We start from the raw sequence: 134475 nt of genomic DNA, 5'->3' as shown, positions 1-134475 counted from the left end.
GAGCCAAAAGAGCCCTCTGCTGTTTGAAACCTACTTCCACTCAGGGAACTTCCAGCCCACAGTTGAGTGTTCTGTTGCACAGTGTAGACAAACCGAGTTTTCAGTTTTTGGAAGGCAATATTTCTTATTCCGGTGTTCTTCTTGCATCTCTGTTCTGAAATGCTTCTAAAATTGCCAACAGTTGCGTGGGTTGGCATTGCAAATACTGGCATTTCGGTGAAAGTACTTTCAACCCTCTCTCCTTTTCTCAAGTTTTTAACTCTCAGATTTCACCTTCAAATAGGTATTCATTAGACATTGTCTTTGGTGTGAGCTCAGCCACCACAGAAATCGAGAGATGTGTCACTAGTCATCCTTACAGAGAAGGCAAATATTGTTTGGACTGTGCCTCACAGCACAACCACTTCAACCAGAGTAGAAGAAAGAAGGATTTTAAAAGGCAAGATGATAGTGCTTGCAAACTCAGTCAAGTCTAGCAACACTCCAATGAAGCCTTTTGTAAATGTAATTTATTTCCATGGCTCTCACAAAAATGTGGCTCTCATTAGAAGTACAGAGTTTTAACGCAAGCTCTGCTTTTGCTGAGTGAAAGCATTTGGCTTATGTGTTGTGGTGCATTATGTCCCTGTGCCCACCATAAGCATTAAGGGGACATCAAGGAAGAGAAAGGAGGAGAGCACAGTGCATGTTGGCTGGCAGCATGGTGGCTGCAGTATGACAGTTTTGACAGTACAGAGTAAATTCACTCAATGGAAACCAGGGCTGGGTTGTCCATTCCAGCCAATGCAGGCAGCCAGGATGAAATACTAGTTTTCTCCATAGCAGATTTTCAGCAGCTTAAATGTATGCTACAACCTCCTATGGGCAGTTTGAAGCAGCATGCCTCATGAATGGAGCTGATGGGACCCAGCATGGGCCATGCTGGAGGCTGGGTAAATGAACATGAACCGTTCTCACAGCTGCTTTCTTTATTAATTGTAACGAGCATTTATGTACAATGTCATTTAAATGGATCCATCACACCTGAGAGAATTTCAAGGAAATGTTCAAGAAGCCAAAAAGAAATTATGCCCCTTGAGCTGCATGGGCTTCCCCTGGCTCTGTAACTGGCACAGCAGATATCTCCGTGGATCTTATTTACCTGCATTAATACCTCCTGCATTAATCCATGCCTCAGAGCTGATCTGTTCAATACTCCACTCACAGGACCTTCCTCACCTTTGCCTGACGGTCAAGGGAGACCTGAAAATTACAGATTATTGCCCCAAAACCTCACAGCATGTTAATTGAACACATGTGATCAGTTTTATTAGTGCTCTGGATATTGTCATCAAATCCCAGATTGATTCTCTAATTAGCCTGTTTTTTCAATTAATTAGGCTTTTACATCCATACTGCCAGAATGTTTCCTCTAATAAATTTTCTTCCCATTGGCCAGACTCCTTGGGTTGCAACAGAGAACACAGAGTATGCAGAGATTTAAAGTCACTGCTGACTTCCTTTCCCACACGTTTTTTTGGTATGAAATACAGATTACCCATGCTCTGGGTGAGGAACAGGCCATAGCTTGAGCTGGCTTCTTCACAAATAGCACAGAATTTATGTGGGGAGGCACATCACGAGTAGCTCTGTCACAGTAAAGCATCATTTATCGTCATTTTATTGCAGTGGCTGATAACGTAGTGTAAATGTCCAATAGCTTCTGTTCTGGTTTTGAGGCAGATTTTTTGCCTAATTTTGCACTGCAGCTACTTCCCAGCCTTTGCAGCTCTGTTCAGCCTGGCCAACAGAGCCCAGGGAAAAATCAGCAAGGGAATGAATGCAGCTGGGGATCTCCACACTACTGAGGGCCATATGGTGAAACCCCAGAGGTGTTATGCAACAACATACCAACACAAGAGGGGGGGGAAAAACTGAAAATTCAAAATAAGGAAAAATAATTATCACAAATGAACACTACAGCAACACGAAGGAAATGATGGAAACTCATTGTTTGCTAATGCAGACTTTGAGCTGCCACATTAGCTGCTTTGGAAATAGGAATAGTGATGTGGTCTGAAATGACTGGCAGTGAGTCTCCATCACACAACACGATCTGTTCCCAGATTTCCATTTATGGTTTAAATTAAGGTGTCGTCCTGGATGTGTCACAGCACTCAGGCTGGGGGCACTCAGCAGGCTTAGGCAGAAGGGGCTGTGATCAGAATAAGAATCAACCCAGAAGCAAGAATCCTCCTGAAACAGCATCTACCTACACAGGGATGGGGATGCTCACACTCTCCCTCTAATAACTCATCGTCATTTCTTTGTTATACTTAAAGGCTGGCTTAGCTGTTGCTGCTATTTATTTGGTATTATGATCTGCATATATTTTGGGCTGTAACAGTAGCAATTCAAACTAACCCATTCTGACAACTATGGTGCGACAGAAGCGTTAATCTTCAACTCTCCAGAGAGACTCAGACAGAAGAGTTAATTAATAATGTTGACACCCACACACGTTGAAGGAAAGCTGCATGATGTCACCAAACATCCAGAATGTCAACAGGCATTTCTAAGAGTTTTTATGCAGCTGTTGCCCAAGACCACTCAGCTCCTCTGAGCTCCTGTGAAAGGAGTTAAAAATCCAATTATAACAATTTTTGCCATCCAGCTCAGAAGCTCATTCCTCAGAATTAGCCTGAACTCACGATAAGCTTGGAAGAAGTTGCACATTCATTATCAGCTGCATGTTTTTCTGGACAAAATCCCGAATCCCTGACCTCATTTTGAAACTCTCATTAGCAGCACCTGTAAAGGAGATCAGCCTGCCCCATCCACAGAATTGGCTGAGCACACTGGGGCTATCTGGCCAGGGGCACAGTGTGCTGTCCATCAGGCTCCCAGAGCAGCATCACCTCTTGCTAATGCTGGCAGAGAATCAGATACCAATCTGAAGTCTGAAATGACAGTGATTCAGAGCAGGTGCATTCAAGAAATCAACACTGATAGAGCCAACTGCTTATGAGGAGCACAGTTTGTACAAACATGATCCTATTCTGATATTAACCCTAAACTCGGAAATGATGAAGTTTTCTGAAAACTCTTAAGTTTTCCTTCTTAATTCCTTTCTCCTTCACATCCCTGCATTGAGGGCAAACAGCAGCAGCCTCTCTAAAGCAATCTGCTAGCAAATGCAGTCCACCTATACTCTCCCAGCTTTTCCCATAATAGTTAGCACAGATGGGCTTCCCAATACCTGTGTTATTAAGTAGTTGTAAAGAGCTACACACAATTTACATTACAATTCTAAACTTATACAGACATAAAATCCATGTTCCATTTGGGTGTGATGGTCTTTAAGGTCCCTTCCAACTTAAGCAGTTCTATGATTCCATCTTAAGTTGTTTAGGTTAGAAGGGGCTTTAAAGATCATTCTGCTTCAACCTCTCTGCTGTGGGCTGGGTGCTCCAGGGCCCCCTTCAACCAGGCCTTGGGTAGCTCAGGTAAGAACAGATGAAGAAAGTGAGTTATGAGAGCTGCAGCTTTGTGGTCATGGTCACAGAGCACTAAGGAGCTAAAGGTAGGTCTTGGCTTTAAATATGAACTCCTATTCCCTGAGATAATTGCTTTTGGTATTTGATTTACAGAACTACAGAATGTATTTTTAATCCAGAATTACAACTATCCTATTGTGATGCTTGTTTATAGCACAGGTCATCTTAATCACAGTGTTAGAGAAAGGGAGTTGTGAATTGGAGCTGCTTGCATGAGGCCATTCACGTTGGGATGCTGCTGCAGGTGGCATCTGAACCTGTGTACAGTTTTTCTTTCCGAGTGGCTGCAGTAGATGAGTGGAGGAGATGCTATATATACAGAGTACTTAACTATTAGGAAGTTTAAACCAGAAGCCACCACCACCATGCTTTCAGCGATCTCAGAAATTGAAAAGTTGTTTGTTTGTTTGTTTTTTTCCAGATCAGTAACCATTTGTAGTATTGGGCTCTCTATCTGGAATGTATGTCTTTGCCTTCTTCTGCCCTACTCTTTTGTTTTAAGCTTCTGGTGTTTTCCAGAGCATTTTCAACATTGCCTTATAAGTAATTTTTTCTTTCATGCCAAGTAGGCAAGAGGAATTTACAAATGATTGGGTGAAATAACATAAATATTTTCCGTTGCAATTACAAGATTGGCCTCCCCATACAAATTATTTATGGAAAAAAATGCTCTTAATGCTGTTACCCACATTTTCCAAGATAAAAGAGGATGAAACTGAGGTTGCTGCACTGCAATCCATTAGCCTGGTATGTATGATGGATCACAGCTATATGCAAACCACGTACCAACGAGCTCTAAGTGATCCTCCAGCTGACCCTGACTATTGAAGCTTATTTTCCACTACCCAGGTGCTACAGCCCAACAAAACTTTCTAGGCACGTGGCATCCATCCTCCCTGCTGAGCTGGCCCTCAGCTAGCTCGGAGGCACTTTGCTGTGCAGCTCTGGACTCTGCAGGTGATGTGCATATGGGAAATCTCATGACGTGAAACACTCCACACTGGAAAATGTAATGTTGGGAAACAGTTTGTCTGAGTGGATTCCTGAGTGAATTTCAGTTAATGTTGCCCTGCAGAACATTGCTGGATGTGTGCAGGGGCACGTGGGGGAGGTGACTTGCTGAGCCAGCCAGTATCTTTCAGGGCCCTCTGCTTCTTGTCATCATAAAAATTCAGGAAAGATACCAAAGACTGCTTTCATATTACTTTATGAAAGAAACTAATCATGGTGCATGCTCACAGGTGTTAAAAAGCCCAGAAATTCTTAGTTGTGACCCAAGTTCCACAGAGAGCAACTTCACTGTGAATTAGGACAAACATTGCAAATGTAGTTTCTTTCCTTCTTTTTACGTAAGATGGATTCTATGTGATTTATATCAAATGTGCCTTGGAAGCTCCCTGCCATTTGGTGATGTGCTGCATATGTGCCTGGAGCCCCATTAAGGAAGAGCTTTGGGCAGTCTGCCCTCCTCCCTGCTTGCATTGTGTTACTGGGAATGTCGACATGCCAGAAATGTTGGTGCAGAAATGATGTTGAACCACTGCTGACTTTTGCACAAAAACATCAGTGATATCTGCCCTCTGTGGATGGTGGATTTTCCCCCAGGAGAGACCCAAAACATGGGTCAGTCTGTGGGCTTGTTCATGGGCACTGGGACAAGATGGCCATAGTAGTCTTTGGAACAAGGCTGGTTTAGAAGAAGAAGACTGAGCTGGCACTGTGCGTGTGCAGAGAGGACACTGAGTATGATTCCTTGCCGGTCTCCATCCTGTGACCTTCTGTAATGACTCGATGCCTCTGATTGCCCATCACAGCCAGTCTGGTTTCCCCTCATGTCTCCTGCTCCTCCATCCGGAGTGAGTACTCTTGGCTCTTTTCCACACTCTGTAATTGCCATCTTGGCAACAGGATTTGTGTGCTTGGGTTGTTCTGAAAGTGTCTGTATGTTGGTAAATCAGCTCACTAAACATAACAGAAAATCATTAAATTCACAGTGCAGTTTTCTTCTCGAGTTCCTGGCTTGGCTCTTTGCACACCATTCACCCAGTTTTCATGCTATATGAAGCGAATTTGGCTTCTATGTTCAGTTGGAATGAAATCCACCAGGGATTCAAGCACTGTTAGGAGTAAGGCACTGCAAACAGACGTAGTCTGGGAGGACCAGAGGACAGACAGTGCAGTGCAATGGGACAAGTGTTTCCAAATGCTCTACCACAAAAATCACCTTCCATGGGCCTGGAGGGAGAAAAGAGGGGTAAATGGTGCTTCTGTAACAATCTGGATTTGTCAGAGGTAATCCAGATATATAGGAAGGGTGTAACATTGTAGGTATAATCACAGATTTCAGATGAGTGTTTCTAAATGACTTGTACATCATGACCTCATAAGATTGTAATCTCTTGTGTTAAAATACAAAGTACTCTTGAATTCTAAAGCTGTCACTCAGTATTAAATGATCAAAATATCTGAATGCATGACAGAGTTCTCCAGAGACAGAGAGAGAGGAGAAAGCTTTTCATTTTTTCTCATTTGCTGGTGAAGAACCTTTGGTAATGTTCCCTGTAAGTAATCTGGAGCTGAAGTGAATGAAACCTGGATGATGAATGTGTTTGAAAATGCTTGTTTATGTTAATTAAAAAAAAAAAAAAAAGCATTTAATATTGCTTCAAACCACCTGTGAAGCTAACCAAGGAAGATAATGGCAGTGCAGTGTTAGTCCTCCATAAATCAGAAGCCAACTCTGAAGCTCAAGAAGTGTCCAGTCCCTGGATCTCTCATCCCCAGCCTTGCTGTCAGTACAGGCAGGAGCTCCAATACCTCACTTCAAAACTGCTGCAAATTCTCTGCATTTTTCACAGAAACTGAGCCTTGAGCAACAGGCAGGTATAATGAAGCAGAACACAACACCAAGTGTGGATGGAGATCTTGGTAGCAAAGTTTGTATTCAAATCTTGGTGCAACAGTGAAGTTTAGGGGAGCTTGCTTGGGTAGGTGATGTCTCAGCATCAGGAGAAGCATTGTGTTACATCTCTGCTGCTCTCAGGGCTAGACCAACCCATGCCAAGGCCAAACCAAAGGTGGCTAATCCCAAATCAGATGTGCAGGAAATATGGATGGGAGAGGATGAGAAGTTCTTAGGCAATAACAGCCTCTACGTGGATGACAGGAGAACCTAGAGATTGCTTTGTACCACTTCTGGTTTTCAGTACAGATTGAGAAAGAAAATTTGTCTGGATAATGTTCCAAAGGAGGCAGCAGTTCTCACTCACTATTAGTCACCAGTGATTTGCATTAAAAATAATTTTTGTTGTTATTGTCATTTTTTGTGACGTAAGCTGTTAAGTTCTGATGGATGCTTCTGGAAATAACTCTGTTCAGCTGACAAGCTTACCTGACCCCAAGTGAAGCTGAGATATTTCACTTGCTCTGTGTTTGCCATACCCAACATGGAGCAAGCAAAAATAGCCTGAGCCGTATTTTGGGCTGAATTTGACTGTAGTTCAGTATTTCTAAAACTCAAATTCAGTAATCCAAATGTTAATGATGTTCTTAATGATATAACTCTACTGAAGTCAAGAATATCCTGAACAGTGCAGTTCCCATTAATAAGGGAATGCACAAGCACATAGTGAGAAATAAAACCTTCCTTGGAGATCTTGTAGTCTACATGTTAGAGAGAGGAAAAAGGAGAGGCTGATATCCTGGAGTTCCTTTCCAATCCAAGCTGCTCTGTGATTTTAGGAACTGAAATACTCAAGATGGATTAAAAAATGTCAAGAATTAGATTTTAAAAAATGCAGTGATTACTATAGCAGAGCCCTGTCCTTTTCCCCATCCTGTGTTCTTGGCAGTGCCAAGGATCACCATGAAGAAACACATTAATGCATTTCTCAAAGCGGTGCATTTCAGATAATTTATGCTATGCCACTTATTAGTAAACATCTGCATTGCCTTAAAGCTTCGCTGCATCTTCAGAGCTGATCACTTCACCTTTTGAACAGCTTTATCAAGCATGCTGGCACAAGTCCTTTTTTAACAGCTATAAGTCAGGTTCCAACAAGTTTATTACACAGCTGTGAAATTATATTGTCATCTCCAGTAATGTAAGTCTGACATGAATCTTTGATGCCTACTGTATGACAAGTGAAGGCTCATTTCAGAGACTATCTTTCACATAATTTCTTGTATTTTCACTGCTTTAATATGTGAATCCATTATGGAAAGTACTTACAGCATATTGTCAAACACACAAGATTATGAAGATTAACAAAATCGGCTTTTGTCACCTTCAAACAAATAAATCAGCTATAAATACCAACATGTCACCAAATCCAGATTTGGATAGAAACTCTGCGGGGACAGAGTTGTTGTGGAAGTATCACATTATGCATTTATTAGACCAAATGGATCACAGCCACGAATACCACTCATATCTGAAAGGAATCATTCCTTGCTGTTGTCTTTAAAAAGCAGTCCTTCAATGCAGAATTTTTAAGGACTACTCTCACGATGTCACCATTTATTTAGCATGGTAAAGACTGTTATATTTATCCGTTGCCTTCAGTCCCACTGGATTTTTGCTCATGACTTCTCAGGCTGCAGATACAGACCAAATCCTAGGGAAAAATGTCTCCTGAGTTGGTTTCGGACAACAAATTGCATCCCGCTGCTGCTGCCTGGGATGTGTTAAACATACTGCTCACACTCTGCATGGCACACGTACAGCAGTTTTGGTCCAGGAAATACCAGACAGAAATGTGAGAGTCATTACTTCTTGAGATTCAAATGTTGGCAGGTAGGTCCATGGGAATTTGCTGGAAGTGGCTGTTTTTGTATAAGCAAAAACGCCGTTCCTGCTGCACATCACCCACAACCTGGGTATTTCTTCCCATTCTCTCCTGCTATTCCTTAAAATTGTTGTCATCCAGACATCTCTGTGGCACTAATGCTAGCTCAATCTTACAGTTAAAGTGAAAGACATGTAAAACTTGCTCTAGCTTGATCAACACAAACAACTCTAGTTGAAACTGTTGTCTAATGCAGACTTACAGTCTTCCAAATAGAGAAAAATCAGCCAAAAAAAAAAAAATAACATTAGAAAAAAAAAGTGTTGTCTATCTTTTCTGCACTGCTAATATCACAGACTTCTGAATGTAGCACCTTCTTCAGTCCCCTTTCCAGTGATAACCCTGCTGGCACAGACCCAGCAGTGGCTGCCAAATCCCAGGGCAGTGTGTTGTCAACATGAAGTGTACAGCCCTTCTGGGGCATGAAGAAATGCAATTCCCACTAACACAAAAAAAAAAGAAAAAAAGAAAAAAAAGAAAAAAAAGATTGCATTCTTTGCAAAAATACCAGAAATTCTTTTTGGCTTTGTTTATGGGTTAATATTGTCTTTCTCAAAATGCTGTTTCTCAGCTGTTCAGTAGAAGAGAAAGGAAAACTCTGGAAAAAGTATGCAGAGACTTTTCACTTCTCCAGTGCAAATGGGCTGATGCAAATGTTTCTGATCTGAATAACCCTGAATAACAAGGATGATGCATGCAGTCTCTGAGCCACGTTCAAAGCATTTCTGCTGTGAACTGAACTGTCACCTAAGATGGCTTTGGGATGCTCAAAACATGAAAATCCCACATTTCCCTTTTCGCTAAGAAAAGGGTTCATATAGCAAAAAAATGATATCATAGCACAAGGAAGAAGAAAAGAACAAGGAACTTTTGTTTCCATGGCAATGTGAGCTCCTTCAGACAGAAGCACAAAGGCAATATGCTGAATGATTATCCGAAGGTCATGTTGTTCTTACCAGAAAAGTTAAAGAGAATACACTAGGCTGATTTCCCCAGGCAGGGCACATGCTGCATTGCTAAGCAGTTCAAATAAGCAATTTCTGAAAGAAATAATTGCCTTCGTTAATGCCATGTGTTTATTTTAAAGTCTATTTTCATAAAGAAAACAGCAGCTTGCTCAGAAGAGAGGGGGACTGCTCTTCACTCGTATTTTGTACCATTATTTGATGCTCTTAGAAGACAGAAGTTCAGTTCCTGCACGTTTCTGATAGCCACCACCCAGTAAAATAATGATATTCTGCTTCACATCAGACGCCTCTTAACGATGAAAGAACGTCTCCATATAAGAACTGGTTTATGTATCCAGCCAGCTCCACTGCTGCTGCCTGAATGCTGCAGGATGCATGCAGCCCAGATGGATACAACGGATAACCTGTTATCCCTCTCTGTAACCTACACAAGGAACGGGCACTCAAGAAACCTATAAACACTAAATGCAGTTTACTTTGTTCTTCCCAATGTCAGCTTTCTGTTACCTCTAAGATGCTTTGACCTTGCTGACAACAGGAGTAAATACTGTATGTGGAAAAAAACCACCAGACTGCTTAAAAACTAATTCTATTCTCTTCCCCCACTCTGTTCTCCATGATTTACTACAGACCTGAGAAGGACAGAAACTTTCTGGTGTTCAGAGGAAAAGTTATTTTTAGTCTTGTTTTGTTGCCAAGGTGTATAGAAACCTTATGTGCTACTTGAGGAAGTTACCAGGGAATGGGAATGGAAGGGAGATGCTTGGTTCTTCGCCTTTGTTTCCAACCACAAAGCTTTTCTTCAATTAGAAAAAAATGATGTGTGTGTTCAATGAGAGGTTGCAGGAGTCACTGTCCAGTTTGAAGAATTAATGAAGGAATGTGTGAATATATATTATGTGGCATAAATATAGAGACCTTGGACTAGGGCAGCACTTAGGCACATAACCCTACCTGTCCTTCAGCAAAAATTCATTCCTGAATCAGAGCTCCTTGAAAATGTGGTTGTTGAATCCAGGCAGGGGGAAGCAAGGCTGAAGCCCACTTCTCCCAGGTCCATTATTAAAGCCATAGAATTTCAAACTGGTATAAATGAAACAAAAGTTGGGAAAAAACATCTCAAGGGATAGGAAATATGAAAAAGTGCAGTTTGTTGGGGCAGGGGAAGCTGGAAAGGTTCCTTTCCCAGCAGTGTTGGTGGAGCTGGCTCACAGTACATGGCTTGGAGGAGAAGCCATAATGCTGTAAATAAATACTTTTTGAGAACAGAGGGGGAAACCCCTGCTTGTTTGCTGATAACAGTATGTTTTGTTTCACTTCAGAAGAACAAAGATTTAAAGTAAACTGTAGAATAACTTAAACATTGTCGTGGCGTTGTTCCAGGAGGGAGGATATGGCCAGCTGCAGTCATTCTGCAAACATATTAGCTTGCTTTATCTCCTTCCATATCAACTCAAGTTTTTAAAAGCTATTGTGATAATTCACAGGCAAAAGTAGGGAGCAGCCCTTCTTAAGCTGGAAATATTTCTCCGTTCAACTAATGAGGCTTCAGTGAACTTAATACTCCCATGCTGCTCTAAGAAGAAAAAAATATCTCTTCTCTTGTGAGTTGTGTATTGCAAGGGTGTTGATTGATGTTGAAAAAAAAAAAAAGAAAAAAGAAAAAAAAGAAAAGAAAAGGGTGAAAACTGCTTTTCCTTCAGAATACCCAAATTCTGCCCAGTCTTTGAGAGAGGCAGTCTTTGGCATTGCAGCTTGGGTGCCCTAAAAGCAGAGGCAGACCCACAGGTACCCATAGCAGCAACAGCTATTCGTGGGACTGTTCTTTGTATACTAACCAAGTTATAGGAAATATAAATCAGCAGGAAGGACTGAAGTTTGAGAAAAAGAAGTGTAGGCAAGGTAGATACAGACATGAGTAGACACACCGGACAAGGTCAGCACTCAGAAATCAGTTATTGGGTACATGGATAGTGAGGTATTGTGCTGGGGAACATTTGAGTAGAAATTTGTGTCACTTCAATGTCAGTTTTTACATGTATCAAACAAGTAAAGTCCTGACATTGACTGGGGAAGATTTTGCTGTACTACAATAAGCCATAGTAATGCATCTATGTATATACAGGTAGTATACACCCATTAAAGAGGTCCAAGTCAGATGTGAAATACTGCTATAATATAACAGGTAAGAAATAACATATTATGTAGTATTATATAATATAAATAGATAAAATGCATAAAATGATAAGTTGGCTCTATAGAAAAGGTGTCATATCATAGAACAGTGGATGTGCATGAAAGAAAATACATGATCTTTGCAGGCATACATTATTGAAATGTATATGTGTAAAGGTGCCAAAAGCAAATAATTTAAAATTGCCCCAAATCATATTCCTCAATCTTTAGTTAATATACACATGACTCTGTCTTGCATGAAAATACTTCCTGTTTTGCATGGAAATATAAATAGTCTTCAGTTTCTATGGAACATTTTTTACCACTGCAATGAGTTAAATAATACTTTGCAGCCAAAGCTCCTTTAGTTACCAAAAAAGTAGGTCATTAATGATGACATGGAAAAGCCAAGTTTTCTGCAACTTCTGTAAAGATGTGGAAATCCATACTACTCACTGAAGTTTGGCTGTGCTACAAACAGTAGCAAAACTGTGCAAATTCTCTGCAGCCCGTGCTCTGCCCTCACAAACTGGGACCGAGGGCTGCATACACAAACTGTGATTGAAAAGGCAGAATAGAGAGTGCAGTAACAGATGTAATGCTTTCTCCTGCATGACTGGGCAACGGGAAGAAATACAATACACATGATGAAAATATAAGCTGGTATTTTCAACACAGGAGAGAGGATGCATATTCCACGTGAGCCAACTGCTGCACATTTCCTTCAGCACTGAATGGTATTTTGGAGGTATGAAGAAGATGAAAGATAAGATTTAATTCCTAGACAAATTGATTCCATTAACAACACTGGGTTGCATGTGTGCCGCTGCCAGCACAGTGCATCCTAATCTGCTTGGAAGATGTTTCAGGGAGAACAGAAGTTGGGATCTTGCCAAGAAGAGCAAGAAAAAGGGCTACTGATGAAACATGTCCTTCCTGGCGTGTCTCCCTGCACCCCAGGAGATGCCCATAGCTGGGCACATGCTACGTGTGTATTTATATTGTTTGGAGCAACCAGGGAAACTCCGATCTGTTCTAGAGATGGATGCTAAAATAAAACATATTGCAAAAAGGTACATAATCCATCACACACGGGATGAGGGTGATGGGACACAGTTCCATTCTATGTCAGCATTTGCCCAGGGCTCAGAGTGCCCACCCCATCCTGCATAGCATCTCCCAGGGATGGAAAAACTCTTTTGCTGGGAGGTGAAGGCTTGCTGCCAACTTCACTGTTCTTTGAATAAATGCTCCCTTGGATCAGCTGCACGCGGGACGACTAAAGGAACTGCAAGGGGTTTTCTCCGGAGCTGTGAAGAAAGAAAACAACAACAGCAAAGGGAAGCAGCGAGTGTGCCGTGCTGGAGGTCACACCTGCCAAGACAGCATCCTGTCCTGCCTTCTCCAGCTTGTCCATCCATCCGTCTGTCTGGCTGCCGAGCGCAGTGATCACATGCATCCCGCCTGCCCCCTCCCTCCCTCCCAGCCCTGTCCCGCTGCGCTGCACAGCTCCTGCAAACTCGCCCCAAGCAGAGGAACTTTCTGCAGACAGGCTTCTTCATCCCCCCTCTGCTTCCCCTCCTGCCAAATAAAGTCTGGGGGCTTTGCTTCAACGCTAAAAACTGATGATTGCCCTTAGGAAGAGAAGCTCATGCTCCTCTCAGCTGTTCCCCGCTCTCTGTGCCCTCGGGCTGGCCGTGCTGGGGGGTCTGTCCTGGGCTGTCCCCATGGACGAACAGGATTATTATCTGCAAGAGATTAGCAACAGGGATCACTATTACTCCTTTCCATACCCTGGTGAAGAATATTTTTCTTTCACGGAGCAACCCGGAGAGGAAGGAACTATCCGTGCTTCAGAGCCAGAGGAACACCCAGGGTTCAAACCGAGCAGGAAAGAGTTAAAACCGAAGAAAAGCAGCAAAAAAGGAAAAGCCATTCTTGAACCTCCACCAGGTAACTTTCCACCTCCTCCTCCAGAGCTCGGAGGCTCTGAATCTCACACTGACTGTGACTTTTAACATTAATGAATATCCCGCTAATGGCAGTCTTGGTACTAATAACAATAATATGCTTGTGGTGGTGATGCTGGCAATGCACTATGTTTAATATCCTGCTGAACAGCTCTACAGAACTTTTACAGGCTTTTTAATCCCTTCCTTGTCAAGGGAAGACTTTTCGGATTGCTAACATTAATTATTTTGCACTCTAGATAGGATGGTTTTCCTTCTTAATTGCACTTGACAGCTGGATTGTTGTGAGAGCTGCAGTTCTATGAGTAAATGAGGAGGGACAGATTCTGCAGCGTGGGCTGTCAGTAAATGCTGACACCTCGCTCTGTCCCCAGTTTCTTGAATATAAGAGAAGTTCCTGAGCTGATTTTGTTTACAGTTTTGACTTTCTTTGAGCTTTTGCTTTAAAGCCCTCCAGAGGAAGATATGTAGACATAGGTTTTGTCTGAAATAGACCGAGTCACGGAAGCTCAATGTTGTTATCAGCCTGTAAAGCAGAGAAATTAAGCGACAACTAAAATTCCTTATTAAAAACAGACCACCTGCAATTTCCTGTGCGTTTTCTGCATGTGATTGGCTGAAAATATGCAAACGTTATTAAAATGTATAGGAGCTGTGTCAGCTGTTACCAGCCAGTCATTCCCATTAACAGCTAGTTGCACCACCAAATCTCACTTGCTAAGAACTGAGCTCCCCTTTACTTCAGGAAGAAACTTTTCATGGCAACAGCCAGAGCACAGGGCATAAAGTTGGTAGCTCAGAGGCACTGCTGTATGCAGAGCAGCAAAACAGAGAGGCAAGAATTGTACAGGCATGTTAGCTTTTCCTTGTTGTATCCAGCTAATAGAATATACAGAATTTTCAATTGAAGGTTAACATGGACAGAAATCAATTAGTTTTTGATTCGCAAAGACTTTACAATAATAAATAGTGATAAGGAAATATTATTTGTGAAATCTCAAAGCTGTTTGTGGGGCAGCCAGAGATCACAGATGAGAGCAGGACAAGCGCCTTTACGGGGGAATGGAGACATGAGACATCTATGCCTTTGGCTCCATCATAGCCTAGCTGCTTTTTGGTCTCAAATACTGCTTATTTTCTATCTAATCTGGGGAACAGTGGATTTTTAAGCCTTTAGGTATCAGGATTGCTCTTCCTCAGAAGAGTAGAGACAGCACCAGTTTCCCACCTGTAGAGGAGTATTCTGCAGTTTAGCTCTGATTTTGTCTTTCCTGTTGGCTTTTTCCCAATTTCCCTGGCACTTTAACTACTCCAGAAAATGCAGTGGCAGCAATGAGGATGGCTTGTAATCTCTGAGGGCAGTTTTCATTCATCAGCACAAACAGGCATCCACCTTGCTGAGCACCTTGCAGGTGCAGAGAAGCAGCAGCTGTACCAATACCACCCTCCTTCTTTGTGCATCCCTCTTCCTTTCCCAACCTGATTTGTTTAATGCACTGTAGATAAAGCAGCACAAAATTCCAACTCTATCCACTGGGAGAGCAAACTGAGGTCCTACAGGCATTCTGAATATGGTCACTTCCTAACAAGATGGAATCATATTCCTTTTATACACAGGAAATGATGGAATAAGGAAATTTAAACAAACCTTCCATAAACCCTCAGAGAATACACCCTGTTGTGCACTGACCACTGGATTCATGCTGGATTAATCTCTTATTATCCGCTTTTTGCTTTCCACCCTACCTGACTCTGAGTTCAGGGAGATGTTATTTCCATGTTCAGCCCAATGTGCTGAACTCAGCCTCCTCCTCTATCTCAGCATAGATGGGCACAAGGCCAAGTATGGAAGAAATGTGCTCATGATGTGCCACCAAATTGCTGGGATCAGCTCAGTTGCTGCTGCTGCCACAGCAGCCGTGTGCTCTTTTTGACACAGCTCCCACCTACAGGAAGATGTTTTAGAGCCTGTGAGCTTTTGCATAGGTACCACATACAACAGATCCCCTCCACCAAACTTTTGCTCCAGCACACGGAACCTTGACACCAACTCAACAAGTTGGTTGTTAGACCTGCTACAGTATAGTGAAATGCAATGCATTTCCTCAGGAGCAGCTGAGCTATTTTAACTGAAATAGCCCTAATAAAACCTATTCAGACACTCAGCAAAGAGTACAGCTACCGTTTGTTGAAGAAGCAAGTAACTGAAGACCAGAGTCTTATTCAAAAGGAAGTTTCAGGCAACTTTATCTGAAGAGAGTAATAAAAATTCTGGCTGCAGTATCAGAATTCCTTCCTTTTCCCTCTCCCAAAGACAAGCAAGGACACCACACAGCAGTCTGGCAAGGGCAAAGAGTAGATGTACAGGTCCAGGCAGTGCAGGGACACCAAAGCCCCATGCCATGTCATTGGGTATCTGTTGGAAGTGAATACGTGTATGTCTGGAACCACGCAGAAGGGACTAAATAAGAAAACCTGCCTGTAATTTCTCACATTCAGCCCTTGAGAAAGACAAATAGAAATATTTATGGTGATAACCAAACAGCCATGAACAGCAGCTACAAGTCTGGCTGTGTGAATATGTGTACATGTTGTATATATGCGTATACATCCATATGTTTATACGTGTATCCAGAACTGGAATTAATTTATTGGACATGCAATAAACACAAAAAATCTGCTTTTTGTGAGGCTCACTGGGAGCTGGGGCATGTGGAATTAATTATTTGTAACAAACAATAGGCTGGCTTGGAGCTGGGATGAAGGAGGCGGAGGGCTGGGGACGTGTGATCTGCCCTTTGGCTGAGCAGCTGGTACTGATCAGCCCAGGCTTGGAATCAAAGCTGAAATCAAACATAGCAGGCTGAAGGATGCAGCTCATAGCAGATAACACAGGCTCAGCTTATTTCAGCTAATTATTAAGAGTGTGAGAATACAAACATTTCAATCTGTGAAATGTTATGGTGGGAAAAATTCTATGGATGTCAGTGGGGTTGCAATGTCTGTGTTTTTTTTGTTTTTGTTTTTAAAATATAGTTAAGAACCAATATTTGCAAAATACGTGATTCAGATAAAGTAACATCAGCCTGCTTTCTTGCCCTGTAGATGACTTGCAAATGAAATGGTACTAGGCCATCCCTGGAAGGTAAGCAGTTGGATTGACAGGTTTCTGTATATACATATTTCAGTTTTCTAATTCCACCTTTGCTTTTTTAGGCCTCAATCCAAAGCCCATTCAAATCAGTGGAAAGAGTCTCATTAACATCAGTGTTTTTCTTTTATGAGTTTTTCAATAGAATTTAATAAATGCCATCTCAGCCACCACCTGGGTGGTAAATCCCCATCAGCTCTGTCTGCCCATGGGCCAAAATTTAACCTCAGAGAGGTTTATGGGGCTGAGGTGCCCGTGAACACGGCTTATAAATGCTTAAATGCTGCATATTGCTCTCGATCAGTTCCCACTCTCATTCCTATTGTGCTTGAATTTGCCACAGCTATCTCTGTAATTAAATATTCCTTTATACTTTTGTTGCTTTTCAGCATAGCTATGAAATGATTTTAGAAAGATAATGCTAAAGACATCCTATTCCATATATCTGTTCAAATCTAAGATTAAACCATGCTTTCCAAAATACCATCTACAGAGCTTTCTTTGAGACCATCTATCAAGCTCACAGGGAGTGGAGAACAGGGGGATGTACCAAACATTGGCAAAAATTCTTCCTAGGAAACAAATTTGACTTAGACAATTATACTTGTGCTGGTGATTCGTCTTCTGTCTATAGCACAATTCTGATTGCTACTGGAAAATAAAGGAGTGGTGTTCATTTGTATGGCAGAGCTCAGAATGGTTTTTAGTGAACTTTTTCACATTCCACAGGTCTTCTATTGCCTGATTTCTGGGCAATCCAAAATACATCACGATTTCCTTCCTTGTCTGTTTCTTTCGCCAAGTTTGTTGAAACTCTTCAGATACATCACTCTTCACTTCCCTCATATTTGTTTATTTTTGTGTAATATTGGCACACACTCAACAACGTCTTTTTTGTTGTTGTTGTTGTTAGATTTGTTTCTGTATATCTTGCATGGGTCAAGATCTAGTGGAACCACGTATCAATTTTCAGCATCTGACATAAGACAGCCCATAACCCCAGCAGACAGAGCTGGGAATAAAAAGCTCTCTTTCATCATCATGAAAAGCAGGAGGATGAGCCTGGGGAAATCTGCTTTCTGTCAGGCTTTATGAGGCACGTGGACAAAAGGAAGTTTTAATCCAGTCTGAAAGGAGGTCAAGGAGACATGCTTCCTCCCAAGCAAAAAGCTGCACAAAGGCAGGTTTTGACCAGATAGGTGCTGAAAGCTGCTGCCTTCATTGGCATGTCCTATCAGAGGCAGTAAGTTAAGAATGCTGGGGGGAAATTGCTGCTCAGCTGGTGTCTGTGGAGGCATTAGAGACAAAAGGCAAAGAGAAGATAGCATGGCCAATGTCATGAGATACTGTATGAGATATGTCATGAGATATTGAAATGCAAAGTCACAGCTTGAAGCAGTGATTGAGCACCTGGTGGAAGGCAGGGCCAACCCAGGGCAGCTCAGGTGCATGAAATGCAGCTGAGTGACCAGAAGGGCTGGAGCCAGGATCCACCCCTTTCCAGACCTCATTCAAGGGTTGGCAGTGGAGGTGAGGGAATCTTGCTGGAGCTCCCTGCATACTGGAGGCCTTCTGAAGGTAGCAGATTTTTTCCTTTATTTTTGTGCCTACGGCTTTTATATTTGAACAAATTCTTGCTTGCTGTAGGCTGGGACCTTGCTGCTCTGCTGTCATTGCTGAGCTTTCCATTCTGTTTCTGGTATGAGGTGAGAAATGCTTAAGGAGAGTTCAGCGAGTGAATGAAAAGCTGAAACAAGGATGTCAACTGTGGAGAACTGGAAAGGTATTAGAATCACAGAATAATTAAGGTTGGAGAAAATCTCTAGGATCACCAAGTCCAACCCTACCATGCCCAGAGACCAGTTCCCCCAGTGCTATAACTTTATAACTTAAACATCTCCAGAAACAATGACTCCATCACCTCCCTGGGCAGTCTGCTGATTGATACAGAATGGGGACGGATATCTGAGGGGGGTGTGGAGTTAAGTACTTGATTAGATTGTGGTCTTATAGATAGTTAAAATGTGGACTTGTCTGCTCTGAAGAAGAGATGAGAGTGAAAGACATGGAATGGATAACTGAAAATACATAAGCAAAGGTTTCTAGGGTACTGGTTTCCAGTTAGAATAGAAGGAAATATAGAAGGAAGAGGTGCTTGTACTTGCCAAAAGTTTGGGGTTTGGGGAGGGATTAGCTAGAAATGAGACTGAATGGGAAAAGGGGAGATTTAAAATGGGTAGCATGCTTCTAGGCTTAAAGGAAATCTAGGAGCAAGAGAGCCATTAAAGTCAGTTTTCTGAAGGCGCTTGTTGAACTTTGTTGGCAAGCTGAAGGTGGAGTAATGTCTCAGAGATGCAGCGAGGAAGAAGTCATTAGAAATTTTGGCGAGATGCATTTTAGTGGAATGCCAGAGCTGAAAGCCAGGCAGCAGGAGGCTGGCCGGGGTCTGGGAGAGAGCAATGACAGCAATGGCTTTAGGCAATGTGGTAGAGAGTGGATGAGAGGAGAGAGATGAGACAGCAGCCAGAATACAGCAGAGATAAGGGGGGACAGGGTAGAGGCTTTGGTGTTAGGGAACAGAAGGAGGTGGTAAGAGTTGTCAGAGGTCATGACTGCATACAGGGGCTGATATGTGAGTGAAGGCTATTCCATGGTAGGTGACTTATACAGAAACCAGGAATGCTATCAGTGTTGCTGCTATCCAACCCACTGGTATCTTTTGTCTTCAGCCTCATAGCTAGTTCCCATTCCTGTGTGGTCCAGAGAAAGTAAAGCACTCCTGTGACTTTAAAACTTCTGCTCAAAATTCTTTGACTAGCAAGATCTTACAATGAATTTATAGGACCTAGATTCTCTTTGGAATATTTCCCATAGATTTTAATATAACATGTGTCATATCCTAATTGCCAGATGTGACAAGCAAAGCTGAAAACATCTGGCTTTTAATGAGTTTTTTCATCTATCAACTTCTATTTTCTCCTCCAGAAATACGTAGAAAACATAACAGAACCATTCTGCTTAAGAGCCCATCCTTTAAAGAATGTTACAACAAAAGAGGACAAAGATGACTAAGAATAAATAATGAGCGGGGCCTTCAAAATTGGCCAAAACTTTCTGATTAACCACAGCTCCAATGAATAATATAACATGAGAAAAAATGTAGAATAAATACATTTGATTATGCTAGAGAAAACCATTTTCTATGATAATTCTCCCAGCAAGCTTCTCTGAATTGAAACTAATTTTTAAGGTGAAAAAATAGCTCTTTAGAAGAAGGATGATTTCACTGAATAGATTTTAATAATATGAACCTGAGCCTAGACCTGCTCCTGAAATGCCAAAGTTTTATGAGTTACTTGTTATCTGAGCTCATTCTTGTTGTTTTTAATGTTATTCTCTGCTCATTGAGCTGGTTAGAGGGGTCACTCTAAAGGTGCACGATTGAATCTCAATTATTTTTTGGTTTTGGCAGGAAGGCTTCTGTCAGCTAGGCGGACTTAGAAACTATCAAAAAGATGAAGTAGTGGTATTTGAAGGTATGGTGCAGAAGTCATATATTGAATTTTTATAATCTGAGCCTTTTCCTCCTGGAGTTTTGAGCCTCACCCAATTCCTCGTCTGCACAAGAAATGGACTCCTGCAAGTGGACTCCTGAAGTCACTGTGTAGGAACAGAGTTGAAATGTGACTGACATATTCACACAGAATAGCTGCTTGTGATTACATTAATATGATAATGCAAAGCGTGCAATGGATCTGCACCTTCATGAGGTTATGTCTTTTGGTATTGCTTGTTTTATAGCGTGCAGCTCTTTGAAATATATATACAAATATATGCCCTTATCGCTCACTTTTGCTTATTCGTGGGAAAAAACAAATGAACAACATCAACAACAACAAATTCTGACGCAGCTGAAATTTTAAAATCAAATGACTATCCACGCAAAACACTCCCATAGCCTTTACTCAGCTCAGACATTTCCCAAGAGAAAACAGAGGAATAGTAATAATCAATCATCTTAGGTGCAGGCACCTTTTAGTTTTTCCACCCCTGGGAGATATCTTAATGGATGGTTTGGTCCTTCTTAATTCAATAAGCCATGAGTTGAAGGGAGTCTGTTTTGGATTTCACTCAAGGTTGGTCATAGCCGTCATATCCATGCAGTTAGGTCTCTAATGCAGAAGTTAATTCTCTAAAACTTGCCTGAACACACTATCCATGCCATGACAAGTAGAAAGGAAATAACAGGACGCTCTGGGTGGTTGCTGTGTGTTGGAAGAGAGAAGCAAGGCATCTCATTCTCTGTGCAGTCAACAGGCAGTGCTAAAACAATTTGACAGGTGTAAAAGGAAAAGCGTTTCTCTTTTTTACCCATAGCTAAAGATGGCAACAACAACAAAAAAAGGTGAGAAAAAACAAGAGGGAGATAGAAAAGATGCCAGATGGTGACTTGGAGAGTCAGTGTGCCTATGAAGACATCAGAGGAAGTGCGTGAGGATCATTTAAATCTTTACAATACTTGATATAGTTGATGATCTCTCTGTCTCTGTTTGAGTTAAATTATAAAGCATGTTTTGGAGACCGAGATATCTAACTCCTCTTTTAGATATACAATCATTCCTTTCTATGGGATAACACTGATACTGGGAAGTAAGGATTTGTACCGTGTTATATAGCATAAATGGAGACAAGATAAGGTTTTTATTCTTCATTTCCACTGTGAAATGCATCATTTTTCTTAAACGAAAAGCTTTAGTGTGGCTTTCTGATTCTGGAGTGGTGTTTAAAGGAGCTGTCTTATAAATGGGAATCTGGCTCAATATATTGTAAAATATATCTTACAATAACGTCTTCTAAAAAATTATACAAAATACTGATATTTCTGAGTTGGAAGAGCATGTTTTACATTGGGAAGAATATGAATGACTTCATATTCTGACACATAAGTGAACTGTAAATCCTTATTGCGTTGTCTGAGGCTGAGCCTCAGTGCACACACTGGGATTTGATATTGCAGAAGGTCACAACAAAGCTGGCATACTAGACCACAGTGACCTCCAGTAACTATTAATCACAGCTGAAATTGAATATCTGATCATCTCATCCATTATTAGTGAGTACAGATACCAAAATAATTATCAGGTCAGGCTTTCTCACCCTTTATCCCTTTGGCTAGAGAATCATCCCCGTATTCCCCAGCCCTCATTTGGTTCCTTCTGAACTCTATGAAAAGGGCTGCAGAATGGGAGCTAATGCTAAGCTTTAGCAGCTTGATATGAACTCAGCAAGCTTACCTGCAAGACATGTATTCGCATCAGTAATGAGAACATTTTAGCCATGTGGGCAATCACTTGAAAGAAGATAATGATCCTCTTCCATTATCTTGTGTGATGGCCATGTTTCAAGCCTGGTATGTTTGACATATATACAATACATTGATATCTTCATAAGATGTAAACAGACATGCTCAATTTTGAGTCTTAGTACATAGATTTTTTTTCTTCACGTTTCCAAATGTTATCACAAATGTAGTACCTTTCTTGACTTTTGTTCTTGTTGGCTCTGCAAGATTGATTCTTCTATCTGGAACCTAAAAGGGAACCTGATAGGAAACCCCAAAAACCCAACTTGACTTTCAGATTTTTCTTTATGAAGAGGTCCAGTAGTTGTGTGGCCTTTGCTGTCACCACATTTGCCTTTTCCCCGTTTCCTCATATGAACTCTGGCGAGCAAAACAATCCCCTTCTCGGCCTCATTTCAATGGAAGTTCTGTTGACAAGAGAGTAGAGAGCGAGGCCAAGTAGCTCCTGATTCCAACACGTCTGAGATTTCCTGTAAGCTGCCTGATTGCACTAATCATTGTGGTGTGCTGGGAGGCGTGGAGTTTGAAATGAGAGCAACTGAAAACCATCTCTTTCAACCTTTCCCAGAAATATTCTTATGTTTTCTTCTGAGAGACTGTATTTTATGGTGATAGGTTTATGGCTCTGCTTTACTGTCAGGGTGCTCCTAAAACTTCTCTCATATGGAGGGAAAAGTTCAAATTTTCTTCAAGAAGTTATTTCAAATCTGGATGTGAACGCTCCCTTACCTATGCTCTTACTAGTGAGCCTAATGCCCTCTTTGGCTTTCACATAAACTCCTTCTTCCCCAAGATAATTTTCAATGGTGTCATGAATTTGTGTTCATGAGTTTGTGTTCATGAGTTGAGTTCACCCCTTCTGAAGATTTTCATTGGCCTACAGCAGAAATTTCAGCTTCAGCCAAAAGCCTTTTACATGTGGTTGTCTGAAGTAGAACTTAAAGCCCTCGACAATGTGAATTTTCTGATTGTTTTTTTTCTATTTGTTTTTTACATACTGAGAAGTTACAAAACACACTTCAGAAACAGAATGAAATTTGCCATCACACACTGGATGGCAAGTACTCCCAAAGATAGACCCAGTCTTATCCTACCAAGTGCTCAATCCACACTCTCTACATACTTCAAATTTCAAGGTAAAAGTCCACTCAAAGCTCTGCTGAAAGTACATCTGGGTTGTGAACGGCCTGCAGGTATGGAATTTCCCAGAGTGAGCTTACAGGGCTGATGGGAGGGAAGGATGAATAGCCAGAGGCAGTCATAGCCAGGGCCCTGGACGTATCACAAATGAAGAGAAGAATTCCTTGTAGGTATTTGGTCAGATGTGTTACCCTTAGGCTCCTCTGTTTTGGATCCCATTGGAGGACTGCAGTCCAGATGTCTTCCAGGCTCCCTTCAGAAGCATCTCACATCTGGCCCAGTTCCTTCACATCAGGTATTCCATCACATAAGTGTAATTGACAAAAAGAGGCTCCCAAAATTTTATTTCCTTCTTGTGGAGGGACAGATGATTGAGAAACCATACAGAAATGCAGAGAGCTTTGAGTCTTCTTCAAAAGATCTTTGTATGTGCTGCTATAGGGAGATACTACAGAGACCCAGAGATGGGTGGGATGCACACAGCTCCAATGGGAGAAATGGGACTGAGATAAATTCCTTCTGAAATCATAAGGAACAGCATCTGTTCTCTGAGTGATCAAATTCTTCATTTATTTAAAAAAAAAAAAAAAAAAAAAAAAAAAAAAAAAAAAAAAAACCTAAATATGAGGGTTAATATACTACAAATCTTGTGTTCTTTTTTTTTTTTTTTTTTCTTTCTTCCCCGCAAAGTTCTTGCTTGGTACTTTGGATCTGGAAACTCTATAAAGAAAAAAGGATGATGTCTGCTTGCAAGCAAGAGTTCAAGTCTACAATGAACAAAGAACAAGACTCTCATCCAGCAAATGAAGGCATTCATTGTTATTTTAAGCTATTAAATGAAAAGGAGGGAAAAATTCTTGTGGATCTACTTTCTAAATAGTCCAAATCATGACAAAGGCTAGTAATATGTGGAATGTGAACTGCTGCAGACACATCTGAATTGTTTGACATTGCTAATAATATGCAGAGAGCAAATATATACTTTGTGCTTTTTAATGCTTGGATGCCAGTCAAATGGCAATGACTGAGAGAGTCCATACAGTCTTCTGAGAGGACTAGAATGGGAAACCTTTCAAAATGTAATTAAAATGCTAGGATGAAAGTTATGCGGCTAAAATGCCACTGAGATCTTTGAAAGCATGGAGAGAAAATAGCATGCAACTGTTTTCCTGCAAAACTTCCTGATTTCTATTCATTAATTCTGAACTAATTTTTTTCCTCCCAATTAACGAGTTGAAAAACAATTTGTTATGCTCATGGAAGCTTGCCTTGAAACTTTTTCTATTCCACTGCTTTCCAGCTGCAGAATTCCCATGCCCACTGAATGCTTCCAGCTCCTGTGGGTGGTTGGGAGGGTGGGCGCTCAATGGCAGTGACTGATTTACTGATAAATCCCAGATCATGGCCTGAACATTTCACATCAGCACATTCAATCTTTGCATTGAGAAGAGTCTGTTGGAAACATTGTGGACTACTGCTGCTATAAGACTTGTGCGAGTAGTGTCTATTAGAGACAAGCAGTATATATTGGGGTTTGTTTGAATGCATTCCAAGGATCCAAAGGATAGTAAGGGCGCATCTTTTGGTGTGAGCCTTAAAGAAGAACATATGTATTCACACACACAATTTTAAACTCATGAACAACTTGTATTTGATGTCAGTTGAAGACACTGACACACGCAGCTTTGCATCATGGAGACTTCCTATGTGCCAAAGATTTGGCCTGTGATTAAGTGCATTTTCTGGACCAGAGGAGTGTTTTTAAACAAAGCAGAGAAGATGTTTAGACAGAATGAATTTTGGGAAACTTTTTGTGGGCTGTGCAAAGCTTCATAGGAAGCTGGAATAAGGTGGAAGGACCTCTGGACACTCAGCCATTTGGATTGGAGAGGTGCCCACTGTTTGAGATATTTGTCTGAACCTTACTTGAACTATTTCAGCTCCTTTACTTTCTAGCATGGATCTGGAGCTTTGTAAGAGCCTCCCTGCAAAACTTCCCTTTAATCCATTCAGAAAAACAGAGTGCCATGCCTTTCAGCATTTCTGCAGGCAGGAAGACCAGAGGTTTGTAAAAATGTTGAGCCCTCAACATTTCAAAGATATCAACGGAGCTCTTAAGACCACGGAATCCTGGTACTTGGTCTTGAGGCATTTTTTTCCTTTTTTTCCTTAAAGTTCACTAAGTTGTATATTTCATGGCTAGCTTAAGGGCAGACAGAGATGGGGAGATACAATGGATGGCCCATGGTGTGTTTGAACTCTGCTTTCAGGGTGCACCAGCTGGGACATAGGGTGTGCTAAAGGAAGGGAAAAAGCTTTGTTACATGAGTTCCTAAATTTTTTTAGGATTTCCAAGTATAGCCAAAAGACCTCCATTATTTTGTGTGTGCTCTTTGCAAATTTCTCATCCCATCTCTAAAAGCATTTCCACTATTCAAGACTGTAATTGTATCAACTGTTTCTGCTGTCCTAGTATGGTATTAGAGCTAAGCTTGGGGGAAAAAAAAGAAAAAAGAAAAAAAAAAAAATCCACCAGAAAGAATAATTAATTAAACAGCAAACAAGTCAACTGAATTTATTTTTCTCTTCTGCCGTGCTCAGGAAAACACAAACATTCCTTTTTAAGGGCTGGGAAGGAGCACGTGGTTTGAAATCAGGTTAATTGTAAGCACATAATTTTCTTCCTAAATCGTTGTCTGAGTAACAGCTCCAGGCACTACGGTGACTCTTAGGCTTTTTGAGGAGAGTTTGCTCTTATTAATTCTTTGTATTATTTCATAAATAGCAGTAACAACAGATGTGATTTGGGGGAAAAAAATATGTAAATGTCTAAGCTCCCTGCTAGAGCAGACACACCGTGTCTCCATAACACCGAGCCTTACTCTGTATAAAAGGTTTTAAACCAAGTTGGATGGATTTTAGGTATTTCCTGTCACAGGCTCTCTATATAGGTCAAGTATTCAGCCCAGATGTGCAACCTGGAGGAGGGCTGGGCTGCAGCTGAGAGCAGCCTGCATGGGGTGGTGGCTCACAAACAAACCAATGAGCATTCCCATTACTCCATGATGGTTCCTCGTGGTGGGCAGCCCAACTGTTGCTGCTGTAGGAAGAGGGGCAGCTCAGTGCAGGGAGATGCTGCATGCACAGTTAGGTGCTGGGGTGGTGATGGTCGGCTCTGCTGAGATGCTCAGCCCTTAACTGGGGATCTTTTTGCCTTGTGCATGGAGGTGTGTTTGCAGCTTGTGTTTGACAACTTAGAGGGGAAGGGGATTTTAATGCCACTTAAAGGCCACACGTCCTTTGGAAAGACTTAAATCTGGCAAGGATTTGTTTTTCATTCAGCAGAGGAAAAAAGACTCTTAAAAAAAGTGGTCACAGGTATCATTACAGATACAGAATACTTCTACATTCTGTTGGTAAATGTGTATTTTTAGTTCTAATCATGAAAAAAATGAAAGCTGACATTTCAACTCACAGTTAAGATGACTAATGACTGTCTGCTGCCTAGAGGCACTGCTCCTACTGCTCCATGGTGCTGGCACTGAAGCTTGCTGGCTCCCACCAAGAGCTAAGTCAGAGAGCTAAACTGGTAGAAAACAGCCTTCTCTGGAACCCAAAAGTGAATAGCAGAGTGATTCTATCTTCATCACTCATTCACTTGGCTTAGGCCTTGGACTGCTTCATCAAAGGAAGCTAATGCATCTGTTTTGATATCATATTCAGCACATTTTCCATCTTTTTGGAATGTCAAAGAAATGCAGTTTGGTCTATTCTAGAGCTTAAACTCGATTAGAAGTTGAATGGCATTAAGTGGAGATGGAGCAGATGACATTTGAATGGCATTAAGTGGAGGTGGAGCAGACGACATTTAAGGAGATTGCTTCCAATTCAAATGATTCTGTGATTCCTTGAAGTACTGCTTACTGGAAGGTGGCACGTTTCAGTCTTTCCCAAGTGTAAATTGAGTACTTAAGGATGGAGGCAACAGTAACTATGGCAAGAAGATGTAATGGTTCATTACTGCTATGAAGAACTCTTTTATAATTGTTCAGTTTTTTTTTCTGCTTGATGTCTGTGGGCTTCGTGTGTGTGCTAGGAAGAGAGAAGGTGGTGGGACTAGATGACCTTAGTGGTCTTTTCCAATCTTCCAATTCAATGTGTCTATTGCATGATATCAGTGACAAGATAACACTCATTTCAGTGAAGTGATGTGTTTGTAGAGAATGGAGTTTGTATGAATTTCACTACTGATATAACTCCAGGTTTGCCTCCAATTAAAGCTTGTAGAACACTTTGTAGATGCATATTTCCAGGAGCCAAAGTTCAGGCAATTTTTTCATCTTATGCATGTTTGAAGAATTTCATGCCTATGCTGTTTGTCTGTACAACTGTGCTCTAGTTATGACTGTATATAGTTACTGCTTCAGCTTCTGTAGGAGCAGGGAAGAAATTGATTGTATCACAAGACACTTTTGTACAACTGTTTTATGCAGATATTTATAACAGAAGTGTCTTGTTTATTGGGCCACTGAAGTATCTGATGATAGCAGCTATTTTGTCTTGCTTTTTTTTTACTTGTTAATGGTATTCCAAGTCTCAATGTTTATTTTTAATAGCTACAATTTTGTTCTTATTGTAGAATCTTTGGTCCTGCAGTATACCTCAGTGATTTGATATTTTAAGCTATTTTTGGCTTGAGCACATTGGATAGATACACATTTTAATGGTTCTTTTAGTCCTATATCCAGCAAGTCTGCAAGCAGTTTGACTGCTTTTTCTCCATTGTATGTCTAAGTCTGTTTGTTTAGATCTGGGAAGAAAAGAGTGGTTCTCATTTTGATGGCTGTATTCAGTTTTGTGGCTTTAGTTGGAATTACAGAAAGTCTTCATCCTGTGCTTCAGAAAAACAGAGGAGACATTTTAAATGAATAACACACAAGTCAATGTTACTCAGTGCTTATAATAAAAAGAACTGATAGAACACTTTTTGGTTCTTCAAAGGGATGTTTCTTTCCCAGAGCAACTAAATGCACATATTCCTTCGTACAGAGACTGGAGGCCATGGGTAGCAATGAGAGCACACCATACAAGGACCTGGAAGCTTTCCTCAGGCTATGCCTGTGGTGATACTTAACAGCTCAATACAGTAATAGCACTGAACACCACTTGTTATCACAGCAATTCGTTTGTCAGGGCTTTGTAGCTGTGACCCTGTTGGGAACATGCAGCTGTGTGACTCCCGCTCTCCTTCCCCACATCAGCTCAGTGTAGCTGGTGTTCCCATGGACAAGAAGAGTGGGAATTCTGGTGCAGGCCTTCTTTTTCTCCACCTTTTTCTTCTCCTGTGGATGTACGGGCTTGGCTGCTGCTTCTTACGTTCTTGGGTACTTTCTTAAGTTCTTTACTATGAGAGTGGTGAGGTGCTGGAACAGCAGCCCAGAGAGGCTGTGGATGTCCCATCCATCCCTGGAGGTGCTCAAGGCCAGGTTGGATGGGGTCCTGGGCAGCCTGGGCTGGTATTAGATATGGAGGTTGCTGGCTCTGCATGTGACAAGGGGTTGGAACTTGATGATCCTTCAGTTCCCTTCCAACTCAAGCCATTCTATGATTCCCACCTCCCAGAAGAACCATGGGCAGAAAGATCCAGTTGCAGGAGAAAAACTAGGAAATGTTTCTTGTGTTCAGGCACACCATGCATGGAGGGCAGGGATCCTGTACTGCCCATATCACAAATCATGCCATCTCTTAGGTAGAATGTATGACAGTAGCAGCAGGCAGCTCTGGGGAGGCTTCATGGCATCTGGAGTGTAGCTGAGCCTCCTGAGTCTGAAGTCTAGGTCAGAAAACTCCTAGAGAACAGGCTCTCTGGAAATTCCTGCCTCCAGCTGTGCCAGGAATAATAGATACTCTTCCTGTTAATTGTGCTGTTTTGTCACCACGAGAACAATCTGGATGTGTGAGGGAAGAAAACTGTGTAGTAATAAAACAAAAGAGTACTTTTCAAATTCCAGAAAAGTTTGATTTCATGTCAGATACGACCTAAGGATCAAAATAATCCTTAAATTACTCTTTAATTGCCTTGAACTGCTGAGTTTTCCCTGAATTTCAAAGGCAGGAGAGGAAACTCTTCTACTCTTGCATAGTCTGCAGCCTTCTGGCAGATGACTGATTCTTGCATCAGTCAGCATTTAGGTGGCAGGAAGGAAGCTTTCCTTTTCTGTGACTCACAAAAGGTCCGTGAGGCTGAGGACATAGCTTTGGTGGCCTTGGAGACTCTGGAAAAGGGTTGCAATAAAGAAAAGTATCTGATCATCCAAAGTAGCTGAAAGGTATCAGATGGGTGACGTTTGTGGAACCCTCACTGAGGTTCTGCCTTCACCTGGAGCCCATGAAAATGTTCCTCTTGAGCTAAGGAGGCTTCGGCTCAGACTTCATATCAAAGCAGGCTTTTGTGGTTTCCAACTTAAGGTGTTCATTGTTTGTTTTAAATATTCAACAGGAACCATTAGAAGTGCATGCTGCAGCACTGTAATAAATCCAGCCTTCTCATACAGCCTCTTACATTTTAAACTCCTGTGCAGTGTATTCTGCTTGTACTAGAAACATACACAGTTTTGATGCAGCATTAGAGTGCAATTAATGTTGTCTCTAGATAGGAAAATGCGGCATCGACTCAATCCTTTGATTGATCTTTGATCTGGGACTATAATTCAGCTTATTTAACTTCTGCCTAGGAGATCTGACGTGTTTGCTTTGTTCTTTTGGTGCTCAAGGAATGGGTTTATAACAAAAAGCAAATAAAGACAAAGTGTGTTTTGCCTGAAGAACCTTTATCTGACTTTACTTCTTCAGTTAATCTGGCGGACTGAACTCAGGCCAGAAAAGAAACTAGCATGCATTAATATCAATACTTAGTGAACATGGTCAGAAACTGCTCAGACTGAAACCTACAGAGCTGTTTCCAGGGAAAAGCTGGGCCTTACCAAGTATAGAGTGTGACTCATGAACATCTGTGAGAATTTCACACTTCCACGATCACATCTTCAAAACAGCAAAATTCAGCCACCCCATGTCCCCCTACAAATGGCTTAAGACTGTAAATATAATGATTTTTTTTTTTAGCATGGAGAACCTTTTCCTGTTTAAGTCAGCCCCCATAAGGACTGTCTGTGACAGCCAAACAATCAAAATACACTGTTGGCAGGCAGCAGCTCAGCAGAAATGTTCTCTTACTTGTATTTCACCTTTCAGGTGCATTGCAGTTTTAAAATAGTTTGCATAACTGAGAGCTAAGTCTTATTAGAGACATGGGAGCTAGATTGCCAGAGTTTCCTTTAAAAATTTCCACTACTGGGAGATGAATCATAAACCACACATTCCATAGGAAAAGCTCCACAGAAAGCTAATAGGGCTAGACTTATTAAATAAGCTTCATTAAGAATTTTTGTTAAAAACTAGAAAGGTCTGAAATTGGACAGACTAAAACTGGATCAAAATAGTAAGGATAATATACGTGTTAAAGTTTTCATCCCCCAAAATATATGTGTGTGGGCTTAACTAACCTATTGTAGCAGCTTCATACATTTGCAGTTTCTTCTCTACCTTTGCTTAAGTATTTTATGTAAATGGAACTCAAATTCTGCTTCTACTTTGGGATGACCCAGAAAAAGAAACAGGGAATCGGAAGCTGAAATGACAGCTGCCTTATGACGTGATTTTGCCATAGGTGCCTGAGCAAACTGTGTCAGAAGGATGAATTTTTAGCCCCCAGAGAATGAGGTCTCTGGAGAAGAGATGCGCCTGTAGCCAAGTTAGACAGGCAAACTCACACATTTGGTTTTTGTTTCAGGTTGGACGTTAGGAGACATTTATTCTCAGAGTGCTGATGCAGTGGCACAACTGCCCAAGGAGTGGTGGGATCATCATTCCTGATTCAGGAACTGTGGGGATGTGGCACTGAGGGACATGGGCATGGTGGGGGAGGCTGGAGTTGGGCTTGGGGATCTGAGAGGTCTTTTCCAGCCTTAAAGATGCTGTGGTTCTATGACTCTATGATAAAAAGCAGTAGATTGCTATCAGAAATACAACCTGAAGCACATCCTGCTGGCATCACGCTGCTTCCCTCTCAGGCAGTGACAAACCATCTGGTACTGCAGGTGCTTGCTGGTCGCTGTCATGCTCCTGCATGGTGAACTCTGGCCATGTGGAGGCTGAGATGTGCAATATGGGCTTTTGATTCTTTAAATTGATCATCGTTGTTTCTAGAGATACTTAATTGTCCATTGAGAGAACTTGGGCTGTGCTGTGTTACTGGAAATTGTTCTGGCAGTGTATGTTTGGATGGAAAATGCACAACCTGAAGAAATTGGTTACACTGCAAAGGTCATGAGGTCTTTTTCATAGTAAAAACCTGATTCAACTTCTATGAGAACAGTGCGGGTTCTTCCATTGACTCTGATGGTGCTGGCTCAAGCCCCTAGTGCAAAGTTATAGATGTCAGCAGCAACAAGAAACTATGCTGGCTCTAAAGCCATTCTCTGCATAGAGAAATTCTCTGTCAACTTGTCATCAGTGCTGCCTCGTCCTCTTCCTGCCTGTCTCTACAGTGTAACTGCCTTTCTCCCCAAACAAACATTTCAAAATACAAGGAGGTTCTTAGGTATTGTAAAACGAGAAAGCTCCTGGAGCTGAAACACATTGGAATCATAAGGAATAACCAGTTAGCCAGAGCGAATCCTGCCTCCAAACGTCAGGGAGCCTGTCAGACAGCACAGGACTGATATTTCTCCATTTCCAGGGCTGAGAGTGAGGAGTTAGACAAGCTCAGACTGGTGTGGATTGAAAAGGATTAGTGATATGGCTCCTAAAAGTGTAAGTAAAAAAAGAAACGTGCTCCTCTTTTTTTTCTTTTTCATTCCATTTGAAAAAAATGAGCAGGTTCTTAAATTGATGGGGAACATTCTTTAAATACAACAATCATTTGTCTGCTGTGCTTTTTAAAAGATAATAAAGAGTAATTTCCTAAATGCTTTCCCATTAGATACCAGAGCTGCAGAGACAATCTGTGCTCACCCGAACATCTTTATTTGGACCAGCAGAAAATAAAATAAATGAGTGATTTAGGAAATAAAGGTGAACAAGAGTGTTCTCCTTGCTCTGTTCATACCCGCGTCTTCTATTTACAACATTAATCTGCATTTCCAAGGATGACTGCTGATAATTTTATCACAAAGAATAGTTAATCTTGCAGGAGATTATCTATAACTATACTGCAGGTGTAAGGACAAGCAAGATGGTTCTGTAGAGGGAGTTGTTGCTTTTCTTTTTTAGCTGAGTTTCAGTGGTAGATGCATCGTTAGGGCATGGCTATCCTGAGGCTGACACTGCTTTCAGACCTGGTTTAATACCTCTGTACAGAGCCAAACTGAGATTACAGCCTGAGGTGGTGCTGGCTGCACCTTCAGCTAATCCTCCTGGTGCAGGCAATACCCAAGTCATACTGGGTCAATTCAGATTGCCAGAAATGAGCTGGGGATTGAAAGTAATTCCTGCATGCTTCAAGGAAGAGGTGATGGCTCGCAATGCCACACTTTGGAAAACAATAATTTTTCCATCTAGCTAGCAGAAGCAAAACTGAAAATCATGAACATGGAGATAGTTAGCAAATCTATTTTGAATTGGAACCCCCACTAGATCATTGTTGAAGAGGCAAACATTACATCTGAATCCGTACCCTGACTCTTTTTAGGCCTTGGAATTAATTAATTTGATCCAGACATCTTGTCAATGTGTTGTTTTTAAAGTGAATACCCATTCATGGTTGAAAATTGCATGTGAAATCATGATTGGATACAGCCCAGAAAGAGAGAAATGCCCACGCCTCAGCCTCTTCCCCAAACCTGCAGGATGAATGCTTGCTTTTCTGCCAGCGAGAAACATAAATATGTTGTTGGATTTTGTTACCACATTTTTATGTACACAGCATTTGGATTAAAATGCTGGATTTCCTGTATTTTCAAATTCCTTTTTTCAACTAGTTAAAGAAATGACAAAATAATTGGGTCGTTGCTTGCTGAATCTGTAACATAAAGCTGTTCTGGTTGCTTATGCTTCCCCATTTCTAAAGCTTCTGCATGTGTTTTCCAAACTAGCATTTAGACAGTCTGTGTGGCAGTTTTCATTGTTATATGGAAAGCTTCTCTAAATTACTTGGAATATATTAATTAATACTTTCAGAAGTGCAGGCTTAGCCAAAACAGGTTTATTTTCCTGTATATTTCCTAAAAATAATTAGGTTGTCTGAGTTACCTCTAGAGGAGTTAAGAAAGCTTGTAAGGGAGGATGAACCAACGCAATAGTGTAGATAAACTGAAATTCACAGTATGACTCTGGATTATTTTTTTTTTCTGTAGTGTAATGGCAACTTCAGCTTGATTGTATGACACTGTAGGGATTAACTTGGACTTCATCTGATGAGCTTGTACTGAGAGCTTTGCAGTCACCATCTCTGTACATTATAGGTCAATGGTTTGGTCCAAGATGCTTCACAGTGTATCTCTTTATTGATGATGGAATTTGTATGTCTGTGAAAAGAATGAATATTTCTGTATTTTTAGTATTTCTACATTATTAACAATCAAATGTTGTCATTGCCTCCCCTTTCCCAGACCAAACAGTCCCAGCCTTAAAGCCTAGTTCACTTTCAGAGGCAGTAAGTTAGGTGCTCTCCTATAAATTTTTATGAATAACAGTAAAAAAAAAAAAAAAGAATTGCTGGGTATTATTGAACGGCTATTAAAAATCCTAATCATTTCACTTGATACATTCTAAGCATTGACAACATGAAGATAGGACTCTACATTGCTAATAATATATTTTCATCAGAAGTATCTGTATTTTGTGTCACCTGCTCTTAGATCCAACTCTGTTGTCACTGACAACTCCCACAAACTAAGCATTTCATAATATTGGCCTGTTGATCTGATGCCTTTACAGGCAATACAAATAACTGATGCTGAAAAAAATAAAGAGCAGCTAGGTGCGTTTAACAGGGATCCATATGAACAATGAGATAATACACACCAATACATGCAAGTTTTTTTTCCCCCAACATCCTGCAGTTTAAGAAACCCTGCCTGAAATCCACCAGCAATCCCAGAATATGGCAGTTTTACAATGCTAAGAGTATTTTGGTCTGAATAAAACCAAACCCAGTTCTTTATACATACACTGGCACTGCATGTCACATCTGGGAAGGTTGGGGAGCCTCAGCCAGTATGTTGCTGGTGGAGCTGGCTGTTAGCTCAGTGGGAAATGCTCTGCTTTTTCATTAATTCCCTTCAGAACCTGCACATTGCCCCCCTAGCCTGTATTAGGCATGGTATAAACATGGAGAAAGTGATGCATGAGTGGTAAGGCAGCTTACTCTGGGTAGATGCTTTAGCGTTGTGAGGGTGTTCGCAGATTCAAATATACTGCAGTGCAAGAGGGTTTGCAGGATTACCTGTGAGATTCATTTCCCAACCTGTCTGCAGGACTGAACTTGCTAAAGGAAGGCAGGCAGTCCCCCGCTCTGTAATTTACTCTCAGTAAAGATCTGTCAGAGCCTGAGACTTCTTCCAGTCGCAGTGCAATGAAAGATGGAGCAGTCTGGAAGGAAATGCAATTAAACCCATCTGCCAATGAAACCCAAATCCTCTGAGCTGCTCCGTCCTTTGGTTCTCCTTATCCATCCTGTCTCTTCTCTGCTTGGGGTAATTAGATTGAAAGCTCTTCAGAATGAAGAACTGTCTGCAGCCTGTCTCTTGTGCACCACTACGATTGCAGTTGGTGCATAAGAAAATACATCTGTAATTAACGTTTGTCTTTGCCGCCTCTGATGAAGACATTAAACTTTGGCCACTGATTTCTGTGAGAACTTTCCTAAGGATGAGCATACAAATGCTAGCACAAATAGCACACAATGGTTTTCCTGAGGGATTTTAGGTTGTTGTGAGCTGAGCAGGAGCACAGCAAATCTCGTATACGTTTTGACAGTTTGTGCACAGCAATACAAAACCAGTGTGAGAGTCAGACCTGGCTAAATAAGCACCGAGGCGCTGTTTCCCACCTCTGCCATGTGCAGGCTTTTCAATCTTGGTCAGTGCTGAATTCAGGGCCCCTGAACTGTGCCCTGCTCTACCATTCAGACCCTGCCAGAATGCCTCTGTGCTTTTGTCCACCTTCTGCAGAGCACAGAGTGCACCTCCCAGTCCAACTACAGTGTTTCCAGGACAAATACGCTGAGGACAGTGAGAGACTCAAATACTGGGGTCATCTCAGACCACAGTGTTTTCTCTGAAAACAATGAAGTAGACTCTTTCCAATGCCTTATCTTCCAAAGCCTGAGCTCTGAGCTCTAGCTTGCTTCATTCCCAGCTCACTGTTGGGGCAATGAGATCTGCTTTTCTTTCTTTTTGCAATTTGGAGCCAAGAGAGATGGCCCCTTGTTGCAGAATTGCCCTCTTTGTGCTCAGTCATTACCTCTGCAGCTCGGCGGTCGGCCTCCCAGATCTCTGTAACAGATGCTATTGTGCAATGTGAACAACTGTGACTGAACTTTCCAGAATAGATTTTAATTAGAACCATAACTTCATACAGTAGCTTGGAATGAGTACAGGGGAAAAATCAAAACTAGATGAAAAAGAAAAATGCCAAAAGACAGGAAAATAAAAGGCCATTCTCTTGGCATCTTGTACTGAAACACACTGGACAGGAAATATTCTGCATATCTGTGAAAGACAAAAGCATAGAGCAAGCAATATTAATTTTATGCAAGTGACAAAAAGCCAGATCCTCACTGGTGTAAATCAGCATTGCTTCATTGGTTTCATGAGAACTGCCATTTCTCATCGACTTCATTGGTGCTGTGCTCGTTACACCAGCTGAAAGCCCAGGCCAGCTTGGCACAAGTGAAACCAAAACACTTGGAATGCCTGTTTACAGTTTGCTTTTTTAAAATAAATCAATACACACTATATATATTAAGTTTTAATAAATCTTTTGTTTTGTAGATTGTCCTCCACTTGGTCTAGAGACACTAAAAATTACTGACTTCCAGCTCCATGCCTCTACAGCAAAGCGATACGGCCTCGGGGCCCACAGAGGAAGGCTTAATATTCAGGTAACATCCATTTTGCTGCTAAGTGGGAGAATGGCTTCAGGTTGTACGGCTACATAAAGGGAGCCAGTGGATAGTTATTGGTTCTGACTGCCTTGACAGCTCATGTAATTCAAGCGAAGGGGAAACGCTGGAATTGGAGCAGTGAGCAGGGTTGATGGATCACCCTTAAAGTTGTGGGGTTTATTTCCCTGGTTATAGAAGTCACGTGCTGAGGGTGCAAACCCCAGCAGAGCTCTGTGGGTGAGCAGAAGTGGGTGCTCCCTGCGTGGCTGCAGGGGCATCTACAGGGAGCATCTATGTCTACAAGGAGACTCCCACTATCAACGACTTTTTGCCATTTGCCAGCAGTTAATGACAGCAGTTAATTGGAAGTATGTGGCTCTAAGTGAAGCTCTTGCCCTGAGGCTGCTTTTCAAAGGCAACAAATATGCTACAAAAGATTCTGCAATTTGTAAGCCATAAGCAGACAGTCTGCTTTCTCCGCTTTTATTTAGCATTAATGTTGTGCTTAGCTACTTCGTGGGTCCAAAACTCTATTTCTCTATTTCTTGTGTTTCTCTTTTTCAACTTCAGTAGATTTAATGGGTTAGTTTTTGTCAGGAGGCCCAGTAAATCAATCTGCAGTCTCTCCAGCAGCAGAGCCAGCTTGAGTGGAAGGGGCCCAGGTGCAGCAATTGGGTGCATGTGAGGTCCCACTTGTGGGCTCTGCAATATAGTTGTACTGAGGGCTGAGCAGTTTTCTGCTTCTCAGAAAGAGTGGCAATGCTGCAACATGCTGTTCTGTTCAAGGAGTGTTCAAGAACTGTGGAGATGTGGCTCTGAGGGCTGTTGTTAGTTGGCATGGTGGGGGTAGGCTGGGGTTGGATTGAGGATCTTAGTGATCTTTTGCAACCTTAATGATTCTATAAAACTATATATAGATGTATCAAGAACTGTGATGCAAATCTCTGAACTCTGTGTTGGCTGTGCTTTTTCATGATCTCTAGAGGTCCCTTCCAACCCCTACCATTCTGAGATTCTGTTAAAGTCCACTTTATTTACAAACATAAGAATAACATATGGGTTCAGACCAGGAACCGATCTAGCCTTGTATCCAATTACCACCAGTAACACCACCTTGAAGTAGGAGGAGAGTCTTTGGTGTAAATGATGGATCTCCTAGTGGTGGTTTGGAGCCTCCAATGGAAGCTGAGGGAGCAGTCTTCTGCTGGGAAACGAACAGCAGGCAGCCCTTCCTTCCCAAAGGTAGGTGAGGCTTAGGGGAGGCTGGCTTGGTCTCTTTTGGTGTCCTGTCTCCCAGGTTATTGTGGCTGCCCTGATCTCCCCTATGTTCACCTGCTGGTTATAATAATAATGCTTCTGCCAGGTCTGTGATGATGGATTCTGTTAATTTATTCTACCAAAAAAGTCTCCTTTCCTCAATGCTGTAGCTCTGTGCCCTCTCTGCAGTGCTGTGGGGTTTTGAGTGGAAGGACCTTTGCTCCAATGCCAGCTTAAATGGGAGATTCTCTCTCTTCTTTGGTCTGAGATGTTTGCGTAGAAAGATTGTACGTTTTACTTGGTAGATTGGTTTGTTTGTTTGTGGATTCTTTTTTCCTGTGAGCACAAACTTCATGTCACACTGCTGCTTGATACAGATTTTCACGTTGTCATTTCCTTCAGCTGCAAGTTCTACGTGGAATGATTTTCTTAATATACAACAGCTATTTTTGCAGTTCTCTGGCACGTGAAGTTATCCTATGGCTCTAGAAGGCCTGTATACAAATAATGCAACAGCACCCAGCTCATGGTGAGCTTCAACTTCAGTGACTGCTCTGCTGTATTTTCTTGTTGAAATGTAGCCTTTTTCTCTGCTACAACCTTAGCTCTCAAAGGAGATTTCTAATAATCCTCCAATCCACAATTTTCTCTGCTACTGAAAGCTTATCTGTATGCTATAGACACAGCAATTCCCCAACGCCCTTGACCATTAGGAGTTACCACTATGTCTGGCGCTTATTTCTCCTTAGATACTGCTCCCTTTGAAATCAGCTAAAAATTAGCAGCACTTACATTTTGCAGCTCTCTTCGTGTACCTTGCTTTTCAGCATTAAGTTTTAAGGCTTGTGAATTTCAGTCCTGTTGCTGTGGTGCGTATGCTTGTCACCAAGCACACGCCAGACTTAGCAGGGCTGTGTAATGCCCTCGAGGATCTGCTTCTGCAGAACCCTGTGTTGGGTGGCACCTGATGTTGGATGCTGGAATTCCAACTTATCTTTGTTCTTTGAGGAGTATTTCATGATAATTGTTCTCATCTTTCCGGAATGAAAGCTTTCCATAGAAATGCGATATTAATTTAAACTACTGAATAATAATTCTCCTCTCTTTCTGTCTTTCCTTGTAGAGGAAAAGTTTACAATGCAACAAGCATCATGCTAATGGGCAGCACTCTTAGTCTGATTGCAGACTGAGGGTCCCAGCCACAGCAATGGGAGATATGGGCAGAATTGGTGGAATGCCATCAGCGAGCAGGGGATTAGCATGACGTTGGTTCAAGGTGCTCTGCAGATTGTAATGCTTCCTGGCAAGCACTGGTTTTCAACCCTAAGGCTCCATCAAATTCCATTTCATTTTAAAATGCTCTGAAACCTTTGCTTGAGAAAGGTTTAACTAAGGCAGTGATCATATCTGTGTTGTGTTTCCCACTGTTCAGGCCTCCTTGAAGAATTTCTCTTTCATTAATGGAGTTCCTCACCATGCAATGTGCTTCCCCTTGTATATGAGCTTTGCTTTTAAGATACTGGAGTGAGGCCATAGAAGTAAGTGGCTTCATATAAATTTGGCCAGTGCAGGAAAACTAATAATACTTAAGCTTCCCTGATCTTAGATTTGAAGGCTGTAGAAAATGAGAAGCCTCAGGAATTGAATCTGTGTCGGCTTTGCAGTGCTCTCTTCAGATGTTACCAGACTCAGTCTGGAGAAATAGGATTGACAGCTGCATCTCCTTTTTGTGGATTAGACCAATCCAGCACCTGTGACAGAAATTCTATGTACAAATGGAGACAGACAGTTATGTCAGTCTCTGACATTGTTACCCAGCTACGGCTGTAATCTCAATCCAATGATGGCTATAATTTCAATCACAATATAGAATAGCTGTATGTCAGAGCTTAAAGGAGTCTCTAATACACACTTTCAAAGTTTTCCATACTCTTCATTTCTATTTGGGAAATATTTAAAAATATCCTTTTTTGGAGTTGCATGGATGGCAATGATAAATCCACATTAAACACAGATGATATAACATAAAAATAAATGTAGCCTCTGAGAACCATATGGAGAAGCTTCTGTGCTTTCCATGACAGTAGCCAGCTTGATGCAGAACATTTCCTCAGTTTCAGTAACAAGATCAATATCTGAAGACCTGGCATGACATGTTTCTTTGTTATTTCTTGTGTGCTTAGATTGTGCAAAATAAAAATATCTTGTGGCTATCTCCCCTTTGAAAATGTGTAGAAGACTGCTTGTGGGGTTTATTGTTGATACAGTTCAGAGTATAGATTGGTAAGCAAGCTGGAGTCCAGCAGGGAGCTGGCACTCCTGAGTTCTTAAACTTGATTTTCTGTAAGGTCTGAAAATCCCTGATGTTGAAAATTTAGTGATGGGAATGAGAACTGGTGGAACACGGCATTGCTGTTTCCATATGCTTTACAGTCTCTCTTGCTGATTCTGGAGGAGGAAGAGTTAACTCCACCACAGACTATTACTGAGATGAAGCAGAGATCACTTTTTAGGACTTCCATCACTCTGAAGACCATGTGGGTAATTTGTTTTTGGTGAAGGCTCTGTCAGGCCGCAGGCACAGACAGGTGGACTGGACTAGACTGAAGTTCTGTTTGTGCTCTCTGAGCTATATTTGTAAGTAATGGCTCTCAGGTTTTGAAGGGGTTTTGCAGAGTTCTTTCTCCCACACACTTTGAGCAAGAAAACATTTTGGCCATTCCATATAACTGTGGAGAATGACAGTCTCAGGGTGCTTAAAATTGAGCCAAAGGAGAAAATGAAATGAATGATGACTTCATGTTTTCTTTTCTTTTTCCCAAGAAAGACCTTTGGTTTCCTGGTTCTGATTTATGAAGAGTTCTGCTTTCTTTTTCAGGCAGGTGTTAACGAAAATGATTTTTATGATGGTGCTTGGTGTGCAGGAAGAAATGATCCATTTCAGTGGATTGAAGTAGATGCTCGAAGGCTAACAAAATTCACTGGAGTCATCACACAAGGAAGAAATTCTCTCTGGTCGTAAGTACATGCTTGATTTTTTTCCTTGAGATTATGAACTTTCAAGCCAAAGGATTCATGCTGCAGTGTGCTTCTGTTTTTCAAGAAAAAGAAAGAATGGAAATGATGCATGAAGTTGAGTATTGAATGGAGGAACACTGAAAGGCAAAGCGCTTGTATGTGGCATAAAATGCAACTTTAAAGGTAGCAAACTTCTATAGTCGTTATTTACATCTGTTAAAGGAGGCAGCAGGTTATATGCCTTTATACTTATTTAGCCAAATTTCATTCTGTTAAGCTTTCTAATTCTTTTCCAGAATTAACTTGATTAGCTTATCATATTAAAGAGTAAATGGTGGCACTCCAATATGGTTCTGAAATTAAAACAGCTTTTTATATCCTTACTTTTTGTTCTAAATTTATAACAACCCAAACCCATGCGGAAGGTTTTGACCAGGAGTGAGCTGTTCGGTAGCAGGCATGCAGTTTGGGCTTTATGGATGGGAGGAGGACTCTGTGCATTTCAGGTCTACTTGCTATGAAGATTTTAAGGAGAGATTGCAACAAGTCAGGCAGTAGCCTAATTCTGTCGCTGCAAAGAGGCAATCCAGCCATGTATAGCCCAGGTCTACCACAGTTGATTCCCCAATGTTGGCTGTTTCCAACACTGAAATCGACTGTGAGCTTTCTGGTTATTTCTTGAGTTATTGGCTGAGTATATTGCACTGGGCAATAACTGCTTTGCAAAGAGTTGTATGCATTTGTGTGCACTTACTCATCTGTGGCCTGCTTCTGAGTGTAGGTGCTCAGATTGCTACGATACAATTGGAATGAGATGTTAACTGTATACCAGGAGCAGAGCAATCAGTTGGCATCACAGGACCTGGAGGTGAAGGTTTATATTCTTCCTGAACTCTGTACAGTGTTCACTCAGTCTCGCTTAACTTCTGGTTGGGTCTCACTGCATTATGTGAGCAAATTACCCTGCATGTGGGGAGAAGCCTTTTCCAGCAAGTACACAGGAGATGCACAGTATAAGATCGGTTCTGGTCAGATCCCTCATTAAGAAAATCTGTGTGATGCACAATAAAAGGGAAACAAGAAAAAAGGGAAACATCACCATAGCTAGGAAAAACATTAAAAAGATATAATTTTCCTTCTACTCTTTAATTTTCTGATATTTTGTTTCTTTAAACAACCGAGTGGAAGTGAGAGCCTTTTTGGCAATAGGGTTTCTATATTTATTCCACACTGTTCTGCATTGGATAATTACAGTAGCAAAGGCTTATTCTTTCTTGTATTCATACCCTTGACGTTGCTATTCTCATCAACACCAGCACTGCACTGCTTTATCTTGTCACACTGCTATTTTTAGTTTGGCTGTACTGTGAGTTTGCAGCCAGACTCTATGTTCTATTTGTAGCTGGTACTGTCTGGGTTTTTGGAGGTTTTGTTTTTGGTTTTGTTCTTAACTGAGTCTTGCTCCATGAAAAGTTGGTGGGCAGAGTGGTGATGGCCTTCAGGAGGATTGGGGCTGATGCTGGGAGAGCTAATCCAGGCTCTTCCTGAGTTGTTGCTCAGCTTGCAGTGAAATTGGCACATTTCTGCCTCGTGGAGCAGTGGTGCAGTGTGGGGCAGGTCAGTATCTCCTGGAAAATGTAGCTTCTCTTGTCAGGGTCTGCTGTAGTAGGCATGGTAGCATGGGTCAGTGATTTGACTAGATGATCTTAGTGGTCTTTTCCAACCTTAATGATTACATGTTTCTAACTTAGTTTGTGGAAGTGGCCTCCCTCGACTCCACCTCATTTCCTCAGCCACCATCATCAGATAGAAGAGATGAAATCTCTTTAGTTGATGTTTGGGTCATCTTTTACGTGTCAGTCTCTAGATTTTAAAATTAACTTGATACTCATAGAGGTACCAAAATAAGATTTTCAATATGTAGCCCTCATCTGGACCAGGATGGGTATCCTATGGTTTCCAGCATCACAGCACTAGGGGACAATGTGTCCATAGCAATGTCACGTGCTACTTTCCAAATTAGTTGTAGTGGGGCATCCCTCCAGCAGTCAAGGAAGTGAGAGGGAATTAAAACCATGAAACCCTGGGGTGGACAGGAGCTGCATGAAGAGAAATGGAATCTAGAAGAGACTGAGCATGAAGCAAAGAATGCCTTGGGTTGGAGTTGAGGAGCACTGGTGGGTACATTGGTACTCGTGATGGCATCAGGATTGCATCAGACACCAGCCTGGTGGGACTTGTGTTGCTGTGGGCAGGTGCTTTGGTGAGTGTTCTATTACAGTGGGCACTAGAGACAAAGGAGAGAGACGTAATCTTCCTCTTATGCTTTGCTGCCAGTATCAAAAAGCACTACTGATGAAATGGGAGTTTGTACAAAAGATGCCGTTATGCTACCTGAGGCATCTTCCCAACTTTATGAAGTTATGTGACAGGAAAAGTGCATTCATAGATAATAGAAACAAAGGTATAGTGGAAAATAAGCTTATTTTGGGTAGGAGAGACAGAAAACAGCCTTCTCTTCTGTGTCGTATTAGAAGCAAAAGCCTGCCAAGCCTGAGAGCCAAGGTAGGATTTTATTTAAGCCTTGGAGATTTTCCCAGCATTATATAAGAAAGTCAAGACACCGGGATATGTGTGTGCTAGGTTCACCAATGCTATTATGTGATACAGATTAAGAATCAGAAAAAGCAATTTTTCTGTCTTCATATTGAACAAGAAGCTTGAACAAAGCGGGGAAAAAAATTACTTAAATGAAAGTCACCTGTGAACTACTGCCCAGATCAGATTCATACCTGTCCCTGTCCCTTTAGCAGCTGACTTAATGGGGACATGTAATGACAAGGAAAGGCAGGCAAGGGCACTGCACTGAGTGCAGCAGGAAATCACTCTGCTCCACGCTGTGAGGCTGCAATCCTGGAGCCACTGGGAATCTGGCCTTCGATTCTGCAGCTACTTCTGATGCTGTAGCCAAAGCTAGCTTACTGGCGCAGGAAACAACCCGTTACTTCTTTATAACAGCCCTGGCAGCTGTCGTCTGGCTTTGCTGATGCCTGCTCCACCCAAGCAGAGATGGTCTTTTTCACCTCAGCCTTGTTTATCAGTTTGAGGGACTTCATAGGAAATGGATGAGCCTAAAGGTCACGCCTGACATAATGCAAAGAGCACAAAAATGCATGAAGCTGTCAGCCTTTGTACTCTGACAAGAACTGTTCCACCTTAGTTTGTCCTCTCTTAGTTTCACTTGCAAAGTTGCCTTTTCTGGTCTGCCTTCCCAGGACATTTGTGCCCGAGCTTGAGACATGAGAGCATTAAGGAGGAAGAGGCCAATGTCCTGAAACAGCTCTTGAAAGCACACGTGACCTGACTAGAGAAAGAAAGAAAGAAACCATGCTTGGTTAGTAATGAATACTTGAATTGTTTAATCATTTCCTTTATAGAGAAAAACACTTCTCGAAGTCAAATTCTGTTCTTGAGCTGTGTGGCTGCAAATTCCATAACAGCTACTTGGAAATGGATTGTTCTGCTTTTCTCTCCCTCTCCTGTCACAAGCAGAAACAGGCCTTGCGTGAAACCTCCTGAACTGGGAGGATCTTTACCAGTCAAAGCAAATATGTGCACTTGGTGGGCGTTGCAGTTTGGGCAGTACAGGCACTCCTGAGAAACCCAAAACCGTGGCAAAGCACTCTGTTTACCATCATCAATACCAGCTGTGGGTTGGGCTCTCCAGAAGATCTGCAGATGTTGAGTTTCTGAGGCAGTGGGGAACAGCTCGGAGAACCAGGGCTCCTTTCTGGCTTCCATTCTGATGAGATGTGGAACTCAGTGCTGCTCGTGTGGGCTGGTGTGAATAAGAGCTAACACCTTGACAGTGTGTGGGGCACACATTTCTTCCTATGAACTGAGCAGGTTTGGGGATTAGCATCTCATGGCCCTTACCACACTGCTTCACTGTGAATATCATTGTTAGCAGAAGGATGTTACTGAACTCTGTTTGCAGAGCTGTTTTGTTTGCCTTTCAAGAAGGTCGTGTGAGAGATGTAACCTTTTAGAGATGCACATGACATCCTCTTCTTAGAGACTGAAGATGCCAACAGATCCAATCTAGCTGAGCTACCGAAGGGTTTATGGCTGAATATTTGGGGGAGAAATACAGCGTGTAATTCTCTTTAATTCTGCCAATACATCTTTGAGTTTTATGAATTATGTATCTTCAAACAACTGTTCAAGGCTGAGAGGGGCACTGGAGGCATCACAGTGGAATTGGGCTTTATTTAAAGCAATGATGTGATAGTTTAAAATATGCAGTCTTTTGAGAGAGGGGAAGAAAATATTAATCACTCTTAGCAGTTTGACAACATGTTTCCCACAACCCAAACAATCTTGATAGCTCAGTGCCATCTTAAACCCATATGTTTAAAGAGACTTGGTGTGTTAATACAAAGCTTCAACAATTCCAAGGCAGAGGATGTTTTGATTTTTAGAGAAGTGGATGAGATGTTTCAGCAAGTTATATTTGTGATGATGCATTCTCTTTAAGTTAATCTTTCAAACATGCTAAATGATGCACTAATATTACTTGTCAGGAAATAAAGTGACAATGTAAAAAAGCATGGATGCAACAAGCTGTGCAGAATGCTCATTCTGGAGTAAATTTCCACAGTTTAGCAGGAGAAATTCAAAATATTTGTAATATATATTTATTATATATATTTATAATATATATAACATAAAATAAATATGTATTTTATATATTTATATATAAAATATATATATACTCAAATGCAAACCATTCATTTTTAATTTAAGGAAACAAGTGTGGACATGGCAGTCCTCAATGCCCATCACGACCCCCAGCATCTCTCTTTATAAACCACTAGTAGGGAACAGCAGGGCTGCAGCAAGCTGAGGTTAAACTCAAGTCAGTGCTGTTTATTTGCTGCTGATTTGGGTGGTGAAGAATGCTGCTTTTTCTTGACTCATGAGCTAAACGTGTTGCCCCACTTTCTTGTTACTGCAGTGTTCACCTCCATTTCCTGAGGAGCCAAGACTCATTTCTATGGGACAGTTCTTAAGTGTGGATTCCAAGATGGTAAAATTTGATGCTTGCAAGAGGGCGAAATTTCTTCCTTCCTCCCCTCTTTTTAGTCACCTGTTATGTCTTAGTAATAATAAGATTGTCTTTTTGATGAGAGAGTCTCATCAGCATCTTTGGTATTCCAATAATCAGGAATTTATCAGGGATAGCCCAGTGTTGCACCATTAGAATTTGGGACAGCAGAGTGGTTATTTATTGGTATTTGAGTTGTTGCTACAGATACCCAAGAAAACAATTTGCACAGTACGTGAGAATAAGGGGTAAAACACAGTGATAAAACAAATCAAACACAACACTGCTTTGGAAGCACAGTGGAATAAATTGTAAACATGGTCCAGTTCACGAGAAAAACAGACATATTTGGCATTGACTTCCAAAGCAATACCATTTTTCCCCATGTTGAGGATGTGAAAATAGAACCCTGAATAACAACTTCAGCAAATTCAATGAAAATGTCTCAGTGTTTTATTCCCATCCTGTAATAAAATAGGCAGCTGCTGCGTACGGACACAAACTGTTAAGGTGCATTAAATCAATGTGAGCTGATATTGGCCCTGACTGGGTGACAGGACTGCAGAGATTGTTACAGCCTCCCTGAAGTCAGGTCTCACTGAGTTGAGTTCCCAGTCCACTGACATTATATCAAATACATCATGCAAGTTATGCAACAATCTGATTTCAGTGTCACTAGTTATCATCATAGAACAGCTTGGGTTGGGAGGGACCTTAAAGATCTAGTTCCAAGCCCTGCCGTGGGCTCTTTCCCTAACTCTGGCATGGTGGAGATGCCTTGTGGGGGGGAGAGCCTGCCTTGCTCCTGGGGGTGTTCAGAAGGGGAAGGTTACTACAATGGGAAGCTTTAAACCAAATGAGCTGAAGCTTTTAGGAAAAGGATATACCAGAAAAGTACAGGAAACAGATTAGTCAAGTGTATTACCCACAGCATTGATTTGTATATCTTTTAATGTGGATTATGCCTCTTTGCAATGAGAGTGACTAAGTATGGGGTTACCAATAGGTTGTTGTGCAGCTGCTCCTTTTCTCCTTCCCAAGCCAGCATTCCTCTTGCACACATCAAGAGCTTGGCCATGTCTTTGTGCATACTCAGTAGGCAGGAGCCCTTTCAGCATTGCTGTAAGTGTGCTCAGAGCTGTGCACACAAGTGGCAGTTTCTGCTGTTTACTGTCAGAGCAATCAGAGGCTGATTGTATTTAGCAGATATAAAAGATGGGGAAGGTGTGGTGGAGGAAGAATTTCAAGCACGTGCAGATCCCTTTGCAAGGAGTGGCCTGTGAATGAAAAGTTTTAAAACTGTAAAACCTTTAAGGCCAAGGATATCTTTGACCCCATGCAAGAGGCTTGGGGCTATACAGTGTTTTCAAAGCGTGAAAGCACAGTACTTTGGGAAACACTACAGCTGGATTTCCACTGGCGCTCCTGCCCAGAATTACATGGTTCCCATCCCTGAAGGTGCCCACATCCATCAATGGGCCTGGGCAGCCTGAGCTGGAGGGGGCAGGCAGCCCATAGCAGGGGTTGGAGCTGAATGAGCTTTAAGGTTCTTCCAACTCAACCATTCCATGGATTTTCAAGGAAGGCCAGAGACTAAAATCTTACAAAAACTCACTGTAAGATGCTGCCATTGGATGGGAAACACATTTACGAATTCACTGAGAAGGGAGTTAGGAAAAAAATATAATAAAATCCATGTTTAATTCATTCAGAGCAAGAGAATTTCTTGCCTTGAGCTTTTCTTCACAGGGCCTCCAAAGAGCCAGATCTCACAGCAGTGTATTCATTTAAGTCAGCTAGAAGCAATTTTAAAAATTAAATATTCAAAGATTTCAATTATTAAAAAAAAAAAGCCCACCCTTGCTTGCTGTTCAAGCTCCATCTCTTTAAATCATGTTCATTTTAATTAGTTTGTAGGACTTGCTGGGCTACCTGTGGTTAGCCAGAGTATTTTTTAACTTGGCTTATTTTTGAAACTGTTGGGCAGTTGGTGCTTTAAAATGTTAACCACGGAAATGTTATTAGGCTATATTAATGGTTTTATATTTATTTACGTGAGATTACAGATTGCTTTTTCAATCAGAAAATCATTAACTGCCAGCACACTGATTGTATTGCATCATTAGAGATTAATCTAATGTTTGCCTAGCATTTTTTTTTTATAAATTCTTCTATTTCAAGCACTTGGACTTGTCGATTTATGTATTGTTGAAGGATACAAATCTGTTTGCCTATAGTTTTTATTTCCTACTTTTGAGTTTTGCAATGTAGACAGATTAGATTGCCCTGACAGCAAATGCAATGACACAGTCAGCTTGGAGTCTGGTGATGCTCACCTGAACTCTGCCAATGCGTTCTGGTCTGCTCTGCAGCATCTCAGTGGCTATGGGGTTGAATCTTTGCCTGTTTGCCTTAAATCCTGTGGGACTGGGTGGTGCGGATGAGCATCCTTTGAAGCTGGAACAACTCACCTGTTGCTCACACAGTTGTCCATAATGGAGAAGCTTGGCTCTAAATAGTTCACACAGCACAAACTAAAACCATATCCAGAAGTCAGAGGTTGATGTGCTCACCTGCTGGAGGTCAGGCAAACCTCCTGGCACCTCTCCACTGTTGCTCATGGAGGAAATCTGCTCCATGCTTTGATAAAGTTTCCCCTCTGTCCATGGGTGAGTTGCTTAGGCTTCCCCCCAGCTTGGTTTTTTGGATGGAAATGGATAAGCTGAACATTTCTCATTCATCATAGGAAACTGAATTTAAAATTGAAGATCTCCAGATAAGCATAGTCTGTAGACAATGCATCAAGGATGAAAATTAGCTAATTATAAAAAATGCTTTTTTTGAAATCCATTACAGTGAGTAAATTTGGATTGTATTTTGATACTTGCATTCACTTGCTGGTTAACTTGCTGACTAGTCTTAGCAAAACACACTGAGATTTCTCAGATAATTTTCTCTTGAAAAGTTAAGGCTGGCATAAATCTCACAAGGAATCATTAATGGGAAACACCTGAATCCAAATAATTCCTGTCACATCTGAATCTCACAGCCATTTTGTAGCTCAGATGAAATGGGGGCAGGCATGGAGGTGGTGCCTGAGCTCATCTTTGTGCTGGTGCGTGATGAGCTAGAGGTAACTTTTAATACTTCAGCTGTTCTGTTTCTGTGATGAGTTTCTCTGAACACTTCACATTTCTGTGTATACCCCAATAAAACACGCACTCTGCATGTGTCAAACTCTTCAGTTCCAGAAAGTGCCGTGCTTGCCATACTCAGACAGGCTGGTGGTTGGAGCATGTGCACCACATCCATTTGCTTCTTGGAAGTATCAGACCTTCTGTGCTGCACGTGTGTGAAATACCTGCAGCTTTCAAGCAGGTTGATCATGTGAATGCTGATCTGGTTCCATAGAAGTACCCTGAATTTAAAGACACTCAGCTAGAAATGTGACTTCAAGACAGAAGATGCCCTTTTTGGAGGGGAAACTGAATTTACTTCAATTTCCTTAGCAGTGGCAGAGGCTTTTTGCTTGGTTAATGGCTTTGTTTCTTTGTTTTTTTTTTGCATTTTTTTTTTTTTTCCTTATGATAGGTAGAGGGAAAAAAGAGGAAGAACTTACACCCATAGACACGGTTTTGGTATTTATTGCTAGTGGGAAGGAGAAGGTCACCTGTGCTGTGTTTATTCTGTACCTCACAAGTGCAAAGAGGATGTTTATTCCTTACAGGCAAGCCATCGTGCTGATTTGTGTACTCCCAGGATCCTCTGAAATCCTCCTCTTCTGTAACTGTACAAGTCTGGATGTGATCCCATCTGTATTTTAATTGGCAGGCTGCCTCTGAGAAGCATTTCACTTGTTATCGCTCAGGATGGATTATGTGTACAAAGATTAATATACATTTTCCTCCGGGAAAAGTCTGAACTTCTATTGAGTATACGGAGTGAGAAAATTAAAATATGGAAAATAAGTCCTAGCTGGGGGGTGCTTCAGAAGCAATGATGTCTCCTGGTTTGTAACACTGCCTCTTTTGGTTGTTTATCCTCACTCTGTAAACTGGCCCTAATTCAGTTATGTGCATTGAGTACATGCGTCCCCCATTCAAACCTGGGATTATTTCTCTCAGACTTGATTTCTTTTTCAATGGGAAAAGTTATTTTTTCCTCTTATTTTGGTTTCCTTCTTCCTCTGGTTTTGGTGTTGACCATTTCTGAAATTCTTCCTTTCTGTCTTCGCTGGGTGGAATCATAGAATCATAGAATGGTTTGGGTTGGAATGGACGTTTAAGATCACCTTATTCCAACCCCCTGCCATAGGCAGGGACACCTCCCTCTAGACCAGGTGGCTCACAGCCCATCCAGCCTGGCCTTGAATGCTTCCAGGGAGGAGGCATCCACAGCCTCACCAGGCAACCTGTTCCTGTGTCTCACCACCCTCAAAGTGAAGAATTTCTTTCTACCCTCTTCCAGTTTAAAACCATTTCTCCTTGTCCTGTTTCTACCTGCCTTTATAAAAAGTTTCTCCCCAACTTTCCTGTAGGCCCCTTCAAGTTCTGGAAGGCTGCTGTAAGCTCTTCTCTGAGCCTTCTCTCTAGACAGAAGAGCCCCTGCTCTCTCAGTCTGTCCCTGTAGGGGAGGTACTCCATAGCCCCTTTAATCATCTTTGTTGCCCTTCTCTGGACTTGCTCCAACAGCTCCATGTCCTTTTTGTGTTGGGGGCTTCCTTAGGTGCCTTATGACCTGTTGCATCTCCCATAAGTGCCCCAGTTCTTTCTAATCCCAGGAGCTTTCCTCGCTCTGCTTTCACCCCCAACACCTTTAATACACAGTTCAGCTAAGAACCTGCTTTTAAGAAAGACTGCTTTAGAGGACAGCTGGTTACCCGTGATCAGTTTACATACATGAAAACAGGATTTAATAATCTGGAGTGACTTTAAAGTACAAAGGTATCTCCAAGGCATGACTCTCCTCTAAGTCACTGTGTATTGGAAATTGCTGTTATGAAAAAAGCAAATTACCATTACTTCTTCAGAACAGAAAGCATGATGAGATATTTGGGGCATTACCTTCTCTGTAGCTGTACATGTTGCCATGGGAAATGCTTAAAGAACCACATCAGTTTTGCTCCACTCAGGTTGTGGGAATCAATGACCTATTTCACCTCTTTGGTTGAACACAGGCAAGGTACTGTCTTAACATGAACGAAGATTTTGTTTTTGTTGTATTAGGGTATTTTCCTATAAATTAGGAAACTGGTATCTAGGGTATCTCACCGTATTAAAGTCTGATCTCGGTGTGTAGTAGTGTGCTAGTGCTGTGATCAATTGCACTCTGCTGTACAGGGGGAGAATTATGTGCATCTTCCTCTACTGCTAATAAAACCAGGAATTATTGCAGGCTGTGGTTCACAAGCCATAGTCTTCTCAAGACCCGTGCCAGGTGGAGGCCTAATGCTCATAGCAAGGAGTGGAATCAGCCTGAAAACAGAAGGAAAATCTGAACCAGGGAATGAAAATGTTCCTTCTTAAAACTGGCAGACTTTGTAGAGGTTTTAATTTATTTTTTCCTAAGCTCTATGATGACAGCAGCAGAAATAAAAAATATTGTGAGGCTGTAAAGGTAAGACTTCTGAACATCGGAGTGAATGTACATGATGTTTTTCTTTCAGGATAAGTGGCCCCTCCAGGAAAGCAGTGTTCTCTCACGTCCTGGAATTCCAGAATACTCACTTGGGCTTTTCTCTGCTTCTGTTCACTAGGATTTTTTGATCATCTGCTAAATCTAGATTCACATGTCACTTTTTTCATCTAAGTGTTGATATGGCTCTGCCAAGTGGGATTTCCATTGCTAGCAACCTTACATGCTTTATAGCGTGAGACAAAATTTGCAGTCAATTTTAGCTGTGGAAAAATAACTCCAGCCCTCTTTGTCTTTTTCCAGGAGTAACTGGGTGACCTCCTTCAGAGTATTGGTGAGCAATGACAGCCATGCATGGACTGCTGTCAGAAATGAATCTGGAGATGTGGTGAGTCCCAAGAAGCAGACGTTTTTCTTTATGAGGTGAAGCAAATAGGATAGAGATGGGGACTGTCCATATGGAGCTTTGGTTTGCAACATCAGTCAGTACAAAAGGAACATCTCTCAGTGGTCCCATCAGCCTGAAGTAAATTTAAGAGCACATCATGTAACACAGGGAGAGGCTCGGGCTATCCTTTAAGGGAAATCTCCATGTGTCTGAGCAGGGCAGTGAATGCTGCCCTGACACTACCTGAGATGAGACATGTGCATGGGTTGGCATCAGGCCACTGTTCCATGGGGTCATATAATGTACTCAAATGCCCATTACGGAGGGAGGGTGTGGGCACCTGCTCCTCTGCCCCTCTCTCAATAGCGCTATCCGTCTGGGGCTGTAACCAGGTGACTTTACCTGATCCTTTTGTTCCAAAAGTATTTTGAATAACTGATCTTAGCATTTTCATGTGTTTGGTGCCTGCACAGATCTTTGAGGGAAACAGTGAGAAGGAGATCCCTGTTCTCAATATGCTGCCTGTGCCACTGGTTGCACGCTACATCCGCATAAACCCTCGTTCCTGGTATGAAGAAGGCAGCATCTGTATGAGGCTGGAAATCTTAGGGTGTCCTTTACCAGGTAAGTCTTGCTCAGTTGGTATTGCCATCAGTGCCTGTGCCAAGACACAGCAATTTTAAGTCCTTTGAATAATTTTTGCTCTTGACACAATACCTCTCTTTAATGGAGAGAGCTATGCAAAAAGAATTGGAAAAGTATCTGTCCAGAGACGTGGGCAATATCAGGATAACTCATTTCAAATGCAACTCTGTAGAATATATAATTGGCTATATTAATAAAACAAGATTGTATGGAAGATCTAACAAGATTGTCTCTGTTGTTTGGGTTGAAGTGTAATGCAATTAATCTTACTGAGTGCACACGTACTAGGGAGGCAATAGAATTATATATCAAGACAATCACTTGCGGATGTCTTTAGTTTTTGAGGCAAGAAAGAGCCATTATAATAATGCAGTCTGATTTTTTTATTATTATTATTATTCTTTTTTTAACTTTATTGCACAGGCTATAGGACTCCTTTGAATTAATTTGAAGGCAAATGCTCTGACTGATGGTAAATGGTCTTAATCCTTGGTTGAGACTAGAAACTGGGTGCTGAAATGTTGAGCATTTGATGTTTCTTTTATAACACAAGTGTAGAGTATAATTAGCGTGTGAAACCTTAGAAAAGGGGCCTTCTATGTGACAGACCCATATTTCTGATAGCCATGTCGTAAATAGTCTCACGGTGGATTAACTTCAGCATGTCTGAAGAACTCTATGTCCAAACCTTCTCTAAGTTGCCATTCTGCTTGCTCCAGATCTTTCATCTGCTATTTTTTTTTCTTTGCTCTTAAATCCTGGCACCCTGGGGAATTGTTCTCTCTCTCTTTTTTTTTTTTTTTTTTTTTTCCAGGGGGGTATGAATAGCATTTTCAGAAATACTAGAACCACAAAGAGAACTGCCTTTCCAGAGCTTATCATTACTGCTTTAACTGTACCTGCTGCTGTTCAGAGACTTGCTGCCTCCCGTTCCACTGTTGATGTAGAGTGTTCAAATGCCAAGCAGAGGTAGCTTGATTTTTTTGTCCTTCAGGTGTTTCAGTACTATTTTAGAAAGCAACTTAGAGAGTAATCCTCTCTAAGGACAGAGGAAAGAGCAAAAATGCAGATATTTTGAAAGACGTGTTTTTGTGAGCTTGGTTTGTTTTAAGTTGCAGCAGTTTTACACTTATATCCTTACTGGGTATACACCCATATAGGGCCAAATTCTGCTTTCAAGTGTTAACGTTTGTTACAGCTTCCAGAATCTATCTGCACTTTGTCTGCTGTTGAAATGAGTACTGTTACAGCTTGCTGAAGAACTTGGATTAGCACAGAAACAGCACTGGGGCTTCCTCCTGACAGTTCTTTATTGAGTTAATTGTCTGCAGTGACCAGTTCTGTTTATTCTTGAAAGAAAATGCTATATGCATTCATTGGGCAACAATTGAATGGGGTGGGTTTATTCAAAATGTAATTGGACTGCAGGAACTAATGAGTTTTGATAAGCTGCTGGCCCATCTTTTTAACTCAGAGAGGACTGACATCTCTTTCTTCTAGCTCACTTTATTCATTGCAAGCAAGACACTCAAAAGAAAATATTCCCTAGGTTGCGGAGGCCTTTCCATGCATGTTTTTGACCAGCAGGATATGGCTTATTTTTTGCAGTTCCCTGTAAATGAATGTCCTCACCCTTTATAGACTTAACTTGATTTGGTTCCAGTTAAATAGCCAGCTGGTTCAGCCTCGTTGATCATGCTGCTCTGCTACGCTGCATTGACTGTGCAACCAGAAATCAAGCTTTCTTTTCTGAAAGAGGATTCCCATGTAAAACTGGGAAAAAACAAATTCATAAAAAACAGTGAGTAGGACTGTGTCGGTTCACCCAACCTTATCCTTTCAGAAGCCAATGAACCATAGAAGTAGTTTTGCCATACTCGGTTTCCTTGAGTAACTGGTACACTTGTCATTTGCACCCTGCAGGTAGATGTACAAGATATCAAATTGTCAAGAGGAGCAGCTTGGACAGATTTCAGAGCTCCCATGCACTGTGTCCTCCTAAGCCAGTGTCAGTGCACAGGTAGATAGGGTGTAGGGATGCAATCCAAGATGAAGAGGTGGTTTGTAAGGAAGGAAGATGGTTCTGCAGGTTTTTCATAACAGTGCCTCATTTCATGTCATTTTAACTTGTAATAGTAGGTTTTATGTCTTTATTAATCCCTGAATGCATTAAGTGGTTGGCATTCAGCCGGTGCTATGTATCAGCTTTCCATCATCTAGGCTTAAAGGAGAAGAAATACCAGATGAAAAAAGAAACCTGGATGAGATATTAATATTCTAGAAAAGCTTGTTAGCACTGGCAGGAGGCCGCAAAAACAGCTAGAGCCAGTGAGGTCCTGTAGTAGGACCTGCTAATTAAATCTGCAGTGTATGACCCAAGCATGGACAAAAAGTGAGAAATCACTGCTTGTGGTTAATAGAAGACTTGTACAGAGATATTACTGATTAGATCAACAGTATTACTAAGATACTTGTCACTTTTATCAGCACAATGATTATATATTATTCATGATGCGTCTTTGCTGTACTGCAGGCTAGTTTTGACAAACAGCCTTTTCTAGATTATGACTGTAGCTCTTCAGAAACGGCTGTGCCATCCAACAATGTCAACAATGTACTGCCTTTCAACCAACAGAAGACATTTACCGTTTCACCAATGGAAAAACACTTAACTGCTGGGAAAAGGTGCCATCAAATCCTACCTGTGCCAGGGGATCGGAGCTGCCATTTCTTGCTGGTGAAAATAGAGGACAAATGCACCCGCCCGCAATTCTCTCCCCGATCTCCAGAAATGTCAGTGTTTACATAGATGTAGACTGACACGCACAATCTTTTGTAATTGCCTCAGAGGGATGGATGTACTTTTCTTGCCTGTTCTTTTTCAAACTTAAGGAAAAAAAAAATCAAAAAGAAAATGTGTATGATCAAAAGTAGCCAGAGAGAAGAGAGAGAAAATTAGCCTAGCTCTTCATGCATTTATTTATACTGTCGAGTATTCAAGGCAATAGGCAATCTTTTAAATTGAATAAATTTGTGATAAAATTTAATTTTTAATAATTCTTACATAGAAGAACTATCATTGATATCATGATTATGCCATCGCTTTCAACTCAAGATAAAAGATGAACTTTAATTCCCCTATAATGGAGTACTGCAGTAGATGCATCATTCGGTCCTATTTTCACTGCTTGCCTCTTTTTGTCAAGCTACCTGGTTAAGTGCTCACTTTGTATGAAACTCAACAGTTAGCTTTGATTATTGGTGATCGTGCATGGAGCTGCGCTGAATTCAGTGCATTACTTTTGAGAGTAAATTTTTGCTTAAAATGACAGCCTGTCCTCAGGTTCTGTTTGTATCGTTACAAAGCTAAAACTTAATCTTCTACAATTTAAAACTTTTTTTGGAAGTTCTCTTGGGCAAATACTGAATAAAAATGAGACCGATTTCAATACTGCTCCTGGGAAAGGCCAATGCATTATTTATCACCATACTCCTCTCAACAGATGTGACGTCTTCAAAGAATGCAGTGGCCATCTTTAAAAGGCTTTTGTTCATATTTTATCTGTAGAATTTTACCATTCTAGAGAAGTATTGCCATTGCTCATTGTTATTATGATTTCCATTAGAGTTCTCCATTTATTATTAGAATAGAATTGTAGGAACTCATTAGGAAGATCAAATGATGATAGAAAACTTTTAAGAGGAAACTACCAGAGGTCTTTTCTCTTGCATATCTCATTCGGTCTGTTGAATTGGAATTAGTTGTGAGGTATTTGACTATACCTCAACATATGTAGAAAATAATCCACGTGTAGTAGAAGAGTACAATAGAAAATCCAATCTACGTATCAAACTACTCAGCAATGGATCTTCTCTGGTGCTAGGTTTAATTTATGGGCAATCCCCAGAGCTGTCATGATGGACTAGTGGGCTATTTTCAAGCTGATCTCCTTTGATAGAAGTGGAGATAGGAAAGACTTCCTAGCCATTTGCCTATCTTTTTGGAGAAATACAGTGTGAAAGTAACGAGCTATCTTTACCTGAAATCTTATTTAATTCTCTCATGGTAACGTAAAGATAGATTAGTGCAAGAAAATGCTGATATATTCCTCAGTTTAAATGGAAGTGCCACACGTTTGCAGTATTTTTCCCCCTTGGAAGAAAGAGAGGCTGTCTGAGACGATGTTGTGAATAAATGAGCACATTTCAATTCAAATTATTCTCTGGTTTGAATATCTTTCACTCCGTTTCATGGAAGAAAATAATTTTGCCAAGGTGGTCCTAGACAACTGTGCAGGGTATTTTATGCATTTCTACATTTCAGTCCTTAAGTTTCTGATCTGTATTCCTGCTGAGGCAGAAATCCAATGATCCCAGCCGACTTGGAGTAGAACCTGGCAAAATATGTGTTAACTCTCTGGGGAGCTGTCAAACAGTGCAAGTTTTCTGAGAAGGTCTAGAGATGCCATCGTTCTCACTGTATGTGTTTTTCAGTTCTTTGACTTTCCACCAGCTCTGCAGTATTCATAGTCATTCCCATGACATTAATGTTTGATGTATGGAAAAAGTGCCAGACTTTGAAAGGAATGGGATTAAAGTATCAGGAAAAAATCAGCTGCTGTGTACTTTGGCTTGTGGTGGTAGAGAATGCCTTCAACATCCCGGCTGTTTTGTTTTTTTATGCTTATTTTTATATTAATTTTTACAACGTAGATATTTTTACGATGTTAAAGATATTCCTTGAGGCATTAAGCACGTTGCATCTTTCTACAAGAAGTGCTTTTACAATTTCTATTTCTTTGCCATCGATACATTGACAAGTAACCTCTGTGAATTAGCATGGGCTGACCTTGAAGAGTTTGGCATCCCGGAGTTGTCTGCAGGGTTTCTGCAGCACTGCTGCTGTGGGTGGACCTGGATGACCTGCAGTTGATTGGGAAAAAAAAAAACTGAAAATGCAGGTGTGCTGTCTGAAATGTCACCCTCTTGACTCTTCAGAACTTTTATGGGCAAAGGAATCTTGTTTCCTCACCTGGTTAAGCTCCGAATGAAATAATTTTCCAGTTGGGCTTGCTAAACACAGGTCCATGTGTATTGAGCAACCAGATTTGGGTGGAACAAGATGTTTTTTGCCTTTTTACATCCCATTCAATAGACAATACAGAAGTATTTGTGGAAGTGAATGAAAGGGGAAGAGAAACACTTAAATGAAAATTAAATATGTGGTAGAATACATGAGTGATTTTACAGTAAAACCTAATAAAGCTTGCACGTTTCATTTCATAAATAACTTAAATGATCCAAAAAAAACCCCAACCCCAGAACCAAATATAAATACATTAAGAATGTTATGGGGGGAGGAAATATGAGAATTTAGATATATTAATATCAGAAATGTGAAGCTTTAAGGTATTCCTAGGTAGTTTTCCATAGTATCAAAAAGCATTAGTTATTGCAAGAAATGACAACAAGTGTTTCTCCTACCAATAGTTATCTTTTTCCCTTTCAAAAAATCATGGCTGTTTAGTGGTACTGGTTGTTGGTTTTTTTTTTCTGTAGAGAGTTGTCTTTTCACTGTGTAGCAACAAGATAGAATGATATTCAGATTTTAATATTTGGTTCTCCCCCTAAAAATTTTAAACCAATTCAGGATGGTTTTGTGGGAAGAGAAATTATTTCTCAGTTTGACAATTACATGAAGAATAAGATGTTCTAGAGAGAGCACATTAACGAATGTCTCTGTTATCCAAAAAGCTTTGTTTATTCCTAAAATAAATCATGATAGATTAGATTAGGAGTTTGTGTATCATAGAATCTAAAGCTAAGCCCTAACAGTCTTGGCTGGTTGTTGTTGTTGTTTTTTTCCAGGTGAATGGCTAGAACAGTCACCTGGAAAGTCAAGGAGGAGAAAGGTTTTTTTATTCAAACCACATATTCACCTTGGATAGTACGAAACGCATGAATTACAAATTATACCCCTATAGAAAAAAGCGTGATTATTTGAAGTTTCTTTTTTAAAAAAGGCCTAAGACATCCATAACAAATGATGGGGGAAACAATTAGGGATGTTTAGTATGTTCAGTGGTTCCTTTCTGTAGGCAGCGCAAATACTCTGAGAATACCACGCAAAGTTAAAAACAACTCACCATTCCTTGCGAGAGCAAACTAATTAAGTAGACATAAAACATTTACTGGGGCTTTTTCCTCTGATGTGAGATATTCTTTTCCGCCCTTTTATCTCGCATCTGACTCATCGTCTGCCCGTGTCCTTTGCACTCCCCTGTGGCCTGAGGATGCCCTTTTGCGTTTCTGTTGGAGTTCAGCAGTGTAGCTGCCCAGTGAGCAGATGCCTGCTGCCTCCTTGCTTTTGTTCAAATCAATACCTGTTGGTTTCTGCTGTAACAGGGAATATTTCAAACTCGTTCTTCCTTTTCAGTTTTGTTTTTGAAAACCCGCGTAGGAGCGTGGAAGTCAGGTTCCCACATTCCATGCCTTCATTACAGTTAAGAATCTTTCTATTTCTAAATGGCTAATAAATACATGAAAATTGTTCTGTTTCTTTTCTCAGACCCAAATAATTATTACCACAGAAGAAATGAAATGACAACTACCGATAATCTCGACTTTAAGCATCATAACTACAAAGAGATGAGGCAGGTAAGCAGGGTCTGTGACCTTCTGGAAGAGGAGGTGGATGTGTGTAGTTCTTCCAGAGCTCATACAGAGTAGGATTTCTTCCTACTGAAATGTTATTAAATGTGCCTGCAATCTATTCAATTTTTATCTCTTTTATTCCATTATTAAAAGTTGCAATCTATTAAAATCTCAGTACCTAAATTTGTAAGTCGTCTTAAGCAAGAGTCACTGCACTACAAGGGAATATTTACACCTAACAATGCATCATTTTGCTTCCATGTGTATTTAGCTGGTAAACATTACACAAGTTTCTCCTTACAAATTTGACCCTGATTTGGCCATTAGAATTCTTCTATCTTGCAGTGGTTTGGCATAATTACAGTGAGCTATAGAGCATCAGATTCTGTAGAGTACTGAAAATCTCACCAGAAACTGTTGAAATTGTTTTGTTGTCTTAACAAGCAAAAAGAAATCCAGTTAGTTATAGTTCTAAAACTCCTAGCCTTGTTAATTTTGTTCCTATTGCTTCAAACAGTCAATCTTGGTTTAGTTTTTGTTGTTTTTTAATCTTGTTTTGAATCAGTGCAGACATAGGTGTGGATTGCATCAAGGAGATGTTTCTATGTTTCTGCCTCCTTTCTTTTAGGATATAAAGATAATATATTTGGACTTGAAGTGTGTGAATCATTTGCTGAATTTTCAGTATATTTGTACTGCATGAATCACTGTTCATTTTTATTGAGCAATTGTGTACTGAGTCACAGGGCTTATTTCAGCAGAGATTTCATGGCCTATATCTCTAAGCACAAAGATTGGACAAGTAGAAACTCCATTGGCACTATTACTGCCAAGATCAATGAAGTAAAGGGTACTTTAGATTCTGATTGCAGAGAGACAGGTTGATCAATTTAGAAAAGTCTTTGGTAAAATAAAAAATAAAAAATAAAAAATCAGTTTTAAAATTGGATGCTTTTCCAGTTTTAATACAAGCAGAAAATTTGCAGCTGTGGTTGAGACTGCTCAGTTGCGACCTGTCTGTGTGTTCTCCCATGATTTGTGTTCCTGCACGTCAAAACAGTTTGTGTGTTCAGAACTGACTGCATTCTAATTGGGTTCTGCTGCTGGTAGGCAGAAGACTGTGAGCTGGGATGTGTTAAGTTTTATATCCCCCAAACTGCTCTTTGGTGACAGCCACAGAACTTGATGTTTCCTTTCCTGAGTATAAAATAGAACAATAACTGTCAATTTCTACAGTTAACATCTTTTTTTTTTTTTTTTTTTTTTGTAATACAGAGTGTTGTTATCACTTTTGTTAGCACTGCCAATCATCTCATAAAAGCACTGATCTTTGGAGTTATTTATCATAAACACTGAAGGAGGAGGAGGGTGTTTCCCTGGGCCGTGTTTTGGAAGCATTACATTACATTGCAATATGTCAAGCATTTGTAGGAGGGAGGGATTTTTCAGTGTCTGATTATTTTAATAGAACTCTCTATTTAGGAAGTTGAAATTTATAACATGAAATGTTTCTTTGGGAAAAGTGCTTGACTCTTCCTTCCATCCATAGGGACACTCACTGTAAGTCACACTCAGAAGCAGGGATCATCTTATAGTCCAGAAATACATGATGCATTTATACTGTAAAGCAAGCTTTGAAAATGGCTGACGGGTATTTCTGGAAATAATTTGAGATGGACGCTTGAGTACACGTGTTGCTTGTGTAACCTAGGTGAATCATACAAAAGGATGGAAAACCATCCCTTCTCATAAGATGGAACATCTGATTAAATGGGATGTAGGAGAAAATCCTGCCAAAGTGTCTGACATTTCTTTCCATGTTAGAGCTAGCTATTCTAACATAGTTATCTTCAAGCTTCAGAAGGAGGTGAATCTGAATATGGCCCAAAGCTTCAACCTTGTCTTTGTTACAAACTGAAATGTCTGACCAGAATCATACTTTGCTTAGAAAATAGGAGTATTAATTTTTAAGTCTGTTTAACTGTGCATAATTCTCTCCTCTGGGACAAGTCAGATTGCAGTCAACCTTCAGGTCTTGTGATGGTCTTCACGGCCAGCTTTGTTCATGGAAGTGGTGGAATGATAGTGTGGAACGTTCTGAATTTGAGCTGCATGCGTTACCTTTTTATCTAAGGGTGAGCCAATGAAATCTAGAAAACTAGTGTAATTCCCAGCCAACATCCCGTGCTGCATACAAGGCCAGACTGACGGCCTCCATCTCTCCACTTAAGAAGGAGGCAAGTTCTGTTTTGACATGAAGCAGAACAGAGAACACAGAGATATCTATACCTGGTCTGTTGTAGGACTCAGATACCCAAACGATTTTCTTAAAGCCCTAACCTGAACGGCATTAAGGGGAGAGCCTTTTTGCCTCCTCCAGGTTTAGGCAGCACTCAGACCTACATTTAACACACCTTTCCTGCCAAACTGAAGAACTGGACCTTCAGACACCAGCTCTGAAGGGCTTCTTCAAAGCCTGCATGCAGTTTTTCCAGGGCGCTAACAAGATAAATAATTGGTACTGACAAACAAACAGGAACTGTCAAATAAGAACTGCTGGTGAGCACAACTCTGGAAATGTTTTACAGCCCTGCTGGTTGTTAATAAAGCCCTGATGGACTATTATCATCAATTGTCTCTGACAGTTTGTACAAGCGCAAAGAAAACACTGTGACATTCCAGGTGACCTATTGTGCCGTTTGGAGGAAATGGGCATGAGAAAAGCAAATATGAAATATGTTGGTTTCCAGCGTTGTATTTATATATAAACACTTATCCACGTACCTTACCCACACTGCCATCAGAGGGACCTCAGTGGAGAGTGCCGCGTAGGACCTGATTCAGGAAAGGTTCTTCGTTTAACTTGGAAATCCTCACAGGCCTGAAATAAAACAGATGGTTGGGAGTTTGCTGAGGCCAATACAAATATTTCCATTGTTTGTAAAATGCTTTCAAATTCGTTCTAGGCATTTTTCTCACCAGGAATGAACTTTAACATGCTTTCCTAAATTGATGCTCTGGATATCTGGTGCCAGGTACATTGGGAAAGCTGCTGCACTGCAGAAGGATTTTGTGAACACTCTGCAAGGACAGGCTCGTCTCCCTATTTCAGAGTTGAGTAGCTGCTCTAGTAAGAAAGATTTCCATAGCTCATTTTCCATTGGTATTTTTGGTTCACTGTGAGCAATTTCAGACACAGTGGCTCTTGACCATGCAGATGTAAAGCATTCTGTCTTAAAAACTTGGCAGTGATTTGTTAAATCTTGTGTAGAAAATGTAAAACAGTGTCTCCTGCATCCTATATATGCTTCTATTGAAAAAATAAATCATGGTATACCCTGATGTACATGCCCAGAAGTTTGAAAAAGTTCCATGGGAATATTTGGGTCCTCATAATACCAGCACATTGATGATGATGGCAGTGGTGGAAAAAAGTACATACAAAACCTGGTAACACACTGATGAAGCATATGTGAATGCATTTTTAGAGGAGCGTTGAGTTGAAATTTGCAGAAGAAATTGTTTCTCATATGCATAAAGCCAATGTATGAGATGGAAAAGCCTTTGAGAAATAAAAACACAAAACATCTCTTCTGTCTTTTAGTACGATTATAAATAGAAGTCTTTTATGAGAGGAATTTTAATGATGTTCTTCTCAATGTGAATTGTTTCCACTTTGATTTACTAAATGGTGACATGGGAATTGGACACAACTAATTAATGTTTTTTTAAAAATCATCAGCTTTGTTATCATGCAGTATTGTCTCTATATTAATGCTGTGCGAGCAAAGAGGTTTTGTTATGCTGCAGTACTTCTTCAATAATGCATGCACTCTTGTTTATGCAAAGATTGTCTAATTAATAAACCCTAGGGCTCCAATTTACAGTAAAGTCCTTATTTATTTCTTTAATCCCTTCCACTGAAAAAAAGATCAAGGCAGATAAATTTTGTCATTTAAAGCTATTTACAAGAATTTCTTAGTAAGAACACATGTTTTTAGTCTTGTTTGTGAGTCTTAATGTTCACCTGAAATGTCGCAGCGAAAATAGGTTTTGTTTGTTTCTTTGAGGGATGATTTAGACTGCAGATGTCCTTATCTGGATGACATCTGCAAAACACCACTGGTTTAAACAGAACTACAGCCCATAGCATGACCTTTCTTATGCACTTTATTAAGCAGTAAGGCTAATTGATTACATTTAGATGTCACGCAGTATCTGGAGGAATGATTAACTGAGTAGATTTTGACAATGGATGCTTTCAGACGGATGTTGGTATTGCCATTTTTTTCTTGCTGAAGCCTGGTAAAGGAATTCACAGGAATTTGTTATACCATTTATTTGCTGAAAGAGTATATCCCGTTATGTTTATGGGAGTAATTCAGATAACAACCCGTCTTGCTGTTTTGGCCACATCAATACCGCCTACAACAATGATTTTACTCATATGAGATTTTATATTGCAATACAGAGCATGTAGGAAGAGGTGTTGAGAAGCCTAATTACCCTCCATCCATCGTGTAATGTTCTGAGAACATATGCTCTATTATCTCCTGATAGTGTAGGACTTATGTAGGCAATTGTTTGTTTGTTTGTTCTTTGTTATTCCTTTTGAACCTACCCATCACACAGTTAATTCTGTGATAATACCACAAATACATCTCATGTAAGCAAGATCTAGAACTTCACCTACACTGTGCTGTTTCAGCTGAACAAAACTGATGTTGTGTGACAGTAGAGCTCTGGTTCATAAGTTAAGCATAAAGCATTTATAACTAAGAAATAAGATAGAAAATGAAGAGTGTCTGAAACAACGAATCTGGAATAAAATCATGATGCTGTTGATGCTGTTAGTTTAACTCTGTGTCATTTTTTCTTTGGCAGTTGATGAAAACTGTGAATAAAATGTGCCCAAACATCACAAGAATTTACAACATTGGAAAAAGCCACCAAGGACTAAAACTGTACGCTGTTGAGATTTCCGACAACCCAGGAGAACATGAAGTTGGTTAGGATTTAATCTAACTAATTATGTTGGAAGGTGTTGGGCTTTGGTTTTTTGCTTTGGTTTTTGTTGTTTTTTTTTTTCCTCCTCATTCTATCTGCAGTAATTATCCCTGATGGAATTATATTCATGGCTGCAATGATTTCGAATGTATGTGGGAGGAACTTCAATGCTGAGTTTCTAAAATGAGAAGAGTAGGATGAGCACAAACAGAAGGCATTTTGAATGTAGGATCAAATTCTTCAATGATAATGAGTTTTATTCTTTGCAGTAATAAAGTAAAAGTGAATCTTAGCACTGGGAAATGGATTTCAGTGCTGAAATTTATGTAGCTTTGGATGAAAATTTGCTTTTTTATATGGGAGTGTATGCATTGCAAACAAAGACAGGTCAAATCTCCCAGTATTCTTTCAGCGGTGAGCGTTAGGGGTTCAATTTCCTGCGGTAATATCATCCCGCAGGACAGATAGTCATTCAGTCTGTGATCCCTCTGTGGGTATGAATAAAGCTCTCCCTGTGTTGCTGTCGTCAGGCATTGGTGTGGATGTACTCTGCCATACCTGTGAACACCCTGCTAAGTGCTCACCCCACAGCAAGGGAGGTGTTACCCAGGTGCTAACACCAGAATAATTCATCTCATGTCCTTGCCCCCCTCCCAATCAATGCCTGAGATCGTGTGTTGCGGGCTTGGCAAGTGGGAGGGTGGGCCCATGTGAGGTTGTCCCTTTTGGATCTGTTCTAGTTGGGGTTTGCAAGTCTTATTCCTTCAATGGACTTGGCCGTGTTGATCCTCATTGGGTTGAGGTGGGCTGACTAAAAAGGCAGAGCCTTGTGTGTACCACCAAGGTGATGCCGTGACTCGGATTCGAACCGAGGTTGCTGCGGCCACAACGCAGAGTACTAACCACTATACGATCACGGCATGCTACCAGGGCTCTGATGCATATGCCCGTTATTTTAGAGTAACTACAGAAAGTAATTATTGGTTTCTTATGTGTTTTCATTTATTATTTTTTCAGTTAAGGCATTTCTCCAACCCACACTAAGTGAAAAGCTGCTGCTTGACATCTGTAGACCCTTCATTTGCTGCTCTGACTGCATTTCTGTCCTATGTGATTGCCAGGTGAACCAGAGTTTCGGTACATTGCAGGAGCTCATGGGAATGAAGTGCTTGGACGTGAGCTGATCCTTTTGTTAATGCAGTTCATGTGTCAGGAATACCTCGCTGGGAACCCGCGCATTGTGCATCTCATCGAGGATACCAGAATCCACCTTCTTCCCTCAGTCAACCCAGATGGATATGACAAGGCATACAAGGCGGTAATGTTGAGGAATTATTTAGATCTGTTAGATTAATGTTGTCCTTTTTTTTTTTTTTTTTTTTTTTTTTTTTTTTGTACATGATATTTTGCAAGCAACTAAAAGAATAAAAATCAAAAATAAAAACAGAAGCATCAAAGCAAACATAAGCCATTGAAGCATCTTACCTGGCGCAAAATTTGTATCGGTCTTTATGTGATACTGGCTAATATGAGGATGCATGTGGAAAGGAGGGGCCCTAAGACTTTCACAACACACAGTACTGAGGAGTAAATCAGTGAGAGCACCATCATGGAAAATGGAGAATTTGTGAAGCCTGTTTTGCCATGGGAAACCAAGCTTAAGCACATGAAAATCTGTGTTCTTTTGTAGCTGAAATTTAATATAGCACCTAACACCTTTAAAGAGCACACAATGTGTTGGGCATCATGATATTTCAGTCTTGAATAAGACAGACAATGGGAAGGGTAAATTCATGGGCTCTGTTCAGGTGCACTGGAAAATCTTCCTGGGCAGTCAGTAGCAGCAGACTAGAATACAAAAGCTGTGCTCACAGCCATAGAAGGGATATATGCCATCTCCACTGTAACCTAGGGAAAAATAGTCTTCTGCAGAAACCTTGAAAACAAACCAGAACATTTTGTCTAGCCCCAGGTGTTTTGTCTTTGGCTTTACCTCAATCAACTCAAAAAATAAAAATAAAAAAAAAATCCATGTTTTCATTTCTGTGATAGAACTAATTCATCCTTCCATTTCTGTGCATGGATCACACACCTCCCCAATTACTTTGCTGGGGATTACAGATTATCGTTTTCTGAATAATCATTTCTTTTTCTTTTTCTTTTTTTTTTCTTTTCCCTTCAATCTAAGGGCTCAGAATTAGGGGGCTGGTCTTTAGGTCGATGGACTCAGGATGGCATTGACATCAACAATAATTTCCCCGATTTAAACTCTTTGCTCTGGGAGTCTGAAGATCAGAAGAAGAGCAAAAGGAAAGTTCCAAATCATCACATCCCCATTCCTGACTGGTACCTATCTGAAAATGCCACCGTAAGTAGCACTGGCTCTGGAGAGATGGGAAGATGAAGTTGGGGGCAGGTTGAAAGACTGAGCTTTGTATTTTTCGTGGAAAATGCAGCTTGCAGCTGCATACCTGCTCTAAGACAACTGTCTGGGCTTCCCTGATAGTCAGTGGAAATAAAATTGCACCACAAAGATACAGTTGGGTCCCATGTTTTAGCAGCTGCCCTTGGAAAGGGAGCAGCTTCCTGGAGTGCCATGTTTTCCTATTTTCCAGGCTATTGGGCGAGCCTGGAGGACTTGATACCTAAATTTGAGTCCCAGGCAGGTAAAGAAAAAGAAACACAGCATAAGCCCACAGCTGGGCTCACCTCTGAATAAGGCTGCTCCCCAGCTTTGCAGCATGGATGAGCTCTTTTACAAGATATGCACCATGCAGATTTCTCCTGTGTTTTTTTTTTCTCTTGATGTTGCTTGAAATAACATCACAGTTGCTTATGCTTGCCATGTTAAAACTTAACTTATTTTTGCATGGCATTTGAAATAACTATTTATAGTGGCCAAGCTTCCCCTGTTTGCAGGGAAGGCACCTAACTGCAGCAGTTCTGTGGGCTTTAGAAATATTCCCCTGCTTAAAATCCCTTATTTCCCAAACTCATTCTAGTTGATGCCACTGGGCACAGCGTTATGATCTGACAACTTGGTGGTTCTAGATCACTCCTACAGGATAAAACAAAAATGTTAAGGTTTGTGTTAGCTTTTATGGGTTGTCAGTGGCCTCCAAAATGTGTCTAGCAGGCACTGTCATAAAAATGTTTTCTTCTTGGCCGCATCTCTTGTGCTGACTACTCACTCTGTGTGAAGCATCTTCCAGTTTGCCCCCAGAAGATTTCCAGATCAAACAGGCCACAACAAAGCTGTTTCCTTCTTTCCTAGGTGGCGGTGGAGACGCGAGCAATCATTGCATGGATGGAAAAAATTCCTTTTGTGCTGGGGGGCAATCTGCAGGGAGGAGAGCTGGTGGTGGCGTACCCCTACGACATGGTGAGGTCCCTGTGGAAAACACAGGACTACACACCCACACCAGATGACCACGTCTTTCGCTGGCTCGCCTACTCCTACGCCTCCACGCACCGGCTGATGACAGACGCGAGGAGGAGAGCGTGTCACACAGAGGACTTCCAGAAGGAGGACGGCACAGTTAATGGCGCCTCGTGGCACACAGTGGCTGGAAGTAGGTGCCTGAGGAGATTAGCAGAGTCACAGAACAGCTTGGGTTGGAAGGGACTTCAAAGGTCACCTCGTTGCAACCTCCTGCCGTGGGCTGGGTGTCCCCCCCTAGCACAGGCTGCCCAAGGCCCATCCGTGGATGTGAGCACCTCCAGAGATGGGCATCCATTCTTCTCTGGGCAGCAGTGCCAGGTCCTTGCCATCCTCTGAGTACAGAATTTCCTCCTAAATTCCCATTTATTGTGCCATTACGCTGTTAAACATGATAATGACATCAGTGCCTAGTATGCACTGTGGAGGTAAAGGTGGTAAAGTGTGCTCTGAGAGCAATATTTCCTCATCTGGAAATCCATTCATTGCGTGTCATCAGGTAGTAGCAGATTGACAGGGGCTGCTTTGTCACTAATACCCAATGGCCATTCTGTTTACTACCAGGGTTTCCAGAAGTGCAATGTGTTAATGTATAGATTCTCTACATTCAAGATGGTTTGCTGGCAGAGCAACAACCCAGACCAAATCTCCTGTATATCAGGGGATCCTCAGCTGTGTTGAACAGACCTGCTTGCCTGCTGCCATCTTCTTTTTAAGAGACCTGGATGTGCTCACGCTTAAAATATGAATAGGCTTGCAGGCATTTTTGCTGCCAGAATAAATTACAGAGCACATCACTCACAGTGTGCCCCAGCCTGTGTCACTGTCACTGAGCACAAAGGGGAAGCTGTGTCCTGTAGTGCAGTCAGAGCATCACTTTCTAGGGAAGCCCAATTAAAGACACATTATTATCAGCAATAGCTGCAGTTATCTACGGGTGCACACTCGAGCAGACTGATGAGGCGCTCTGCAGAATCATCACAGCTCTACTCAAAACCAGGTGCATCAGTTAGACAGCACTTTCTACAGAATTAAGAAGGAAGCAGCGTGCCTGAATGATAACAGGAGCCACTGCAGCCCTAATGGCAAACAGATGCAGGAAAGCATCTGTGCAGACCACGTTTTTATTGGAACTGGCTCTTGTTTGTAACTTGCAGGTAGTTTCACTGCGTAAACGTTTCTCAGCTTTGGACTTTTTTTTTACATTGGCCCATATATGATTAACATTGGCCAGCCTTTGAAAGCCAGAGCCAAGAATTAACTTTTCAAATATTTTTTCAGGAGGTTAAAAAGTGGTGGGTGAGTTTCAGGGAGGGGGAAGAAGACGATTGAACTGCTCAGGTTGGAAGGCCAGTGTCTAATGATAGGTTTGTATGCATTTCTCCAAATTCTTTTAAAAATACAGAACTTGCTAACTTGACTGCTTAATTATATAATTTATGAGCTTAATTTTCCTAAGTGAAACACAGAAACACAATTATGAATCAACAGAGAAAAGATGGCACTGGCCTGACAGATATTGGTATTAAGTTACATTAAGTAACAGTGTGCAATGTGAATAATGTCTTGATTTCTTAGAAATGATTATATATTGGATTTTGTTCATCTGATCTATTTTATTGCTTTATGATGTTTCTCATTATATTACATATCCTGCTTTATTCCATAATAATAAGACTTCCAATACTGTCTTTGAGAGAAATGCTTGAAATATTGCTTTTGCCTTTGTTCTTTACATCCCAGAGCCTGGGCCTAACCTTGGATGATGTGGTTTCCATTCAACCTGTGGCATGGTTTTAGACCTCATCTCTTCATCGAGAAATGGAATGAATTTTGTGGTGTAGATATGTGTACACACATAAAGACATGCACATATGCACACAGACATATTCTACAGCTGACAGTAACCAATAGCACCCTGTGTTCTCCAAATATGATTTCAGAATTGAAAGCAATTTTCTCTCATACTTTTTCCATTCCATTCCCTCTGTATTCCCACGCTGACACAAGTATAGATACATTGGTCACTCAACTTTCTGTTATTTACCCTTTAGTTCAATGTATAACAGTTTCTGCATGCATTCTGGACTGCAATGAATGCAAGTTCTTTAGGCAGATTTACATATAACATTTATGCACTGGGTGTGCTGCTCAAAGGCAAAGAACAGATGAATTTTATTTTATTTCTAGTGTTTTCAAGGCTGGAATTGCCTGTTAATACACAGAGTTGCTCTTGGCAACGTTAAGCCATTTTCTAAAATACACATACTAAAACTGAGCAATTGCTATGTATTGCAAAACATTTCACAATAGATTAATCAGGATGTGATAGAATATGTGAGGGAAAAATAATTGTGGCTGTTTCTCAGATGGAAGGGAAGCGCATTTGTGCAGTGCAGCATATGCCACTGTCTGATATTCAGGCTTTCCCCACCAAGAAATGTGAAGAGCATAACATCTGCCTTACATAACCCTCCAACTCTGCACCCAGGAGGCTCTGAGGTCTCATTAAATATTTGACTACTGCTCTGTGGTAATTGGACAGGACTACAGGTTTTTTTAGTTTGTAACTCTTTTCCATTAGAAGTGAGTGCATTTCTTTATCTTTGCCAATCTTTGCCTTTGTGAAGTATAACTCTTAGTGATCGTGAATAAACATTTGCTTACATATTCTTTTATTGTAAAAGCAAGTGGATAGTAATGAAGGAAGCTCCTATCACTCCTTTCTCTAATGCTCATAGACCGTGCCATGTTATGTGTGGTTGTGAAGAGCGAATAAATGGAATTTTCCAAAGGAAAATAGCTGCAGGAGTTGGAAGAGAAAGCTGAAAAATGGAAATAGTTGAGATCTGAATCTAAATACAGTCTTCCATAGCAGTCGAGACCTTTGTAAAGGTCACAGCACTTTCTGTAATGCAGACAAGCTGCAGCTCCTCACAGGCTGATGTTCCTGGGTTTTGGTCAGGACAGATTTCTAATGGAAGTCCATATCACAGAGAGATGATGCAGATTGTATTCCTTTGCAAAGCCATAAGAGGAAACACAGAATGGATTCTTTCACTCATTACAAGCTTATATATGTATATATATATATATATATATATATATATATACACTAGATATATGTTTAAAATCTCATTGTTTCCATTTTATTACGTTCTATTGTATTTTTCTCCACTATATTTTTTTACTCCCCATTGACAGGCATAAATGACTTCAGCTATCTGCACACCAACTGCTTTGAGCTGTCCATCTACGTGGGCTGTGACAAGTATCCCCACGAGAGCGAGTTGCCTGAGGAGTGGGAGAACAACCGAGAGTCCCTCATCGTTTTCATGGAGCAGGTATTCAAGAGCATCATAACTCCTGACCCACTTGTTGGCTTCCTTCTCTGCTTCTTTCTCTGCGTGTCAAATCTGTCTCTCGTATTCAGTGTTGCTGGGATCCTGCCAGTATTTGTAAGCTGAATTCACATTGTATGAACCCCAGAATAGGTACGCTTAGCTCACATGTGGAATTTGTGATTTGCTCCATCTTTCTAATGGCAGCGCCCCTCCTTGCTAAGTAATGTTTATTTTTTTGCTTGTTCTCTCAACAGGTCCATCGGGGCATCAAGGGCATAGTGAAAGACATACATGGAAGGGGGATCCCAAATGCCATTATTTCAGTAGAAGGTGTTAACCATGACATTCGCACAGGTAATAAATGATGATAGTATTAAGCAAATAACCTTCCATCTGCCCCTTATCAATTGCTTGAGTCAAGCTATGTTAAAATAATTTTTATTCCTCCTTTTCTCATGAAAAGCTAATGCAAATTTCAACCCGGAGTAACTGCAGCACTGACAAACAAGGCTGTCGTAGCAGTTTGTCATACAGTGTTCCTCTGGCTGTTAAGTGATGGGAATGTGTTGGAGACGTGAGACTGAGCTGTGTCCAGAGGAGGAACAGCTGCTGTAGGGAAGGGGTTTCACACACTGCAGTCTTCTGCAAAGCATCACAGCTTTGGGAAAGAGATTTTGATGGAGCTCGGCCAAAACAGTGCTTCGTATGGGTGAATGTCAGCCTGAGAATTAACTTTCAGTATGTATAGCTAAAAGTAAAAAATGCACAAATGTCTGTTAGCCTTGTTTGATCTACACCCTGATGTAGCTATTTGTGCTCAGAGTAAAATCCAGGCCTATTAAATGGCCTGGCAAGTAAACATGGCACTAAATAAAGCATTGCCTTAAATAGACACTAGTGACTACAGGATTAATAGTAATACCTGAAAACTGTTGTTGGCAGGTCAGGGGCTGGCTGGTGTCCACCAGCTGTTGTGTTTGTGGAGGTCCTGTGTGATTGCTCCCAGTGGCTGGGGCACTTCTGAGCTCTGACGCTAGGAGAGGGGCGTGGAGAGGAGATGGGTAAGCAAGAGGTGATGGCAAGGGCTGGCTGCTGAGGTGCAAGATGGCATACTTTGATGTGTTGGCTGAATCCAGGCTGTGGCATACGACGAAGATAAGAGAGTTCCACCTCCTTATTCTTTTGTTGGGGACGGTAATAAATCTTGGAATATCTAACTTAGTTTATAAATAATTTTATTTCGGTGTTACTGTGTCCCTGTTGTAAAACAGAACGTTGAATAACAGATTCTTAATTAGGCAGTAATGACTCTTCCTTAAATATTTCACAATTGGACAAGTGGGAGATGATAGCAGGAACGAAAGTAATCACTTGGTCTTCTCTGTCTTGGAGGAGGGTCACAAACTGTAAGTTGCATTCTTCTGCTAATAGAATTAATGTATTTCTCTGGTTAGACCAAGCAAGTGCAACAGGCTCCAGCTCTCTGTATGCTGGATTCTCACATGAAAGAAAAATCAACTGTTTAAAGACAAGCATATGGAAGTGAGTCCTGGTGGCATGGGGAGAAGTGCACAAGGTCCCAGAGCCCAGCTTTTACCACTTGAAAGCTCACAGCTGCTTGCATTACTGCTGAGTTTTTGTGCCTTAAGGCCATCTCAGTGCAAGCAAAAGTAATTGCTTTATTATTTTTACTTATATTTTTAATGAGAAATGAAGTTGATACTGTGTTTGGGAATCACTTTTTAGATTGGAGCTACAGGACTTTGTTTTCTGTTAGGCAGATAACATTGTATATGTTGTTGGAGACAAAAAGCTAACGTGCCACATACAACATTAGAGAAAGAAGGTAGACTGTTGGCATTCTCCTTCCTTCTATACCTTTTAAAATGAAAAAAATATATATCCATTTGAACCTCTGAATTGTCTTGATATAAACATAGTCCATATGGGAGGAGAGTTATGGCCATCACCTTCATTCATGTGACTTTTTGTTTCAAGCAACCTAGGCTGTAAGGTGCCTGCTGTTCCTTTGGTGCATCTACGTGGTAGAATACCTTGTAGAGCAGGCAGAATTGCCTGCAAAGGCCTTCTAACATCATTGATTTATTTATTTATTTATTTATTTTTTTGAGAAAATCTCTTGCCAAATGTGCACAGGAAGCACTTTTTTATTTTCTTTTGGGAGTACAATATGTCTTATGGGAAAAGGAGACTGGCGGCACTGAGCTGGTAATATTAATAGGCTATTTGGAATTATTGATTTTGAGAGTAAGAGCTTTATGGAAGATTATGCCATTTTCTCTTGATGCAGATGCAATTATTGATTAACTGTGATTATATTTGATTTACAATCATTCTATGATTCTATATGGTGTTATGGTTAGACGTGGACTATTTTCTATGAGATAACCTTTGGAGAGGAGTTCATCAATTGGGTGAAGGAATGCACTGGCTGCCCTTATTCCCTGATGCTCCAAATGCAGTCAGTTTTCTGGGTTGTCTTAGTACCGTAGAATCATTCTTGTTGAAAAAGACCACGAAGATCAAGTCCAACTGATCATCACCGTGTCCACTAACAACGTCTCTGAACCACATCCTGTCACTCCCACTGGCAGAGATCAGTGGAATTTCCACCACAGAGGGAAAGTAGTTTGCTAAATGCATCTGATTTACCATGGCCACTGTGTTTCAAATCAGACTTAGGTGGCAGCTTTCTGAGTATCATAGAATCATAGAATGGCCGGGGTTAAAAAGGACCACAATGATCATCTAGTTTCAACCCCCTGCTATGTGCAGGGTTGCCGAGCACCTGACCAGGCTGCCCAGTCCTTTGGAAAGGATTGCATTTTGTTTACTACCAGCTGCACGCAGTAAACAATTAATATATGACTGAACCTGGAATATTTAGTGAAGGGTAAATAGTTTTCTGCATTTTTGCACACTTTGGAAATCTCAAAGCAAGTCTCAACCAAGATATATACAGATCTCTTCCAGTGAAGCATTTTGTACTGGAGCCTGTACCAGAGCTCAAAGACTTGTGTATTTCTGTGTGATTTTTTTGCAATTAAGCGTAATTAATTTAATTTCACACAATGTTCAGAGAAAAAAATTATGAATAATTTGGTAAACTTGATGTGCTTTCAGCATACATTATGTAACCAAATTCAAAGATTTTGAAATAGCATCTAGTTAGTATTTAATATCATTAGTCTCAGCTAGGCATATTTCTATTTTTTCCTCCTTGCTGGCTGCCTTTCAGTGGAGAAGTTAGATTTCAGTTATTATATGCATTGGGCGTACAGCACTATCACTTGCTTTTCTGGGGACATTTTTGCAGGTAACAGAGTATTAGGATAATTTATATAGGGTATTTAATAAAATTTGTTGCATTTATCTTAATGACTTCATTTTAAAACAGGGGCCATCATAGTATCAGAGAATAACTGAATCATTCAGGTTAGAAAAGACCACTAAGAGTATCTAGTTCAACCATAGACCCATCAACACCACGATCCTATCAAGGAGTTAAATACATCCTGCTCACAGCTTGATATTTGGTGTTGAAATGATTTCCCAGTGGTGTGTCAATGGGTAGATGTTTTCCTGGTGTGTGGCTGTGATAAAACTGCTTATCAAATGTGTTAGAGAAATGTGGGTCAGACTTGGGGTGGGGATGCAGCATCCCCAGGGATGTGGTGGTGGACACATCAGTGGTAACCCAATCCCCTTCCTGATTCCCTTTTCCCTTGAGGGGCATAACACAGCATGGCTGCAAGCTGAGCCCATGGGGAGCCACAGTGGGAGCACAGGAATTGCCAGAGTTGAGGGGTTTCTACAGCTCAAAGTAGGCTCTTAGGGAGAAATTGAAGCAACATGGACAGCTTTCAGTTTTGCCTTTCGGTTAGGATGCCAACAGATCCAACAGCAGGGGAGAATAACTAAACAAGGAGCTCCTCAGAGAGCCCATTCTGAGAGTGAGGTCGCTCTGTTCCTGAGGTCTAAGAAATAGGAAATCTGGACCTTGGCTGTCACCTCACAGCAGGTCACAGAGGCTGAAACAAAAACCTGAGCAAGGTGCTGAGAACTAAGAACTAACAAGAACTAACTGTGCTTGCACACAGTTTCACGATTGCAGTCAGAGGCTGCAGTACCACAGTGTAGTTCATATTTCTGTTTTGCTAAGGCTTGCTATTTGCAGTTTTTTACCATGCCCTAAATTAAAATCATATTTTTTTAAACCAAGGCCAGCAAATCTGATCTTTTCCCAAATATCATATTTTTACCCAAATGATCTTTAGCTTTTGCAACACTGCATTGCAAGCAACCCAAGGCAAGTGGTAGTAAGGCTGTCAGCTGTCATTAGAGCTAAAAACAAGAACAACCAAAAAACCTTCTTTGTATAAGAGATGCTGTGCTTCTATTTATATATAGAATTGCATGCTTGATTGAAATATCTATTGTCTTTTTTTTTTCCTCCCCATTGTTTTGAAAATGTTGGTGCCATGCTCTGTGGGGATGGCAGGAGAAGGAGAGGCACATGTGCCATGGGGCAGCCTCATAACCATCCTCCTACCACGAGGCTGTCAACTTACCCATGTGCTGGCGAGTCTGCATTCACATCAGTAACACTTCACTCAATTTCCCCTGGGGAATAGTGTCTCTACCATGTGCTATTTTAACCCCTTTTTGCTTTTCCTCCTCATGCATTCACATGAAAGCATTCTTTATGTTCATCTTAAGGTGGTCCTTTCTGGAAATGCATTTGATTCTTCTGGCTTGGTTTTGCTGGTGACATTTCCTTCAGCCCTGCGTGTATTTTACTATCTAGTGGAACATCTGAGGGGAAGTAGGATTACTTTGTATTTAAGTTTACAGGAGGCTGAATAGGGAATAAAAGTTCAGATGGATTTTTCCTTTCTATTGTCTTGCACATGGAAGCTTTGTTTGCATTTTCATGTACAAGCCCAGCTAGTTACATCTGCACACAGCCAGGTCCAATGCCACATGCCCATGTTGTATATTTGAATCAGGAACATTCCTTCTTAAGGCATGAACACGTATTCAGAATAAGGAACATGTTTTCCCACTATTTTTTGAGCAGTGGTTCACCACATAGGGTGGCACAGAATGGTTAGAATTGGAAAGGACCTTTAAAAGCCATCTGGTCCAACTTCCCTGCAATGATCAGAGATATCTATAGCCAAATCAGGTTGCTTAGAGCCCCATCCAGTGATGATCTCTTCCAGCTGTGAGGTTTCCTATTGGAGCTCCAGATGAGAGATTTTTAGGGAACACACAGCAAGGAGTGCATCCCACTCCCTTTGCCTCTTGGGCTGGGGAGCTTGCATAGCTAGATTACCCTAAAATTCCTCTGTATTAAAGGACTGCTGGGTTTCTGTGATGGCCTCAAGTGCACCATGAGTTTGGTTGTTATCTGCAAGGTCTGGATGGTTGAGAAGGATGGATGCAGAATTGCCAGTCCAGCGTCTCATCTCTACTCGTGTCATTTGAAAAGCAACCTCCAGCTCATGTTGGATACCAGCCCGTGCTGCTTGCCAGCCCACGTTGGGTACCAGTATGCACTGCAGGAGAAAAAAACCCTGTCTAAAAGCATCCCTTTTCTGTACAGGAGCTGATGGAGACTACTGGCGCCTTCTCAACCCAGGGGAATACATGGTCAGTGTGAAAGCAGAAGGCTACACCACCGCCACCAAGAACTGCGAGGTGGGCTACGACATGGGAGCTACCCGCTGCGACTTCACCATCTCCAAAACCAACCTGGCAAGGATCAAGGAAATCATGAGGAAATTTGGGAAGCAGCCCATCAGCCTGTCCCTGCGGCGGCTCCGGCAGCGGGCTCGGCAATGGAGGCAGCGCAGATAGAGCCCAGTTCTGCCAACATCAGCCCAGCTGTAGCACTAGTGAGAGTTGCATAGCCCAACCCTTCTTATACATTTCCCTGTCTGAGGCTTTTCTGCTAGTGGAGCTGGATGTGGGTTTGTCAGTGTGGCAAAAAACTGGACGCAAAGATTGGTTCAAGCTGAAGTGAAATAAGTCCTGGTTTTTGTGGGGGGAGGGAGGTGGGAAGAATGGAAAGATGTTTTGAGTTAAAATGAAATGTTTGGGGTGGTTTTTCTGTTGTGTTTTTTTTTGTTGTTGTTTTTGTTTTTTGCCTGTGGATTATTTAATCCTATGTAAATCTGTTTTCTTTAAAAATAGCAAAGGAAGAAAAAAAAGATACTTGTAAATGAGAAATACTTTTGACTGAAAAAAAAAAAAGATGTTTCTAAAGTATAAAATTGATATATTTTTGCAATTCAAAAAAGTTATGATGATCTTTAAATTTTCTTCTCATATGGGAGAAAAGCTGAGAGGGCACTGCTTCTGCTGAACATCATTAAAATGTGTCCAAATTTTGGTCTCCATTTCCTTGTAAATCCACATTTTGACAAGCATGGTAATCTCTGGGGGAAAAAGTATCCTGAAGTGAATAAACCATCTCAGCTTTTCTGTTTTGGTATTCAAGAGTGCCTGATGACACCAGAACTTAGTGCCCAGCGTTTTGTTTTCAAGGTTGTGTTTTTACTCTGAACTACACGTAACAAAAAGGGCGCTGGGTAAGGACTGCTGCAGCCACAGCACCTCCTCTCTGACGCAGGAAAAAGACTTGAAATGAAGCTTTCCTTGTGGACGCAGGCTTGGGCATGGGCAAAATCCACTGACAGCATCTTTCTTGATTCTGGCCTGCCTATAAGCACCTTTGTGCTCACTCACACCTCACGTCGCCCTCTTCCACAACCTGGCAGGGACTCACCTTCCTCCACATGGTCTGTTTGTCTTGCCACTACAGCTGCTGCTTTCCTGGCCTCGCCGCTCTGAGAGCTGGACTTGTGCTTTATTATTGGCTTTTAAGTAACAAAGTTGTACGGCAGAATGGGTTCGAGGTTTGGGAAAGATGCAGATTGAATCTGGGAAAGAATGAACTAAATAAACACTGGTCAAGCCATCAGCTGGTAGAAATCAACTTTGCTCTGTGAGATTCAAAGTCGTGACCTTGGTTGTACCAAAAGAAGGGCCAGCTGTACCTTTTTAGTCAGCCAGAAGTCTGTGGATAAATAAACATCTCTAGCATGCGTGGTAGTGAGGCTGCAGTGTACGCTTCCAAATAGAGTTTTATTTAGAACCTTTTAATTGCTGTTACAGTGCTTGCCTATACTGATGTGATTCTTGGAAAAGATGTTCACCCAACCCTTATTCCAGACCAAGGAGGAATAAACTGTGAGTAGAAAACTTACTGTAAGAATATTATGTGCCATCTGTACTACATCTATTTTTATTTTCTCAGCAAAGAATCTTGAAAACACAAAAGCAAAATATGGCAGAGCGAATAATATAATCAATAACCCTTCCATAATAAATAGTCCTGTTCTTAAATTTCTTAGATAATTCTAGCCTATCCTTGTTCTGCAAATACCATTAAATAACAGCAATCTGTGTGACAAAGAGAGAACAAAGAAAATAGCAGAGTGCAGACATAATTCTCCTCAGCTGAAATTATGGAACTCCGGCTCTATTGTCAGCACTGTTTAAACTAAATCAGAGACTCAGACAAATAATCTAATCACTACATTACCATTTTGAATTGTATTTTACTTTGCCAGTCTATTTACCACCTTTGCAGCATTCTGTAGTCCCTTCATTTGTTTTGAACAGCAATTGTAACGGCACAGTTGTCAGCAGCTCAGATGTCATTCTTTCCTTGGGCAGTGATGAGAAATATTTTTAGGAATATTGGAGTAGTGACAGCGTATCAGTACTCCAGCTAATTGGGTTCATTCATTGGCATGCATAGGTTTTGCCACCACCGCAATGCCAGGTTTTCTGTGTTATGACCTGATGAAGGTCTTCAGGTTGGTTCTCTATGGAGTCCTATGAAGTCCCAGCCATCTTGCTGGGGGTGGAGGTCTGAACAGTCATACAGGGAGCAGAGCAGCCGCATTTGAATCACTGATAGCTGGACTGAAGGTGGAAACCAGTAGATGGGCAGTCGTAGACCTGGCAGGCCAGTTCTTTCTACTTTTAAGTAATGTACTTTACAAACCCAAAGGTCCTCATGCTCTGTTCTCAGGTGTGAGGTTATCTCAACCACCAGGTATTTTTATTCAAGGAGTGGATCTGATGAGAAATTCTTGGATATCTGTAAGCTAAAAGTGAATGGCTCCTGATTGCTAAGACCTCAGTACTGCCAGCTGCTGAAGATGGTGGCTTTGGTGCTCTGTGCTGGAGGCAGCCATGCTCACACACACCCAGTGCAGCAGCACTATGACTAAAGCAGATGACCTCACCCTATTAGGCCCAGGCTTTACTCAGTAAATGGCCTAAAAGCCATGGAGTGCAATCATCAGTGCAAGTTTTTGTTTTTTTTTTTAATTTTTCAGCACTTTTAGACCAAACATTCCAGTTCAAAAGAAGTAGCTTTAGATGTGTGAACATCTCATGCTGAGACAGGGCGCTTATGCCTGCCCTAAATACAATAATACCAGAATGAAGTGTGCCCTAGTTATTGCTGTAGTTACGCACTTGAGAACTAAATATTCACTTAAAGAAAAATACGTGGCACTGTTATTTAATCTCCATGTAGATCCAGCAACAAACCAATAAAGGAAGTATTTTACAGTTGTCTATCTTCTCCAGGTCTTTAGAACAGCTAATTTTTTTCTAAATTCTTTGGTTTTTATCTCCTTTACTTTTGTACAAAAAAACCCCGCAATGCTGCAGAAACAACAGGAAATAAAACTGGAGGATAGATACGCTCCCTTTATAATTACAGATCCCTTTTAACAGATACTTGTTATGAGGACTTTGCCAAGCTTCGATCATTCCTTTGATCATCTCCCCCTTATCAAGGGGAAGAAAATATCTCTTCAAGTAATAAGAAATTCAACATCACCCACGCAGTAAAGGTTGAACAAATAAAAGATTAAAACAGGACGTATTCTGTTCTCCTGGATAATACCAGCCATCAGTCATCTGCTCCCATACAGAGCCCCTGCAGTCACAAAATGCAGCATCAGCCCACTGCCTTGAGCAATCCAGTTACTCATTTGTTAATCTCTATAACGATCATTATTTCTATCACTCTGTGTCTGTTTTTCTCATCCATCTTAGTTACTACAAGTAAGCAAACCTCTGGAAGACAAAGCTCTTTATCTGTAGATCAGTTTGGGAATGCTGAAGCCAATAATACTGTATCTGCTAAAACTGTATCTACTTACCCATGTTGGGATGGACATACTGAATCGTGGTAATCTGTAACTCAAATTTAATCAGAAAACTGTTAGGATTGTCCGATTGTGCCTTTGATTGTGAGGTTGAACTCTGTGTGGACAAAACACGCTGATAAAAATGAACGCAAACAAAGTTATAGATGATGCTGGGGAAGAAATGCAATTTTTCCTGGGTTGTTTTATGCCTGCTGTATGTTTTCCGTTTCTCTCACTTTCTTTCCCCTCCTTGATCCATGTATAGTTGTTTTCCCTCTGACTTCAGCTCATTATTTTTCGCTCTACCTTCAGCTCATATTTTCAGTGAATCTGGGACATTTTACCAAAGTATGGATTTTAGCTGTCAGTAACAGAGTTACACAGCCGGATTTATTTTCCTCTCATCATCCTGCAGTGGGTGCTTGACCTTTCTGAGAAACAACTGAACAAAGGGCGGTTAACTTGGAGTGGAGCACAAGTGGTTCCACACCAACACCTTTCCTTAATTAAACCTTTAAGATTGGCATATAAACGCCTGAGTTTGGAGGGAGAAGTGTCTCTCTGTCGTTTACTTTTGTAATGGTCTCCACATGAATTCACCCATGAAGAAGTATACAAGCTAGTGCCAATAGCATAGGTTGGGGCAGCAGCATCTCTTGTGGCTGTACATTTTTGGGCTGGACAGGCAGCTACGTGCACACCTCCAGCTGTTCAACAGCAGTGCAGAGAAGCCCTATTTCTTAATAAGAAGATATGATTCACATCTTTCTCCTTTCTCACTCTTGCACACGTGGAAAGGGGGAAGTGATTTTTATGGTTGATTCCACCAGTAATTGTAAGGGCCAGTTTTCCATATGCTTATCATTCTGTCCTCTTCAGTAATAGGTGTACTAGTCTTCAATGCAAGGAATGATTGTTTTTAAGCTTCAGGTGATTAACTTGTAGATGGTGAAGATCTTTATTCCAGCGTTTCCTCAGTTTTCCAAGTTTAAATCACAAGTGTATGCATAGACTAACATGCTTACTCATGTTTAATTTCTTTCTAAAGGTCATTTAGCTTGAGATGACATTTTTGTATTTCACTGTGACACTTTAATAAGATTTTTGAGCCGCAGAATTTATGGTCAGTGAAGCCATCATGGTGAATGTGCCTGGAACAGCAAGTCACTAAATAACCATTCCCTGCCATCCCTATCTCTGTACAGTTTGTGTTGCCAGTTTACATCTAGTTGGGACGTGCAAACTGAACAAGTTCATATTCAGATTTCTAGGACAACTTGTTCATGAGTTTTTGTGGTAGCTCCTCTGTCCTCTTAACCCATGAAATTATGGATTTTTTTCCTTCTCTGTGTGGATTTGGATTACTGCTTCACATTACATTTTTGAATGGTGCACTCCCACTGACTCCATTCTCCTTGCTCATCAGGCAGCAAAAGGACAGGTTTATGCTTTTTGTGAATTTCAGAGGGGCTGTGCTCCTCGGATGACTTTTGACATATCATTTTAACTCACTGTTAGCTGAAAAGAACATATTTATCAATAAATACACCAAGAACAGAACTTTAGAATGCTAATGAAATGGTCATAAATATGCTTGATATATCTGTGTTTCTGTGCTATTGCCTTTTTGGCCTCACAAGCTCCATTAATTATGTGACACAGAGGGCCAGGCTCAGAGAGGTTACATCCATCCTTGCCTTTCCTCTGCCTGATGGTTTGCACAACCTGGATCAAACAGCATCCCACACAGCTTTACACTCAGGCCACTTTGCTTGGCTCTCTACTAAATGATCCTCAGAGACCTTCCAAGCACTCACCTACCCACACCAGCCAGGCTCACACACAGTGCTCTCAAAGTATGGCAGAATACAGCAAAGGAGCATTGCACCTTTTTTTTCCCATTGCCTACATCTTTAGCTTAATTCTATTCCAGGACAAGACAATGAATATTTAGTGAGATTAAGGTCATATATATACATACATTTAACGAAAAAGCCAGAGAGTTGATAAACAGTGGGTATTAAAAAAAGGTGATGAAGTGATAGCTCAAGGTCAGAAAAAAAAGGTATTTGGAAGAGAACATATCCCAACCTGATGTTATACAGTTTGCTGCTTCAAGCATGGCAGCATGGTATGTGCCCAGGTAGTGGGATCCCAATGTATGCTGCCTTGTGATAACATCTCAGTCCAAAAATGACATATATAGAAGAGGCTCTTCCTGAGAATGAGATTAAAGACAAAACCAAGCAAGAAAAACAACAACAAAACACTTTTCTGCACAAGAAACAAAACAAGCAAAATACTGCCTCTGTATATGTACCAATAGTAACACCAAAACGTGGTTATGGAAAAAAAGCTTTCTCTCTTAATTTCAGTTTATTTCCATTCCAGATCTCTGGGATTTCTCTATTCTGAAATACTGGTGCTTTTTAGAGCTAACATGTAGCAAATATTCACTCCTGTTATCATACTCAGTTAAATCAATCATCCCATATTTTAATTTTTTTAATCATTAACTCTTACTCAATTCGCAGCGGCTGCTTTCCAGAATTCAATATACCACTTATGTCAACACCACAATCACTCTCATTAACTCAGCACTACCCCAAGAGCAACAGAAAAGAGCACTCAGGATAAACCACCAGTTAAAGATCTAACAAAATCCAGCCAGCCTTATTGGCAACAAGCAAAGATATGAAAAATGGAATTACTTTTCATGCTTTAGGTGTGACAGAAATTCAATACCTGGGTTAATAAGGATCAATGACAGCAGAATCTCACTTGAATAGACCAGAGGGATTTAAATTTGAGATCTATTTCTTACCACAGAGACCTGGATCTGATTACATGGCTTCAGGTGTTGTTGGTTTTTGTTAATGTAAAGGCTTTAAAATCACATTCTTATTTATTACAGTGCTCTGAGACCTCTAATTGGTAGGTGAATGGAGTCATTACTCTGCTTGTCTCCATGGTGCAGCTTTAAGGCAGCTCCCTTCAAGTGGCTTCAAGGGTGGATCAGGCCCTTAGAAGCACAACTGATAGATTTACAGTATAATTTGGAAAGGGATGGAAATGGAAAAACAGCCTGCATGCCTATTTATCTTGTATCTACCCAAATGCAAAAGCTTGTTTTCCCATATTTGGCAATTAACAACATCTAAAGCTGCTCTAATAAACGTAACGCTTCCTGGCAATGTTTCGGTACCCCTCTGCTTGCACCAAAGGACCAAAGTCATTGAGTCAACAGTTCCAACAGAAACTGTAAGCTATGGCATTTTAAACCTTAAAACATGTTGATTGAATGTTAAATCTTGAGGTATTCTTGTGTTTTACTAAAATTTTGCAGCAGTATTTCATTGCACACTTCATGCTATTTTTGCCCTAAAATGTCACCGGGGAGAAATTTAGCAAATCTGAGTCACTTAGAGTGTACTGACGCATGTACTGAAGGTACTGTATTGTCAATAACTGTGCAACTTTCAGCATTAGGTAATGTGCAGAACATACATGACTTGGAGGAAATCCAGCAGTATAAAATCAGTTTCTCTCTAATGAAAGCGTTCATAACATTAATTGATGAATTTTCACCTCGGCTTTGAAAGCAATCTATCATTCCTAAAGCAATATGGGCCTCCTGAGAGAGCTTTCCAGATTATCACACTCCTCAGATGTCTCATTAATTATTTGACTGTTGGATGATTTGTGGTTAGACTGAAATTCAAATGTAATAGGCATTTAGGATGGGGAAGTGTCACTTGGCTGTTTTTTTGGAGGCTCACTGGCATTAACTCAGGAGACAATGAAGAATAAGTCTCCCAATTTCTGAAAATGTCTCAGTAATGCTGAATGAGAAGAGATGCTTCTTCTCACCTTTTTTTCCATACAAGTTTTTCTCTGAAATGATTCCTGCTCCTGACTTTTCAGATAGTCTGCTTTTGACATTCATTGAGATGTCCAACAAAGAACAGAAGTAGAAGTAGCTTTCCAAGATTTCCAACCAGAGAACTCAGAAGCAGTCATTTCTCCCTAAACACTGATAAATGTAATTGCTCAAATAACAGAAAATGACTGAATTTGGGGATCCGGTAGGAGGGAAGAGGGATGCAGAAATAGAGCTGGCAAAAGGTCAGGCTAGGAAGCTGGATGGTCAAGAAAGATTTCTATCAACGAGGGAATGGTTGGACATGAATTCCATGTTTGGTGTGAAAAAGGAAATGGTGCTATAAGCTTCTGATGGCAGCGAGACGGACAGTCATGAAACTCAATGCAATAAGCTAAACCAGGTCTCCATCCACCTTCCACTGTGCTGAATGCTTGGCCCATGCCAGGCACAGGCATAGATCTAAATTACCAGTCCCTCAATTGAGAATCTAGGGAGATCAGTTTCTAGAAGTTATAAAGGTAGCATAGACTGCTGAAATAATTCATTCTAAATCTAAAGTAAAACAAATGTATAACATTAAGGGGAAAAGATTAAGGCTTGATGGGGGAGAAGAAGCAAATAAGGCTATTAGGAACAGTAGAGTTGAAATGCATTTTTTATGACCCATGACAATATTGGTATGTGTATTTATGTGGTCTTGTGTGGGTATGTCGCATACACTTCATATGCTTACTTGTAGTAGACAGAAAAAATTATGAGGACAAGCAGCCCTCAGGGGGCATCAATGCTACAGAGCTGCCAATTGCTTGACGTTAGGAAAGCCAGACTGTACAGATGTAGCCTTATTATAGTAACAATCAGAGCAGAGTGTGGGAGTCTGTAGTATTTATCAGCTTTCCTGATTATGTCTCATTGAATTTGTTTCAGTGATCAAGCTTTAGCCTAACAACTCAAGATGTAAAATAATGGTTTCACCATCGTTCCACTTTTTAAAATGGGAAAAAGCTGATGAAGAAAACCCCAAGGTCTCCTGTGAGTTCTGCATTTCAAAATGCTATCTTGAAATATTTAGTATCTTGGCTAGGCTTTTACTTTAGTCAGAGTATAAGGAGGCTTTGGAGTAGCAACAAGAACAAATATGGGTTGAAGCCATCCCAAATCTACTGGCATCAAGATAAAATTGCCCAGATGCTTTTTCTGCATTTGCTTTCTTATCATGGCTCCTGGTCATGGCTCACGAAGAGTTTTTGGTTTTATCTGATTCCCAGTGAAAAAAAATATGTTGATTTTATGTAACACAAGAAACCGTGACCCACCACCACTTGAATATGTGTGAAAGGTTCCACATGTGGGTGCTCTTGTAAACATGCTACTAAAAAATAGCATATAATTTGGGTTCTGGTGAAACAGAGATAGGTGTGCTGGAAATCTCCCTGAACAGCCTCAGGTGTTTTGTTTTGGTTTGCTGTTGTTCTAAGAAATTTCTAGACTTAGGAGCTATAAAGGAAAGCCCCAAATCACATGTCTGCAAGCTGGAGAAACCATGGCCAAACCCCACTGTCCTCAATTATGTTTTCCCTGTAATTTCATCATTTTTAAGCTGAACTCATGACTTTGCATGAGCCAGAATAAAAATTTGAAGACATTGGCTCAACACTGTTGTGAAAATATTTTGCTTTTCACTTATTACTTCATAGAATCATAGAATGGCTAGTGTTGAAAGGGTCCCCAAGGATCAAGTTCAGATCTTCCTGCCACAGGCAGGGCCACCAACATCCAGAGACTTCCTAAGACTGCTGCTTCTTACTTGTTCTGTAAAAAGTAAGAGCTGTATGTTTATCATTATTTCTGTACCTGGGAGATCAATTTAATGACCTCTTTATTAGCCCGCAGTCCCTGTCTCCTTTGCCTCTTTCTCCCCCCCCATGCTGCAACCCCAATACCTTAAGCAACAAGCAGAGATGGCCCATGATCCAGGTCACTGCTGAAAACTGCTGCATTTAAGTGACAGAAGATTTTGTAAAGTTGTATTGCTGCAAGAGGGAGAAAAGACCAGCTGCAGAGTCCCAGCAGAGGCAGGTGGCATTGTAAGGGAATGTGGGGACTGAGATGGATAACTGGCACATCCAGTATTGTACATTTATGAGTTGTAGAGAAAACTGCCTAAAATTCAGCAGTACCTGCCTCCATCAGCCAGTCCTTACTGATTTGTAATGGTGTAGATGATAGCGAGAGAAACAGTGTAAGGGGACACGCACACCAAGAGAAAGGAAAGACAAGAAAAAGCCTGAAAGGAGCACACTGGCAGCATGCTCATGCAAAACACGAAAAGAGCACGAAACAGCAGTGATGCAGTGGCACAACATCACTGTGGTGAGGTCACCGTCCCTGGAGGTGTTCCAGAACAGTGGGGATGTGGCACTGAGAGATGCGGGCAGTGGTGGGTTGGGGTTGGATTTGATGATCTGAGAGGTCTTTTCCAACCTTAATGATTCTGTGATTCTAAGTATCAGAAGGTATCTGAGGTTGTCATCTTCATCTTCTCTGCAGGAGCAGCGCTTCTACATCTACTCGCTGTGTCTGGGCAAGCAAGAAGTTTCATAGAATCATAGAATCATAGAATCACCAAGGTTGGAAAAGACCTAAGAGATCATCCAGTCCAACCGTTCACCTATTCCCAATAGCTCCCACTAAACCATGTCCCTCAACACAACATCCAGCCTTTAAAGTTTAAAGCAATTACATCCAGTGACATTAACAGCTGCCCAGAAGCTCTCTTGTTTTATGCACAGTTGGACCAGAAAGCTGACAAACACAGTGTGGAAGGACAACCAAGCTCAGGCTCTACATACTCAGAGGGCAGCACGCATGCAGTTATGATCAGGAAAACTCAGATAGTCCACTGGAACTCAATGGGCACCAAGTGAAGTGCTAGATATAGGCAAACCAGCTTGAAAAGTGCCCCATTACATTTCAGAGTCTGAGTGTGTGCTGTAAGCAGCGCTGCTCGTGCCCCTCAGCCCAAAATATCTGAAATGTATTACTTTGGCGACTCAACAGCTCCATAAAGCTGTGAACTAGCAAGGGACCATTTATAAACAGCAAACAGGGCTCAATTCAATTAGCTGCTCACAATAGAGCTTGAACAGCTCTGTATACACAGCCAACACAGATAATTTTAATGTGAAAATTATAGCAAACACACAATCATTTTAATAGGATGATTAAGAGCTGCGGGCTCCTGGGGAGGACACTTCAGCAGTGCGTGCACCTGCATCCATTAAAAGAAGCAAAACATACAGACTAATAGGCAATATCTCATCAGCCCGTGGGCATGTTGTAGCATGGGGCAGGTAAAGCTGAGATGGAAGAGGATTCTAAGGACCATTTGCTGAAAGCCTTGAACTTAAAGCAAAGTGCTGATCTCAGGTGTGCTGAGGGTTGGTGCAAGGAGCGTGAGTCTGGAAGCCATGTGGGCTATGCTGAATGCTCACCTCCTCCAGGAACTCCTCATCATCAGTGGGGATTTTGGAACACGCAGGTCACTTGGGATACAATGTGTAACACTGGAAAGGCGAAGGCAGCGTCTTCAAAGTCCCACAACTCAACCTCACTGCTCACTTCTATCATAGGTAAGAATATGGAAAAAGTCAGGGGAACTTGGCCAAAAACAAGAGGAATAAGCAACCTAACGTAATCAGAAATTCTTCCGAGATGACTCTCTCACTGCCTAAATATATTCATTATTGGCTGGCAGCAGTATTTGCTGGTTTCTATTGACACAGAAGTGAAAATAATTATACTTTTAAAATATTGATATTTTTATACAAATAATTGAGTAATTTTTAGCAGATAATAGATTTTATTGCCTTTTTTTGTACCTTCTGGTGGAATACATTTGTTAAACACATACATATTTATATGCAATATAAATATCTAAGCCTATATATATGAAAAATGCATAGATATTTTTCCATGCCTCTTCTATCTTTTGCATTGCAATGGAGAAATACAGCATGACTGAAAATATCTTTGGACAAATACACCCTGGCTCTATAGAACAGTGTCAGACTTTGCTGGTCCCCTTTCAGGCTGTACTGCAGGCACAGATGTGGGAAACCCGGATGACCTGGTTCTTTGCATTGCACTCATCCAGATTGTATTTTATATTATGACAATATTCAGTCACCTGCCTGGAAGCAACCCCCAAAATACTACTTTTGTTGGCTTTTAGTGTTACATTTCATTTCCTCACTGAGCTAGAGGGCACTTGCTATTTAGGCTATGATGCAAATGCTAAGTGGCAAATTGCCACGCTATGGCTATCAAGCACAAGGTGACGTTTTATGTGGTTACCAGTGGTGAGCATTAAACCCAACATACCATATCTTGGTAGCAAAATCATAAAGATGGCATGAACAGTGATGAGCAGGCCCTGCAATGTACAGCAACTGACAATGTTACGTGTCAGCCAAAGAAGGCTGATATGTCCCTCATATGCAGGATGCATGCCCTTGAATTCCTGAGCAGTGCTTCCTTAGGAGGAGCATCTACCTGCTGCTAAATACACTATTATTTAGAGAACTGTCTCAGTTCAGCATCATTTTCCTTTAGATGCAGCTACCTTCTGCTGCTGTTTCCTTTTCCTTTCTATCACAGCACGTTATTATCATACTCCTAAGCATTTCTTCTCTTGTTCCTTTACACTACAAGCTTTGCTTTGGTTTTTCAGTCTTTAGCTTGCTTAAAACCCGCAATTATTAGGAGACACTTAATGAGATCAACAACAATGTTTGGTGCTGTGCAAATATTTCTGAAATGGATTAAACAAGGACTGATGAAGTGCTGAAAGCAATCTTTGTATCAGAAAAATGGAAGGCTGTTGACTCTCATGGTATCCTTTCCCTCTGAATCCACACTGTGCAGGAGGATCCTTTTCCAGCAAAATACCTTTCAAGGATGACTGTTGTAACTGTCAACATTTTAACCAGCTGTTTTACATAATTACTATTCTAACCTCCAGAACATTGTGAAATTTTTAGCATCTGAAATTGTTGACAATCAACATCAGCACGAGAGCTGTGCTTTGCTCAGAGCAGTGACCACCTCAATTTGGGCAGAACGTGGAGAAAGGGGGAGAGTCAGCAGCAGCTCTGTCCTGGGACTGCAGCATGTGGCGTTGGCAGTGCCCATGCTTGTTCCCATGCCCATAAAGAGGTGGGGTCACCATCCTTGGAGGTGTTCCAAACCCACAGGGATGTGGCACTGAGAGACATGGAGGCATGGTGAGAGTGGGCTGGGGTTGGCCTTGGGGATCCTAGAGGTCTTTTCCAACAACTAAGGCAGCCTACCAGAACTCATCCAAATTCAGGGATACTTATCTCTCTTTCCAAGCTTAAAAATAAGACTGAAAACACTGCAGTCTATCAGGGATTCAACTAACAGTTTACATATATCATTAATGTTGTATGTCATGTATAGATTATTTATGAAATAACGTCTTAGGCTTACTACTGTAGACTGTGAGACAAAAAAAGCTAAGATTTTAACCAAATTTTTGGTAAACAAAGTTTTCAAAGTCTGTGTTGTTGAATTTATTTTTTTTTTCCTATTTCATCATCTCCTGAAGTCTTCTCAAAAAAATATCATATGACACTTGCTCTTGATTTATCAGCAGCTTGGAAACAATGCAACCAAATTGTGCCAGCATGCATAAAGTGTCCTATTGTGCAAGTGTTTATCCACTTCAAGGGTGTTTTGCAGGAGAAAAGAACTGGGGAACTTTCTTCCTTACTCTGAAAGTTTCCTTCATGTTTTTAGTGTCTCGTAAATAGAGCTTTAACTCTTCAAATTCTCATCTGCCATAACTGCACATGCATAAAACAAATCGAGATCTATAGAGTTTGCATCAATGTTTGCAGCAGAGATATTACAGAGATTAATTTAATAGCAGGAATTATAAAATTGAAATTGCCTGGAAAGGATAGATTTGTGGAACAGCCATGGCTGGGGTTATCATGTGCTGATGCTGGATTTGTTTTAACTGAGCCCATCCGAGGGCAGGAGCCCCAAATGCCCAATTTGCTACAACATTTTCTTTACTCACTATTTTCTTTGCTTGTCTCCAAATCGTGGCAGCTGGAGATGATTCTGTTAGCATACGCATGGCAGATTAGCCATCAGCCAGATTGTAAATCTGGTGTTTATGGGCAAAGAGGGAATTCTATAACCCAGTTTCTTTAGATCCAAGACTTCATTCAGTGGAATGCTTCAACCATTAGGTTACTTCAGATCCTTTCTTAAGAATCTACTGTTGTCATCTGCTGTCCCATTTTCCTTTAAATTCCTCCTTACGGTCCTATGAGAATTTCAGCTTTTTGGGATTATTCATGCTCACAACAGAAGTATAACAAAAGACAAAAAATATGTGCTGGGCTTGTACAGCAGCACTTCAGATATTATACATAAGTTTTGGTTGAAACTCTTTTAGCAAATTTATTGGAAGACATTCCAACATCAGATCATACCACTTACATAGGTATCATACTGCTTCCAGCATGAGGGTTTCTGAACTACCTTCTGGAAATGCAGGTCTCTATTGACTGGAAATGCAATCCTAGGCACTAGGCATGACAAGTCGCCACTGGCAGAGAGGCTAAGATTGCTGCTGAAAAATAGCCTACAACATAGATTCTCTTAAACAGGGATGAAGGCTCTCGGGCCAGTGTATGTAATGAGTAGAGAAAATTATATTAATTTATTGAGAAGGTGTAAAGAAAATCATCTTCTTAAGCAATGAGACACATGGCTTCCTAAAAGTCTCCATGAAATATTTATGGTTATTGGCAGCTCTTAAACTGAACAACGAACAGAAAATGTACTGAACACATGTTGATCCTTCTTGTGTCCATTTGAATGATGACAACTCTGGAGTGGTGGTTTGAGGACTGAGAGGCATAGGTGATAATGTGGAGGGATGTCTCTTGCCAAGCAAAGCTGGACCTGCAGTTGGGACCCTGCCTAGATTCTGTGCCCTGTGGAGACCATGGGACCCCACGTGAGCAATCCTGAACACTGTGTAATATTCTCTTTCTCTGGAATGCTTTTTCCTTCTGCTCGTACAATGCTAAACACAGCTAGCTGCTTATTTACTCCTAGATAATTGTGTGTGATTTTTCTTCCTTTAACTGTATTTTTCATTAGAGTCTTTCTGTCAAAAAATACACTGGGAATACAGGGAGAGTGTGGAGTGATGGGGCCAACGTCCATGGAGGTGTCTCAGAACTGTGGGGATGTGGCATTGAGACACATGGGCAGTGGGCATGGTGGGGGTAGTTGGGGTTGGGCTTGGCGATCTGAGAGGTCTTTTCCAGCCTTCAAGAATCTATGAAAACTACTGCCTGAGCTGAACCAGTCAGACTGTGTTTTCATGCCCTAAATTGATATCTGGAGCTTTCTATCTGCATTGACCTCAGTATAAATTAATGTGGCCATGAGCTGAACATGAATAAATTATTTTCCCCATCCTGCCCTGCGAGGCTTTCTGAGATAATTGCATCTCAGCATCAGTGCTCACAAATCCACAAACACAGCATCCTCACAGCACTGTCTGCATGTGTGAGGAGGGAAAGTGTGCACACCAAAAGACAGACTGAGTGCTGAGCAGTTTAAATAAGGGGGGATATGGGAACCAATGGCATAGCACAAAGTAATCATAATGGTCAAATCTGAAATTATTCAATGTCTGCAATGCTGAGCTCTTCTGGAGGTCTCTTCTGCTTTTCTACACCCACAGGGGAAGGAAAAGAGTCACTAAGAGTCCTCATTTATGTACTGGAGTGGGATTTAATCTTCAGCTCAAATCAAGAAGTCTGGGGGTATTTGTGTCCATTTCAACGAGTTGTGTTCAAGGTATCAAGGAAAGTTTGAGGACCGAATGTATCATGACTAGATAAATGCATAACGTATTAAGGTTCTCTCATTATTTCCCCTTTGTGTTGGTCGTAAGCTCACTGAAGTAATATTTTGTTGCAGTTGACTTCACTGACTTTGACTTCAGCCGAATTTTGGAAATCAGTGATGAGGTCACATCATTGCCATGGCTTTGCAGGCTTAACTTTCGCAACAAGGAAATGAAACTGATTTTTTTAAATGTAAAGTTTTATATAAAAAAATAGCTCACACGAAGTCATTTAATCATGATCACATTTCATTAACAGAAAATATAACAAAATCACAACACACTTGTATAGGACATATTTATTTATATGTTACTTTGTATTAACCATTAACTTCATGTAATAAAAATATATTACAACATTTGATATGTATTCACAAAGCACAAGCCATTGTAAACAGAATACGCAGCACAGGCCCCTTATGCAAAAATCTGAAGTCAGGATTAAAATTCATTGTCCTGTATTCCTTTCAACAGTATTAATACAACATAATTTTACGTTTCTGTCCTTATATGACAGAATAGGTATCTCTGAAATACACACTGGGAATTGATAACAGTTTAGCTTACTTGGGACTTCAAAGTTCCATGGTCCATTTTAACCCATGGAATTCTCGAGCATCTTATTGTTACCTGTTGGTCTGTGCATCACTTTACCCATGTTTCCATATTGCCTTTTTTCCCCCGTATAAATAGCCCCATAAATTACAACTCATTGTTATTAAAAAATAATAATAAAATGCAATAAATTATAATAATATAGTTTAAACATGCTCTACCTACAGCATTTATTCTTAATGCTATTTCAGAACTATCTTTCTGCAGACTGGCTAGGTGCTAAGAAATAGGAAACCATATATTTTTGATATCTGAAAACAAACCAAAAAGGTTTAAATACACAGGCGAGATCCAGTCTTATCCTACGGATGGTCCTTACTCATCCAAGGAATACCAGTGTCCTTATTGCAAGGATTTGTTAAAAAAAGTCCCTAACTTTTTCCTCTTATCTTTTTTAAAGCAAATAATCACCTAATAATCTTATTTAAAGGAAAAGATTGAACTGCATCTATTAAGACTGGTAATACATCACATTCTTGCAAGAATTCGGAGGGGAATGATTAATGATTGCCAAACATATGAGATTTTGTAATCCTAAAATGTTAAGAACATAAAAAGAATATGAAAAAATTCAAGGTTTACAAAAATGCTCTGTGTAGAAATAAAGGTAAATCAAGGCACCTTTTAGTTATCTACTTCTATTTTCCAAGGCAATTTGTGGTAATGGTTTTTCAAACGTTATTATCTGGGAAGCCCTACGGTTTCTATTTTAAATGACCCATCACACACTGTGGCTGATGCAGGTTGGATTTTGTGGTCAGAGAAGCAATGTAAACCACTTTAAACCCAATAGGTTGTTTTTCTAATTATGTTCCAGGGCTCAAGATCGAATAGGTGCAAAATGAATAGGACTATCTGTGGTGACCAACAAGGAGAGGGGTACAGCCACGTTTGCACAAGGGCTCACACTGTGCACCCACTGGCATCCTGCTCGGATGCACTGGCACTACACTTCAAAGCATTTGTTTCCCTCTTCCTTAAGAGAATGATCTTGCTGGATCAAATCCCAGGAGGGTGGAGGCTCTCCATTCCCTTTCTTGCTACTTCTGCAATCTTTAAGAACATGTTTGTTTCAAAGTTGTAATTTTATAACTACAGTGATGAGAAAAGAGTTTCCCAGCATTCAGTAAGCTCCAAATGGAGATCCTTTTTCTAACATATCTTTGAGGACTGTTAATCAGCCGTGTGGACTCAGGCCTTTGGGTATGTTGTAACCATGTACAATCTTCTTCAACAAAACAAACGTATTTTACTATATAATTATCACACGTGCATGCTGTCATACAGCAGATACATTTGCTTCTCAACACACAAGGTTCTGAATTGCACTTACAGTCTAAAGGGCTAACCATCTCAGTTATAAATACAGACATGTATGGGAAACCATAGCATCCTCTTGTTCATTAGATCAGCATCATTTGCTTAAAAACCAACAATTCTAAATACATATTTACATGGTACACATCAGGACTACAGGTAAGAAGTAGACAGTACAAAGACTGCAGCAGCTCTTATCTCCATGTAAACTTTTATACCTCCTAAAAAGGACAGCTGTCTGTTTGAGAAGGATGGTTGATGGAGAAACTTCATCCATCAGAGATTCTGAGATATAATTAGTGCTCTGGATTAAAGCATAACATGCAAATTAAAAATAATAATAATAATAAATTTAAGGCTAAAATGTTATTATTGTCTCACCTGCTCAGGCTAGAGTAGCTTATAAAGTCCCTGAATCTGCAAACAAGGAAGCCTATGCTTAGAGCTAATTACCCAGGGCCTCCTGAAGCAAACACCATAGGATCCACTGATCTAACTGAGCTTTCTGTGCTGAACATGGTGTGCAGTAATATACTGGGATTGTTACTCTGTACTGAGATGTATACTGACATGGGTGTGAAGTCTCTGGTCTGGTTCAACATAAATTTTATTTAATCAGAAGAAGGTGAGGGAGAAGATAGTCCTGGGAGCAGTAGAAAGTGAGCAATTTCCAATGGGCTGTTTCAAAGGATTCACTGCACAATGAACTGGACAAGGTGCTTAGGGACCTCAGAGCCTTTCTTCAGTATTAAGAGGTGGTGAGAGAACTGTGAGAATTTAGGCAAGTAAATCCAGAAAAAGCTTTCTTCACACAAATGACCCGAGCCTCTGGGGCTTTAAGAATTAGGCTGTCTCCCAAAGCAAGACTCACCCAGATGGAGCTGGTTTCAGGCCATCAAGATGAGGCTTTCCCACACATCCCACCTGAAAGCTATTTAAGCCTTCCCAAGCCAACAAGGACTCTTCCATGGAGACTGTGCTGCTTGTGGAGACTGGGATTCCTCCATGGCAGCTACTCAGAAATGTTGTCTCTGTAAGTGGATGGTAAGTGGATGGCTGTGAGATCTGGCAAAGTCCTGGTTTGGGAGCAGGTCATTAGGGAAACGACCACTAGAGCCTGGGTGATGCACATCACTGCAACAGAATAAGGATGGGAATTCACAAACTTTCTGGTCCCAAGCCTCTCGATCATATTTTTGACCCAGTATAGTAACCTCTGAAGTTGCACTGATGCAGATGTTTTTGATGTCAAGTCTAAGCCCCAACTAATTTCTAGGAAGACTTTATTTTTGATGTGGACTATTATCATCTCACAGCACTATTGTAAACACGTGTACTGGCAAAACTGAGATGGCAACATGAGGTGGGGATTGTCTCCTGGGAGGTGGACAAGATGACCTCCGGAGGTCCCTTCCACTCTCAGCTGATCTGGAACAATATGATGCATGTGGTACTGCTGCAGAAGTCCTCAGCTTCATAAGGAGTTGTCTGGGACTTTTAAATTGTCTAGGCTTGATCATTTCAGGAATAAAACTTGGTGCTGTAGAAAGTACGGTTTGGGGCCATCAAAAACATAGTTTTGAGGATTTTTTTTAACTCAAAAAGGAGTAACAATGGGGATAAATTTCATTTAAGATGGGTCTCATGGCTGCCTAACGCTGCAGATGAGCACTTACAAGGAACTCAACAAATCCTGTTTACATCTTGTCATGTGTAAATACCTTTGAAGACATGGCCTTACACACCTAGAAGTCAGATGTATAAAATTTGGATATAGTTATCTAATGGGACTGAATCGTCAACTGAAACAGTAGTTACGTTGATTTATGTCTGGAGGTGGATTTACTCTTACTGCTTATTTACTCAATAAACTCATTTTGTTCTCTTATGCATTCTGCCAAATGGAATTACCTGAATCTCCACGTCTAAACTGGATTAAAAATGTAATACAAAACGGCGTTCACAACTTTGGCTCTGAAATCATATAAATAATATATGGTTGTAAGATGAGTAGCGGGAAAAGCTCAGAACCTGCAAAATGACATACTGGGTTAAATACTTTTAATTATCTGCCAGTGTTCTGCCTGCCAAACTTACAAGATAGGAAGAAAATGTTAATTGGACATGCATGTGAAAAATAGATATTGCATATGGATTGCAGATACCACCAAACAGACAACTGCATATTGCCTAAGCAGCTGCACAAGCTTTGCACATGCAGTTCCATATTTTGGGCACATTGTAGCTGTAATTTACAACATTTTTCCAAAAACATTTAAATAACAAATGGAAAATCCAGCCCTCGCACGCACCCTCTCATGGGCGTTTGACATGAGAACGGTTCCGACTGACGATCAGAGATAATGAAGTATTGAGCATTATGTCTGCCATCGTTATTCTAACTCACTGGAGTGAAAGTGTTGTACAGTACATACAATACTCAGCAGACACGTAGTTAGTCATAGCTACATTCATCACTTAGACAGACATTTCAGAAGATTTTGCTGGTTGCCTATAAGAACCCAGCTGAATAGCTAGCACTTAACGAGCCACAGTATCATATTTCTATATCTTATAAAATGTCATCCGGAAACGTTAGGGTATTATTTTTATTTGTATATGGAGGCAGTTTGCCAAGCGCCAGCATGCGCAGCTCCCGCTTGCTTCAGATGGTAGAAATATGACAATGTGTCAGAGATCTGATGTAAGTAAGGGGAAATTATGTTTATTCTCTGCTATGAGATTAATTTTGAAAGAAAGGCACAATGAAAGAAAGACAAAGCTTTAAATGCATACAAGGGGAGAGATTTATTGCTCATGGTGACACATAAATCAACCAGGGACTGACTGTGATACACAGTCTGATGCTATATTATTCTCCACCTTTTACCAGTCATTCTAACAGTAGCTTTTCTTTCTTTTTTTTTTTTTTTTTCTGGGAAGTTATTTTTCTCTATTGGAATAATGGATTGAAAATGTGAAACCCCTCTGGGGCTGAGTTTATCAACATGCAAACCTCCCTTTGACTTGGCAGCAGCCCAGTGTGTAAACTGGCAAAACTTACGGACTTCAACTACCACCCCATTCTAATTTGCTTACATAGAAAGGGTCTTATACACATATATATATGTATATAAGTCAAATACATAACATCTTGGTACAATGCATTTTACCTTTATAAGCTCACTAATAATCACAGAATCACAGAATGGCCGGGGTTGGAAGGGACCTCAAGGATCATGAATCTCCAATCCCCTCCCCCACCACAGGCAGGGCCACCAACCTCCACATTTAATACCAGCCCAGGCTGCCCAGGGCCCCATCCAACCTGGCCTTGAACACCTCCAGGGATGGACGGGGCATCCACAGCCTCTCTGGGCAGCCTGTTCCGCCTGGCCCTCCTCTGGACCCTCTCTGACAGCTTTGTAATATCCTTTCAGGATACAACAAAGTTATCCAAACAACTTGAATTTCGTAAGAAACAAGTATCAAACAGGGTTTTTTTACTTATTGCACCTGAGAAAATTACATTAAGCCTAACAAGTCCAATGGTTAAGATGAGGTAGACAATGCAATATGACTAATGGCTAACCTTGAACACAGTCCCCATAGATCCCATGACTATATTTGTGTATGTATTTTACTTTGTTTATGCTGTACTTTTATAACTAAACTGGATAGCTAAGCTGAAGATTTTTATTTACGTGACTGTTACTGATCTTCATACTATTAAATCTTGCATTTACAACGCAGGTGGCAATGAGATTAACATTAGATTAACATTTTCCTTGCAGCTGTGATATCGTGCCAGAGAGTGGGGCTAAGGCAAGGCTCTACACACCAGCACCCGAGCTATTAGCCCTAATATATTGACTTTGGGGTTCACCGAGTTACCTATCCAGGTTTTGAACTGATGGTGAGCAACATCAACAGTAGATGCTTTTTGCAAGGTATCAAGGAGATTGTTGTTGTCGTAATGTCTGTCGTGTTAAAGGACAAATATTCATGGTGGAACTTGTAAAACAGAGTATGCCGAGGTTTGCAAAATGATTGATACTGGTTATTTATCATAAATGAAGCAGAATACTCTAATTTAGCTACTTTCTCTTGTATCTTCCAAGCAAAGGGAAGGTCTTTTGCAGAGCTATGGACACCATCCAGTGCCCTTTGCTTGGAGGACACAGCTAAAAAGTAATTCCATCAATATGATTCTGATTTCTGTATTTACAGTGGGAATATAAGGAAGAATAAATGTTAACAGAGCCAGCTGTGACAGCTGTTATATAAACTGCCACTGCATGCATGGAACCTGATAAGCCAAGACTATTCATTATCTGGGCATGTGATACATTTGCTGTTTCACCTTACCAACAATTCGTGTACTTTATGGCCACTGAACAGAAAGTTTCTTGATGTATTAAGTAAAAATTTCTTATGTTATCTTACCTGTGCCTTGTGGACTTTGCTGGAGACAAATGATTAGAGTTATGGTCAGAATTGATTGCAAGTCTTTTGCCTATCAAAGTACAAATGTAAAGCCTCTGAGACCAATAGGCCTTTACCAGAAAATAATTTCAAGATATTACGAGGAGGACACATTTTCTTGATGCAAGTTGTATTATGAATTATTACTAAAATCATAGCAGGGACAACCAATTAATTATTATTCTTGATTTCTTGATTTTTGCAGCTTTGGGACAAATTTCATCTCTTTATAATTCAGAAATCCTAAAAAGGGGGTTGAGGGTAGGCAGGAGGCATCCTAACCATTCCATCCTATTTATCTACCTTTTTTTTTTTTTTTAGTCTTTTAAAATTTAATGAAGAGGAAAGTAATAGAATTCTGTGAAAGTTACTTAGAGGACACATCAGAATCCAGCCTGTAATGTACTCAAAAGAGATTTCCTTTCCACTCAGTTCTACAGAATTGTTCAAATGATATGTACCAGATGAGATTGAAAGCTATACTGGTCACTGTATGAGTGCCCAGGTAAAGATTTTGCTATTCAGATTTTCCTATTAAGATCTTTACTGTAGGGTACCTGCTGAAGCATTCAGGTTGAGGTTGTTTTGTAAAGCTGGCAGATCCATCAGAAAGACCCTGATCTGCAGCCAGTGAAGAACATGGCACAGATATATTTCAGTTTGGCTTTTTTAAAAATAATCTCACTGTTTCACCTTTCTGCTCCTGCTCTCATGAGCTCTCCCACCAAGGAGCAGCTTTTCACTCTATGTGTAACTGCGGATGGAAATCAATGGGAGATTGGTCTTGGTGAAGTCTGCAGGGCCACGCACCAATAGCACACTGCAGTTGGAGAGAGGAGACTCAAAGCAGCCTCCCATGGGTGTACGAGGGCTGTGGAAGGGACACAGCCCCTGTGACCACTTCCCAAAGCCTTGACAGCTGAGGATAGCTACTAGGGATAGGCCAGTTACTGTTGTTTCTCGTATATCATTTAATGCTTCTGGAAGATCCCATACCCACGAGGAAGGCTCCTCATTCATTCAGCTGCAATATATTTCGATTGTGCGACTCGCTCGTGAGGGCAGACGAGTTGATGGAGCTCCTTTTGAGGATCTTGTTTATGATGTCCTTCCATGTCTTCTTGTACTGATTCCGTAGCAAAGAGTAAACAAAAGGGTCTGAAACTACTTTGCTGTAAGCTAAGCACTTGGAGATAATTCCCCAGTGGGAGTTGATGGGGATCGAAGAGGATAATTCAACAAGTCTGTGGGAAGAGGAAGGTTGAAAGAGTGAGTATTCCAGCAGTGAGTATTCCATTCCACAATGAGAAGTCAATGACACACCCCTCCCCAAATTCCCGGGATTTGCAAGAAAACAAAAGGGTGGAAAAAAGACACCATACTCATGTGGTAATGTGAATGGACACATTTTTGTGACTCTGCAAAAGTAAGCTTGGGGTCTGTTTCCTCGAAATGGGATTACACAGCTCCTGCTGAGATGTCTTGAACTGTAAACTTCGAGGCATCCTTCACTTTGTACATTTAGATGTACGCTTACTGAAGCTGGAATTCGGCCTTGAACGTGTTACTTCATCAAAGGGTTCTTCATATCTTTGCCTCAAATCTTTTGCACAACTGCATGCAAAGTACAACAGCTCCAACAGAATGAGGCAAGCTCTAGAAGAGCCTATTTATTTTTTACTGCAAGACACCTTTGGAGCCTAAAAATTAAGTCTGACCATCTATGTAGAACTGGATTTTCAACTCCTCTCAATGACCAAAGTGAGTGAGATTGTTGATAAAGGGTCAGCTTACTCTGTATAGAGTGCAGTAATCTTGCCCTGATTATTTTTTTCTCAGTAGTGGATGCTGTGTTTAGGATCATAAATGCTCTGAGGTGAGCAGGTTAACACTCCCTAGAAAATTTTCTGCTTGTAAAAAATGTCTACAAGTAGACATTGCATGACATATCCCCAACCATTATGGTTTTATTCTCTCTGCCAAAATTTGTGCACACTAGCAATGAGCGTAACTTTCTCTGATTACTCTAGGTTTTCAGCCTTAGTAAGAGCTCTTGTTAGAAAGCAAAGTTTTGCAGTTGGTATTTCTTTTTTTTTTTTTGCTGTTATTATTTAGTGTTTTCTTGTAATTTTTTTCTAGTTGTGTATGCCATAAGATCATGTTTTTAGCAGCTGAAGCTCATCATAGACTTGTTTGAACTCTGAAAGATATGAAAAGAGTATAACTTACCCCAAAAACATTTCCTGATGACTTCCATGCTTAACTGCACCATTTAATCCACTGTGCACACCACATTTAATAGCAAATATAGTAGTATGTATATTTCTATGTAGCCCAGCATCATTTCCTAACTAGTGTTGCAAAAACTTTGGGTTCCTAAGTCTTAGATCGAGACACTGACCATCATCACTGGGTTCAGTGGGTGTCATATCTCCCTATTGCTATAACTTAAAGTACAACATCTGGTCCATAGTCATCCTTCAAGTTCATCTCTGAAGTATCTGTGAAACCATCCTGCAGTGATACATATCGTTTATAAGTCCAGGTTCTGGAGTGTGATGCGTTTGAGTAGTCTGACTGAGTCATAGGTGAAGCACACAAGGAAGGAAAATTATTCACTAAGAAATGGCTCAATTAATCTTACCTTTTAAAAGTAGTCAATTTGAAGACCAAAAATACTATTGTAATAAATCTAGCCCAGAAAAATGTTTAAGCTATTGGGAAGGGAGGGAGGGAAAGAAGAGCTTTATATGCACCTCACAGCCCAGCACAGGCCGTTCACTTTGTTCTGAGACCTCCAGTGTTTTTGACAGTGCAATATTGATAACTCCACAAGATTTTCTTTTCCCTTGTCTTTGAACAACATTGAAGGGCAACTCTGTTCAATATGTCTCTACAGCTGTTGAGTAACTATTGATTTTTCTAGAGGAGAATGATTCCAAAGGGCGTATGTGCTGCTACAGAGCCCCACTATGTGATAGCAAATGAGATCTTTGATGACAACTATCTTCAGACACGGGTGTTTTTAAACCTGCCTGGAAAAATCTTCATCTGCTAACCTTTCCATAGACAAAGGACCATTTCCAAGGAGCATTCTGAAGTGTGATTTCTACAGCATCAACACCAACACTGCTAGCATTTCAAGCGGTTTAGAAATAAGGATTTCCTCAGCCATTTTGTTTGTATTCTGTAAAGTTTCCCTGCATTTTGTTGTTTAAAATAGCACTGGCAGATGGCATGGTCTAGTCACTGGAGCATGAAAGTGGGGCTGAGAAGCCTGAATTTGGTACAGTGTGGCAGTAGTGCTCGAAACATCCCAGTGCTCAGGGATGCTAGGATGTCTAAGGGGTACTTCTGCTCTTTCAAGTTCTTTCTTACAAGGGCCTCTCTGTCATCTTGAAATGGTTTCTGAGCACCTCTTTGGCATCAATATGCATATACTGCAACAGCACGCAGTGCGAGCCTAAGCTGTATTAAATTAATAATTTCATGGAATCATGAGATAAAGGGAACTAATTGAAGTACGACAATTCATGTTATATGCTCCTAATTTCACTGTCAAATAATTAAGTGTTAGTCACCGATAACCACCATGTTTCACCGAGAAATATCATCCTGTCACAATTAACATCTTTACATTAATATGTCCTATTATCAAAGAACAAATTATTTTCAGGCTCTTTATATCTTTACTGAGCTCAATGGCCATTTCAGAAATGTTCTGCATTCGTGTGCTGCTCTCTGGGGAGATCAGCTTCAGTGGAGACAAGGGCTGAAAGTATTATGCATATGAAAAGAGGAACGCCCAGTATCTACTGGGGTTATGGGCTCAGGGGCATGTAAAGCATTGGAGTTGACCAGGCTATGTTATTGAAAATGCTTGAGAATTTGGCTCAACTCATCACTGTAAGCTGCTCTGAGTTCCCAAAGAACTGCCATAACTTTCCTCTCCTTCCAACTTGCCTAAGTCAATGCCATTCTTCCAACCTCTCCCTCTAACTTGTGGTTGATATCTTTTTTTACAAAGCAGCATACAAAGTCAAACACAATTACCTTCTACTCTGGCTGCTGGAGGTCTGGTCTATTCAGACATGTAAGAAAATGTAGCTATGACACTCATGTAAATATCTTCTAAAATGAGATTTGAATATTTGGATATTCATCTTCTAGTGAGTCATATTTACTCTGTAATCTACGGTGAGCCATCCTTCTTCATATATTTAATGACTTCTTTGCATTTAAAATTTTATCATCTTGAATTTAATGTGGTTGATTTACTTTGGTCAAATGTTTTACAGATACTGAATTTGATTAAGTTTAATTAGGTGCAGTGGATGCTTTGAATGATCAAGGTATGACAAATTTGTGTCTGAACCTCTGTCCCCCAGTCCTATGAGCTGTTAACAGTCTCCATTTAGAGCACATCACATGGACACTGTAAGTGTAGGTGTACAAATTCTGCCCTCAGTGACTGACCAATTAAAAATCCAGCACTTTTATCAACAGAATCTATGATATTTTCCTCAATTATTACCTCGTGTCCTTGACATTTAAAGATCTTGCCATTTTTGTGTATTATATTTGACATTTGCAGATACATAGCAACAAACAACTGCAGATAAGCCCCAAGATACGCAATCCTATTTGATGTAGAAACAATTAAATGTCTTCAAGTCGTGTCATATACCTTATTACCTTTGAAAGAGGGTTCTGTTTCTCATTAATGAGGGAAATTATATGCATAGCTTCAATTTTCATGAAACATTTCAGCCAGGAAGATGTTTTCAGTGAAGGTGCATTAATATTTCAGTGCTATCTCTAAATTAAATTCTACAGCATTGGCTACATAATTCCCTAACTTGCTTTCAAAAGCCACCTTCTACTTGTCTGATATCCAATTTCTGTACTCCAAAATTATAAACTGTTTTGCCACGATAATTTTTTAATATCTTAGAAACATAATTCCGTGGTGCACTTGGTGGCAAGTGGTAATCCAATTATTTTATTGCACTTTCAGAAGTAAACAAGGATGTCACCTTGAAGAGTAAGGCCTCGAACTCTTATGCAGATAACACAGAGGGAAAATGCTTTACATCCATGTGCAGATTAACATGTTAGTAAAATATTTTACAGGCCATATATAGGTCCATATGGGCAGCTAGTATAATGGGAGCATCTCTCCCGTGCACTGACTTCCCTTCAGAAATTAACAGAGTTTTAGAGAAAACTCTGAATAGGCTGGAGGTCCTCAAACAAGTGATTATGTCTTGTTCAGGGGCGAAACTGAGCAGGAATTCAGGAACTTGGATCGACTCTTTAAGCTTATAATCCTAATCCTAATTTTAGTTCTGCTTGTTACCAACTCTGATTTTCTTTATTTATTTCACACAGGACTCATAGTATCAGAATTTTACCTTGGTCTTCTTTCTTGTATTAATGAATAAGCTGAACAAGATGATGAGTGTTCCACTTCTTTTCTGAGAGGAAATACTTTTTTCCTACTACCCTAAAACCTAAACCTCCCCTGGCACAGCTTAAGGCTGTCACCTCTCTTCCTACCCCCCACCTATGTCATATGAAGTTTTGAGGAGGCCTAGAAAGCCTTCAAACATGTCAACCTATAAGTGCACACTTAGGAAAAGTGTGCATTTATAAGCAGACAAGCAATAACATAGATCAGAACTCATTTGTGAGTTTGCCTGTCTTTGTGCCCAAGCAGCGTTTGTATGCAGAGGGCAGCCAACCAATGTAAAAATGCATTTTGTTTGTCCCGTTCCCTGGAGATGATACGAGAGAATTTCAGCCTTCTGCCTCTTCTGCCATCCTTCTCCCTAACCCAAGGGCTTGGGACTGCACACCTTTTTCTAATATTACTTCAGAATTTTTAATTTAGGGCCCATCGCCCAATAGTTGACAGCATTTAGTAAATCACTTGAGCAAAGTTCTGGATTTGTCTGAAAAGTGTGGAATTGGACACAAATATTAGAAAGTAGTATGACTTCTTATGATTTTCCTCATGAAGAAGAATTCTTGGAGAATTCAAGTTTTCAACACTGTTTTCAATCACATAACAATAAATATAGCAAAAGAAGGGATGTGTTACTAAAGCATTTTTCCAAATCAAGCAACCAGCTATACCTAGCAATATCCAGCATATATCTGGTATGTGAAGACACTGAATCAATAACAGAATTGTTATTATTAAGATATACTACTTAAGGTCAGCCACTGAACTAATTAAATGGGCATTTCCTTGACAAAAGGGGTGACCAATCTGATCTTTACCCTGATGCTAGCTGAAAAAGACTCTGGTTGACCTAGAGAAGCATTTGTCCAACTGCAGCTCTAGGCATGGCTCCCTCCCTGGCTCGTGTGCTGCTGCAGACAACTGCTGGCTTTTGGTGTGGAAGCTGAAAGACGTTATAGTGTAATCCAGTACCTGCTCAAATCATCAGCTGGTTTAGAGCACGTTTAATGGAAGTGAGTGCCACTTCGAGCCTGCTGTTCACATGGGAATGACATGCTTTGTCAGCTATCTTCTGTTCACTGCCTAGAAAAGTGACTGGTTGCCCCATCTTGTGAAGTGCAAAACACTCTGGGTTTAGTCCAGAAAAGAATACTTGCTTACATAACTAAGCTTCCTCCTCCTCATAGGTTTGACATTAGTCACATGCAAATATCCTTCCATATATCATGGTGCAAAGCATCTCTGTACTGTTAGGACTCTAAGCCTCAGTTCTTCTGGTCACCCCCTGCAGAAAAGCCATCGGTCCTTCACGGGCTGAAGACTTGTGTGACTGTTTAGTGAACCTTGTAAGGATTGAAGCAGGTAGGTTTTTTCTAACCCCTCCCTTTTTGTATTTCAGGATTAGAGGCACACAGGCTGCCTCAGAGCTCCATGGTAGCAGGGAGGTGGTGGCTGAACTCTGGGCTGAGCTGCAAGGAGCACAGAAATACTTCTGACAGCCCTGGCTCAAGTGCTCGGTGTCATCTGGGCTGAGCTGAGAGCTATTCAGTGCCTGTGATGATTTTCATTAGCTTCACACACCCGATATAAAATGAAATTTAGCCACTTGAAGCAAGGCATACTCTAATATCTTACAGCCTGACAGTTAAGGCTAAGTGCCCATAATTTTAAATCCTTTCTTACCCTTTCAGAGCACAGGGCAAGGTCTCTTTGCCACTGTAAAGTCAGGGTGAAGAAAAATTTCATAATGCTGTACAAATGTACTCCCAACATTGTCACAAGTTATTAGCACGGATCAATTAGCTGTTATTATCATGAGCATAAAGTTAATGTGGCATGCAGTTTTTTCTTTCTAACAAGAGACTACAAGACTGCTTGTTAATTGTTTTGTTAGAAACAGAAATTCAGGATATTGTACTGTGATGGGAAAATGGGTTTCTCTATTGCCCACTTACACTGAGTCTTAATTCCGGTTTTTCAATGTGGGGTTTTTTTTGGCAATTCTAAATTTGACTGACATCAGCCTCAGTAATTTCTCTCCAGTAATACTGGAATAGGTGATGCTTTGGGTGTATATATCTTTTTCTTTCTCTGCTCCACATAGCAGTATTTCAGTTTTTCCTGAGTTTTAATAATGAGCACAAGTTGTAAATTTCCTTTCAACAACTTGATAACACTAATCCAGAAATACTTGCTTTCCAACAATTTTGTTTCATAGGACTACTTCTATGTTTCCCACAGGAGCCTTTTTCAGAAATAAGCTGCTAGATAAATAGGAACATCTGAACATAAATTGCAAGATTTTCTTTAGCCATAAGCCAGACTAATTTGATGTTTATGACCAAGCATTCAGTCCAAGAACGCTGCTGTTTAAATCTGAGCTCTGCATCCTGACCTATTCGGACTACTGTCCTACGCTAGGGATTAGCTCTCCCCCTGCCCCACTGGGGTATTCTGAGGTCTCCAAAATTCTTGGTCTCCGAAAATAACTACAACATCTCCTGGCACCTGGGGATTGAACTCCCTAGTCCCTCCCATGCAACCCATCCATTGACTTGGCTCACAGACTACAGACGGGTTGGCCTGGCTGTGACATTCTACATAATGTGGTTGGCACAGCAAGTAGAATCTCTCGTAGGTGCAACGTAACACATAACTTTCATAGGGAGCTTGCATCAGTTTCAGTGCCCTAATTTTCTGACCATTTTTTCAGAACATAAGTTCCTGCTTACCTTGTGATAACATAAGGTGCAAAACAAAGTATAAAGGTACCAATGAAGGTACTTATTTTCTTTGTTGCTCGTTGCCTCCGTCTCTTCTGCTCTTCTAGACAACGCTCTCTTACACTGTGCAACATTCAACACAAACAAGAACATGAATCATAATATCAGGTAGCAGACTTGAACAGCTATACTTCTGAAATAATATAAATCAATTCTTCCAGTAAATGCTGCTTTCACACAACTCAATAACCAATGCATTGCATTTCCACAGGAGAAGAGTGAGTATTAATGCTTTACATGACCTTACCTTCCAAAACCAATTACTGAGAAATGCATGCATGTACACTCATATCACATATGCACCCCATTACATTGATTTATTTATGGACAGGCTGGTGGCATTCAGCCTTGAATCCAATGGCATCTCCTTTCTGAATCACTGCAAGCTGTATTTGAGTTTTCCTAATGATATTCAAAGGTTTACAAAATAGTAATAGAGTGGGATAGGCAGCATCCTACTTCCATAGGAAAGGCAATTCAAACAATCATATCACGATAGGAGAAGCAGCCCAGCGAGATAAGAAATAAAGCACAATGAAAACATAACAGGAAAAAAAACGCTCTTGCCAGTCAGCCCAACACTGGGGCAATCATTATATCCAGTAGCTGTGAATAATGCAGCCTTAAATCCCACAACAGCTTGTGCACGTGTTGAGCACTTTGCAAAGCCTAGACAACAAATCTGAAAAGCTGAGGTGTTCTGACTCTGAGGCTCAAACCAGCCTTATTTCCAATCAAACAGACACCAATTAGTCCTGTCCTGATTTTTCAATCCTCCTCTACCTGCTTGTGCAACTTCTGTGCTGGCTGGGTGAAGCCCAGGGATGTGTCTGTGGCTCTCCATGTGTTTCTGTGGGATTGGAAGTACAGGTTGCACATCCCAGAGCCATCTGCACCTGAACTGGTGAATCTGCCAACATACTCCCTTTGGGAAAGGATGAAACCAAAGCCAGGCTGCCTGCCCAAATCCCTCTCTAGGCACATAGCAGTGTTGCTGCCTGTGGGCCCATTGCACATGCCTTGTGGCAAAGTAATCACGTGTCTTGGGCGAAGCCGGTGGTCTGGCCCGTGCACAGCATGTTGTAACAGCTTGGAGCTCATCTCCTTCTGATGTTATTGTAAATTTGTAATTGATGACTCACTGTCAGGTTCCACGCTTGCATATGTTAATAGCTGTGTGGTTTACGACCACACCTGTGTGCTGTTGCTCTAAATGTCTGATCAACATCTAAGCACGTGTTGTGTCCTGAGGATCACAAGGTGTTTTGGGGCTATCTGTGTCAGACAGTCCTAATGTCATCTTTTGGTTGGGCTAAAAAAAAAAAAAAAAAAAACCTGTTTCATTATTTCCTTTTTATTTACTCTCTTACATCCAGTTCCTAGAGCAACTGCCATGATGGAAAAGTGAACAAAAGGAGTAACAAATTGCCTTGCTCTTAAAGAATATGCCTAAGTAGAACTAAAATGTGTCTAACAGTGTTACATGTTCTACATCTGAGTTATACGCAGCTCAAAATGACAGCTGAGCAGTAAAAAAAGAAATCCACCTGTTTGAGGGAACCTATGCTTCCAGTTCTGCAGGAGCTGAAGAACTTGGTGTACTTTTAGGTGCAAACAGGATCTAAGAGGTTCAGCAGCTTCACTTAAGACTTGCGCTGAGACTCATAACATCCCAAGCACACATCAGTTTAGGAAAAAAAATTTCCAAAGCCATTTCAATTAGGATGCTGTTAGGGTGGGGAGGGGTATTTTTGTGTCCAATAGTTCCCTCTGTTATCTCTCTCCACTCATTAATTGGTATACAAAGCTGTTATTGACCCCAGGAGCTCACGTGTGACATGGGAAGTCCTGAAGGCTTCGGCTGATTTCTTTTGTTCTGCATTTCCAGATGTAGCTAGTAAATACCACATCACAAATGAAACTATTTTATCTTGTTCCTTCAGATAGATCATGTGCTCAGATGGGTATTTTACTTTTGTGCCCTCTTTCGTGCAGTTAGATAAGAACATAAACATGGGTTCCACGGATGACATTGGTAACAGAACTGGATTGTTGACTAAGCTTTCATTCAAAGATTTTAATATCCTGGAAAATCTGAGATACATCCCTTTGAAGCTTTGGTATTTTAAACAAAGCTTATGAGATACTGAAACTTAAGATCCACTATCTTTAAGAGGTGGATACACAAAAAGATAGCATAGATAATTTCGGTTGAGAAATACATGAGTTAAGCACTTAAGAGAATCCTTGCCCAAGCCTCTCACAATAACTCAGATAGCTCAGTCTAGAGAACAAAGTCAAGAGAGAGCAGTACCAGAAAGCAGTACCCAGTAAAAATGCCAAGGCTAACTTGAAAGGACACGTGCCCTAAACATTCACACGGTTCTGTGCGGTATTTAGAGGTTTCCTTCGTACTCATCTCAAATGATCTTCAGAAGATCACTTGTGTCTCCCCAAGTCACAGGTAATAAAGCCATCTGTCATAACGCCTGTCCCAGAACCCCTGGCGGGTGGATTCTGAGTCACAAGGAGCAGAAAATTGTCTGTACACATTTCTCAGCTTTGAAACCAGACCACACAAAAGCCAGGGGTAAGCTAAGCTACAGCTGCAAACTTTGGCCTCTTGTGTACGTCCTCCCAGTGCCTCCCAGTGTTTTGCTGTTGCATACTATCACAAACACTAAACATTCCTGTACGTGTGCCACTTATATAACTCAATGCAAATCACCTTGTGAAGAGCCTCTGTGTAGAGTCTAAGATCTGACCCTGACCCTAAGATCTGACAGCTGCTGCAGCTGTCACTGATAGGACAGCAGCACTGTAGGTTGGAAGCAGCCTTCGTTGCTGTAGTCCAGAGAAATCAAAACTCCCCTTTCCTACAGAATGGCCTGATGTAAGAGCTGAATAGCAGCAATAGAGCAGCGAAGTGCCTGTAAAACTCCGTCTCCTCCAAAGAAGGGGTACGATACCCACAGCCCCATGAACCTGCTTTTCTGTGAGACGATTAAGAAATGCAGGAATACCTTCAAGTTAACTCAGACAAGAAAAAATGCAGAGGAGGAGAATACCGTTGTGATTTTTGCCCTTTTTTTCTAAGCTTTTCTGTACAATCCAGCCATACTTTAAGCATTAGGTGTAAGGATTGCTACTTCTAACTGCCCCAGCACATCTACAGCACTGCACTGCAAGTGGCCACACCATCCCACAGCAGGAATTAAGAGTGACTGGGATACAGTTTAGAAAACCAGACAGCATATGGGGAAGGAGGCTGTTTTTTCCTGTCTGTGACTTGGTGGATAAAGGAAGATTTATACATGTGTTTCTCAAAAGCAGGAACAGGACTCACCCAAAGTTCTGCTCCACGTTTGTGGTCAAGACACGGATCAGACAGCTTAACTGAGAATTTTGAGCAAATGTTTCTGTTCCTCTGACACAGCACTGTCCTGCCCTGATCCTTTCAGACTTCTTTGCCTCAGGCTAAGGAATCCCCAAGCTCTGACCTCATTTTGAGGACAGCCACATGTGCTTCCTTCTGATCCTGCAGTTGGCTGCAATACAGGAGCTGCTGCTTGCCTCCAGCCTGCAGAGAATGGCAAGGTGGGATGCTGCTATGGGACAACCCCCCTCATCTGCTCGTGGCTTTCCTCTCTTCTTCCCCAGCTGCCAGCACCTTGCTGAAAGACATTTCCCTTCAGTGTGCACTTACAGACTCAGTTTCTGACAGCCTCCCAGTCATCATGCGCATCCTTCACAGGTGCTCCACAACCCCCCATAGCCAAACCATCTTCTCCCCCTTTCTCCAGGTGAGTCCATTGGAGCCTTTCCTTCCCAATCACCTGCTCCAGTCACACTCCTCCTCTAAGCAAAACTCTCAGCAAACTGGGCCCATTTCCTCCCATGCTACAACCAGTACCCCTGCTTTCGTAGAACCATAGAATTATAGGCTCATTAAGGTTGGAAAAGACCACTAAGATCACCAAGTCCAACCATGAATGCATCACCACCATGCTCACTGAACCATGTCCCACGTTTCCCCTGCCCACATCTCACTCTCTTTCAAGGTGTCTTTCCCACCTTGTCCCAGTCCCAACTGGTCCTTAACCTATCTACCCCAGCTCATCAGAGCCTCCAAGCCCAGAGCGTATTGTGGTCCATCAGCCACTCCATCCCACGGCATCCTGCCTTAGCTTTGTGGATTGATTTCTGATTTCCCCTTTTCCCAGGCACACTGCTCTGGCATGTTCTGCCACTGTCTTCTCACCGGCCCCAAGTCCCAGGGCTTCCATCCAGCAAACCTTTCTCTCATTCAGCTGTACAGCTCTGCATCTCTTAATGATCAGGAAAAAGGTCTTTTCCACTCTCCCTTTCCCAGCCAAATTCTGCTTCACTTGCTGACCCAGACATGTCCTATTTATGCAAGATTTATAGCCCGCACATCATCTCTGACAGGACTCTTGCACAGCTTCCCAACACACATCCATGCCTGCTTGGTGCTTGCCATTCTTCTCCCAGCCCCTGGAGACTTTTCTCCTAACAATTCTCTCGCTTAAGGACTCTCATTAGCAATGAGCTTTCTACATCCCTCACTTGTCATATTAACATTGCTACTGAGGTATCTCAGTGGGATTTACATATAGGCATTCAAGCATACCTATTTAGCAGATGTTATTCCCTTACGATGCTGCCTTTGGGAAAGATAAAGTTACAGAGAGCACAGCAACATGGACATAGCTGGAGGAGCAGCGAGTGCCCCAGCTCCCTTTCCCTCTCAGCTCTGAGACAGGGATATGTGCTCCCTCTCAGCGAGAATCACTGTTTCAGGCTGACAGTGCTAAAATCTGTGACTCTATCAATCACTAAATCCACTTTCTGAGACAAAGAGCAGTTGTCTGATCACTGTTTCAAAGGGAAATGCATGCTCAGCCAAAACTGCTTGTTTCTTTGCTCTCCCTCCCAAAACAAGCTCCTAAGAAAGAAGACTTGTTTTTGCTGACGGAGAAAACACAAACACAAGTACAAAGAAACGTGCAGAACAGATACCAGCAGGAAGGATGCTTGTTTTCTCCCCCTCCCATTCCCTCCGCGCTGTGACACTGCTCAGACTGCATTTAACATAACACTAAGCCCCGTCCTCACTTCCTCTGCAGCCAATATTCTTTCTTGCTGAGCACACAGGCACCTACCTGGGATGGATGTCCACAAGCAGTACCAGGGTCTGCATAGTGATCACGTCAATCCGCTTACAGTGGAACCGTGCCACCTTCAGCACTTTGAGATAAGTGAAACACAGGACTATAAGGGAGAGGAGGAAGCTGAGGGTGTGAAAGACCCCAGTGAAAATCACAAACTGTGTCCTATCCTCTGGTCTCTTGTTGTACAGGGTGCAGGAGGCATAGAGGTGATGGAAACCCACCCAGGAGAGAGACGCTGCCACTATGGGGAATGACACGGAGTGTAACCACGTGTAGCTCAGGATGAGAGCAGCATCTCTGTACCTCATTTTGGAGTGGTAACTTAGAGGGAAGACCACAGCAATCCACCTGTCAATGCTCAACGCTGCCATGCTCAACATGGAGTTCGTGGTGAGGAAAGTCTCCAGGAAGCCCACAGCGTGGCAGATCTGATCTCCTCCCGGTTGCCTCTTGTAAATGATCCCAGCCAAGGTCAGGGGCATGCTGGAGACGGTCATCAACAGGTTGCAGAAGGTGAGGTTGAGGATGAACAATCCTGGGACCTGCTTGCGGATGTCGGCGCTGTACAAGAAGCACATCAGCACCAGCACGTTGGCCAGCAGGGCCACAAGCATCAGCACCACCATCACAAAAGCCAGGATCACCTCCCAGATGCTCATGGTGCACCCAGTCACAGGAGGGACATCTCCGAGTGTCCGAGGACCATGGTGCGAGCTGCTCTCCCCTCGCCCTCCTTCGCAGCCTGCTCGCACTCTCACATGCCCTCCGTATTTTTAGAAGAGCTGCCGTTTTTTTTCTCCAACCTCCCCCTCCTTGCTGCTCCTTTCCACGTCAACGCTCTCCGAGACGTGCACAAAAGCACTGGGAATGCCCATCAAACTGCGAGGAGGGCTTTAAAAATATCAGCAGGACTGAACCACTGTCTCCATTTGGTCCATCTGAAGGCAAGCAGGTTATTCTGAGAAATTGCACCCCTGAGATCCTTAATTATCAGCCCAAAGCTTGCAAGCAATTCACTGAGCGAATAGCACTCTCTTTCTCTCTCGCTTTCTCTCTCTCTTGCTCTCCCCTCCCCTCTCCTCCAACCCTCACTCCCTTCCAGGCTGAATGTAACCTGCTTTTTATGATCACAGATAAAAACCCCATTAATGGATTAAAGCATGCACACTGCTGGTGATTCGCAAATGTGATTATGTCATCCCCACTCCACAACCCCTCCCCTTCTCCTTGCAATTGTGACTAGACTTTCCTCAAGAGAAATCCCATGCTTTTATTTAATTGATTTAGCCATTAATTTGCAAACAGGCATGTAACCAAATTCCTGCACTACACTCAGTTTTCTGTATTTCAGTGCATCACTTTCACAGTTGCTGCCTGCTCTCTGCTAAGGCAGGGGAATTCTTTTCTGTGCTTGGAAAGATGGGGAAACGGATGTACTCTGCTACTTCTCTGAAGCCTTCTTTAGGCTATCAGAACAACTTAGAGTCCTCTGCCTCCTACCATGATGTAGGAGGAAAACAGTTGTCTTCCTTCTTCCTTTAAAAGTAGGAAAACCAGAGTTCCAACTGCCCAAGCAACTTGCCTGAGGTAAGAGGCAGGTAAGAGGCAGAGGCAGCCAGTCTCACCGTTCACTCTGCTTTCACAGCCCATGTTTCCCCCAATTACCCTTCCTTCTTGCAGGATGAGCACTGCAACCACAAAGGGGCTTGGCGGAAGCAAGCAGGGCTGAGTCTGCGTTGCATTTAATTAGATGTTCCAATTAAGTTTGTTTCAAAGGAAGGAGTGGGAACAGTTTTCCGATTGCCTTTGCTGTCACTTTAAAACCACTTTAACCAGGAATGCTAAAAGACTGCAAGCAATCAGGACAGCTTTCTCATCAAGGCAGCCAAGCCTTAATCCCTGTACAATGAAGAGGGAAAAGATAGCCTGCAGCAGCAGTTATTGTGGCTGGGTAAGTGCCTCAGCACACGTGCGAGAGCTGGATGCTGAGGTGGATTGTTCCTCTGTGCTTGCAGCAAGCACTTGCCAGAGCCATGCACGCTTGATTTACAGCATCTCTTCCTCTCAGACATTCGCTTGCTCAGTGGTGGAGCTGACACCGCACACAGCGTCGGCACTTTGCACATTGTAGGAAGGCCCCTTTGCTTCAACTCAGCTGTTTCTGCTGGCGATATTTTTTCTTAGACCAAGCTTTAAAAGGCTGACAGCAAAAAGAATTCACTTTTTTAAGTGAAAGGGTTGTCATTAGAGACATTACATAAAGCAGATAGTTGTTTCCCGAGGTGTTGAACCCATGAGAAAACCCCGTGAGAGACCATTTCTAGAGACTGTTCTAAGGTCCCTGCTGAGGGACCCTTCTAAGAGGGTACAGGGACACTATTAGGAGAGATATGCTGAGGGGAGAAGGTGCAGATCTCACTGCAGTGCAGCTCTAGAAAATGGGAGTTTCTTTGTTGGGTACAAAGAAAAAGCCCTGGGTGAGAACGATGCCCTGGAATCAGCAGACAGAGCAGGGTGATGGTGCTAAGGGATTGGACATGGCCTCAGGCTCAGCTATGAAAGAAAGGTGCTGTGGGTCCCCAGGAAGGGAACACAAGAGCTGGGAGGTGCAAATGCTGAAAGCCTGGGAAGTTTGTGAAGACATGGGGAGGCATCCTGGGAGACTAGGAAGGATAGAGAAAAAAAAGAAGGGAAACCCAGGGAAACATGGGACAGATGTAGGGCAGCAGGCTTCAGGTCCACTCCCACTGGTGCTGTCAAGGTGACACTGATCACACCTTCCCACCCTCAGCCTCCTCCTTGATCCTAAGCAGCCCTACGTGGCCCCAGCCACACAAATCGTTCGAGGCCCAGCAGCAGTACCGGCTCTGGGTAATTTGGACGTTGCCATGTTGCACACAAGGCCAGATCTGCTGCATCTTGTCACTGGGGCAATGACATTGCCCCAGTGTGAAGGGAAGCCCTCCACCTCTGTATGGTGTTGTAAGAGATTTTTCTTTTACATCATTGTCTCAAAGCTTGCTGGGGACACAGACAAACAGTCCAAGCAAGTCCTGGGCAAGGGTTGAGAAATCCTTTGTCTGAGGGACACAGACAGACAAGGCCAGGGGCAATGAGAGAGAGGTAAGCCGCAGCTCAATGGCCGTGAAGCGGTGTTTTGTGCGGACTTATCTCAAGGAAGATGGCCATCTCAGGAGGCGCTGCACATGACTCTTAACCAAGCGCCCAGGAATGCCAGGACAAAGGATAAAAAGGGGACCTATAACCAGTATTTGAACCACTGTTTCTTAATTTCACGCTGGCTATACAGATATTAAAAGAACCTCATCTCCCTCCTATAAGTTGGAGCGAGGCAGGTGTCAGCTACTTCTTCTGAAACCTGGCATCCCACTTCTCTCCACTCAACCCTTGTTCCCCAAGGGTTCAATGTGGCACCGATAACATTCCTATCGGTGTGGAAAAGCTACCTTCAAGCAGTAGATCCAGCTCATGCTTCAGTAATTATCAGCCAAAATGGATGAATCTTCCTAGTTCCGTGTTTCACAGTTTTCTGACTGTTTGGCCTTTTCCTACCAAGTAATTCTTGTACAAATTTTGGGGGGGGGGGGGGGGGGTTAAGAAAAAGCTACACTCCCTGTACTCATAAGAAAAATCCATCAGTTAAAAAGGGCTTAAATCTACAGTCTAGTGAAAAAGCACTCTAAAGTTCAGGGAAAGCTGAAGTTTTCTTTTGATGACTGCCTTGAGTCTCGATGCGTATGTCTAACTCCAAAGGCCCACATACTTTACATAACTGATTCCCCTGCTGCTAATCCCTGCAGTTGAGGATATTTATTGAGTGTTTCTGGATTTATTTATCTTGCATAGCTAAGTGAGCATGATGGATCCAACAAATAGCTTCATTTTATACAAATCAGAAGGAGTTTGCTGTGCGTATTTTACCATGGTAGAGGGGATGAATGCTTTGCACAGCTTGCCTGTGAGCTCCTAGCGGTGGGGCCTGCATGTTTTGTTTGTAATATTTCAATGACAGACTACACTATGAATGAGAAATAAGCACTACTAACAAATAACAACTATCACCAGCAACCTCTGATAGTATTTGGTCTTGACTTGGAAAATCAGTACTCCTTTGACATTTGTTGCATTGTCAATCATATAAAACCACACAATATTTACTATGTTTTCAAATATTAAAAAGCAGAGGTGGCTCTGTGAAGCTATGGCCTGGCAGATGGGCATTGGGCCGATGACCAGGAGACCTGGCTTCTCTATGACCACGGAGACACCAGTTCACCAAAGCTCTCACCCCTTTCCTCTATTTAAGTTGTAAATTCACGGGGATGAAAACATGAAGTGTGTACAGAATGAGGACCTTATCTTTGAGGGATCCCAGAGGCCTTATCTCAATCAAATAACGAAATTTATCCACAAATGACTTGTTCTAGAAGGGTTACACAAATCTCTTGCTATTTTTTAAAACTACAGCTAATGGATTAGTGGCCTACATACCACATGCATACCAGGCTACCTTGACTGAGATATGATTTGTAATGATATTGTGCTAAACAGGAGGAATATTGCAACAATATGAAACTTCTCTAGATAAGAGGTTAATTTATCACTCTGCATTTGGTAGTTTGTATTACATTTTTGTCTATATTTGGCAATGGACAGAAAAGCATGGAGCTGATGAGATTGCCAATGTTTAGGCCTGACCTCTGGTTCAAAAGTTCTGTGACACACAGACAGAAGGTTTGTCTTTACTGGAGTGTTCATAAAGGAAAAAGTTTTTTTCTGCATGCTGCTCTACTGAGATTATGAAATAGCTAGTTGGGATCAGCAGAATTTTTTGAGGTTGTATCCTATATATATGTGGTATAAGAGATTATTTGATGACCTAACTAAAACACTTTAGTCACTCATTTCATAGGAAACCAGTGTTTAAGGCTGAAGAACACCAAGAAAACTAACTGAAAATCTAACCTGAAGATGCGTTTTGAGAACTGATACATTTCCTTTGGACTGAAAGATGCAGCTGCCAACTTTCTCTATCAAATTTTGGCATCTCAGTGTCATGTTTTCACTGCACTATTTTTCCCCTATTGTCTCGTCTTCCTCCTTTGATCAACAGTGTACAAGCTTCTCAGGACTTTAATAACAAGAATACTGACACATGGAAGAGTTTGTTTCTCCTCTATCACGGTCTTAGCCAGCTCTAAGACAGCCAATTTCCTCTGGGAAGCCCACATGCCTGCAGACAGCCCATGGGTATATCCTCTTCCTTCCATCAGCTTTTGCTTTTTGCTTCATTGCTGTTTGGAGAGTTTGTTCGTGAACTGCAGAGCTGATCCTTATGGATCCCTTCCTGCTCAGGATGTTCTATGGTTCTATGAATTATTTCCTTTCGTAGTCAATTAAACCGACCTTGAGTAACAGCAGTATCTTTCCACTGATTATTTGAGGGTCAAGCGTCACACTGTAAAAAGCAAAATCTTACCCTTTTTTACACATACAAGACAGAAAATGGCTCATGGAGTCATCATTCAGCTGGATTGATGGTAGACATTTCACTGACTTCAACAACCAGAATTTCGTCTTGTACGCATTGCACAGATAACGTAAGTAATGACTTGTGTAACATCTACATACTTGTCAGGATGGCAGACAGACTTAATGAGGCAGCTCATTGCTCCACTGAAAACGTCAGGCAGCAGACAATGCTTTCTTCTCTGCATCTGCAGTATCACAACCTCTGCATCACCGTGCAGAAGGAGATCTAAGCCTCTGGTCAGATGGCTTCTCACAGGCCACCGGTTTGGGGAACGAGCAAATGGAACCTTCACTTTCCTCACTTTGTGGACATGAATGCTGCAAGAGCTACAGCACTTCACTGAAACCCTCCTAGTGAATTATTCATGCCCAGGCTGTCACTGTTAGTTTGCTTCACGGAATCAAAGAAACGTCAGGTCCTCAGGCAGATGGCTGATGCTTCTGGTGCTTCTGCCTGCCGGATGGATTTTTAAGGGCTGCAAGGGCAGCTAAGGAAATCAACTCAGCAGCAGCAGCGAGGCATGGGAGCCTTCAAGTTAGGTGGGAAGATGTGTGTAGGTGGGTGGCACTGCTCTCTTCATCTCCAGGCTGTTTCTGAGCAAGGTGAAAGCTTTCTTCCTGGGGACCAATTAGTGGATGAGCAGCTCAGTCACCTCCAGTTTGAGTGCAACTTCATCTTTCGGTGTTATTTCTGCAAATGTAAGATGTTAAATTACATGTTCCAGCACACTTTCACAATTTATATTTCAGAGTCATTCAATGACAATATTAGCAATGAGGCACATCTTGAGTCACACTTCATACTGAGCTATATTAGTCCCGTTGGAAACTGTATATATTTTCATAGGAAATGGTGTTCACCTAAAGGAGAAAGTTCATGGATGAACCAGCCTTATGCCTACAAAGACAACAAGGAGGCCTCAAAGAAAAGCTCAGTCCACAGGGCTTAAGTGAACTTTCTATTTTTCAATTAATTAGCTATACTTTATTCACATTAGGAAAAAAAAAAGTGAAGAGGACTTTTGTTTTCTGATTTTTTTTCATTCTAAGTCTGTTTTTACATCTTAACTTATTCCTCTTATGTACAAATGAAAGAGTAACAAATGAGAAAATTAACACAATTTTATAGATATTTTGAAAAACTCCATCAAACAAATGATCGAAATATTTGGAAATAGAATTAAAAGAATATATCTACAGTATTGCAACATTTAGAAAAATATCAGAGAGGGGAATTAATTTTTCTATCCATCAGCTCTTTCACCATTCATCACTTTGAATTCATATCTCCAGCCCAAATCCCAGAACATATTTCTGGAAAGGCACATTTCCAGCCTCTGGAAACTGTTGAAATATGATCCAGGATGCTATATGCACTAAGTGACTGAGAATTGCCTTTGGAAAATTGGGAAAATGGGTCCCATGTCCTGATAACTAAGTGGCATTTGTCATAGCCGTGCTTTTCTAGACAGAATTGGTTCTCTTTACCCCGTAGTTCTTCAAAATGTCAGAGCAGAAATCATTTTTGTCACACTTGCTCTTTTTAAACATGCAGTATTTCAATTTCCTCTTGTTTTAAACTGGGCCAGCTCCTTCTCTTCTCACTCAGCAAAGACAAAAATAGAGGCTGGCAACAGAAGGCTTTAAAAACGACACATAGATGGCAGTGCCTATTTCTACATCCAAAGTAATCCATGAGCACCCACTCTCAGAAACTTCTGTTTATCCATTAACTCGGTATTGTCATTTCTTCTAATTGTTTCATTTTTACTTGGCTATTCAAATCTATTCACTTCTTTGTCTGCAGGAAACATTCATTATTAGAAGTGATACCTGAAATAAATGACTTTTACATCTTGTCGTTCTACCAAGCAGATTGCCATCCCTGCTCTTTCTAACAGGTTCTGTATGGGAGGAGGTTAGCATGCTTATAGGGATCATCTAACCAGACCCATCTGCTTTATTAGGGAACAGTATTTGGATCTGTGCCTCAGGCTGGGCAGAAGAACTTGGGTTCAAAAAAATATTTGTACGTGATTGTATGGATTTTTTACAAAGTTTTCTCCATTCCCCTCACTGTGATGGAAGCAGGAATTCACAGCTCAATTAATTGTGCATCACCTGAAATTCTCCACTTCATTGCCGAAGTATTTCCCTTTTTTGAAAAATTAATGTCACTTCAAATCAGGGGATGCAACATTCCATTCATAGGTCTTTAAGGGACTACAAGGCTCATGGTGAAGCAGACTGTTAAAGGCTTAAGTTATTTCCCTGTAACAGTAATTTTGGGTCTGTGATCCCTTTGGATTTGTGTTACATTGATAATGTATTTATAAGGCTTTTCTCCCTTTTTTTTTTTTCCTGGAAGATTTTCTACAGGTCCACTATCTTTGAGGATTTCAAAATGTTAATTAATGCTTTAACTGGCTCGCCGTGGTAATGAAGGAATTAGGCAACCTTTCCAATAAGCCCATGCAACCTTTTTAAAATAGCTAAGTTATTTCCAGGCCTGTCCTTTGGAAAGCAGTACTACATGCTCCTGCTATCAGTTTAGCCTTTTCACTGTAAAATGCTATTAGCCTAAAGGTTGTGGGGTAGAACCTGGAAACCTACTTCAATACTTTGCAATCAAAAGCTATTAATAAAAATACATTAATATTAAAGATGGTTGGTTGCTGTTTTAAATCCAATCATTTGGCCATCAGCCACAAGTAGGGCTCGCATGAAATTACCACAGCGACAGCTCTGCTGGCATTTTATCTTTGCAGTCAAGACAGACAGAGCAGTGGCCTCTGTTTGAAAAACAATTTTGCCTTCTTGTATCAAATTTTGAAGATCACAATAAACTGTGTGAGCTGATTCTGTCATCTTTTACTGACACCAAACAGGAGCTTATCTCCATAATATCCCAGCTGTGGTGTCACCGGTTGCTTTCTAAAGCTGCCAGCAAACAGAGCATTCATTTTACTGCATCTAAAGGGCAGTGGATCTTCTCAGTCCTGGAGCAGAGCATGCTCCAGCAAAAATACAAGTGCAAATCAGAAAAAAATACAAATGCAAATGTAGTTGGCAAGCAACTGAGCTGATCAGTGTGGGCACTGCAGGGGCAGGAGGTGCTGCTGACCTACAGGAGCTCACAGGGGCACCAGTGAAGTCAGAAGTCTCTGTAGGACTGATGATGAAGTTAAGCAAAATGAAAACGTGGGGTGATAAAGGTGCTGACAGCCACGCAGGCTGGATGGGAAATCACTGAAAAGTCAGGCAAACAGCTTCTGGAATCCCTTTGGGAAAGCTACAAAATGTACACAGGATTGAAATACATGGATCAGAAAGCTACAGAGCAAGCGCTGATTTATCTCATAGGGAGATTAGTGTCTGCTAAGAAACATGGCATCCATACCAGGCTAATTTCTTTAATTTCATCTTTTTCTTTTTTTTTCATTTCATTGAGTTTATATCATTTATGTGCACAGTGAATACAACATACTGTTGTTGACTGATATCTTAGATTGCTTAAAAGACCTCTTTAAAACTGCATAACGATGAGAGAAGATTTTAAATGTTTTTAATGCATTTGTGTTTTTTGAAAGCTGTAGTAGAAATGCAAAGTCACAGCTTGAAGCAGTGATTGAGCACCTGGTGGGAAGGCAGGACCAACCCAGGGCTGCTCAGGTGCATGCAATGCAGCTGAGTGACTGGAAAGTCTGGAGCCAGGATCCACCCCTTCCCAGACCTCATTTAAGGGCTGGCAAGGGAAGCAAGGGGTCTTGCTGGAGTTCCCTGCATGCCTGAGGCCTTCTGAAGGTAGGAAGCTTCTTTATTTCTGTACTGGTGGCTGTTGCATTTGAGCAAATCCTCACTTGCTGCAGATTAGGACCCTGCTGCTCTGCTGTCATTGCTGTGCTTTCCACCATCTTACACTTGGTGAGCCGGGTGGATGTGACAGCAGTGCACTAATTAGGATGGGTTATCTTAAAAAGATGATGCATTGGCTGGTCACCAGGACCCCTAATACCTGAAAGGAGGAACTCCTGGGATTCATGGGTTCCCTGTGGCTGAGTGCTGTATGGATTGTTGTCAGTGGTTTATGGGCTGGTTCATCTTGGTTCCATTGCGATAAGTGGGGGCCAATGCAACCTGTGTGAGGAGGTTGACAGTGTCCTTTGTTTTGCCCCGGCATAAAATATGTGGATAAAACTCTAAAAAGCCATAATGCTTCAGCCAACTGTAACTCTGCCTTGTCATCTTCTTTATTTCTTTTTAATGCAGTAAATATTTTGTTACCTCAAAGAATGAAATAACAAGTGTTGGCTACTTCCTTCCATGTTCATGTCTGTCAGCATGCTCTATCTGGGTTACTGATAGTGAAGGAGAACTTAACTAAACCACGTGCAGAGAGACACTAAGCAAAGCAGGAGTCCAAGATCAGCCAGTCAGTGATAGACCAATCTGGAAAGTACACATTTTACATTAGTACTGGGCAGCTGCAAGCTATATGCAAAGAGTGATTCTGTTAGCTCTTACTGAAGGCTTCTCTTGCCTGGTCTAGGGGGATTTCCATCCCATAATAGCAAAAGTGAATTTAACCCATATTCATAGAGAATATTTCCATGTCTACTAGACAATACATTTGCCCCTTTAACATACTCTTCTGATAAAGGTTCAGAGGAACAATAGGGAAAGAAGAAAACCAGCTCCTCAAGAAAATTGAAGATTTGTGGAAGAAGCAAGTGAGGAAAGAGACTCTGAAGTGATCAGTTATATCATTTATATCATAATATTCCAGAGCACCTTTGACTTTTATTATATTAAATTTCACCTGGTAGTTGAGAGTCTAGCTACAAAATCTAATTATATGGCAGAAAAGAAGAAAGCGATGAAGTTTTGTCTATGTCTTTAATCACTATTTGATTTTTATCAACTCCAGGCATAATAAACATTGCCTGCAATTATCTCCCACGCAGAAAGATTATTTCCTTTTGTCATGAATACCTGTCATCCAGACCCAGGAGCACTGTGCTGTTATTACTCGGGGATCAAGGAACACCTGTGCTTTCTTGGCAAGCTCTGGGAAGGAAAATCCTTTAGCAGTATTCATGTAAGAATTTCCTCTGCATTCATGAGTATCTCATGATCTGGTAGCTGTAAAGAGAGAAAAATTAAAGGAGCTGCTGACTGATCCCTTTCCTCACCACTGAGGATCTTCCACTCTTCAACGCAGCTTTGAGATGATATTTTCATAGAAAATGTTCACGTTTTGTTGGAGAGTTGAAACCCCCAAGGATTTCGACAAAAAGCTCCAAAATATGTTTGCATTTTCCTGACAAAATGTGGTTTTCTCCCGAGTAAAAGGAAAAAGAAAAAACCTAATTATTGCCATTGCTCCTTCCACTTTGAAGTGCTAGAATTCAGTTCTCTTCAATGCTTTCTTTTTTCTCTGCCTCTGGGCTTGAAAGATGAGGGAGCTAGAGCCAGGAGCCCTCCATGCATGGAGACATAAGCAGTGTCCTGCAGCCCTATTGAGGATGCTGGAGTGACCTTTTCTCTTTCACATGAAAAACAGCATCCACAAAACTGCCTAAATGCAGAGAAATTAAGGTCGTCTTAAAACATCCCCTGCAGTATTACAAGCAGCATTGCTATTTTGGATTTCCAACTATTATGGATTCCCCTCTCTGTATGTAATCCTCTTCCTTTTCTTGATACTGTTTCTGTGAAGTCACAGAGGATTTTGCATTTGTTTACTCTAACCTTTCTTGCAAATTAGTGGAGAGAAATCAAACAGGACTAAAAACTGATACTTTTTTTTTTTTTCTCAGTAGACCTTTTAGCATCTGATAATCTTTCTCTTCTTCAGTGTTGTCTCAGGAGAAGGAAAAGGCATTACAACAATCTCTATTGGAGAGCGCACCAAAAAATTCAATCCAATTAGTTTCAACAGTGTGGGATTTTTCCTCAGGAAAGCCTCTAACATACATTGGCAGGGTAGAGATTCAAGTGTCAGTGACACCTTTCAGATAAACTGCCCTTCCAAATGGCATTTCAGAGCTTAGGACTGATTTGTGTGCTCTGTCCCTCAGACCAAAGGATGCCTGCACCTTCTCAGCAAGGTCTTTTGCCTGCAGGGCTGCAGTGACAGCCGCCACGTGCTCTGGAGGGATGTGGCAGAGGTGGACAATGCACACCACTGTTTAGAAGCAACTCTGATGGAGTCAACCAGGAGAGCTCGAGTGCTCAATATAAGTGACACGTGTGGGTGGGCACATACTGTCTGTGTTTTGAAGTAGCTATGGACAGAAATGATGCTAAGGGGGAAAGTTGGAGGTGAAAGAGGAATGTGTGCTTTATGATGCAGGAGCAACTCTGGCTTCTAGCACTGGAGGACCTACTGCAAGACTAATTAAAGGCCTCATTTATGGTTTCAAGGAGGCCATTGTAACACTCAAAACTCCCTGAAATATCAGTGTTGTAGCCATGCCCTGCTCTTCTGGTCATAGAACCATATAATGGCTTGGGTTGAAGGACCTTTAAGATCATCTAGTTCCAACCCCCTGCTATAGGCAGAGATACCTCCCTCTAAACCAGGTTGCTTGAAGCCCCATCCAGCTGGTCATGACCTAGCATGCCCTCCTGGCTAATCAGAAGGCAAAAGCTCCTGCCAAAAGAGGCTTCTGGGCTGCCAGAAGGGCAAAGAACCTGTCCTGGGAGGAGGATATGGCATGTGCTTCAGGATGGCCTGTTAGATATGTACAACATGTGCTTTAGTACTTTTAACCTGCATGTCAGGTCAGAATGTGTTTGGTTACAGCTGTCTCCTTAGCAGTTAATGAAAAGGCACTGCTTTAAATTGTTAAATAATTCAAGAACTGTGCATATGATGTCATTCACAGTGTATATGCTAATATAGCGGCTTGAATATGTGATGTTCCTCTTTGCCAACATATGCTTATAGATAAAGTTGCAGGTTACTCTTCAAATGCATACTTGCATGCATGTTTGTATGTGAACTTGTAAGAATTTGCCTATCTTAGGAGCGAGGAAGTGCTGCCGTGGCAAGTGGAGGAGATGACAAAGCAATGTTGAAGCAAACTTGTGCTCGTTATCAACAAACAGTTTGCTTGGTGTAATAAACCAGCAGCGCAATTCCAGAGCAGCCCCCTCCCTCAGCAGCAAGGGCACCCAAACCACGTGATGTGAGGGTTCCTGATGCAGAGTAAAAGCTCAGATTTATTGTCTGAGTCATGAATTGGCTAAAATCAATATCTTTAATTTAAAGCATTGTTTGGGATTGTTTTTTTATAAGCCTCACAGGCAGAGGGCTGCACTGCTGAGTCTCTGCTTTAAAGTAACTTTTTCTGACATGACATGCATCACTGAAAATATGGGTTTGTAATGAAAGTGATGGCACAATGCTGTAGTGTTGCAAACACAAACCTGCAGTGACAGTATCTCAGAGTTCTGCTCTGATTTTTACATGTTCATCCTTCAGAAGTGATCTCTCCTTAGTGAGATTCTGTGACAGCTTAACCCATACCAGATCTGAGCAACAATTCTGTGTCTTTTGGGTATTAAATAAAATGGTCTCATCCATGGCAGCAAAGGGGATGAAACAGTGAGTAAATCACCCCCTGGAGATGCTCTGGTATGGATGGTGTCCCTGGTTATAGCAGCAGCAAACCTTCACTGTGTCTTCATCTGTCACAGCTCAGAAGGGTGGTGACTCGGTGGTGAGGCACTGGAACAGGTTGCCCAAGGAGGCTGTGGATGCCCCATCCCTGGAGGCGCTGAAGACCAGGCTGGATGTGGCTCTGAACAGCCTCATCTGGTGGTTGGCGACCCTGCATATAGCAGGGGGGTTGGAACCAGGTGATCTTTGTGGTCCTTTCCAACCCAAGCTGTTCTATGAAGTGTAGAGATTCTGTCTCCCAGTTACCTGCAGAGATCCTGCAATGGAAAAGGCAGGAAAAATAGCCTTTCCCCTTGGATGCTGAGCTAAAAACAAGCAAACTGCTTTTGCAGCTCTTGGTATTTGTATTCTTCTGCATCCTTCTTAGACTCCTTTAATTCCTGATGGAAATAAAGCTGTTGCTTTCTTAAGCACAATGATAACCCTCATTTCTCAGATCTCTTAGTTGAGTAGACTAGATAGGCAGGCAGACAGATATAATATCCAGCAATATTCCAGGATATTACCTTTATCCACTAAAGGATGGAATTGCTTGCTGTGAGACTTTATTAAATGCTATGTCAGATCATTTTCACCATGGGAAGCTGTATCACATAGCAGATGGGAAAAAAAAAAAGTGCAGAGCCTGCAATAAATATTCTAAGAGGCAATACATTATCCAAACTGAACTTAAAATCCTCTCAGAGATTCTGAGAGCACAGAGCTGTGTCTCATGTTATCAGTTTTTTTGATTGCCCCATTGCTAGGTGCTCTGTTTTGCACGTAGAAAGCCAAGGATGTGTTGTCTGCTAATGTGATTTTCAGAACAGCAGAGAATGCATCACTTGAAAACCTCCTAAATGAGATCTATCACATTAACAGCAAGACAAATGAAGAAAGCCATTTTGCTTGTCTGTGTGCTGAAGGAGCGTGAATTCTTAGAAAGGCTGTTGATGTGAGCACCCAGAGCTACAGGGTACAGGCTTTGAAGAAGCATGAAAGCCAGACCTTACAGAAAGAAGAGTCTGCTCAGACTTCCAGCCCCACTAAGAAAATATGTTCTACCATCAGTTTGAGTTGCTTAGGATCTAGCCTGACTGCAACTTTAGAAATGGCCCTACTGATCTGCCACCGGCTCTGCTGGAGGAAGATGCTTTACAATATAGCCATCATTAGTAAGTTCTCCTTCAGCCATTTACTCAGGTTCAAGTGTTTGGGCTGATTTTTTTTATTATTATTTTTTAAACAAGAACAATATCCTTACTTAATCTCCTGGAGAAGTATTCCCTTCTACTTTGCTGCATCTCCCTTCTATTCTGCTGCATCTGTTAGACTGGTGTGTTTTGTCTCCAGCACTATTTACTACTTTGATATAACAAGGTAAGAGGGACAAATGGAGCATGCTGTTTTCAAAAAGAATCTGAGAAACTATGGCTTCTGTGTTAGGTTTGGTTTTATTTTTTTTCCCCAAAGAAAAATCTCGTAGGTGAGAAAGACAGTACAAGAAAAATGCCTTTTCTGACCAATACATGAAATAAATTGTTCAGGAACAAGTAATCCCCCCAAAAATATATATATTTTGAGCAATTCTGGTAAGATTAGGGAGGAAAGTTTTACTTGTGTATCTCGCTGCTCTTGCAGCATGGGCCAGAGGTGTGAAGACACAAGTTTTCCAGGGCTTGGATATTTTAGGTAATCTTTCTTTAGCAATTCGTATTATTCTTTATTCATGTTACTTCTGTCCTCTGTTCATTCATTTTAAGACTTCCATCCCTATGACAGGTGGAATTTAAGGCCCAATCCTGATGTTGGCAAAGTTAGTAGAAGACTTACTGAAAGACTAGTGGAAAGAATTTGAAGGGTTTTAATGAGGAAAATATTCCCAAGCGGAGGAAAAATAAATGGGTTCAGCTGCCTGCCTTTATTAGGAAAGGCTACTTAAGAGAAGACTTCTAGAACTGGGAGAGCATGGATTAAGTTATGAAAGATATACATGTGGCCATTCCATATGTTTGTACCAAAAATGTGAAACGCAGAAACCCAACCTTAGCAAAACCATTCATGAAACAAAGGCTGAAAAGCCATGATTGATGCCAACAAGGAGAGAAACGTTAATATTTCAGATTTATTTTACTGTGTGGTGTTTTCTGTTGTGCTCTGACAGCTTATGGCACACGATCTGTGCAATAATCAAGGCTTCTTGCTGAAGACAACACATAAACAAGTCGGGTTAGAGCTAGGAGCCTGAGAGAGCACCAATGGATTCAAGGATGAGCATCTGGTGGCATTCATAGTAGTAGTTACCAAGAAATATATGATCCTGGTCAGCTAAAAGCAGATAAACCAGCACACAGGCTACTCAATTCTGCACAGAAATGCAAAAATGGTTTGTTATGGAGTGGTCTGAGGTGTCTGACTGGGAACACACCAACTCCAGGGAAAGGAGTTTGGAAGCCATAGAAGAGATATGTTTACAGGTGATGGGTGGTGTCTCCACTAAGCTGTCAAATCCTGAAATATTAAGAGGATCTCTCACTTCCCAGAGCTGTGGAGACATTTATCTGCACTGGACTTTGGTACCACAATTGTGTCTGCATCTGTTCAGAACTGAGAAGAAAAACAAGTGACAACCAGTCCAAAGTGCCAGACTGAAAGCCTTTTCCAGCTTCCAATACATCTTTCCCAGCAAAGTGTCGGCAAGCCTGAAGGGTTCTCTTCAATCAGTTTTTTAACTTGCTCATAATTGAAAACTGTCAACAAGTGTCTGTGAAGATTTCCCTGATTATTTTTTTTGTTTGTTTTTCAGGGGAAAATTACAAGTGCATGTCTCAGCTTGCATCTCTCTGCTCCTTGCTATCAGCACAGCACGCTGTACCTGGTCAAAAATAATTATTGCACTCTACCTTGTGCATAGAGTAACTGAAACTCTCCATCCCCTTCAAGGATGCTTCCTCCTTCCTGCCTGTTTTCAGCCACGTGAGGCCACGCTAAATGAAGACTAACCTGACTGCTCAGTGAGCTCACACAGTAGGATGCAATGGTTTCCTTCTGGCTAACTTTGCAATCCTAATGACCAATTGTCACGATGCGACTGTTCAGCTGGGGGTGAGCTCTGATTTCTGCTCTTTTTGAGGGACGTGATTGCTGGCTGCTTGTGGCCCACACTGCCTTATGTGCCCTATGTCTGAAGTAAGTGCGTTCAGGGATACAAAAGAAAGACCAACCTGTATTAGAAGGTAAGGATGAGACCCTTTCTAAAAGTTTGACTGCTTGCTGCCAAAAGAAAAGCCCATTATTTCTATCTTCTGATAAATGTGGCTTTACAGAGTTAGAATGGAAGCGGCTGTGTTCTCATGCATCTTCAACAGCTGAAATTATATTGTCATGCACTTCTGTAGTGCTCTAATTGTTACAAACTAGATTTCTGTTCATGTTTATGGACAATCTGCAGTTATTTCTTAAACAGGAGCTGTGTATTTGTGTGGCCCTTCTTGTTCTAGTCATGGATTTAAGTGCAGTACAAAGATGGTTCTATGTAAACATGTTCCAAGCTCTGGAGCTTTTAAGTTAGTTTAATTACAAATATGTATTTTATTCAGCTACTTATCTGAAATTTATCAGCCTCAAGATACTCTAGCTGAGATAATCATGCAATATTTAAACTGCAGGCACAGACTGTCGTTAGAATTTAATACAAGTGGTATTTCAAAGAGAATCTGGATAGAGGCTGGTACACACCAAAAAGGTTTGTGCAATATAGGCACGCGAGGAACGTTTTTCAATTCTACAGAATAAAATAGGGTTAGAAAGGTGTGGCAAAGGGTTCAGAATGGGTCAGAAGCCCCTACTATCAACTCCAGTGTAGTAAAGGCACAGAGGACAGACAGGTGTAAAATCTGTAGTTTTCTTATCCACAAGGCAGAGCAATTCATCTCCTTCTCATGAGTGCGGCCCTTCCTTGCGGCAACCATGACCTGTGTGGAAGACACAAGTCAATGTTGCTCTGTGTTTTAATAGGGTTTATCTCCTTGGCCTGAAGAGGAGAAAGCACGGTGAATCAGATTGGTGCCTGTGAACCATAATAAGCCCAAGGAAACAGCACTCAGACGCATGGATTTGGTCATGCCCAAACCTTTTGCTTCTCTGTTTAAAAATAAATAAAAAAAAAAAAAGTCATAGCCTAATGTTCTGCCATATCCAGGCTCTTTTAAGCTTTCCATTCTGCAAATCACTCAGCTCGCTGACTTTTCAACTTAGTAAAGAAAACATCATGCTTTTCCGTGGGGTGGAAAAAGAGCTGGGAACAAAATGCTTATGCAAAATCTAATTGGCTGTGGGGAAGAAGATCAGATTTATGGAGGAAAAAAAAAAAAGTTTGTCTAGCAACCCTTTCTGCTCTGTTGACAGGAAAGTTTTAAAAAAAAAAAAAATAATAATAATAATAATAATTCTGCTGAATTACTTACGTCCCAAAACTCCTGGCCTTCCTAATGGCAGTGACACAGATATTGGGGCCTTGAGAAGAAGCTGGGATCCTTCTGCTGTTTAAAGAGCATGTATCAGGTAAAACTTTACAGGAAGGGTTGTTAAGCACTGGAATGGGCTGCCCAGGGAGGTGGTTGAGTCACCATCCCTGGATGTGCTTAAAAACCATTTGGATGTGGTGCTCAGGGATGTGAGTTAGCTGTTAGAGTTAGGGTGGGATGGTTAGGTTGTGGTTGGACTCGATGATCTTTAAAGTCTTGTCCAACCCAAGCAATTCTGTGATTCTATTTATGAGCATTGTGCAGCTGCGTTTTCCAGCCTCTTTGGTTAATGAGAGGATTTCTAATGACAGATCCCTGAGGTCTGTCAAACCTCGCTGCGCTGCTCTCCCATATGGAAAAGCACAATCAAATGTATTGAAAGCAATTAAGTTGGCTTTTAGAAATACAATAAGAAACCATTGGCAATTAAAGACTGGGAATTTTCCACATGGAAAAGAAGCAGTTTTTTGTTTTTCCATAAACTCACTGAAATTTTGCAAAGACCTTAAATATCACAGTGCTCTGGGAGAGTTCAGCTGCAATGTTCTGTTTAATTCTCAAAAACCAACTTGAAAATGGGAAATGGAAATGTTTTTGTTTTCATAACAGAACTCTGCAAACATCATCCACTCTCTCCCCCTCAATTCTGTGGGACAAGTTTCACTTCTTCTAATAAAGTACATGGATTTCCACCAAACCCTATCAAGAAAATGACTTTGCAATGAGCTGACATTGGTTGTTATCCTACACCTTGCCACATTTTATTAACTTGGCTTTTAGCAGATGGCTTTTAATGAATAGTTGCACAGTAATGAAGAAAATATCTTGCTCTTAAATAAAGCTGTATACAGATTTACTAATCAATTTAGACACTGTATCTCATTTGCTTACGGTACATCTCCTGCTTGGAGTATAATTATCCAACTTTGTGTCTGCATTTAACTGCCTGAATTGAGAGAAATAAAAGTGGGTAGAAGTAATTAATTGTCAATGTTACCCACCAGCTTCTATTGAAGGCTTCATCAGCATGGAGCTGATGAGCTCTAAATACTTCAGGCTTTTAGAGATACTGAAGATATTACTTGTGAACGTTTTCCTCCTTTGTGGATACAGCATCGCATTGTACATAACCTGCACCATGCAGTAAAGATCTCTTGAAGCATGCAGTTCTTCCTGAAGTATCACTGTCCTTTTTTGCTACAGCACTGCAGTGGATGGAAGGAAAAAACAGGCTTTCAACTCTCTTTGAAGTATGACGTGCACTACAGCACTGTGTATTTAGTAAGATGATGAGTCTGGTCCAGCTGCCCTTCAAGCCCAGGGGAAGCACTGCTAAGCCTGATGGGCTTCCTGAATTTGGGACAACTCACCACCAACTCTGTTTTCTTCTTCCATTGAGAGCCTTTCAGTCCACTCATAACTCCTCTGCTCCTTCGCTTGGGTTTCCCATAGCACTTTGATTCATTCCTTGTCCTCACACACATTCCTCTTCATGGCTGAGCTTTTAACTTGTAAATCAGAACCAGCAAATCCCTGCAATACTGTAATTTACCACAGAGCTCTCCGTGAAGCAGTCACAAATTAGCTGTACTAATGAAATCTAACAGATTTGATGCTGATGAAGCAACAGCAAGACCCAGCAGTGGTGCGATCAGCTGCAAGCAATGCTGATTTTGTGGGGCTCTTCAGAATGATGGGATTTCACAGTCCTTGCATGGCTTTTTGTCTCTGTTTCTGTCACTGACAATTCTTTCCATTCTTCTCAATTTTTTCCTTTTTTTTTAAATGAGCTCCTATAAAGAACTCTGTTTTGCTTGGGTTTGCGTGCAGGGGGAAGCCTCTTATTTAAAAGCAGACACCCTGGGGCACTGCTTGGTGTCATTTTATTTTATTTTTTCTTTATTTTGCTTATCGAGGCTTCTATACTCTGAAAGATTGTTATGTGAAAGCTTTTAGATCCAGCACAACTCATCTTAACCACCCTTAGGGTCTGGCATTTTGTATATACTCTCCAGGTATTCATCATCCCTAGGAGCAAACTGCAGAGGAATTTAGGACTAAAAACTAGGTCATTTCAGTGATGTATGCAAAAATTTTAGGCTGATGAGTGCAATTTCAGTGCCTAATTTCTTCTAATACTTGAAGTGGTTTGGAAGGACTGACAGCTCTTCTTTTAGAAGTGTTATTGTGGGTGATCCGATAGACAATTAGAATAGAAGTTTTAACTGCTTGGGGTTGGATTTTATTCCAGTTTATATGAAAATAACAAAGAAAAAGAACATGCATTGCTGCTGTCCTATGGTGTGTTGCTGATATTCTACCTTACATCAGAGGACACTTTTAAAAGGCCATTTAGCACATCTAATAAATTAAGCTGAATGAATGTCTGTATCAAGAAACCCAGCCAACACCAATCTTGTGTACAAACTGCCATAAACCTGCTCCTGCTTATAACATGCATTAGAAAAAAACCTCCTTCCACACTGAGAAGAGCAATTGCCTCTTGCTGACATAAATCATGAGAGAACCTGGTGAAGCTTACAGCATAGGTATGAAACAGAACTGAGATCAGCATCTTCATAACAGGTCATTGCCAAGAAGTGATGTTAGGAAAACTCTGCCTTGCATGCAGTATTTCATGCTCTGCTATAATACGATAAAGCAGAGCAAAGGACAAGTGTTTTTTATGCCATCAAATAAGATAACTGGCACAATCAAAATGCATGCATGCAGTATAAATATATGATGTGCTGAGTAGGAATACCTTTTTTTTTCTTTTTCTTTTTTTCACTTGCTAGTTTCTACCTGTGGCTGAAAAAGTGCTTAGCACGAGGTAGGGGGAAACCTGGACAGAAAGGCAGAGACCCAGATTGATCCAGACAGGTTCCAGAACAGAAACTGGAGGGACGAATGGTAATTGCAAGTGGTAAATCCCCTGCCTGCCTGTTGCTCCAGCTGCCCTTTAGGTGACAAGTCACTGCAGGGAGGAGATCTAACTACTGGCAGTGTTTGGCCCCCGGGGAGCAACTTGTGGAAACTGGAAAATGTCAACGAGCGCGATGGATCTGTTAACCCTGCTGTGGGTGGGAGGACTGCTAATCACTGATGGAAAGCAGGGAACCTCTTAGATAAAGATTTTGAAGGTTTGCTGAAGGTTCTTCTGTCAGACCCAGAGCCTTCCCTCTGTGATGTGACCCTGCTGGCATGGGGCAGATCCAGCCCCCGGCCTGGATCACACCTGAACTCTGCATTCAGCTGCTAGTACTGGCATGGAAAAGCCCTTTCCGACAGTGTGAAAATAGGCATGTTTCACTCAGTGCATCAGCTCCCAGGTGCGCTCAGCCCAAGCTCAGTGCTTCATTAGCAGTACCCCAGCTAGAGCTAAGCACTGTTATCCTTGCCCATCCCTGGGTACCACCCCTGGAGCCCTGTCCTGCACACTTTATGGCAAAGCACCCAACATCTACAAGTCTGCAGTGGGAAGAGCTCTGAAAAAGTCAAGGGAATGGAGCAGAAAGTTTGGAGGAGTGCATTAGTCAGCTCCACGGTAGGTTGCATTGCTTTAAATCCAGGGTGGAAACTTCAGCACAAGGCTGATTTTGTTCTCAAGCTGCTCTTATTTGCAAACATTTTACACAGGCAGGCTACTATTTTAAAGCTTTCCATAATAACTTCATCATACATGCTACGGAAGAGTGAGATGGCCCAAAGATGCAGTGAATCATTTCATCTTAGCAGCAAGCAGTGCGAAGTCTGTACAACAATGTGGAGTATTACAACACTGCTGTCTATCATGGGCTTGATCCAGGACGAGATCTTTTGGGAAATCATGCTAACAGTAAGGAAGCTGCCGAGTTAGATGAAGGGCTTATTTCTGGCTTCCGTGAAGAGCTCAGGGAATCAGAAACAAATCCTGCTGAAATGGATTTGGTGTGTCTTAAGCCCCAGCACAATTCCCAGCGTAGGCAAAGAGAGTGATGATAGATTTCTACGCTTGAGACGTGCCTACAGATTGAGGTTGGTCTCACTGCAGTTCCACTGAGAAACCCCACCGCACAGAGCTCTGTGGGCATCGCTGCTGATGCTGATAATCCACAGGTGGTCCTCAGCTTCACGTCATGCAGAGAGAGCACTTCTGGATGGAAAGGATGTTGGAGATAGCACCATCTCTCCTTCACTCAGCCCCTTAGTTGGGGAGATTAATATCGCAAAGATTATGAAGGAGGGCCTCTCTTGGGGCTGCTGGCAGTGGTGTGGGGCATGTGGAAGGCCAGCAGAGCCCCATGGGGCATAGAATGGAGACAGCCACGAGGGCCTGCAATAGCACAGGGACTTCATTCTGGGCACCGGCTTTGCTGCCGTAGTTGAAAATTGTACTGAGGAAAAAAAAAAAAACAGTGATCTTTTGCAAGGAGCAGCCTCTTGCTGAGTTACCAAGGAAATGCCAACACCCTGGGAATCAGTGTGGCAGCGAGGCATCGCAGTGTGACACTCACGGTCCCTTTTGACAGCAGCTGCCGATGTGCAGGGAAGAAAATAGCAGCAGCCTTGGCACCCCGCTGCCATGCCCTGCCCTCCCAGCCTTGCTGGCTGCTCAAGGAGGCCGCAGAGATGCAGGGTTATTTCCATTTCTTTGAGCAGCTATCGAATGAGTCGGGTTTACCGTGCTGAGAAAGACCATAAATAAAACCGAGAAGAAACTGAAACCAACCGAAGTGGGAATACAACCCGTACAAAAGCACACATATGTTTTGTAAATCCATTGCAGTGTTGAAGTTTATGGCAGCGTGGCAGTGCTGTCAGATCTTTAAGAATATGCTATGCCAGCTGTTTCGGGACCATATCCCAGCATTATTATTTAATAAGCTCCACCAGCCTGAGTACAGAAATAAATAAACCACTAGGTTAAGTGCAAAAACAATTGCACTAAAAGGATGTGCTCTACTTGCTCTGCTCAG

The 134475-nt window shown here is 41.3% G+C and overlaps 2 protein-coding genes across 2 annotated transcripts; one reads left to right on the top strand and one right to left on the bottom strand.

The window, feature by feature from the left end:
* Positions 1-13151: 13151 nt before the first annotated feature.
* Positions 13152-76690, top strand: CPXM2 (carboxypeptidase X, M14 family member 2; the record flags this gene model as incomplete). Its single annotated transcript, XM_079536353.1, is given in 15 exon segments — positions 13152-13479; positions 21025-21033; positions 21036-21134; positions 36202-36311; positions 40450-40589; positions 51634-51718; positions 52192-52342; positions 58932-59020; positions 63902-64025; positions 65146-65342; positions 66213-66392; positions 67299-67596; positions 70668-70807; positions 71062-71161; positions 76437-76690. Coding segments are annotated over 15 exon segments (2304 nt in total).
* A 22652-nt stretch (positions 76691-99342) lies between these two features.
* Positions 99343-112431, bottom strand: GPR26 (G protein-coupled receptor 26; the record flags this gene model as incomplete). Its single annotated transcript, XM_079536300.1, has 3 exons — positions 99343-99574; positions 106530-106643; positions 111764-112431. The coding sequence occupies 3 exons, from the start codon at positions 112429-112431 to the stop codon at positions 99343-99345; spliced, it is 1014 nt and encodes a 337-aa protein (XP_079392426.1).
* Between the last annotated feature and the right edge of the window lie 22044 nt (positions 112432-134475).

Source organism: Tetrao urogallus (genome assembly GCF_951394365.1).
Source record: "Tetrao urogallus genome assembly, chromosome: 5".
Classification (NCBI taxonomy): Eukaryota; Metazoa; Chordata; class Aves; order Galliformes; family Phasianidae; genus Tetrao; species Tetrao urogallus.
The sequence above is the reverse complement of the archived record's forward strand: the minus strand, read 5'-3'. Positions and strand labels throughout refer to the sequence as shown.